General features: G+C 49.1%; 3 protein-coding genes across 5 annotated transcripts in view; all 3 read left to right on the plus strand.

Moving 5' to 3' along the window:
* The first annotated feature begins 11011 nt into the window (after nucleotides 1-11011).
* NPDC1 (neural proliferation, differentiation and control 1) lies at nucleotides 11012-105361 on the plus strand. 3 transcript variants are annotated; one of them, XM_072125470.1, is made up of 9 exons: nucleotides 11017-11205; nucleotides 51780-51914; nucleotides 85119-85205; nucleotides 86352-86486; nucleotides 87332-87398; nucleotides 87660-87744; nucleotides 88198-88277; nucleotides 88369-88468; nucleotides 103798-105361. In XM_072125470.1, exons 1-9 carry the CDS (start codon nucleotides 11118-11120, stop codon nucleotides 103873-103875), a joined length of 855 nt encoding a protein of 284 aa, XP_071981571.1. In that variant the 5' UTR covers nucleotides 11017-11117; the 3' UTR covers nucleotides 103876-105361. The 3 variants fall into 3 exon arrangements, with proteins under 3 accessions (XP_071981573.1, XP_071981571.1, XP_071981572.1); XM_072125472.1 differs by lacking the exon at nucleotides 51780-51914 and having other exon boundaries at nucleotides 11012-11205; XM_072125471.1 differs by lacking the exons at nucleotides 11017-11205; nucleotides 51780-51914 and adding an exon at nucleotides 58995-59177.
* A 12316-nt stretch (nucleotides 105362-117677) lies between these two features.
* On the plus strand, nucleotides 117678-121412 carry LOC140077166 (POU domain, class 5, transcription factor 1.2-like). Its single transcript, XM_072124111.1, has 5 exons — nucleotides 117678-119113; nucleotides 120108-120219; nucleotides 120305-120435; nucleotides 120600-120764; nucleotides 121088-121412. Exons 1-5 carry the CDS (start codon nucleotides 118433-118435, stop codon nucleotides 121343-121345), a joined length of 1347 nt encoding a protein of 448 aa, XP_071980212.1. The 5' UTR covers nucleotides 117678-118432; the 3' UTR covers nucleotides 121346-121412.
* A 12150-nt stretch (nucleotides 121413-133562) lies between these two features.
* LOC140076490 (POU domain, class 5, transcription factor 1.1-like) overlaps nucleotides 133563-136389 on the plus strand; it is an 8975-nt gene continuing 6148 nt past the window's right edge. Inside the window, 5 exon segments of the mRNA XM_072123017.1 lie at nucleotides 133563-134086; nucleotides 134089-134264; nucleotides 134946-135057; nucleotides 135162-135292; nucleotides 135750-135945. Coding sequence (XP_071979118.1) covers nucleotides 133678-134086; nucleotides 134089-134264; nucleotides 134946-135057; nucleotides 135162-135292; nucleotides 135750-135945 — 1024 coding nt within the window. The 5' untranslated portion in view covers nucleotides 133563-133677.

Here is a 136389-nt window from a genome sequence, read left to right on the forward strand (position 1 = left end):
TACACAGTAATTGGTCTTCATATAATCAGCACAATTATCCTGCCTATCTGCAGGGACAATCTGTGATCATCAGAAGCAAATGTCAGCAGAACTGTTTCTGCAGTGCAGCTTGTGTTCCCCACTGCAGGGATCTGAAGGTCTATAGGGGTAGGAGCTATTGCCTGGTATCATATAGAATACATTATATATTATGACCTCTTCAGCTGTCTCTAGTCATAGCTGGGTGATACTACAATGGCAGACATTATATGTCCCTGTTTTTCACAATCCTGAGTGTCTGATGAGCCAAGTTATGTACCAGCAAGGTTGCATTTTATACATTACAGGATTACTTGGCAGAGTTTCATTCTGGAAACTGGTAAAGCTGGAATGGTAATTCATTTAAAGAGAACCTGTCACCACGTGAACCCCTTAAAAACCATAAATAATACCTTGTCGGCAGATTGGAAGTCCTAAGGACATGTCTTTATAGGAGGTCAAAGTTGCACCATACCACCGAAAACAACTTTTATTTTTGACCAATATACAGTCAAGAAGGTGGGGTAGCTCTACCATGCAGTCAAGAAACCCCGCCTCCTTTCAGCCATTTCTACAGCCCACCCTACCCTCTTCCTTTCGTATGAACTGCCCACCCCACCTCCAGGGTCCGATGTCACTCTCCGGCTTGCAGGAATTCTTGTGCATGCGCAGTGTGCCTGGGATCTCGGCTCGGTCCTGCACATACCTGGCCGGATCACAGGCATTCTGCACATGCTCCATACAAGAGCAGCATTGGAGCGCCTATCAGCTGGCCGTGCTGCTGTTGAGCATGCGCAGATGACAGTAAGAACCATTGAAATTGGTAGGAAACCTACTATGAGTAATCTACTATCAGAAGTAGATGTGATGGTAGATGTGGCTGCCTCTGCCCTAATCTGTAATTTAATAATCCTGGAGTCTACTGTATATGCTCGGTTATAAGCTGAGGTACATATTTTTGCCACATAAGTATAAGCCTAGGGTGAGAAATGCCGCAACTACTCTTTAATAAAATGTCCAGTGGAAGCCTCCTCTAGTCAATAAAATGTCAAGCTCCCCTTTAAGGAAATGTCAAGCAGAGACCCCCTTTAAAAAAAAAGTGTCCAGCAGAGCCTCCCTTTAGAGAAATGTCCAGCAGTGCCCCCCACTTTAGAGAAATGCCCAGGAGTGCCCCCTTTTAGAGAAATGTCCAGCAGTGCCCCTGTTACAGAAATGTCCAGTACTTAGTACTCAGCTCGGCGCTCACCCCCCACATCCTCTTCTCCCTCGTCTTTTCCAATCAGCTCCAGCTTCCAAGCAGTTCGGGCAGAGGCAAGTCTATGCGTGCCTCTACCCGCAATGCTTGGAAGTTGAAGCTGAATGGAGAAGACAAGGCGGCGAAGAAGCAGACCCCGGGGGTGCGCCGGAGGTGAGTACTAAGTTGTTTTTTTTATATATCCAAGTATAAGCCGAGTAGGACTTGGCTTATACTCGAGTGTACATGGTATATTTATACATTTTAGTAATATGTAAATTAACAGTAGAGACTACAGGCTCGTGTACTAGCCTGACACTGGGAGCTAAGGCTACTAAAAGAAAACTCTCAAAAAGAAGAGAAAAAAAAAACAGATCAAAATAAAGATAAATGTCCCCCTATGTGTATCTAACATGTGTGCAGGAATCTTCTCAGGTGCTGCTTTCATACGTGCTAAGCCTAGCATCTTATATTTAATGCTGCCTGCTGAGCTGCTGTATCCAAGTCTATCATGTTTGCTGCTAGTAGCAGATGTGGTGTAGCTAAGCCTTAATGAGTGTCACAGAGAACCACGCAGCTCTACATGTGAGTGAGTTAACTTTTCAAGGACACATCTTTAAAAACCTGTCTGGGTCCCCAGGGATAATGAACAGATGGTGATGGTCACTATAGTTAGAAGTTGTCATGGACACCCAGAAGGTCTCCTAATACCCCCCCAGGACACCCCTAGAATTGTGTTGGAAGAGTAAAGGTCAGTTTCACTTTACATTTGGTTAAGATTTATTATTATAATAAACAATCTATTATCATGTATTATTATGTATTATTATATTGTGTATTACATGTATTGCATAATTATTGTGTATTTGCACAATAATAGCACAACAGAACAAAATAGAATGACTCTCCCCACTTACCACTATACATATACAGGCAGTCCCCGGGTTACGTACAAGATAGGGTCTGTAGGTTTGTTCTTAAGTTGAATTTTTATGTAAAAATTGTATATTTTATAATTGTAGCTCCAGACAATTTTTTTTTTTTGCCCAAGTGACAATTGGAGTTAAAATTTTTTTGATGTAATTGGACCAAGGATTATCAATAAAGCTTCATTACAGACACCTTACAGCTGATCATTACAGTCTGGGACTATAGTAACATCCAGAGAGGTCACCAGAGGTCACAGTGGGCAGAGGGGTCCGTCTGTAACTATGAGTCGTCTGTAAGTCGGGTGTCCTTAAGTAGGGGACCGCCTGTATATAGCATTTTAATTTAAAAAGATACTTTGGAAAAGCAGAATTTGGAAAAATCCTCTGCTTATATGTCTAAAGCTCCTGATAATTTATATTACAGATGACTTGGAAAACCACTGGTGAGCTACTCACCCTTCACTAGCTCCCGCTATGTGCCACCCCTGACACACGCAATTTGGAAAAGTGTTGTGGGAGATGTGGATGCAATGAAAATTCAAATCTGTGAATCAGGGTACGGTCACACTCTGCAATTGCGCAGCGTTAGCTGTGTGTTTTTAAGCGCGCCCATTCTAATCAGCGTTTCCATTGAAAAGCAAGCAATTGTTTACCGACAAAATGCGTTTTACAGCAATTGCATTTTGCCCAAGGCACGCCCTACCTCATTTTTTTATGACATATCCATATAAAGTTCTTTTTTCAGCTGTTGTGATGCATTAGAAAACGCATGCATTAACGCAAACAAAATGCAACGTCTAAACGGGTGCAGTCACGCGTCCTGCTAGTGCTGCGCAGTCACCAGGTTCCGTTGCCGATCATATGCGTTTCCATACGAACGCATAAGCGATTGGCATGCGCTAGTGCTGCTTTTGTAACAGCGTTCAATTTTTTAGATGCACTTTTCAAAGCTAAAAGCATTTAAACAATACAAGGCACCGGGGTCTGGTTACCGATTGCATGTGTTAGGGCGGAGTCCCCCCTCCCCCCGCAAGCTAGCTCTACGCTATGAACGTGGCACAGCGGGCACACGTTAGTGTGAATATAGCCTAAGGGTGGTGGCACACGTGGTGTTTTGACCTTTTTTTGGGTTGTTTTCAAGCAGTCCATTAAAAAACGCATGCGTTTTAAAAATGCATGTGTTTTTGAAAACGCATCCATTTTTTAAAAAAACTGCATCAGTTTTTTTCATTTTTGGCAGTTTCCCCCCAATTATGATAATTATGAAAACTGGGAAAAACAGTGATGCCACACATGGCGTTTCAAACCCATTTTTGATCGGTTTTTAAGCAGTCCATTAAAAAACGCATGCGTTTTTTGAAAACACATGCGTTTTTGACCATTTTTAATTAAGATAATTGGTAAAACCTGTCAAAAATGCATGCGTTTTTTAACGGACTGCTAACGGACCAAAACCGGGTTCAAAACGCTGTGTGGCATCACCCAAAAACTGGAAAAACGCATGCGTTTTTCAACTGACTGTGCCACCACCCTTAGGCCGGCGCCACACAGAGCGCTTTGTCTGCGCTTGCAAACGCAAACAAAGTCGCTCCCACCAGGGCGGGCCTCGACTCGATCGCATCGGCGTTTCTATGGAAACGCCTGCGATCGGGAAGGAGCCGCCGGTGTTTTGCGTTAATTTAACGCGAAACACCGGCGGCTCGTTCCCGATCGCAGGCGTTTTCATAGAAATGCCGATGCGATCGGGCCGAGGCCCGCCCCGGTGGGAGCGACTTTGTTTGCGTTTGCAAGCGCAGACAAAGCGCCCTGTGTGGCGCCGGCCTTAGAGTGATGCCGCACATGCCATTTTTGGTCCGTTTTTAAGCATGCGTTTTCAGTCTGTTTAACACCTTAAGGTTACATTCACACACATGTACGGGTGACGTATATACGGCCGACGTGTGTACGGCCGATATACGTCCCCATACACTTCTATGGGCTGACGGCATCGTACGGGAGCGGTACGGTGCAGCACACGTGCTATATTTTCCTGCATTACGGCGCCGTTGCCCATACTTTCCTATGGAGAGGGGCGGGGGTGAGCGGCGCTCACTTCCTCCTCCTCTCCCCGCGCTGCCGTGTGCCTGCCGTGCTACAGGTTTTATAATGTTTTCATACATTTAAAAAAATTAAAACCTTCTGTACAAAAAAAAAAATTCTTCATTTTGCCATGTTCTGACACTAATAACTTTTTCATACTTCAGTGCACAGAGCTGTGGGTGGTGTCATTTTTTGCGGCTTTTGAAGACGTTTTAATGCTATCATTTTGAGGACTGTACGGGCTTTTGATCACTTTTTATAGAATTTTTTATATTTTTCAAAATGTCAAAAAAGTGGCATTTTCGACTTTGGGCGCCAATTTCTATTACGGGGTTAAACGCCGGGAAAATTTGCTAATATATTTTGATAGATTGGACATTTTGGGACGCGATAATAACTAAAGTGTTTATGATTTTTACTGTTTATTTATATTTATATCAGTTCTAGGGAGAGGGGGGTGATTTAAACTTTTACTTTTTTTACTATTTTTTCATATTTTTTTTTTTAATTTTTAATTTTTTTTTACCATTATTTTAGATCCTCCAGGGTAATTTAACCCTGCAGGGTCTGATTGCTAATACTATATACTGCAATACTACTGTATTGCAGTATATGGCTATTTTACTATGATTTCTAATAGCCTGCCCTCTGCTGGCTATTAGAAATTATTACACATGGCAAGCCTACGAGTCTCAATGAGACTCTAGGCCAGTGGTGGCAAACCTATGGCACTAGTGTGGGCACCCGGGCCTTCACCCCAGCATGAAGTTCACTAGCCAGGACTCAAAGAATCTGCCTGCAGAACCTTCCTACAATGATAGATGAATTTGCCCTCCTGCTTTCAACTGTGTTGGTGTCCTTAGGAGGCTGAAGGATTGAAAGTTGGCACTTTGCAATAAATAAGTGGCTTTTAGTTGAAGTTTGGGCACTCCAGCTCTTAAAGGTTAGCCATCACTGCTCTAGGCTGTCGTAGCAACCGATCGCGGGCATTTAACGGTAAGTTAGCAGGTAACCAGCACCGACCGCGGCAGTAACAGGCGGGTGTTTTTATACAGCTATTACCCGCTGTGTATGGAGAAAGCTCAGCTCGTGAGCTCTCTCCATACACCCTCTGCCGCATGAGGACAATATAGTTTGTCCTCGGTCGGCAAGGTGTTAAAAGTGCAAACGTTTTAAAAATGCATTCGTTTTTGACCGCTTAACATGCAGTTGCGTTTGGTTGCTTACAACCAGTTTATCTATTAAATATAAGGAAAATATTTGGAAAAATGGACAAAAATGGTAAAAACTGATGCTTTTTCAAATGGACTTGCAACATCCCCCACTGGTGCCTAGCCTTTTCTTGGGGCCTGGAGGCAGCCGGGGCCCGGAATACCTGAGTGGCTGGCGGTTGCGGCCTAGGCACACTAATGTCGCGGTGCTTGGTATGGGGACCGGAGGGCTGTCCTACAGCCTGGCAGGTCTCCGGCAGGTGGTGTTGGCAAGAAATGATGAGGGAGAGGCTGTTATAGTAGTTCTCCCTGGGGCAACCCTTTGGGGTCTGGAGTATGAGTCCCTGTGTAGTGGATAGGATGTCTGTGATGGTGACAGCCGTAGTAGCAGGGATCAGACGGAGGCAGGCGTTGTCTAAAAGCAACTTACAGTTCTTTATTGGAACCAACAGGAACAGTGGATAACGTGTCCAACGAATATTAACAAAGGTAGGATGCTGGAAGTGCACTTGGAGAGGGAACCACAGGGATTGATCACCAGCCTGGATGCAGGGGCAGGCTGGGAGATAGCTGTGTCCTAGTAGGATGCTTCAGCTTTATCCTGGGTTACTTCAGATATCACCCTTGAAGGTAGGATGATACCCCTTTACTCTCACTAACTCCTGACTGACTCTACTGTCTGACTGGACTGGTCTGACTGACTGACCCTTGTCAGTCTTCTGATCCCTTCTGTTCGACTGCTCTCCCTAGACCAGTGATGGCGAACCTTTTGGAGACAGAGTGCCTAAGCTACAACCAAAATCTACTTGTAAGTCGCAAAGTGCCAACATGACAATTTAAGCAGTAACTTATTGATCCCTGCTGTACCACAGGTTTTGATCGTATTGGTGTCCTGAGTTCACCAATACAATAGAAAGATGGAGAAATTTGGATTGTATCTTCCCTCCAGGGTCCCCTGAAGAGGAAGAATAAGGGGACCCAGAGCAGGAGCTCCAATGACAATCCATCTCTATCCACCCCTTCCCGCTCCTCCTGTAGTCCTGGCAGCCAAGGATGTTGATTTAAAATAGCGCTGAGCATGGTGCATCCTGGGCTGTATTGGATCACAGGAGAAAGCCTTGAGTCCTAACTGGAAAACTCTGTGTTGGGGTGAAGGCCTGTGTGCCCACAGAAAGGGCTCTGAGTGCCACCTCTGGCACCCGTGCCATAGGTTCGCCACCACTGCCCTAGACTAACTGCCTAGAATGGACTCTAGAAATTTCCTGGCCAGGGGTTTTATTACTCCCACTGGTCAGGTGGTGGTTACTCCTCCAATGGCATCCCAGCTTGCAATACAACATTAGAACCGATGTGATTGGCTGATGGAAAGACATCACATTAAACAATTAACTCCTGCCTTACCAGGCAGGATCTACCGCTGCAGTGTTCCCCGTGTTGTGTAGTGACCTGCTGTGGGGTTGATCAGACTCCACACAGGTTGCAAGCTACATATTGGGACGTATTTGCAACAACCCCTCTGCCTTGCATCGGCAGGGGTGTTGCAGATTGAAAACGCATGCTTAAAAACTGACCAAAACATGTGGCATTTTGAACACGGTTTTGGCCCGTTTTTAAACAGTCCATCAAAAAAAATGTTTTTTTTTCAAAATACATCCGTTGTTATCATAGTAGTATCATAGTATATAAGGCTGGAAGGAGACGCAAGTCCATCAAGTCCAACCTTTAAGAATTAAATAAATGTTTTATCCCCATAACCCGTGATATTTTTTCTCTCCAGAAAGGTATCCAGGCCTCTCTTGAACATGTACATAGAGTCCACCATAACAACCTCCTGCGGCAGAGAGTTCCATAGTCTCACTGCTCGTACAGTAAAGAACCTTTGTCTATGGTGATGGTAAAATCGCCTCTCCTCTAGGCGCAGAGGATGCCCCCTTGTCCTGGTCACAGGCCTAGGTATAAAGAGATCTTTGGAGAGATCCTTGTACTGTCTGTTCAGGTATTTGTACATTGTAATGAGGTCTCCCCTCAGTCGTCTTTTTTCTAAACTGAATAATCCCAAATTTTGTAATCTGTCAGTGTATTCTAATCCCCCCATTCCCCTAATAATCCTGGTTGCTCTCCTCTGCACCCGTTCCAGCTCTACTATATCCTTTTTATACACTGGTGCCCAAAACTGTACACAATATTCCATGTGTAGTCTGACCAGGGATTTGTATAAGGGCAAAACTATGTCTTTATCATGAGAATCTATTCCTCTCTTGATACATCCCATTATTTTATTTGCTTTAGCAGCAGCCGCCTGGCTCTGGTCACTAAAATTAAGTTTACCATCCACCAATACCCCCAAGTCCTTTTCAGCTTCAGTTTTACCAAGTAATTGACCGTTTAGAACATAATTATACTTTATGCTTCCATGGCCCAAGTGCATAACTTTACATTTATCTACATTAAACCTCATCAACCATTTCTCTGCCCACACCTGAGGCTTCCACAAATCCCTCTGTAATGCTAAACATTGCAAATGCTAAGTATTTATTACTTTACACAGCTTAGTATCATCTGCAAATATTGAAACTTGACTGTGTAAACCCACTACAAGGTCATTAATAAAAATATTAAAAAGAAGTGGCCCCAATACTGACCCCTGTGGCACTCCACTGGTAACATCAACCCAATCTGAGAATGTGCCATTAATGACCACCCTCTGTTTTCTATCACTAAGCCAATTACTTACCCAAATACACAGATTTTCTCCTACTCCCAGCAGTCTCATTTTATATACCAACCTTTTATGTGGCACGGTGTCAAATGCCTTTGAAAAGTCCAAATATACAACATCTACAGCGTCCCCCAGATCCAGTCTTGAACTTACCTCCTCGTAGAAACCAATCAGATTAGTCTGACAGGACCGATCTCTCATAAACCCATGCTGACGCTGGGTTATAAGGTTGTGCACAGTGAGATACTCCAGGATAGCATCTCTAATAAACCCCTCAAATATTTTCCCCACCACAGCAGTTAGACTCACGGGTCTGTAGTTTCCAGGATCGCTATTTGATCCTTTTTTGTATATTGGTACCACATTTGCTATGCGCCAGTCCTGTGGAACATAACCAGTCCTCAGTGAATCTTCAAATATTAAAAATAACGGTTTGTCTATCACCGTACATAATTCATGCAGAACCCGGGGTGTATGCCATGTGGCCCCGGTGATTTATCTATCTTAGTGGTTGGGAGGCGGCGCCGTACCTCTTCCTGGGTTAAACTGTTGACATTATAAAAAGAATTAACATTATTCCTCATTGTGTCTTCCACCAGGGGATTTTCCTGGGTAAAGACAGTTGAGAAGGCGACATTCAGTAGATTGGCCCTTTCCTCATCTCCTTCCACCATGACCCCCATGTTATTTCTAAGGGGACCCACACTCTCTGTTTTTAGTTTCTTGTCATTTATATACTTGAAAAATAATTTGGGATTATTTTTGCTCTCCCTGGCAATATTTCTCTCAGTCTCTATTTTTGCAGCCTTTATCTGCTTTTTACAGGATTTATTTTTCTCTCTATAATCCTGTAATGCCTCATCGCTACCTTCACGTTTTAGCACCTTAAACGCTTTATCTTTCTCGCTTATTGCTTTCCTTACAAGACTAGTTAGCCACATAGGGTTTTTCTTGTTCCTTTTATGCTTTTTCCCATAAGGTATGTGTTTCTCACAGGACTTTTTCAGAATATATGAGAAAAAGTCCCATTTTTGGGGGGGGGGCTTTTGTCTTTGAGAACATTATCCCAGTCTATGCCTTTGTTGACAGGTTTGAATTAAGATAATTGGTCAAACCTGTCAAAAACAGATGCGTTTTTTGACGGACTGCTTAAAAACGAACCAAAAACGTGTTCACTTCACAACACGGGGAACACTGCAGCGGTAGATCCTGCCTGGTAAGGCAGGAGTTAATTGTTTAATGTGATGTCTTTCCATCAGCCATCACCCTAAGGGTTCATCCACACGGCCGTCTGGGGGGGGACATACATGCGGTATCCTTTCCCTAGTGTGCGGCCGTGCGCCGCTGTTTCCTATGGAGGGAGAAGGGGCCACCACCTCCTCCTCTCCAGGACACGGCGGTATGCCCACCCGGTGGGCATGCCGTGTGTGAAAGAACCCTAAGGGTGAAGACACACATGGCGTTTTTAGGCCGTTTTTAGTTAGTGCGTTTTCACATAGTTAAAAACGCATGCGTTTTTGACCAGTTTGAATTAAGATAATTGGTCAAACCTGTCAAAAACGCATGCGTTTTCAACGATGTGAAACTAAAAACGGCCCAAAAACGGCCTAAAAACGCCTTGTGTGTCTTCACCCTAAGGCTGGCGCCACACAGGGCGCTTTGTCTGCGCTTGCAAACGCAAACGCAGACAAAGTCACGCCCACCGGGGCGGGCCTCGGCCCGATCGCATCGGCGTTTCTATGGAAAAGCCTGCGATCGGGAACGAGCCGCCGGTGTTTCGCGTTAAATTAACGCAAAACACCGGCGGCTCGTTCCCGATCGCAGGCGTTTCCATAGAAACGCCGATGCGATCGAGCCGAGGCCCGCCCCGGTGGGCGCGTTTGCAAGCGCAGACAAAGCGCCCTGTGTGGCGCCGGCCTAAGGGTGATGGCACACATGTTGTCTTGGCTGCATTTGCAAACGCAGACCAAGCCGCGCCCACGGGGGCGGCACGTGGCCCGATCGCATCGGTGTTTCTATGGAAACGCCTACGATCGGGAATGAGCCGCCGGTGTTTTGCATTAAATTAACACAAATCACCGGCGGCTCGTTGCCGATCGCAGGCGTTTCCATAAAAACGCTGATGCGATCGGGCCGCGGCCCTGCCCCGGTGGGTGCGGCTTGGTCTGCGTTTGCAAAATGGCACGTGAGCCACCAACCTAAGGTTTCCATTTTGCTTCTGATGGGGAGGCAGGTTTTTTATGTCTAATTTTAGTCAATCCTTTTTTTTTTTTTTTTATTTGCGGATGTGAAGACCGGTCCATGTAAAGGCAGGACATTTATAGGAGAGTTTTAAAACGCAGCAGAAACACCTTGTGTGAACGCAGCCTGACACCACCTCATGTCCCGTATATTCATCGTACGCCATTTATCTTCTCCATAGAAGAGATTTTACCTCAGTATAAGACAATGGTAAATCCTCTGTAATAGTACAGGGACTGTGTCCAATCCCTAATGTGTTAAATGTTGGAGCTATCCCTCAAATCTCCTGACTAAATGTCACCCTTGCTACACTCTTTGCTGAAATTATTATTTTTTTTAATTTTTGACCAATTTTGACCTATTTTTTTTACGACTTTTTGGATCTTTTTATTACAATTTTTTGCCACTTCTTACCAGGGTCTGCTTCAAGACGACGCTATTGTCCTTACACCGCATATAGTAATGGCTGTGACTGCACAAACTCCTCATCCTCTATGTAATAATTTACCTCAGATTTCCCGGTAACGCGCTCCTGAGGTAAATGCGCGCCTCCGCGCCCCGGGCTGCCTGCCTGCGCATGCGCGGCCTCTCTCCTCCCGCCGTGTGTGCGCGCCCCCGCGTCTCCTGTCAGTGATCGCTCCGGGCCGGGGAACACGATGCAGCCGCTCCCCGGATCAGCCTGAGACATGGGGGGATCTAATGGATCGGGGGTCCCTCAGGGGGCCGCCGTGTGCTGCTGTCTGCTGCTCCTGGCCATGTGTACCGGGAGCCCAGGTAAGAGAAATGGGGCTGGGCTAGGGACAGGTGCAGGTGTCATGTGTGGGCAGGAGGGGGTTAATGGCTATATCTGTGGTAATGTGGATGTATACAATCTATATGTCCTATGTGTGTAATATACATGTAGTATAACCTGTGTATATGGGCTTGTAGTCATATGTGTCTATTGCTATGCTATATGTATATACGTGTATGATATGTGTGTGTGTGTATATATATATATATATAATGTGTGTGTATATGTAATATACTGTATGTATGTATTCCTGCTTGCACATCCGCCTCTCTCGGCTCCTGGCATCCCCCGGGCACCTCCTGACATATGTTATGACTGCCGCCCCGGTGTATACATAGCACATAGCCCCAGTATCGCGTCCTGAGTGCGTCTGCGTCCTCGCCATTCCCCGGATGATGTCATCAGGATAGTACGATATACATAGATAGCGATGGAGGATGATACCGTCTCTTATAACGTGATAAGCTCTCCATATACTGTGTCATTTCTATAGGGTTTTATTTGGGGTATGTAAAGAATGGCTACCCCCCACCGGATAGGAGCACATAGAATGATAGGGGTTGTGGTTGTCACGTTTTGGGGTCCTATTGAAGGGCGTCTGTAAATGATTCAATGATTCTCTGCAGATTTCCGTCTGCAGAGAAAATAATGGATTCCTATTGTTGGGGTGAGCTGTTTCCATCATGTAGAGAAACTACATCTCCCAGCATGATGGGCAGGCTGGTCAGGGCATACTGGGAGTTGTAGTTTCCTACTAGATGAAAGACTGCAGGTTACCATCTACAGAGCTGTATGCGGCATACTGGGAGTTGTAGTTCATCGTCAGCTGGAGATTAAAAAGTGGGATTCTACTTATTTTTCGTCAGTATAATAGCCATAAGCTGTCTGGCCTTGCTGGGAGTTGTGGTTCACCATCAGATGGAGATTAAAAAGTGAGTTTCTTCTTCTTTTCCCACTGGTAAAATATATATATGAGATATCAGGACTCGCTGGGAGTTGTAGTTCACCATCGGCTCAAAGCAAAGTAATGCATTTTATGCTGATATTATAGCTGCAGGTTGTCTGGGCTTGCTGGTAGTTGTAGTTCACCAACAGCTGGAGAATGACAGGTTGCACAGCAGCCACTGACTGTCTAGGCATGCTGGGAGTTGTAGTTTCCCAACAACAGCAGCCTATAGATTGCAAACTTCTGCATCACATGATTGTAAAATAGCTGCAAGCTATCAGGTCATGCTGGGAGTTGTAGTTTCCCATGTAGTTACACGCTAAATCCATAGGCGCTTTATACAGTTATTATAATTGGCTAAAAATGCCTTGAGAAGTCTCTTAGTTCTGCAATCCTGGAAAAGCTGGGTGACGAGCAATATGGCCACCAATGCTCTCCTTCTGAGGCTGTCACCCAGCTTTACCAGATTCTGCCTTGAGAAGTTTCTTAGTTATGCACTCCTAGAAAAGCTGGGTGACGAGCAATATGGCCACCAATGCTCTCCTTCTGAGGCTGTCACCCAGCTTTACCAGATTCTGCCTTGAGAAGTTTCTTAATTATACACTCCTGGAAAAGCTGGGTGACAAGCAATATGGCCACCAGTAGTCTCCTTCTGAGGTAGTCACCCAGCTTTACCAGATTCCTGAAAGGAAGAGCAACCCGCATAACCTATGATGTACAATTATTGTATCTGAATGAGTTGTGCGGGGTTAGGAAATTATAGCATCTTTCTTCCAAAAAAATTGCACCACGCCTTTCCACAGGTTGTCCATGGTATTGCATCTCACCTTTTATATTCTCTAGTGGAGCTGAGCTGCACTACCAGATGCAACCTATAGCCAGGTGAGGCGCTCTTTGTGGAAGGGAGCAGCAATATCTTTCTCTTCTGGATATTGTGTTTTCTTGCTTCACTTTTTGTTTTTTTGCAGAAGTCAATTCGATTGTTAGCAATTTTATTATCTCAATGGGAAAACCAGGGCTCAAAAAGTACAATTTCATGATTGTTTGTTTTCTTTGCATTGGCGCCAGGATGCAATCATTGTAGAGTGTACGCAATGGAGGACCCCTCTTTCATTCAGGGTAAGGGGGCTTCTGCTCTGAATGGAAGACTATACATTATATATGTATCAGACAGTAGCCCCCCACTCTGGTCACATGTCATTGGGCAGCGATTGGCTTGCCGCCATGTTTGTTGGGGGCGGCGGGGAGGCAGCACTTGGCTTAGAAGTGAACTTTTTCTTGGAGTGAGTCAGAAGGGAAGGCGCAGAACCTGTTCTCCGGTGTTATTGCACCCGCGTGGCTCGTCTGTTTATTTAGCTTGTGCAGATATGTTTCTCTGGGTTTCCCTTGTCCCCGGCTCATTTTCCACGTCAGGAAAGGTTTGTTTTTTCCTGCTGCCGCCCCCTATAGAGCCTGAGGCTTCCTTCTATTTACAGCGGAGACTTCTAAAAGAGAGCGTGCACTTTTTCGTTCTGTACTGTTTCTGTAATGCCACCCCTACACCCTTTAACCCAAGTTTTTCCCCATTGGGGCACTTACTCTGTATATTTAAAATCTAATACATTTCTAATCTTGCGTTGAAATGAATGGTTAGCTGCATGTATGGCTTAATGGAGGGGTTCCCCATGTTTTGCACACCCTAAATCTTGGAGCTTGAGTTGCTTGGCTGGAAATAAGGGGCCACAATGAGGTTTCCTTCACGCAGATTTAGAAAGTTTTGTCGGGGAAGTTGTAAATTGCAACCCATAGGGTGACCTGCTAATCTGTTGGTGCCTTGGTAGGTTGATCTTGTACGTAACCCAGGGACTGCCTGTATTATTTTGCATGCAGCGCCGCCCCGGATGATCCTATACCGGGTGCATATTACTATTAGGACGTCCTGTCCGCTTTCTGCGCCGTCCCATTATCGATGCATATATTTGACAGCTTGCCTCCCGCTGACGGCTTTTATGTTATGTTATCCTCTCACGGGCCGGGCTGGAGCTGAACCATTAGTCACAGGCCGTCAGGTTCGAGGGATTTTTCTTTTTCTACGGCTTTATAAATTGAGGCCGGATTCTCGCAGTCTCTATGTTCCTTCCTGTTGAACATGACTCCATTGTCTCAGCATAAATTGGCATTCTCCCTTGACATGATGTTATGAATGCTGGCAGCGCCCGTGTTATTGGAAGGACGATCCGGCTCACAGTTTCCAAGGAATCGACCTTAAAATCTTCCTGCAAGATAAACAGAAGTTAAGATAACAATTTCTGCTTCTATATAAGGGGTAATCTATATGGAAGCCTTTCCAAAACACTGTACTCTACTCCAACTATTGGGGTGCCAACTATTTTTCAATTTTTTTCGGCCTCTGTACCTAGTAATTCAGTGCTATCTCCTTACGAAGGTTGTTTACATTGTTCTGTTGCAAGTGAAATATAAAATTAAATAATTTTGTAATTGGTCTTGTTAACCTACCTATTGCCATTTAGTATATACAGTTTCCTCCATGCAGGTCTAAGTGTTTCCATGGTTACAGACTACAATCGAGCCTTGTGTAGTCTGGCCCAGCAGTCTTGACTATATTTACACGTGCAATGCAGTTGATCAATCATATTCCTTTTTTATGTATAGAACATGCTGTGCCTATTTATTCTATATAATTTAGTTATGTACAAGTGTAAACTTCCCATTGAATATCCATAGCACAGCATGTGACTGCAGAATCGGACTACACCACCTGTATGGGCTGTAATCATGAATACACATCGCTCTACATGTAAACTGTATACATTGAAGGGAATCTACCTTCAAATACAAGCATGATAAACCCAGGGACACTGACTCATAGATCCAGGACTGTGACTGTAGTAATGTTCTTATATTTAATATCCATTCTAAAATCAATGTATAATTACAGGCGGTTCCCTACTTAAGGACACCGGACTTGCAGACAACCCATAGTTACAGACAGACCCCTCTGACCTCTGGTGACCTCTCTGGATGTTACTATACTCCCAGACTGCACTGATCAGCTGTAAGGTGTCTGTAATGAAGCTTTATTGATAATCCTTGGTCCCATTACAGTAAAAAATGTTTAAACTCCAATTGTCACTGGGGCCAAAATTTGTCTGGGTCTATAATTATAAAATATACAGTTTCGACTTGCATACAAATTCAACTTAAGAACAAATCTCCGGACCCTATCTTGTACGTAACCCAGGGACTTCCTGTATGTGATATGCTAAATAACCAGATTTGCTATGGGGGACTTTACGAGAGACCCGCTGTGCTGTAGCTTCATAGGCTGTTACACAGTCCCACCTTCCCCCTCTGCTTGCTTAGCACCCCCCCCCCCCCTCCCCACTGTGTGAAATTAAGGCAGAGGGAGGGGGTGATGCACCTGTACAGTGTTACAGCCTGTGAAGTTGCAGCACTAAGGGGCTCTGGGAACACCGCCGTAGCACTTCTGACTCATCAGCACAGTAATAAAAGTCGAATTTTATTATTTTATTGTTGCTTTTTTCTCTCTTATTTTAGTCTCAATGCAGCAATAATTGAACTGCTGGTAAAGGTGTGTAGTATTATACAGGCAGGTGTGACCGCCCTAGTGAAAGCTATAATAGCAGCCATGGTGATTCCTCACCCTGCTTTCCCAGAAACCTGAAGAGCCTGCTACAGTTTAACTGAAGAGGATGTTGCCCATGACATATTTCCCCCTCACAGAGCTGGTCACATTGGCATCATAGTGTATAAAGGTAGCCCTGGCACGTGCTGTGTATATCCCAGGGGAGGTATTGGACACCAGTGTGAACAGAGCCTGATTACTGGCAGTGCTCAGTTATGTGTTGTCCGTGCAGGCCGGATCCAACACTAGGATATTATTCTTTGCTTTATGATAACGGGTCCTTACAATCACAGAAGGGTATCCTAGTGCCGGATCTGACCAAAATCCCGTCATGCCCATTTCTCTGCATTAGATTTGTAATATCCCATCTACTTGCCTCATATTTCTACTGCAGATCTTGCAAGAAAAACAACTGCAGCAAGTCCACCATGTCTGTATCTACAGGTAGATGAGCGGCTGTAGACAATTACTGTATATATATATATATATATATATATATATATATATATATGTATATATATTATGACTGCCCAATAATTGCATTGATGGCGTTTCACTATATGTTATGATGCCCATTGTTCTGATGCTGGACTGGAAGCCTCTGTGATAATTGTCATCTGGTACATGGGTTTATGTATGTGACGATACCTTCAGCCTTTGGGTCCATGGTAGAGATGAGATTCTGGCCTCTCGCAGCCGGGGTTCCTTCTCGTCACAACTCCCAACCAGTCCAACCTGTTGATCCCCTTGTGTCACTTTTATGATCTCTGCGCTGTTTATGGAGTTTACTCAGAATCTCCAAGGACACTGTTCTTTTATACAAAAGGGTTTTGACAGGTGACATTGCTGGGATTCCTGCGGAGTCGCTGTCCGTAAAATAAAAATCTTACGTATCGCTGTGCGTCTGGGCAACCGCCGGACTCCGCTGTACCACAGTTGTATGTATAATCTGTTGTTCTCTGTTATCAGCTGTTTCTTACTGGGGAAAGGCTAGTGACTGAGTGCAGAAAGGTCCCCATCCTAATACCCACAACTTGTCCCATATCTGGGGGGCTCCGAACCTTTAGAGACCTTTGCACAAGTCACATTGGTCCTATAAAAGCAAGGAAAATGTATAAGGGTTGCAGGACTATATGACCCATCCATTCCCAAAAACACAAGGCAATCGCAGATGTGCCCCCAGCGATGATAAAGTGATGTCACCGCTTTACAGTGTGGATCCTTCTATTGGTCTCATAATTCATTTTTGTGCCCATCATATTGTTATCTGGCTATTATCTGAATTATGGACTATTACCGGAGTCTGTCGCTTGTCAGCTTTAGATTTTATGCTTATCTATTGTTAGTTTATTGCTTGGATAGATTTTGTATCATGGCCTGTGGAGCGTTAGATCAGTTCTGTTACACTGTAACGAATTCTGCACCTCTGTGGACAGAACATGTTCCCCAGCACTGTCTTCTACATAGTGAATGGAACAGAAGAACAGGGAATGAGACCACCACAATTGCTAATTTATCTTCTGTGGGGAGGGGATCACATGAAATCTTGTGACAACCCCTTTAAGTGCTTACTGCAGGATGTTCCTTGCTTCATATTATCGAGGTATAAGACATCTCCCAGTGGATTATTCCTCATGCAGTGACTATGAGATCGGAGCCATTATGTCAGGAGCTTTGTGGGGGTCACGTTACACGAGGCCATTAATGTGTATTAGCCTCCTGCTGAATTGGACCCCTGGCAACACGCTTTACCATGGTAGCAGGCATGTGGAGCCTAATAGCGGAAGCGCTGGCTGTATTCCTGTATCGGAGGCGGGAGGACTATGGGAAGGCTGTAATATATAATGTGTATTGTTACAGAGCATTAGGCAGAATCACTAGACCGCTCATAGATCAGCCTTCCTGGAAATCTACACATTGCTAACCACATACTAGGTGTGTAGATTGCAAGCTCTTTTGTTATTGGTAAAGGGGCACTTTAGCCTTGAAATACATTATATTTTGGAGAGTCAGTAAAGAATCCTCCTTCTTGGACTATCGTCAGATTTAAAGGAAATGAACCACTTTCAGTTTCAAACCAAATATACATTTAGACTGGCGTGGGTATGCTGAGAAAAGACCTTATCTTCTTTAGTCTTGGAAATGTGCCAGGTTGACACAAAACCAGTTAAAACATTATGCTAATGAAACATTGGCGCTCCTGTGTCCCTTATTATCCTAATTATGCATGCACGCCTTTATCGTGCATAAACTAACCCGTTCAGCCCTCCCGTTGTCCTTCCCGACAGTCGGTGACATCCTCGTGCTCTCAGATACTGTAGCTCATAGTTATTCGCCGTGGGGAGCGCGCAGCTGTTTGCTTTGGAGTGCTGCTGCACGAAAAATCCAGCCGCGTCAGCACGATAGAGGCGTGCATAATTAAGATAATAAGGGAGCGCAAAGCGCCCAACATAAGAGAGACGGGAGCACTGTTTTGTGGCAATTGGGCACATTTCCAAGAATAAAGAAGAGAAGTTCCTTTGGCAGCACACCTACGGCAGTCTAATGCTATGTTTGGTTTAAAATTATGTCTACCAAGTGGTAAATTTCCTTGAGGGTCCATTCACATGGAGCATAAACGCATCACAACAGCTAATAAGAGGTGGTTTACCTGATTACATGGCTGTTAACATTGCATTTACAAAGGGTCACAGCGCCCATGCTGACCCCTGACCACTGCTGGCTATGATAGAAAGCTGTCAGGACACACAGGACATGGCAGCTTGCTGTATATGGGGGGTGTAGTCACAGAGGGGTCAGAGCGCCCATGCTGACCCCTGACCACTGCTGGCTATGATAGAAAGGTGTCAGGACACACAGGACATGGCAGCTCGCTGTGTATGGGGCGTGTAGTCACAGAGGGGTCAGAGCACCCATGCTGACCCCTGACCACTGCTGGCTATGATAGAAAGGTGTCAGGACACACAGGACATGGCAGCTCGCTGTGTATGGGGGATGTAGTCACAGAGGGGTCAGAGCACCCATGCTGACCCCTGACCACTGTTGGCTATGATAGAAAGGTGTCAGGACACACAGGACATGGCAGCTCCCTGTGTATGGGGGATGTAGTCACAGAGGGGTCAGAGTGCCCATGCTGACCCCCGACCACTGCTGGCTATGATAGAAAGGTGTCAGGACACACAGGACATGGCAGCTCACTGTGTATGGGGGTGTAGTCACAGAGGGGTCAGAGCACCCATGCTGACCCCTGACCACTGCTGGCTATGATAGAAAGGTGTCAGGACACACAGGACATGGCAGCTCGCTGTGTATGGGGGATGTAGTCACAGAGGGGTCAGAGCACCCATGCTGACCCCTGACCACTGTTGGCTATGATAGAAAGGTGTCAGGACACACAGGACATGGCAGCTCCCTGTGTATGGGGGATGTAGTCACAGAGGGGTCAGAGTGCCCATGCTGACCCCCGACCACTGCTGGCTATGATAGAAAGGTGTCAGGACACAGGACATGGCAGCTCGCTGTGTATGGGGGGTGCAATCACAGAGGGGTCAGAGCCCCCATGCTGACCCCTGACCACTGCTGGCTATGATAGAAAGGTGTCAGGACACACAGGACATGGCAGCTCGCTGTGTATGGGGGGTACAGTCACAGAGAGGTCAAAGCGCCCATGCTGACCCCTGACCACTGCTGGCTATGATAGAAAGGTGTCAGCACACACAGGACATGGCAGATCGCTGTGTATGGGGGGTGTAGTCACAGAGAGGTCAGAGCGCCCATGCTGACCCCTGACCACTGCTGGCTATGATAGAAAGGTGTCAGGACACAGGACATGGCAGCTCGCTGTGTATGGGGGGTGTAGTCACAGAGAGGTCAGAGCACCCATGCTGACCCATGACCACTGCTGGCTATGATAGAAAGGTGTTAGGACACACAGGACATGGCAGCTCACTGTGTATGGGGGGTGTAGTCACAGAGGGGTCAGAGCACCCATGCTGACCCCTGACCACTGCTGGCTATGATAGAAAGGTGTCAGGACACACAGGACATGGCAGCTCCCTGTGTATGGGGGGTGTAGTCACAGAGAGGTCAGAGCACCCATGCTGACCCCTGACCACTGCTGGCTATGATAGAAAGGTGTCAGGACAAAGGACATGGCAGCTCACTGTGTATGGGGGGTGCAGTCACAGAGGGGTCAGAGCGCCCATGCTGACCCCTGACCACTGCTGGCTATGATAGAAAGGTGTCAGGACACACAGGACATGGCAGCTCGCTGTGTATGGGGGGTGTAGTCACAGAGGGGTCAGAGCCCCCATGCTGACCCCTGACCTCTGCTGGCTATGATAGAAAGGTGTCAGGACACACAGGACATGGCAGCTCGCTGTGTATGGGGTGTAGTCACAGAGGGGTCAGAGCGCCCATGCTGACCCCTGACCACTGCTGGCTATGATAGAAAGGTGTCAGGACACACGGGACATGGCAGCTCGCTGTGTGTGGGGGGTGTAGTCACAGAGGGGTCAGAGCGCCCATGCTGACCCCATGACCACTGTTGGCTATGATAGAAAGGTGTCAGGACACACAGGACATGGCAGCTCGCTGTGTATGGGGGGTGTAATCACAGAGGGGTCAGAGCACCCATGCTGACCCCTGACCACTGCTGGCTATGATAGAAAGGTGTCAGGACACACAGGACATGGCAGCTCGCTGTGTATGGGGGGTGTAGTCACAGAGAGGTCAGAGCCCCCATGCTGACCCCTGACCTCTGCTGGCTATGATAGAAAGGTGTCAGGACACACAGGACATGGCAGCTCGCTGTGTATGGGGGGTGTAGTCACAGAGGGGTCAGAGCGCCCATGCTGACCCCTGACCACTGCTGGCTATGATAGAAAGGTGTCAGGACACAGGACATAGCAGCTCGCTGTGTATGGGGGGTGTAGTCACAGAGAGGTCAGAGCGCCCACGCTGACCACTGCTGGCTATGATAGAAAGGTGTCAGGACACACAGGACATGGCAGCTCGCTGTGTACGGGGGGTGTAGTCACAGAGGGGTCAGAGCGCCCATGCTGACCCCTGACCACTGCTGGCTATGATAGAAAGGTGTCAGGACACAGGACATAGCAGCTCGCTGTGTATGGGGGGTGTAGTCACAGAGAGGTCAGAGCGCCCATGCTGGCCCCTGACCACTGCTGGCTATGATAGAAAGGTGTCAGGACAAAGGACATGGCAGCTCACTGTGTATGGGGGGTGCAGTCACAGAGGGGTCAGAGCGCCCATGCTGACCCCTGACCACTGCTGGCTATGATAGAAAGGTGTCAGGACACACAGGACATGGCAGCTCGCTGTGTATGGGGGGTGTAGTCACAGAGGGGTCAGAGCCCCCATGCTGACCCCTGACCTCTGCTGGCTATGATAGAAAGGTGTCAGGACACACAGGACATGGCAGCTCGCTGTGTATGGGGTGTAGTCACAGAGGGGTCAGAGCGCCCATGCTGACCCCTGACCACTGCTGGCTATGATAGAAAGGTGTCAGGACACACGGGACATGGCAGCTCGCTGTGTGTGGGGGGTGTAGTCACAGAGGGGTCAGAGCGCCCATGCTGACCCCATGACCACTGTTGGCTATGATAGAAAGGTGTCAGGACACACAGGACATGGCAGCTCGCTGTGTATGGGGGGTGTAATCACAGAGGGGTCAGAGCACCCATGCTGACCCCTGACCACTGCTGGCTATGATAGAAAGGTGTCAGGACACACAGGACATGGCAGCTCGCTGTGTATGGGGGGTGTAGTCACAGAGAGGTCAGAGCCCCCATGCTGACCCCTGACCTCTGCTGGCTATGATAGAAAGGTGTCAGGACACACAGGACATGGCAGCTCGCTGTGTATGGGGGGTGTAGTCACAGAGGGGTCAGAGCGCCCACGCTGACCACTGCTGGCTATGATAGAAAGGTGTCAGGACACACAGGACATGGCAGCTCGCTGTGTACGGGGGGTGTAGTCACAGAGGGGTCAGAGCGCCCATGCTGACCCCTGACCACTGCTGGCTATGATAGAAAGGTGTCAGGACACAGGACATAGCAGCTCGCTGTGTATGGGGGGTGTAGTCACAGAGAGGTCAGAGCGCCCATGCTGGCCCCTGACCACTGCTGGCTATGATAGAAAGGTGTCAGGACACACAGGACATGGCAGCTCGCTGTGTATGGGGAGGTGTAGTCACAGAGGGGTCAGAGCACCCATGCTGACCCCTGACCACTGCTGGCTATGATAGAAAGGTGTCAGGACACAGGACATGGCAGCTCGCTGTGTATGGGGGGTGTAGTCACAGAGGGGTCAGAGCGCCCATGCTGACCCCTGACCACTGCTGGCTATGATAGAAAGGTGTCAGAACACACAGGACATTGCAGCTCCCTGTGTATGGGGGGTGTAGTCACAGAGAGGTCAGAGCACCCATGCTGACCCCTGACCACTGCTGGCTATGATAGAAAGGTGTCAGAACACACAGGACATGGCAGCTCCCTGTGTATGGGGGGTGTAGTCACAGAGAGGTCAGAGCACCCATGCTGACCCCTGACCCCTGCTGGCTATGATAGAAAGGTGTCAGGACACACAGGACATAGCAGCTCTCTGTGTATGGGAGGTGTAGTCACAGAGGGGTCAGAGCGCCCATGCTTACCCCTGACCACTGCTGGCTATGATAGAAAGGTGTCAGGACACACAGGACATGGCAGCTCGCTGTGTATGGGGGGTGTAATCACAGAGGGGTCAGAGCACCCATGCTGACCCCTGACCACTGCTGGCTATGATAGAAAGGTGTCAGGACACACAGGACATGGCAGCTCGCTGTGTATGGGGGGTGTAGTCACAGAGAGGTCAGAGCCCCCATGCTGACCCCTGACCTCTGCTGGCTATGATAGAAAGGTGTCAGGACACACAGGACATGGCAGCTCGCTGTGTATGGGGGGTGTAGTCACAGAGGGGTCAGAGCGCCCATGCTGACCCCTGACCACTGCTGGCTATGATAGAAAGGTGTCAGGACACACAGGACATGGCAGCTCGCTGTGTACGGGGGGTGTAGTCACAGAGGGGTCAGAGCGCCCATGCTGAACCCTGACCACTGCTGGCTATGATAGAAAGGTGTCAGGACACAGGACATGGCAGCTCCCTGTGTATGGGGGGTGTAGTCACAGAGAGGTCAGAGCCCCCATGCTGACCCCTGACCTCTGCTGGCTATGATAGAAAGGTGTCAGGACACACAGGACATGGCAGCTCGCTGTGTATGGGGGTGTAGTCACAGAGGGGTCAGAGCGCCCATGCTGACCCCTGACCACTGCTGGCTATGATAGAAAGGTGTCAGGACACACAGGACATGGCAACTCCCTGCGTATGGGGGGTGTAGTCACAGAGAGGTCAGAGCACCCATGCTGACCCCTGACCACTGCTGGCTATGATAGAAAGGTGTCAGGACACAGGACATGGCAGCTCACTGTGTATGGGGGGTGCAGTCACAGAGAGGTCTGAGCGCCCATGCTGACCCCTGACCACTGCTGGCTATGATAGAAAGGTGTCAGGACACAGGACATGACAGCTCGCTGTGTATGGGGGGTGTAGTCACAGAGGGGTCAGAGCACCCATGCTGACCCCTGACCACTGCTGGCTATGATAGAAAGGTGTCAGGACACAGGACATGACAGCTCGCTGTGTATGGGGGGTGTAGTCACAGAGAGGTCAGAGCACCCATGCTGACCCCTGACCACTGCTGGCTATGATAGAAAGGTGTCAGGACACAGGACATGACAGCTCGCTGTGTATGGGGGGTGTAGTCACAGAGGGGTCAGAGCACCCATGCTGACCCCTGACCACTGCTGGCTATGATAGAAAGGTGTCAGGACACAGGACATGACAGCTCGCTGTGTATGGGGGGTGTAGTCACAGAGAGGTCAGAGCACCCATGCTGACCCCTGACCACTGCTGGCTATGATAGAAAGGTGTCAGGACACACAGGACATAGCAGCTCACTGTGTATGGGGGTGTAGTCACAGAGGGGTCAGAGCACCCAATGCTGACCCCTGACCACTGCTGGCTATGATAGAAAGGTGTCAGGACACACAGGACATGGCAGCTCGCTGTGTACGGGGGGTGTAGTCACAGAGGGGTCAGAGCGCCCATGCTGACCCCTGACCACTGCTGGCTATGATAGAAAGGTGTCAGGACACAGGACATGGCAGCTCGCTGTGTATGGGGGGTGTAGTCACAGAGAGGTCAGAGTGCCCATGCTGACCCCTGACCACTGCTGGCTATGATAGAAAGGTGTCAGGACACACAGGACATGGCAGCTCGCTGTGTATGGGGGGTGTAGTCACAGAGAGGTCAGAGCACCCATGCTGACCCCTGACCACTGCTGGCTATGATAGAAAGGTGTCAGGACACACAGGACATGGCAGCTCGCTGTGTATGGGGGGTGTAGTAACAGAGAGGTCTGAGCGCCCATGCTGACCCCTGACCACTGCTGGCTATGATAGAAAGGTGTCAGGACACACAGGACATGGCAGCTCGCTGTGTATGGGGGGTGTAGTCACAGAGGGGTCAGAGCACCCATGCTGACCCCTGACCACTGCTGGCTATGATAGAAAGGTGTCAGGACACACAGGACATGGCAGCTCGCTGTGTATGGGGGGGTGTAGTCACAGAGGGGTCAGAGCACCCATGCTGACCCCTGACCACTGCTGGCTATGATAGAAAGGTGTCAGGACACAGGACATGGCAGCTCGCTGTGTATGGGGGGTGTAGTCACAGAGAGGTCAGAGCACCCATGCTGACCCCTGACCACTGCTGGCTATGATAGAAAGGTGTCAGGACACACAGGACATAGCAGCTCACTGTGTATGGGGGGTGTAGTCACAGAGGGGTCAGAGCACCCATGCTGACCCCTGACCACTGCTGGCTATGATAGAAAGGTGTCAGGACACACAGGACATGGCAGCTCGCTGTGTATGGGGGGTGTAATCACAGAGGGGTCAGAGCACCCATGCTGACCCCTGACCACTGCTGGCTATGATAGAAAGGTGTCAGGACACACAGGACATGGCAGCTCGCTGTGTATGGGGGGTGTAGTCACAGAGAGGTCAGAGCCCCCATGCTGACCCCTGACCTCTGCTGGCTATGATAGAAAGGTGTCAGGACACACAGGACATGGCAGCTCGCTGTGTGTGGGGGGTGTAGTCACAGAGGGGTCAGAGCGCCCATGCTTACCCCATGACCACTGTTGGCTATGATAGAAAGGTGTCAGGACACACAGGACATGGCAGCTCGCTGTGTATGGGGGGTGTAATCACAGAGGGGTCAGAGCACCCATGCTGACCCCTGACCACTGCTGGCTATGATAGAAAGGTGTCAGGACACACAGGACATGGCAGCTCGCTGTGTATGGGGGGTGTAGTCACAGAGAGGTCAGAGCCCCCATGCTGACCCCTGACCTCTGCTGGCTATGATAGAAAGGTGTCAGGACACACAGGACATGGCAGCTCGCTGTGTATGGGGGGTGTAGTCACAGAGGGGTCAGAGCGCCCATGCTGACCCCTGACCACTGCTGGCTATGATAGAAAGGTGTCAGGACACACAGGACATGGCAGCTCGCTGTGTACGGGGGGTGTAGTCACAGAGGGGTCAGAGCGCCCATGCTGACCCCTGACCACTGCTGGCTATGATAGAAAGGTGTCAGGACACAGGACATGGCAGCTCGCTGTGTATGGGGGGTGTAGTCACAGAGAGGTCAGAGTGCCCATGCTGACCCCTGACCACTGCTGGCTATGATAGAAAGGTGTCAGGACACACAGGACATGGCAGCTCGCTGTGTATGGGGGGTGTAGTCACAGAGAGGTCAGAGCACCCATGCTGACCCCTGACCACTGCTGGCTATGATAGAAAGGTGTCAGGACACACAGGACATGACAGCTCACTGTGTATGGGGGGTGTAGTCACAGAGGGGTCAGAGCGCCCATGCTGACCCCTGTCCACTGCTGGCTATGATAGAAAGGTGTCAGGTTACACAGGACATGGCAGCTCGCTGTGTATGGGGAGGTGTAGTCACAGAGGGGTCAGAGCACCCATGCTGACCCCTGACCACTGCTGGCTATGATAGAAAGGTGTCAGGACACACAGGACATGGCAGCTCGCTGTGTATGGGGGGTGTAGTAACAGAGAGGTCTGAGCGCCCATGCTGACCCCTGACCACTGCTGGCTATGATAGAAAGGTGTCAGGACACACAGGACATGGCAGCTCGCTGTGTATGGGGGGTGTAGTCACAGAGGGGTCAGAGCACCCATGCTGACCCCTGACCACTGCTGGCTATGATAGAAAGGTGTCAGGACACAGGACATGGCAGCTCGCTGTGTATGGGGGGTGTAGTCACAGAGAGGTCAGAGCACCCATGCTGACCCCTGACCACTGCTGGCTATGATAGAAAGGTGTCAGGACACACAGGACATGGCAGCTCACTGTGTATGGGGGGTGTAGTCACAGAGGGGTCAGAGCGCCCATGCTGACCCCTGACCACTGCTGGCTATGATAGAAAGGTGTCAGGACACACAGGACATAGCAGCTCGCTGTGTATGGGGGTGTAGTCACAGAGGGGTCAGAGCGCCCATGCTGACCCCTGACCACTGCTGGCTATGATAGAAAGGTGTCAGGACACACAGGACATGGCAGCTCGCTGTGTATGGGGGGTGTAATCACAGAGGGGTCAGAGCACCCATGCTGACCCCTGACCACTGCTGGCTATGATAGAAAGGTGTCAGGACACACAGGACATAGCAGCTCGCTGTGTATGGGGGGTGTAATCACAGAGGGGTCAGAGCACCCATGCTGACCCCTGACCACTGCTGGCTATGATAGAAAGGTGTCAGGACACACAGGACATGGCAGCTCGCTGTGTATGGGGGTGTAGTCACAGAGGGGTCAGAGCGCCCATGCTGACCCCTGACCACTGCTGGCTATGATAGAAAGGTGTCAGGACACACAGGACATGGCAGCTCCCTGTGTATGGGGGGTGTAGTCACAGAGGGGTCAGAGCACCCATGCTGACCCCTGACCACTGCTGGCTATGATAGAAAGGTGTCAGGACACAGGACATGGCAGCTCACTGTGTATGGGGGGTGCAGTCACAGAGGGGTCAGAGCCCCCATGCTGACCCCTGACCTCTGCTGGCTATGATAGAAAGATGTCAGGACACACAGGACATGGAAGCTCGCTGTGTATGGGGAGTGTAGTCACAGAGGGGTCAGAGCGCCCATGCTGACCCCTGACCCCTGCTGGCTATGATAGAAAGGTGTCAGGACACACAGGACATGGCAGCTCGCTGTGTATGGGGGGTGTAGTCACAGAGGGGTCAGAGCGCCCATGCTGACCCCATGACCACTGTTGGCTATGATAGAAAAGTGTCAGGACACACAGGACATGGCAGCTCGCTGTGTATGGGGGGTGCAGTCACAAAGGGGTCAGAGCGCCCATGCTGACCCCTGACCACTGCTGGCTATGATAGAAAGGTGTCAGGACACACGGGACATGGCAGCTCGCTGTGTGTGGGGGGTGTAGTCACAGAGGGGTCAGAGCGCCCATGCTTACCCCATGACCACTGTTGGCTATGATAGAAAGGTGTCAGGACACACAGGACATGGCAGCTCGCTGTGTATGGGGGGTGTAATCACAGAGGGGTCAGAGCACCCATGCTGACCCCTGACCACTGCTGGCTATGATAGAAAGGTGTCAGGACACACAGGACATGGCAGCTCGCTGTGTATGGGGGGTGTAGTCACAGAGAGGTCAGAGCCCCAATGCTGACCCCTGACCTCTGCTGGCTATGATAGAAAGGTGTCAGGACACACAGGACATGGCAGCTCGCTGTGTATGGGGGGTGTAGTCACAGAGGGATCAGAGCGCCCATGCTGACCCCTGACCACTGCTGGCTATGATAGAAAGGTGTCAGGACACACAGGACATGGCAGCTCGCTGTGTATGGGGGGTGTAGTCACAGAGGGGTCAGAGCGCCCATGCTGACCCCTGACCACTGCTGGCTATGATAGAAAGGTGTCAGGACACAGGACATGGCAGCTCGCTGTGTATGGGGGGTGTAGTCACAGAGAGGTCAGAGTGCCCATGCTGACCCCTGACCACTGCTGGCTATGATAGAAAGGTGTCAGGACACACAGGACATGGCAGCTCGCTGTGTATGGGGGGTGTAGTCACAGAGAGGTCAGAGCACCCATGCTGACCCCTGACCACTGCTGGCTATGATAGAAAGGTGTCAGGACACACAGGACATGGCAGCTCCCTGTGTATGGGGGGTGTAGTCACAGAGGGGTCAGAGCACCCATGCTGACCCCTGGCCACTGCTGGCTATGATAGAAAGGTGTCAGGACACACAGGACATGGCAGCTCGCTGTGTATGGGGGGTGTAGTCACAGAGGGATCAGAGCGCCCATGCTGACCCCTGACCACTGCTGGCTATGATAGAAAGGTGTCAGGACACACAGGACATGGCAGCTCGCTGTGTATGGGGGGTGTAGTCACAGAGGGGTCAGAGCGCCCATGCTGACCCCTGACCACTGCTGGCTATGATAGAAAGGTGTCAGGACACAGGACATGGCAGCTCGCTGTGTATGGGGGGTGTAGTCACAGAGAGGTCAGAGTGCCCATGCTGACCCCTGACCACTGCTGGCTATGATAGAAAGGTGTCAGGACACACAGGACATGGCAGCTCGCTGTGTATGGGGGGTGTAGTCACAGAGAGGTCAGAGCACCCATGCTGACCCCTGACCACTGCTGGCTATGATAGAAAGGTGTCAGGACACACAGGACATGGCAGTTCACTGTGTATGGGGGGTGTAGTCACAGAGGGGTCAGAGCGCTCATGCTGACCCCTGTCCACTGCTGGCTATGATAGAAAGGTGTCAGAACACACAGGACATGGCAGCTCCCTGTGTATGGGGGGTGTAGTCACAGAGGGGTCAGAGCACCCATGCTGACCCCTGGCCACTGCTGGCTATGATAGAAAGGTGTCAGGTTACACAGGACATGGCAGCTCGCTGTGTATGGGGAGGTGTAGTCACAGAGGGGTCAGAGCACCCATGCTGACCCCTGACCACTGCTGGCTATGATAGAAAGGTGTCAGGACACAGGACATGGCAGCTCGCTGTGTATGGGGGGTGTTAGGGATTTTTATGCAGGGCCCCAACAGCCCTCTTGACTTTTGTAAGGTGAGTCCTAATTAACCCTTTCATGATTGAACATAAAGACTAAGCCACACACGTCGAAGTCTTAGTCAGGATCTTCTCTCTTTTAATAATCAAAATGCATAATATATAACAGAAGAATCATCAAAGGGGTGTGAATAGTACACTGCAAAGCTATTGGACATCAGTATATTCTGGGAAAAAAAAGTGAATTAATTGTGCTCAGTTCTCAGAGACCTTGTACACAGATATTGTTTATACTAATGCTGTGAAGGAGATGATAAGTGGCTCCAGAATCATATTATTATGCAGCTTCGAGGACAGACTGGCTTCTCATTACATGTCAAAGGGTATTAGCTGACAGGCCAGCAAACAGGTTACATAAAATGAAGTTTGAATCATGACATTAACTTGACAATGGTCAGGGAACATGGCCGCTGTATCTAAGATGGCGGACAGTAGTCAAGATGGCGTCCGAAACCAGTGCGACCTCCTTAACAGGGGTGTAGTCACAGAGAGGTCAGAGCACCCATGCTGACCCCTGACCACTGCTGGCTATGATAGAAAGGTGTCAGGACACACAGGACATGGCAGCTCGCTGTGTATGGGGGGTGTAATCACAGAGGGGTCAGAGCACCCATGCTGACCCCTGACGACTGCTGGCTATGATAGAAAGGTGTCAGGACACACAGGACATGGCAGCTCGCTGTGTATGGGGGGGTGTAATCACAGAGGGGTCAGAGCACCCATGCTGACCCCTGACCACTGTTGGCTATGATAGAAAGGTGTCAGGACACACAGGACATTGCAGCTCGCTGTGTATGGGGGGTGTAGTCACAGAGAGGTCAGAGCCCCCATGCTGACCCCTGACCTCTGCTGGCTATGATAGAAAGGTGTCAGGACACACAGGACATGGCAGCTCGCTGTGTGTGGGGGGTGCAGTCACAGAGGGGTCAGAGCGCCCATGCTTACCCCATGACCACTGTTGGCTATGATAGAAAGGTGTCAGGACACACAGGACATGGCAGCTTGCTGTGTATGGGGGGTGTAATCACAGAGGGGTCAGAGCACCCATGCTGACCCCTGACCACTGCTGGCTATGATAGAAAGGTGTCAGGACACACAGGACATGGCAGCTCGCTGTGTATGGGGGGTGTAGTCACAGAGAGGTCAGAGCCCGCATGCTGACCCCTGACCTCTGCTGGCTATGATAGAAAGATGTCAGGACACAGGGCATGGCAGCTCGCTGTGTATGGGGGGTGGAGTCACAGAGGGGTCAGAGCGCCCATGCTGACCCCTGACCACTGCTGGCTATGATAGAAAGGTGTCAGGACACACGGGACATGGCAGCTCGCTGTGTGTGGGGGGTGTAGTCACAGAGGGGTCAGAGCGCCCATGCTTACCCCATGACCACTGTTGGCTATGATAGAAAGGTGTCAGGACACACAGGACATGGCAGCTCGCTGTGTATGGGGGGTGTAATCACAGAGGGGTCAGAGCAACCATGCTGACCCCTGACCACTGCTGGCTATGATAGAAAGGTGTCAGGACACACAGGACATGGCAGCTCGCTGTGTATGGGGGGTGTAGTCACAGAGAGGTCAGAGCGCCCATGCTGACCCCTGACCACTGCTGGCTATGATAGAAAGGTGTCAGGACACACAGGACATGGCAGCTCGCTGTGTATGGGGGGTGTAATCACAGAGGGGTCAGAGCACCCATGCTGACCCCTGACCACTGATGGCTATGATAGAAAGGTGTCAGGACACACAGGACATGGCAGCTCGCTGTGTATGGGGGGTGTAGTCACAGAGAGGTCAGAGCGCTCATGCTGACCCCTGACCACTGCTGGCTATGATAGAAAGGTGTCAGGACACACAGGACATGGCAGCTCACTGTGTATGGGGGGTGTAGTCACAGAGGGGTCAGAGCACCCATGCTGACCCCTGACCACTGCTGGCTATGATAGAAAGGTGTCAGGACACACAGGACATGGCAGCTCGCTGTGTATGGGGGGTGTAGTCACAGAGGGGTCAGAGCGCCCATGCTGACCCCTGACCACTGCTGGCTATGATAGAAAGGTGTCAGGACACACAGGACATGGCAGCTCCCTGTGTATGGGGGGTGTAGTCACAGAGAGGTCAGAGCACCCATGCTGACCCCTGACCACTGCTGGCTATGATAGAAAGGTGTCAGGACACACAGGACATGGCAGCTCGCTGTGTAAGGGGTGTAGTCACAGAGGGGTCAGAGCTCCCATGCTGACCCCTGACCACTGCTGGCTATGATAGAAATGTGTCAGGACACACAGGACATGGCAGCTCCCTGTGTATGGGGGGTGGAGTCACAGAGGGGTCAGAGCTCCCATGCTGACCCCTTACCACTGCTGGCTATGATAGAAAGGTGTCAGGACACACAGGACATGGCAGCTCACTGTGTATGGGGGGTGTAGTCACAGAGAGGTCAGAGCGCCCATGCTGACCCTGACCACTGCTGGCTATGATAGAAAGGTGTCAGGACACAGGACATGGCAGCTTGCTGTGTATGGGGGGTGTAGTCACAGAGGGGTCAGAGCGCCCATGCTGACCCCTGACCACTGCTGGCTATGATAGAAAGGTGTCAGGACACACAGGACATGGCAGCTCGCTGTGTATGGGGGGTGTAGTCACAGAGGTCAGAGCACCCATGCTGACCCCTGACCACTGCTGGCTTTGATAGAAAGGTGTCAGGACACACAGGACATGGCAGCTCGCTGTGTATGGGGGTGTAGTCACAGAGGGGTCAGAGCGCCCATGCTGACCCCTGACCACTGCTGGCTATGATAGAAAGGTGTCAGGACACACAGGACATGGCAGCTCGCTGTGTATGGGGGTGTAGTCGCAGAGGGGTCAGAGCGCCCATGCTGACCCTTGACCACTGCTGGCTATGATAGAAAGGTGTCAGGACACACAGGACATGGCAGCTCCCAGTGTATGGGGGGTGTAGTCACAGAGGGGTCAGAGCACCCATGCTGACCCCTGACCACTGCTGGCTATGATAGAAAGGTGTCAGGACACACAGGACATGGCAGCTCGCTGTGTATGGGGGGTGTAGTCACAGAGGGGTTAGAGCGCCCATGCTGACCCCTGACCACTGCTGGCTATGATAGAAAGGTGTCAGGACACACAGGACATGGCAGCTCCCTGTGTATGGGGGGTGGAGTCACAGAGGGGTCAGAGCTCCCATGCTGACCCCTGACCACTGCTGGCTATGATAGAAAGGTGTCAGGACACACAGGACATGGCAGCTTGCTGTGTATGGGGGGTGTAGTCACAGAGGGGTCAGAGCGCCCATGCTGACCCCTGACCACTGCTGGCTATGATAGAAAGGTGTCAGGACACACAGGACATGGTAGCTCGCTGTGTATGGGGGGTGTAGTCACAGAGAGGTCAGAGCACCCATGCTGACCCCTGACCACTGCTGGCTATGATAGAAAGGTGTCAGGACACACAGGACATGGCAGCTCGCTGTGTATGGGGGTGTAGTCACAGAGGGGTCAGAGCGCCCATGCTGACCCCTGACCACTGCTGGCTATGATAGAAAGGTGTCAGGACACACAGGACATGGCAGCTCGCTGTGTATGGGGGTGTAGTCACTGAGGGGTCAGAGCGCCCATGCTGACCCCTGTCCACTGCTGGCTATGATAGAAAGGTGTCAGGACACAGGACATGGCAGCTCGCTGTGTATGGGGGTGTAGTCGCAGAGGGGTCAGAGCGCCCATGCTGACCCTTGACCACTGCTGGCTATGATAGAAAGGTGTCAGGACACACAGGACATGGCAGCTCCCAGTGTATGGGGGGTGTAGTCACAGAGGGGTCAGAGCTCCCATGCTGACCCCTGACCACTGCTGGCTATGATAGAAAGGTGTCAGGACACACAGGACATGGCAGCTCGCTGTGTATGGGGGGTGTAGTCACAGAGGGGTCAGAGCGCCCATGCTGACCCCTGACCACTGCTGGCTATGATAGAAAGGTGTCAGGACACACAGGACATGGCAGCTCGCTGTGTATGGGGGTGTAGTCACAGAGGGGTCAGAGCGCCCATGCTGACCCCTGACCACTGCTGGCTATGATAGAAAGGTGTCAGGACACAGGACATGGCAGCTCGCTGTATATGGGGGTGTAGTCGCAGAGGGGTCAGAGCGCCCATGCTGACCCTTGACCACTGCTGGCTATGATAGAAAGGTGTCAGGACACACAGGACATGGCAGCTCCCAGTGTATGGGGGGTGTAGTCACAGAGGGGTCAGAGCTCCCATGCTGACCCCTGACCACTGCTGGCTATGATAGAAAGGTGTCAGGACACACAGGACATGGCAGCTTGCTGTGTATGGGGGGTGTAGTCACAGAGGGGTCAGAGCGCCCATGCTGACCCCTGACCACTGCTGGCTATGATAGAAAGGTGTCAGGACACACAGGACATGGCAGCTCGCTGTGTATGGGGGGTGTAGTCACAGAGAGGTCAGAGCACCCATGCTGACCCCTGACCACTGCTGGCTATGATAGAAAGGTGTCAGGACACACAGGACATGGCAGCTCGCTGTGTATGGGGGTGTAGTCACAGAGGGGTCAGAGCGCCCATGCTGACCCCTGACCACTGCTGGCTATGATAGAAAGGTGTCAGGACACACAGGACATGGCAGCTCGCTGTGTATGGGGGTGTAGTCACAGAGGGGTCAGAGCGCCCATGCTGACCCCTGTCCACTGCTGGCTATGATAGAAAGGTGTCAGGACACAGGACATGGCAGCTCGCTGTGTATGGGGGTGTAGTCGCAGAGGGGTCAGAGCGCCCATGCTGACCCTTGACCACTGCTGGCTATGATAGAAAGGTGTCAGGACACACAGGACATGGCAGCTCGCTGTGTATGGGGGTGTAGTCACAGAGGGGTCAGAGCCCCCATGCTGACCCCTGACCACTGCTGGCTATGATAGAAAGGTGTCAGGACACACAGGACATGGCAGCTCCCAGTGTATGGGGGGTGTAGTCACAGAGGGGTCAGAGCTCCCATGCTGACCCCTGACCACTGCTGGCTATGATAGAAAGGTGTCAGGACACACAGGACATGGCAGCTTGCTGTGTATGGGGGGTGTAGTCACAGAGGGGTCAGAGCGCCCATGCTGACCCCTGACCACTGCTGGCTATGATAGAAAGGTGTCAGGACACACAGGACATGGCAGCTCGCTGTGTATGGGGGGTGTAGTCACAGAGAGGTCAGAGCACCCATGCTGACCCCTGACCACTGCTGGCTATGATAGAAAGGTGTCAGGACACACAGGACATGGCAGCTCGCTGTGTATGGGGGTGTAGTCACAGAGGGGTCAGAGCGCCCATGCTGACCCCTGACCACTGCTGGCTATGATAGAAAGGTGTCAGGACACACAGGACATGGCAGCTCGCTGTGTATGGGGGTGTAGTCACAGAGGGGTCAGAGCGCCCATGCTGACCCCTGTCCACTGCTGGCTATGATAGAAAGGTGTCAGGACACAGGACATGGCAGCTCGCTGTGTATGGGGGGTGTAGTCGCAGAGGGGTCAGAGCGCCCATGCTGACCCTTGACCACTGCTGGCTATGATAGAAAGGTGTCAGGACACACAGGACATGGCAGCTCGCTGTGTATGGGGGTGTAGTCACAGAGGGGTCAGAGCCCCCATGCTGACCCCTGACCACTGCTGGCTATGATAGAAAGGTGTCAGGACACACAGGACATGGCAGCTCCCAGTGTATGGGGGGTGTAGTCACAGAGGGGTCAGAGCTCCTATGCTGACCCCTGACCACTGCTGGCTATGATAGAAAGGTGTCAGGACACACAGGACATGGCAGCTCGCTGTGTATGGGGGGTGTAGTCACAGAGGGGTCAGAGCGCCCATGCTGACCCCTGACCACTGCTGGCTATGATAGAAAGGTGTCAGGACACACAGGACATGGCAGCTCGCTGTGTATGGGGGTGTAGTCACAGAGGGGTCAGAGCGCCCATGCTGACCCCTGACCACTGCTGGCTATGATAGAAAGGTGTCAGGACACAGGACATGGCAGCTCGCTGTGTATGGGGGTGTAGTCGCAGAGGGGTCAGAGCGCCCATGCTGACCCTTGACCACTGCTGGCTATGATAGAAAGGTGTCAGGACACACAGGACATGGCAGCTCCCAGTGTATGGGGGGTGTAGTCACAGAGGGGTCAGAGCTCCCATGCTGACCCCTGAACACTGCTGGCTATGATAGAAAGGTGTCAGGACACACAGGACATGGCAGCTCGCTGTGTATGGGGGGTGTAGTCACAGAGGGGTCGGAGCACCCATGCTGACCCCTGAACACTGCTGGCTATGATAGAAAGGTGTCAGGACACACAGGACATGGCAGCTCGCTGTGTATGGGGGATGTAGTCACAGAGAGGTCAGAGCGCCCATGCTGACCCCTGACCACTGCTGGCTATGATAGAAAGGTGTCAGGACACACAGGACATGGCAGCTCGCTGTGTATGGGGGGTGTAGTCACAGAGGGGTCAGAGCGCCCATGCAGACCCCTGACCACTGCTGGCTATGATAGAAAGGTGTCAGGACACACAGGACATGGCAGCTCCCTGTGTATGGGGGGTGTAGTCACAGAGGGGTCAGAGCGTCCATGCTGACCCCTGACCACTGCTGGCTATGATAGAAAGGTGTCAGGACACACAGGACATGGCAGCTCGCTGTGTATGGGGGGTGTAGTCACAGAGAGGTCAGAGCACCCATGCTGACCCCTGACCACTGCTGGCTATGATAGAAAGGTGTCAGGACACACAGGACATGGCAGCTCGCTGTGTATGGGGGTGTAGTCACAGAGGGGTCAGAGCGCCCATGCTGACCCCTGACCACTGCTGGCTATGATAGAAAGGTGTCAGGACACACAGGACATGGCAGCTCGCTGTGTATGGGGGTGTAGTCACAGAGGGGTCAGAGCGCCCATGCTGACCCCTGTCCACTGCTGGCTATGATAGAAAGGTGTCAGGACACAGGACATGGCAGCTCGCTGTGTATGGGGGTGTAGTCGCAGAGGGGTCAGAGCGCCCATGCTGACCCTTGACCACTGCTGGCTATGATAGAAAGGTGTCAGGACACACAGGACATGGCAGCTCGCTGTGTATGGGGGTGTAGTCACAGAGGGGTCAGAGCCCCCATGCTGACCCCTGACCACTGCTGGCTATGATAGAAAGGTGTCAGGACACACAGGACATGGCAGCTCCCAGTGTATGGGGGGTGTAGTCACAGAGGGGTCAGAGCTCCTATGCTGACCCCTGACCACTGCTGGCTATGATAGAAAGGTGTCAGGACACACAGGACATGGCAGCTCGCTGTGTATGGGGGGTGTAGTCACAGAGGGGTCAGAGCGCCCATGCTGACCCCTGACCACTGCTGGCTATGATAGAAAGGTGTCAGGACACACAGGACATGGCAGCTCGCTGTGTATGGGGGTGTAGTCACAGAGGGGTCAGAGCGCCCATGCTGACCCCTGACCACTGCTGGCTATGATAGAAAGGTGTCAGGACACAGGACATGGCAGCTCGCTGTGTATGGGGGTGTAGTCGCAGAGGGGTCAGAGCGCCCATGCTGACCCTTGACCACTGCTGGCTATGATAGAAAGGTGTCAGGACACACAGGACATGGCAGCTCCCAGTGTATGGGGGGTGTAGTCACAGAGGGGTCAGAGCTCCCATGCTGACCCCTGAACACTGCTGGCTATGATAGAAAGGTGTCAGGACACACAGGACATGGCAGCTCGCTGTGTATGGGGGGTGTAGTCACAGAGGGGTCGGAGCACCCATGCTGACCCCTGAACACTGCTGGCTATGATAGAAAGGTGTCAGGACACACAGGACATGGCAGCTCGCTGTGTATGGGGGATGTAGTCACAGAGAGGTCAGAGCGCCCATGCTGACCCCTGACCACTGCTGGCTATGATAGAAAGGTGTCAGGACACACAGGACATGGCAGCTCGCTGTGTATGGGGGGTGTAGTCACAGAGGGGTCAGAGCGCCCATGCTGACCCCTGACCACTGCTGGCTATGATAGAAAGGTGTCAGGACACACAGGACATGGCAGCTCGCTGTGTATGGGGGTGTAGTCACAGAGGGGTCAGAGCACACTACTGCTGAAAGTGCCTAACCATAAAGTAATGGCAGGCGTCTGGTCTTATGAATCCTATTTGTACATGGCTCGGTGCGCATGTGTTGCTTACCTAAGGAAGAGATGTAATGGGGATGTATTATGGTGATGCCCGGGCAATGTTCTGCTGAGAACATAGACCTGGTGTCATGTGAATGTTACTGTGACTTTTACTGCCTACCTACGAATCACACAGGCCAGGTACCTTCCTCCACACTGCAGACAATAGGGTAGATATATCAAAAGTGTCCAAAGGTAAGAGCGTACAGAGTGAGAGCAGACAGTCTTATCCTGCACCAAATTTATGTGTATGACGCGGGTCAATTAATAGCACTGTCTACTTGTACTTTGCATTTCCTATTAGTTTGCTTACTTTACACTAGAAAGCTGCGCCAAAATTATTGTGCATTACCAAAATTTTTGCCGCCTTGCTAAGCCACCTCTCTGTCTTACTAGTCATAAAATACTGTCCTGCTAAATGTGGTATGGAAAGTTTTATATTTTGTGCTTATTATAATGGAAGTCTATTGTAAACAGACAGAGTCTCCCCCCATTGTTAAAGAATTGGGTCAGGAACATTTGTATCCAAGACTTTGTATGTGATGGAGCATCTGTAGGATCTTCCGGAGTATTCCTTTCTATCTGATGCATGAGCTGTGTACACTACATATTCATTGTTACCTATAAGGGTAAGTGCTCCTTTTCTATAGAGCGGCCATTATACCGTCAGACGCGGGATAGATTCAGTGCGCCGGAGGCCGCTCTTCACCTGCGCGCCCCTTTGTCTGGGTATAATCCCAGGAAGACATACAATCATATGATATGTACCGTCCCGCTGCCTATTCTCCTAGAACAATGTCTGCTGCGGCGCGATGCGCTAATAACAGAGCGCGGACAATAAACTTCCCACTAATTGTAGGGTTCGGCTCGCTGGGTTTATTATCTGATTAAGAGCTGATCTTCCAAAGTAAACGGGGGATCAGGAGGATCCTGGTTGGATGGAAGCCGATGCTAAATAGGGAGATTATTCAATCATTACTATAATGCTGCCATTGCAAACAGTGGGGCTCTGTGCAGGAACATGCAGTCCCCTAGAAACTCACGGGTTTGGGACTGACCAGATATACAGGGGGTCTAGTCCTTACTCCCTGTATCTAATGTAGCGGTGGGTAGCATGGCAGGGAGCTGAAACCCGTACCACGCACATAACCTGCAATGATTGGCGCTTATTTTCTATACTGTATATAGCAGTGATGGCGAACCTTTAAGAGGCCGAGTGCCCAAACTGCAAACCAAAGGCGACGTTTCTAGTGCAAGGTGCCAACACAGCAATTTAGCCCAATAGCGCCACAATACCACTATACAAGAGACAAATAACACTTTGACATCATGAGGCCACCATTACAACCACATAAATAGCAGAATTCTGGTTATAAAGGCCAACATTACCAATAATAACACTATACTAGAAGCTAATGTAGTGATGAATACTGTATTACTGCCATCACTGTCGGACTGGTGTACCTTGGGCCCACCAGAGAAAAATTTTGGGGGGCTCCTGTAGCTCCATGTATAGCTGTGTACTGCGGCTGTAGCTCCATGTATGGCTGTGTACTGTGCTGTAGCTCCATGTATAGCTGTGTACTGCGGCTGTAGCTCCATGTATGGCTGTGTACTGCGGCTGTAGCTCCATGTATGGCTGTGTACTGTGGCTGTAGCTCCATGTATGGCTGTGTACTGCGGCTGTAGCCCCATGTATGGCTGTGTACTGCGGCTGTAGCTCCATGTATGGCTGTGTACTGCGGCTGTAGCTCCATGTATGGCTGTGTACTGCGGCTGTAGCCCCATGTATGGCTGTGTACTGCGGCTGTAGCTCCATGTATGGCTGTGTACTGCGGCTGTAGCTCCGTGTATGGCTGTGTACTGCGGCTGTAGCTCCGTGTATGGCTGTGTACTGCGGCTGTAGCTCCGTGTATGGCTGTGTACTGCGGCTGTCGCTCCGTGTATGGCTGTGTACTGTGGCTGTAGCTCTTTAAGTAAAAGTTTTATTTTCTCCGAAAATAACATACACAACACTGGAGAAATGCTGCAGCATTGTGAGTTTAGGGGTAATACCCAGTCCCTCCAGTAGCCAGTATATAGACAGGGCCTCACCCCCACCTCAGTATAGAAATAGTCCCTCACCCCCCACCCCACCCCAGGATAGAAATAGGGCCTCACCCTTCACCCCAATATAGACAGACAAACACAGAGGGCCTTACCAAGTGCCGCCGAGGATGCGGTGACATCACCGCCACAGCACAGGAGCAGGCATCGGGCTAAGTAGATGTCGGCGCGCTGGGCCCCGCAACTCCGCATGCAGTGGGACGGGGCTGTGCACACATCAGCGCACTGGGACCCCGCGACTCCACAGGCAGCGGTCCGGGGCTGCGCAGACATCAGCGCGCTGGGCCCCCGCGACTCCGCATGCAGTGGGACGGGGCTGTGCACACATCAGCGCACTGGGACCCCGCGACTCCACAGGCAGCGGTCCGGGGCTGCGCAGACATCGGCGCGCTGCGACCACGGGACTCCACAGGCAGCGCGCCGTGAACGAGCAGGCAGCGGGACGCTGGGGCCGCGCAGGCAGTAGAGCGCTGTGACCCGGCAGGCATCGGAGTGCAACGGGGCCGGGCAGGTATCGGAGCGCAGGTGTCGGTGCCCACTTTGATGGGATTGGGGAGATGGTACGCGTGCCAGCAGAGAGGGCTCTGCGTGCCCTCTCTGGCACGCGTGCCATAGGTTCGCCACCACTGGTATATAGGCTTAAATGACTGGTTGTGTACATGTTGTCTAAGCTTTTCAATTAAAAATCCCAAATATTTAATAGTTAAGGGTTGCAGAAAGTATGCAGATGCTAAAAATAAGGAGTGCACCAAAAATGTGCACCTCGGAGGCTCAGCATAGCATGTGTATAGTGTGTAGTGTGTGTATAGCATGCAGTGTGTGTATAGCATTCAGTGTGTGTATAGCATGTGTAGCGTATGTCTAACATGTGTAGTGTGTGTATAGCATGCAGTGTGTGTATAGCATTCAGTGTGTGTATAGCATGTGTAGCGTATGTCTAACATGTGTAGTGTGTGTATAGCATGTGTATAGCGTGTAGTGTGTGTATAGCGTATAGTGTGTGTATAGCGTGCAGCGTGTGTAGTGTGTGTATAGCGTGTGTTGCTCCTGACCTTGCTGTGCCTCGATGTGTGTAAAGCCAGTGACTGAGGCACAGCAAGGTCATGCTGCAGAGCGCGCTGCACGGGTAATGTGTGCCGCCTGTACCCGGGCATTAGACTCCTAATCCTCTTATAGATCTGTGCTGACCATGAGCTGCAGCAGCTGGAACTTTCCGCTCTGTATGATGTGTGACGTGATGATGGGGATTGTAGTACTGTGTGTATCACACATTTACAGGGCTACATTTATCAGCCGCGCGGCTCATAGGTGTATCACATGTGTAGGATAAATCGCCTCCTCTGAGTTGCTGCTTCTTATCCTTTCTTGTGTGATGCTGTCTGTTAATCTAAAATGTACAAGAGGATTGGATACATCTGCTCAACAAACAGGATAAGAAACAGCCGTCCAGAAGATGGAATCACTCATGATATCAGCACAATGGACATGAAATACTGGAGGTTAGGGGAAGATTTCCCCACAGAAGACTGTCCTAAATCATGTTTCTCTGTTACACAGCTCAGCAGTCAGTATCACACATGATGGGATTAGATACACAGCTCAGCGGGCAGTATCACACATGATGGGATTAGATACACAGCTCAGCAGACAGTATCACACAGGATAGGATTAGATACACAGCTCAGCAGGCAGTATCACACAGGATAGGATTAGATACACAGCTCAGCAGAAAGTATCATACAGGATAGGATTAGATACACAGCTCAGCAGAGAGTATCACACAGGATAGGATTAGATACACAGCTCAGCAGTCAGTATCACACAGGATAGGATTAGATACACAGCTCAGCAGAAAGTATCACACAGGATAGGATTAGATACACAGCTCAGCAGAGAGTATCACACAGGATAGGATTAGATACACAGCTCAGCAGAAAGTATCACACAGGATAGGATTAGATACACAGCTCAGCAGAGAGTATCACACAGGATAGGATTATATACACAGCTCAGCAGTCAGTATCACACAGGATAGGATTAGATACACAGCGCAGCAGACAGTATCACACAGGATGGGATTAGATACACAGCGGAGCAAGCAGTAACACATCGGATAGGATTAGATACATAGCTCAGCAGACAGTATCACACATGATAGGATTAGATACACAGCTCAGCAGTCAGTATCACATCGGATAGGATTAGATACACAGCTCAGCAGTCAGTATCACATCGGATAGGATTAGATACACAGCTCAACGGTCAGTATCACATCGGATAGGATTAGATACACAGCTCAGCAGTCAGTATCACACAGGATAGAATTAGATACACAGCTCAGCAGGCAGTATCACACAGGATAGGATTAGATACACAGCTCAGCAGTCAGTATCACACAGGAGAGGATTAGATACACAGCTCAGCAGTCAGTATCACATCGGATATGATTAGATACACAGCTCAGCAGTCAGTATCGCATTGGATAGGATTAGATACACAGCAGTATCACACAGGATAGGATTAGATACACAGCTCAGCAGGCAGTATCACACAGGATGGGATTAGATACACAGCTCAGCAGTCAGTATCACATCGGATAGGATTAGATACACAGCTCAGCAGTCAGTATCGCATTGGATAGGATTAGATACACAGCTCAGCAGTCAGTATCACACAGGATAGGATTAGATACACAGCTCAGCAGTCGGTATCACATCGGATAGGATTAGATACACAGCTCAGCGGTCAGTATCACATCAGATAGGATTAGATACACAGCTCAGCAGACAGTATCACACAGGATAGGATTAGATACACAGCTCAGCAGTCAGTATCACATCGGATAGGATTAGATACACAGCTCAGCAGACAGTATCACACAGGATAGGATTAGATACACAGCTCAGCAGACAGTATCACACAGGATAGGATTAGATACACAGCTCAGCAGACAGTATCACACAGGATAGGATTAGATACACAGCTCAGCAGTCAGTATCGCATTGGATAGGATTAGATACACAGCAGTATCACACAGGATGGGATTAGATACACTCAGTTGTTGGGGTCTTGTCGCTGTACAGGTCTCACAAGCTGCAGGGATTTTCCGTGTAATAAAAGGCTTCCATTATATTTCTAACAATATTTCTTGCCTAAAGAGTAAGATACATTTCTATAAGATATATGTAACCACCAGACGTAACGTTCTTCTTTGTTTTACATAGGTAGCGTGTCATACCTGAAACCACAGGTCCTTTCTAGCGCCTGTGCACATAGGGTTAATAAAACTTTTTTTTTTCTTGTTGGGGGGGGATTCATGAACTTGGGGCCTTGGTGATTTGAAGGTGTTTGGTCTGAACAATTTTAATTCTCAGCAAGATCCCCCCTTTTTAATAGGAATCCCTTTTACTTTGGACTTCCCCCTGTAAGGACTGTCAGGAGGTGTCCCGGCCTATGTTTTGGAGTGTAATTTGCAGGGGCTGCCGTCCTTTCTGCTGCTGTTGTATTATTATCTTCTCCAGTGTGACTAAAGACATTTAAGACGTGACTGTCCTCCCTTCATCATCCCCCTGTCACCTCCTCGTGCCCCGGGGGTTCAGGTGTTTGTTTAGTCCAGATATTTTACATTTTTGTTAGAATTTTTGCTTCCTTGTTCTGCCTGGAACGGGGGACCGTTGTATGAGTGAAGTTGGAGAACTGTTCCCTCTCGGACACGTCACACAGGTGCAGTTTTTGGAAGTTGTCTGGAGTGTAACCGGCGTCATTGTAATTCCTGGGCCGAGCACTGCGGGGACAGGGACTATATAGAGTACCTGCCGCTCATACAGGATAATCGGCTCTCACATTCATGGACCGACATACGGTCCATATTACACAAGTGGGATGTGTGTAAGGGTGAAGACACACATGGCGTTTTTGGGCCGTTTTTACTAAGTGCGTTTTCAGATCGTTAAAAACGCATGCGTTTTTGTCCGTTTTTCCGAAATTGCGCAATGGAAAACTGACAAAAACGCATGCGTTTTTTTACGATCTGAAAACGCACTTAGTAAAAACGGCCCAAAAACGCCATGTGTGTCTTCACCCTAAGCACCCACCGAGCAGGTATAAGCCACATTGGGAAAAATATTCATTTTGACCGCACCAAATGCTGCGCCACGTGATTGTACCCTTAGGGTAGGGGCACACAGGCAGCTTTACTGTTACAGATTTTAATAACCAAAACTAAGTGTAAAACAACCTGAGTGTCCCAGAGCCCTGCAGGGACCCCCGGGCATATCCTACTGTCACAGACAATAAAGGCCCATCCCGCAGCTCATTCCCTCGTTACCGGCATCCATTAATGAACCTGCACCAGTAAGGCATTAGGTGGTGCGGTTGTGGTGCCAGTCTGTCCCGGGGGGGTTGGTGTTTGTTGTTGATGTGGTGCTTGGTGCCAGCCTGGATCCGGCACTAGGTGTATGTGAGTGGATAGAGGTCTCGCTCTGTAATTATCTCTCCACATTTGCTAATTGCTCGGTGTGGGTTTTGCAGTCCCAGGATCTGCTCCGTTTCTCCGGCTGGAGGGGAGTATTCCCTGGATATTGCAGTCCATGGCTTGGGTCCAGGCCTCAGTTTATCGGAGCCTAATTGTCCCCAGAGGGTGACAGAGGATCTGCACTCCGTCATCACTGTCACTGATAAGACAATCCGGGCGCCTGCGGGGGTTTAGGATGAATCCTGCCGTCCTCTGCAGACATCACCTCCACCTGACATGTAACATTGGCCCGTTCTTCATTACTTCATCCTCAGCACCAGGATTGGATCCTATCCTATTGGGGCCCAGCATTTTACTGGTGCTGCTTAGTGAATGGGAATTGAGCACATAAAAGCATTGCCCAAAAATCAGCAGTACAAAGGGGCTCGTGCTGCAGACTTTTAACCCTTTGCAATGTAAACTTTGAGAGGAACTGCAGAAAAATCATCATCTGCTGTCTCCTGGTGTTTTCTCTGTGTGTGGCCCTGTCCTTGGGGCTTATTCACATGGCACCATGAAAGCACTGATGGCAGGGGTGCTGCCCCCCCTCTGCCATGTGATCTATCAGCGGCTGGCCACTTACCTCCTCAAGTGCTGTTTTCTGTCTCGGCAATGTTTAACAATTTATTGAAGTGGATCCTGAGTTTCTGAACAGCGCTTATTCTGGTAAACACCGGGGACAAGCGGAGCGCTCTGCCCGAGGGAATGGTCCGTGTTATGGCAGCTCCATAGACTAAGCACTGCATTCACATCATGTGTACTCCAAACATTTAGGCCGGCGACACACGTGGCGTTTTTTTCATTGCGTGTCTGGATCCTTGAAAACGCATCATATTTGCATATTCGTTTTTTCAATGGGTTTTAGTTTAAAGTGTCTTAAATTGGCAGGTTTTTCTTTTTTGTCTGCTTTTTTTGAGATGCATTTTCATTTAATTTTTCAAAGCGTTTTCTGAAAAGGCTTTACATGCTCGAACAGCAGGTAGAAGACGACTGCGTTTTTACTCATTCCCAGAGGCGCAGCCGCCTGCAATTACCGCACATTGTTAGGTTATTCCCTTCCCCTGGACCGCGTCGCTTTGCTCACCTCGCCCTCTATCCGGATCAGGACTACACCCTGTATTTCACAGGCTCACACCCAGGTATAATGAAAGGCACCAATGTCATACGTGTAGTCTATATGTGACCAGCACTCTCCAGTCCACACTGATGGATGGGTTTCCATGGGGGTCTGGTACCGATGCGGCCACCACTGTAACAGATGGGAATTCATTGCAGTAGGTGGCACATACATTATGTGGTCCAGAATGACCCAGTCCTGATGATGGTGGATTATTCATGCTGTTCCGAGTCCATTTCCATTTGGTGTAATGTAATACTTACAATCCTGCTCTCCCGCTGCCTTGGCTTCCCATCATGTGTCTGGGACCCTCTGTACCCACCTGTAGCTTTGCCACCCGTTCTCCTGGCACCAGCGCCCACAGCTTTGGATCACCGGTATGAAACCTTGTTAATTCCCCAATGTAACAAGAATATCCACAACTGATGGGATACAGGGGGCTATATATCATTTATCTATTACTGAGGTCTAGTCCATGGTGCCCACCGCCATCATGATGCTGAGCAGGGGGTGGGCTACCCTATTTAGTCACCATTTTATGCTTGTATTGTCTGTTTGCCAGAAGTATATCGCTTGTATTAGGGGAGTTGTTTTCCATGTGGGTAAAGTCTGTACCATGCCGATGGGATTTCTAGGATGTCATGGAATAACCTGATTCTGTATGACATATTGGCGTAGGTTCGCAGACATTCATGAGTCTCTGGGTACATGGCACTTCCGGTATTAAAATGGAGTAATAAAGATGCAAGTCAGATCTAATACATATATTATGGAGCTGGTATCCATGCAATTTCCTTGTTTTCACTTAATCCGGATATTCCTGTGCAGACTCCTATTGATGGAAGGTAGTAAATGCAGCAGGTTAAGCTCTTCCTTAATGTTGCACGCCCAAACCCAGGTCCTGCGGCCACGTCAGCTAAGCAAAGACTCGACTCCTGGACCTCCCTGCGCAAACACTGCACAACACCTGTACGGCCGCCCTGATACCGCAGCCCTCGCTCCAGATACTGTGCACCCTGCCAGGGCTGCAGATAGCTGGGCAGTGGGGCTTTCACCTGCAGGGCACTGCGAGTAATTGTTATTAGATGTTTCTAACTTGTAGAAGGCCAGAATCTTATACAGGCCGTCTCTGGGTTACATACAAGATTCTGTAGGTTTGTTCTTAAGTTGAATTTGTATGTTAGTCGGAACTGTATATTTTATAATTGTATAATTGTAACCTCAGCCAAATGTTTTTTGGTCTCTGTGACTATTGGATTTTAAAAATATTGGGTTGTCATCAGAACTAGGATTAACAATAAAGCTTCATTGCAGACACCATTAATAACTGCTGTAGCTGTGTATTGTAGCCTAGGGCTAAAGAACAGTACATTACCAACATCCAGAGATCCGTTTGTAACTAGGGGTCATCTGTAAGTCGGGTGTTCTTAAGTAGGGGACCGCCTGAATACCTTAAATCTGTATATTACAGTAAGAGTTTTCCCATCCTGTAGAGTTAGATCCCCTTACTCCTCTATAGAACAAGGACCCACAATGCTGGGGTAGCCCCTCGTCCTCTGCAGAGGAGCTGCAGTGCAATGATCCCCTGATAATGGTACCAAAGTTAAGACCCCACAATCATAACAATATATCATATGGAAGCTAAAGGGTTATTTCAATTTTTCTGTTCTAGCTGGTAAGCGTTAACTTTAGAACAGAGATGATAATCCTCACCCAGCTTTCCCTATACTGAAGCCATCTTGTAGGACCCTATTATCTGTGTCATGTCATACAATGCGTAGCAGCTGCCCCCAGGATCTTCAGCCCTCGCTGCATCCTGAGTTACAATGTGCTGTATCAGTATGATTCATGTCATCATTATGTCTGCTTCATTTTGGAGAAGCCAAGGACCTCTGATTCATGCCGGTCTGATTCATGCCGGTCTGATGTCTTGTTGTGACGCCATTCGCTCAAATGCAGAAGGACAAATCTGAGGATTTACATGCTGGGAGTTGTGGTGCAAACACAAATAGGGGCCCATGACTGTAGGCAGGAGCCTAGAACGAAAGCGTAATGCTAACTGTAAGGTTATGCTGGACCTTGTAGTTGCTATTGGCACTAGACCGTGATGCTTATCATGTTATGCTGAGACTTGTGGTCCTACAGCTACTATCCTGATAAAACATTCTTCTACCTGTCATGTCTCTTCATGTGTGTCCTTATACCTTGCTATCTATTCTGACCTGGCTGTGCTTTCCTTGGTCCACCTGCTGCTATGGATGACATAGGGTTAACCCAGCATGAACACCAGGATAATGCAGTGCCACATTTATGGATAGCAACCAACATATCCGTCACGCGTTCCCATGGTTTCATTGATCCTTGCTGTTATTGAGGGGTAAAGTCAGGTATATTGTGTACCGTTACTCGGTAGCGCCCCCTCTCTGCATTCATGTGTCTTACAAACCTCTCCATATCGTATATGCTTCTGGATACCTTGTAGTTTCTCCCCTTGCTGAAATGGCTGATAATAGAGAACAATAGATTGCATCTACCCATCCTGCTAATGGGGAGGGTAAGGGTTAGTGCTGCTTTCAGAGAATCACTGCCTTTATGTACTGACTGTAGTGTAAGTTGTGGTTTTATGACCCTTTATATACACATTTATAGGGAAGGGATGAGACAGAATGGGCAGGGAGATCCTGGCATGTGATAAGACCTTATACCTGATGTGGTTTATATGGTCCTTGTACTGTCACTTGTGTGTGTTACCTATTGATGTATTCAGTGATGGATGTTTAGCAGCTCTAGTACACAGGTACAGGTCAGTGATGGATGTTTAGCAGCTCTAGTACACAGGTACAGGTCAGTGATGGATGTTTAGCAGCTCTAGTACACAGGTACAGGTCAGTGATGGATGTTTAGCAGCTCTAGTACACAGGTACAGGTCAGTGATGGATGTTTAGCTGCTATAGTACACAGGTACAGGTCAGTGATGGATGTTTAGCAGCTCTAGTACACAGGTACAGGTCAGTGATGGATGTTTAGCAGCTCTAGTACACAGGTACAGGTCAGTGATGGATGTTTAGCAGCTCTAGTACACAGGTACAGGTCAGTGATGGATGTTTAGCAGCTCTAGTACACAGGTACAGGTCAGTGATGGATGTTTAGCAGCTCTAGTACACAGGTACAGGTCAGTGATGGATGTTTAGCAGCTCTAGTACACAGGTACAGGTCAGTGATGGATGTTTAGCAGCTCTAGTACACAGGTACAGGTCAGTGATGGATGTTTAGCAGCTCTAGTACACAGGTACAGGTCAGTGATGGATGTTTAGCAGCTCTAGTACACAGGTACAGGTCAGTGATGGATGTTTAGCAGCTCTAGGACACAGGTACAGGTCAGTGATGGATGTTTAGCAGCTCTAGTACACAGGTACAGGTCAGTGATGGATGTTTAGCAGCTCTAGTACACAGGTACAGGTCAGTGATGGATGTTTAGCAGCTCTAGTACACAGGTACAGGTCAGTGATGGATGTTTAGCAGCTCTAGTACACAGGTACAGGTCAGTGATGGATGTTTAGCAGCTCTAGTACACAGGTACAGGTCAGTGATGGATGTTTAGCAGCTCTAGTACACAGGTACAGGTCAGTGATGGATGTTTAGCAGCTCTAGTACACAGGTACAGGTCAGTGATGGATGTTTAGCAGCTCTAGTACACAGGTACAGGTCAGTGATGGATGTTTAGCAGCTCTAGTACACAGGTACAGGTCAGTGATGGATGTTTAGCAGCTCTAGTACACAGGTACAGGTCAGTGATGGATGTTTAGCAGCTCTAGTACACAGGTACAGGTCAGTGATGGATGTTTAGCAGCTCTAGTACACAGGTACAGGTCAGTGATGGATGTTTAGCAGCTCTAGTACACAGGTACAGGTCAGTGATGGATGTTTAGCAGCTCTAGTACACAGGTACAGGTCAGTGATGGATGTTTAGCAGCTCTAGTACACAGGTACAGGTCAGTGATGGATGTTTAGCAGCTCTAGTACACAGGTACAGGTCAGTGATGGATGTTTAGCAGCTCTAGTACACAGGTACAGGTCAGTGATGGATGTTTAGCAGCTCTAGTACACAGGTACAGGTCAGTGATGGATAGCTGCGCCATGTCATCCAGCAGAGATCAGTGTGACGTCCGCCCCTGTCCTATAATCTATTCATCACTGGTGTCTTCACCCTGCTCCCCACATCTCCAATAATCCCCTAATATTCTCTCTTTCCTCCTCTAACAGCCATATTTCACTCTTCCACCCTTTCCCTCATTATTTCCTTCCATTTCTCCCCTTCTTCCCTTTCCAACTCCATCCATTGTTCCATTCCCCCTTATAATCGGCCCTTTCCCCACTTGTATATGTTCTGGGTTTTCCTTTGTCTTTGCCTGTCTCTGTTCCTGTCTCTTCCCAGTTTTTCTCCATCATTATTCTCATATTTGCTGTCTCTGTTCTTTCCTTCCTTCTCTTGTCACGGTCTGTTTCTCTCTCGGCGTTGTCTTTTTGTCCCTTACCCCCATTACCTGTAGATGTCTTACCCCTGTGCAGTTTCTTTTTCCTTCCTTTCTTTACTTTAACTATTTTGCTGTGTCTATTTCCCCCTCTTCCTTCTTGTGGATTTCACCATCATCTCTTCCCTTCTTTCTATTTTCCTCTTTCCCCTCTCAGTACTCTGCTATCTTTCTCTTTTGCTCTGACTTTCACTTCTCTTTTCCTTACCTTAGTCTCCCTCCATTTTTCTCCATCCTTCACCTGTCTCTGCTCTTTCCTCCTCTCCCCTTGATATTCCTTCCTGTATTTTCTCTTCCTCTTTCTCTCTCTTTGTACATCCGTCTCTTCTCAGCCCTTTCTTCCTCTCCCCTTGGTCAGTCTTGTTTTTGTACATCCTTCTCTTCCTCCTGTCTTGTTCCCTTGTTTTTCTCTGTACTTCTCTCTTTCCGGTTGTCAATCCCACTGTTTCTCCCTGGGCCCCCTGTTAGTCTTTCTGCCCCCCCCCCCCCATATTTTCTTCCTATCCCTCTAGTTCCCTCTATGTCTCTCTCCCCATTAGGATATATGAATAGAAGCTCTCAAGACCACCAACCATCAAGACTCCCCCGTCTCTTGTCAGTCTGTGGTGATGAGGATTGAATCCAGTATCACATAACCTTCCTTCATGATCCCTTCCAGCTTGTGTGGCCGTGCTGCGGACCCCTAGCGGGGGCTCTTTGTATAGGCTTATGGTGGGCACGTGTCCCTGCACTGTGCGGCGTGCTCTCATGTCACGTGTCCTTGTGAACATGACAAGAATACAGATGACACGGTGATAAATGCAGCATACGGGCAGTTCAGGACCTGGACAGCTCTGCTAATGTATTAATCATAGTCTGGGGAGGCTTCTAGTCCCTGCAGCGGGCAGCGCCAGCACCCAATGGTTAATGGTCTCCATGAGAGACGTGTGCACCAATACAACCCGGTAATCCCGTTATTATGTCACGTGTCGTTTCCTACCTGCGATATCTCCTCATTGTGACCCCAGTCCCCACATTGTACCTGGACTTACTGAAATCAGGAAGAGTTCAGCAAGTTCCTAACAGGCCTTGTGTTTCAATCTCCGCTTCCCATCAGTGAATAGAAATCAGTGGTTTACATCCAGAGGCTAAAAGCTTGTACAGACCTATTGCTTGTCACAGATACAAATGTATCTATTCCTGTGAACTGAATGGCAGATGGATACATTGCAGCAAATGTATAGAACACATCCCAGGTTTGGTGTACATTGCTGCCGCCCCTGTAGGTGATGTGATGATGTGTAGGTTAGTAAGTAAGTGGGTTATTTTTGGATCCCCGCCCTGTGCTAACTCTCCATTTCAGTGGATTTGCATGGAAGGGATGTTTTTTCCATTTTGTTTTGTATTTTCTCTCCTTTTGCATCTTATTTACTGCCATAACAATCTACCATTACATAAACAAGAGGTTTCTCAACAATCTTATTGATTCTTAGAAGCTAAGACCCCTCTAGTGGTCACAATGTGTCATTACAGGAAGAAAAAGACTGCATTAGCGGATGTTTATACTGCGAGAGATTCATTGATTTTTATCCTGCCATAAATATTTGGCCAAAGGGTCAGCGTGCCGCTGCCAGCCCCCCACCCAAGTGTCGACATGCCGCTGGGGCCTCGCCCTAAGTGTCTTAGTACACCCCCCCCCCTCCCCCCGGAAAAAAAAGGGTTGGTGTGCTGGTGCACCCCAATCGCCCTGTCCCTCAAGTGTCAGCGTGCTTCCCCCCCCCCCCCCCCCAACAGTCTGTGTGATGCTGTCCTAACCCCCAGTGGATTTCCAGTAAAGAGTTAATACGCTGCTGCACTGCCCACAGTACTGGTGCTGTTAATAACTTGCTCATGGCAGCAGCGGAGCTGATAGGAAGCCATCACCCAGACACTAGACAGATGTTTGCCATGGATCAGGAGCTAATTTTATTGAGCCATTCTTTCTGCATAGAGCAAAGTATTGCCGCAGGCGTGGGTAGAAAAATGGCGCCAGGGACTGATGTGAGCTTTATTGCCCTAAACAACACAGAATCCAGAGACCTGGTTTATAGGACTCAATTAACTCATGACGTTTTAATAAGATGTGCGGATCTGCATTTAAAGGGAAAGTGCCCTGTGTATGATTGTCATTACCATATCCTTGAGACCTGCACAATTGGTTTGCTATTCATATTGTGTCCCCTTTCATCTCACTGTGTCTTCCTCTTGTGTTTTTCAGCATCTCTGTGCCACAACAGTCTAAACTGTCCTTTACATAAGAGAGAGGTTTGTCCTCCAGGGTCTACAAAGTGCGGCCCCTGCATTCACGGATACAAAGAAAACAGCGAAGGACAATGCGAGGAAGGAAAGAAAGGTGAATGATACGGATGATGAGGGTTGTCTTGTCATAATTGCAGTCAGCTGTATGGTCGCACCTGATCCACCACTCCCGGAGGTGTGAACTGACCCTGAGACTCTGTAGTCCTGTCTTTCTTCTAGGCAGGGTTAGTACATCTGTCCCTGTGTTCTCTTCTTGTCCCTATTCTTCCGATCCATGAATATGATAAACCCTCAGCACATGGCCCCTGGTTAATAGTCATAGTTATTGTGTTATTCTATACCTGTTGACCTAGAAAATTTGTTCTATGGCCTGTGCAGCACTGCATCATCCCAGCTCCTCATGAGTAACAAATGACTACTTTGTGACGGTCCACACTTTCTCATTCAAAGAGTTTTCTGTATTTTCATGATTATAAAAATTGTAGATTCACACTGAATCAAAACTATGAATTAACACATGTGGAATTATATACCGTATATACTCGTGTATAAGCCGAGTTTTTCAGCACAAAAAATGTGCTGAAAAACCTCCTCTCGGCTTATACACCAGTCAATTAAAAAAAAACCTTCCATACTCACCCTCCGGAGGCCCGATAGTCGGCGTGGCTCCCGATGTTCGGCAGCTCCTCTTCTGTCTTCCCCGCGGCTGGTGTTCGGTCTTCTCTCTTCTGTGTTGTATCAGCCGGCAGATACGCGTCCACGTGATCTGCCGGCTGGCGCCCAATATGACGCGCGCCATCAGCGGCGACACAGACACGTCATATCGTGCGGCAGCCGGCAGATCGCGTATACTTAAGGGGGCTGGCAGGCTGTATACTTAAGGGGGCTGGCAGGCTGTATACTACAGGGGGGCTGGCAGGCTGTATAACTACAGGGGGGCTGGCAGGCTGTATAACTACAGGGGGGGCTGGCAGGCTGTATAACTACAGGGGGGGCTGGCAGGCTGTATAACTACAGGTGGGCTGGCAGGCTGTATACTTAAGGGGGCTGGCAGGCTGTATAACTACAGGGGGGCTGGCAGGCTGTATAACTACAGGGGGGCTGGCAGGCTGTATAACTACAGGGGGGGCTGGCAGGCTGTATAACTACAGGGGGGGCTGGCAGGCTGTATAACTACAGGTGGGCTGGCAGGCTGTATACTTAAGGGGGCTGGCAGGCTGTATACTATTGGGGCTGGATGGCTAAATACTGGGAGGCTGAGACCAATGCATTTTCCACCCTCAGCTTATACTCGAATCAATAGGTTTTCCCAGTTTTTGGTGGTAAAATTAGGGGCCTCGGCTTATACTCGGGTCGGCTTATACTCGAGTATATACCGTACTTTCTTATATTCTAGGTCCTTCTGCTGTGATTACTGCTTTGCACACTCTTGGCTTCTCTTGATGAGCGTCAAGAGGTAGTTACCTGAAATGGTCTTCCAACAGTCATGAAAGACTTGTTGGCCCTCTGCGGTCCAGCTCACCCCAAACCATTTAGATTGTGTTCAGGTCTGGTAACTGTGCAGGCCAGGTCCTCTGGCATAGCCCCCAATCACTCTCCTCCTTGGTCAAATAGCCCTTGCATAGCCTGGAGGTGTTTGGGGTCATTGTCCTGTTGAAAAATAAATGATGGTCAAATTGTAGAGATGTGTCTGATACCTGCGATTTCTGAGGCTCTCTCCAGGGACAGTACATAACACTGGATGCAGAGTGCACAGAGCACAGCAGTGTGAGGTCTGATTACACATCTCTCCAGGGACAATACATAACACTGGCTGCAGAGAGCACAGAGCACAGCAGTGTGAGGTCTGATTACACATCTCTCCAGGGACAATACATAACACTGGCTGCAGAGAGCACAGAGCACAGCAGTGTGAGGTCTGATTACACATCTCTCCAGGGACAATACATAACACTGGCTGCAGAGAGCACAGAGCACAGCAGTGTGAGGTATGATTACACATCTCTCCAGGGACAATACATAACACTGGCTGCAGAGAGCACAGAGCACAGCAGTGTGAGGTATGATTACACATCTCTCCAGGGACAGTACATAACACTGGCTGCAGAGAGCACAGCAGTGTGAGGTCTGATTACACATCTCTCCAGGGACAATACATAAGACTGGCTGCAGAGAGCACAGAGCACAGCAGTGTGAGGTATGATTACACATCTCTCCAGGGACAGTACATAACACTGGCTGCAGAGAGCACAGAGCACAGCAGTGTGAGGTCTGATTACACATCTCTCCAGGGACAGTACATAACACTGGCTGCAGAGAGCACAGAGCACAGCAGTGTGAGGTCTGATTACACATCTCTCCAGGGACAACACTGGCTGCAGCTTTCTAGTGGATGATCTGTGATGTTTTTGATTTGTTGGTTCAGGGACAATACAGACATGAGGGCAGATCTTGTCCTTTTCTCTCCCTGTGTGTTTGGATCACGTGTCTCCTTCTGGCAGATTATGAATCACTGGTCGTGGGTGGCCGTCCAGACGAACGCTCACAGCCCCCTGCAGCCTCGGTGTGCAGGGGAGATTATATAATCCTACATGTCATTCTCATCACTGCTGACATGGCGTTCACCTGGAAACATTGGAAAATGTGAATATGACTGGTAGTGCCATGCTGCCCCCGATGGGTGATGGTCTGTGGGGGTCCCTGATAAGCTGCACTGTCTTTTTAGCTGTATATAGAAGCCTCTGCAGCCCATACCCTTGAGCACAGGCTCTTACCGTCCTTGGATAACGCAGATATTAAGGGGACTCCCTGATACAAGGCCAGACGACTGATCTCCCATGTAACCCAAAGCCACAAGGACCTTTCTGGAGACACACAGGCACTAAAATAGACGCAGGCGGATTATGTTTGCCCTGAATCCTAGCTCTTAGTACCTGCAGCCCTTTCTGTATAGATGATGTAAGCTATTGATCCCTGTTATCAGCTTATTTTGGCTGGGTTTCCCCTTTGGGTCCAGTTACATTGCAGTTTCTGCTCCTCTGACCCTGCAGTACCATCCTATGGCATATTCTGCGCCCTGCTGGTGCCAGCGTGGAGAGTATTCAGAATTTTCCAAATTGTATTAATTATTCATTCCTCTAATCACACGGCAGGTGTGCTCACAGCGAGTGGAAACTGGATGATCACATCACACGGAGAACTAGAAATCCCAGCATGCCCAGTGCGTGCTCCACAACATATGGCTCCTCCAACAGATGGCACCACAATGGCGTGCGCTGCCCCCTGGCTGTAATTTCCCTGATGTGGAAGATTCTGGGCCATAGATTACGGATAATGTGATTGTAGCCGCATTAAAGATTCATAGAAAGCTTGGTTATTGTGCGCAACGTCTCTCCGGTGCCCGGGGGGTACGTGCCAGCTAGAATTGCTTCCATCCAGTAGTACAGAGAGATCTCAGGAATGTGATGTGTTCATAGAATTATCCTTCATCACACCATGGAATAAGTGGCATTGGCTCCTTAATGGATCTATGTACAGGCAGACCCCGACCTAGTGACGGACCTCCGTGCCCTCTGTCACCCCTGGTGAGGCTCTCTGGGTGCTGGAAATGTACCTCAGTCCAAGGCTGCAACTATACGGTGTCTGCAATGAAGCATTATAGGCCATTGTCCCCTTGTCAACCCCCAAATTTTTAGAAAGTTATTGTCACAGGGACCAATAAATAATTTTTATGGAGTTTAAACTTTAAATGTACCTGTTCCGACTTGGATACAAATTCAACTTAAGAACAAACCTGTATGTAACCTGGGGACTTGACTGTATCATCATTGTGATTTATAGCAGCGTTTACTCTCTAGTCACTGCTAAAGCTGCATTTAAAATTCTCCGTGCAGCTTCCTAGACCTCAGGTTAGATATTGCATTATGCTGTGTATTAGTATTAGGGATGGAGGTAGCCGAGCACTGTTCTTGGCCTCTGTTTATACAAGGAGTAGTATTTAGGGGGGTCCCAGCAGTCAGATCCTTCAGATTGGTGTAAACCGTGGTGCAACATCTTATAAGGGGATCTATCAATCGCTTTGACCTTGCAGACTCCAAATAAATTTAGGTATCCGTCTGTCCTCACCCTGCTGTGCGCTTTCCTCCCTGAATTGAACTGTTCCACGGTGAAAACTAGTTGCTCTAAGTGCTAAAGGATTCGCCTAGAATTTGTACAGGGAAGGGGCTGTGAAGCAGCTCATGTCAGAGGATTAAGAGCCCAGCAGTGTGAGGACACGTCCTGGTGCACTTGGAGAAGCTACAATCATGGAATATAAATCCATTATGTCACAGTCCTGCTGCTACTAACAACATACACAAAGGTCTGATTACACATCTCTCCAGGAATAGTACCTAACACTGGCTGTAGAGAGCACAGAGCACAGCAGTGTGAGCTTATGCCTTCTGTGCATTTGGAGTAGCTGCAATATAAATCCATATTTCACAGAAGTTTTGTGTAAAAGATGCCAATGTCAGCAGCTTTTAGACTTGTTGGTATGACGTGTAGGTGCTTATACGTCCCTGGGGCTTCCTTATTGCTGTAATAAGGCTATGAGTGAAATAGTCTGCAGCTCTCCCAGTGGCCTCTCTCCTCTGCCTCCTATGTCCAGGCTCTGGCAGTATCCATCATTCCCCAGTGCCTTGTTGTTGGCCCATCACGTGCCTGTTGTGCCATACTGATCACATATGTGCGGAGGAGCATCTACTATGGAGGCAGATTTCTGCTCCGCTCCTTCCCTCTTAGGTCTTACTTTAGATGTGGATTCCCCTACTGCCGGGTGACGCGTCTGTGAGTCTGACACGAGTCTGTGCTGATGGAGAGAAGCCACTTATCAGGAGCTGTGCCCAGATCCATCCGTGGTGTATCACGGCTCTCCCCACAGTATATGCAGTGACTAATCCTCAGAGCCTACACTCTACGTATTCACCACCAAGACGATGAGTCAATTCCAGGAACGTGATGACTATACATTGCTTTATTGGGGTGCTCTGGGGTACGATGGACCCGCTGCTTATGCTCTGGAGGATCTGACTGAGGTGCTGATTCACCACGCACTTGTATGTCAGACGTGTGCAGTTATTTCTCCACTTTCTATTCTCTTTTATACTTTCTGGTAGTGTCCTCTGTGCAGATGATGGGATAGTTGCACTCTGTAGGGGCAGCTTGATATGTGTGAGCTGGTGGCTTCTGTTTCATCCACCAAATGGTCTCCCAGTGTGCATAGAAGTGGCTTACAATTGGCCGCCCCCATGGTCCATCATCAGGGCCAAAGGTTTATTGAAAACTGGCTCCTGGTCTTCATGAATCTGGCCATCTGCTCCCCTCCCTAGTAATGTGCCCTCTGCTCCCCACCCCCCTAGTAATGTGCCCTCTGCTCCCCACCCCCCTAGTAATGTGCCCTCTGCTCCCCACCCCCCTAGTAATGTGCCCTCTGCTCCCCACCCCCCTAGTAATGTGCCCTCTGCTCCCCACCCCCCTAGTAATGTGCCCTCTGCTCCCCACCCCCCTAGTAATGTGCCCTCTGCTCCCCACCCCCCTAGTAATGTGCCCTCTGCTCCCCACCCCCATAGTAATGTGCCCTCTGCTCCCCACCCCCATAGTAATGTGCCCTCTGCTCCCCACCCCCATAGTAATGTGCCCTCTGCTCCCCACCCCTAGTAATGTGCCCTCTGCTCCCCACCCCCCTAGTAATGTGCCCTCTGCTCCCCACCCCCCTAGTAATGTGCCCTCTGCTCCCCACCCCCCTAGTAATGTGCCCTCTGCTCCCCACCCCCCTAGTAATGTGCCCTCTGCTCCCCACCCCCCTAGTAATGTGCCCTCTGCTCCCCACCCCCATAGTAATGTGCCCTCTGCTCCCGACCCCTAGTAATGTGCCCTCTGCTCCCCACCCCTAGTAATGTGCCCTCTGCTCCCCCCCTAGTAATGTGCCCTCTGCTCCCCACCCCCCTAGTAATGTGCCCTCTGCTCCCCACCCCCCTAGTAATGTGACTTCTGCTTCCCCCCCCCAGTAATGTGCCCTCTGCTCCCCTCCCCGCTGTAATGTGCCCTCTGCCCCCCCCCCCCAGTAATGTGCCCTCTGCTCCCCACCCCCCTAGTAATGTGACTTCTGCTTCCCCCCCCCCCCCCCCAGTAATGTGCCCTCTGCTCCCCTCCCCGCTGTAATGTGCCCTCTGCTCCCCCCCCCAGTAATGTGCCCTCTGCTCCCCTCCCCATGAAGCAGAGGGCACATTACTGGGGGGGGGAAGCAGAGGGCACATTACTGGGGGGGGGGAAGCAGAGGGCACATTACTGGGGAGGGGAAGCAGAGGGCACATTACTGGGGAGGGGAAGCAGAGGGCACATTACTGGGGAGGGGAAGCAGAGGGCACATTACTGGGGGGGGAGCAGAGGGCACATTACTGGGGGGGGAGCAGAGGGCACATTACTGGGGGGGGAGCAGAGGGCACATTACTGGGGGGGGGAGCAGAGGGCACATTACTGGGGGGGGGAGCAGAGGGCACATTACTGGGGGGGGGGAGCAGAGGGCACATTACTGGGGGGGGGGAGCAGAGGGCACATTACTGGGGGGGGGAGCAGAGGGCACATTACTGGGGGGGGGGAGCAGAGGGCACATTACTGGGGGGGGGGAGCAGAGGGCACATTACTGGGGGGGGGGCAGAGGGCACATTACTGGGGGGGAGCAGAGGGCACATCAATGAGGAAATAGAAGAAAATTTTTGATTTCAGTAGTTGGCTGTAAACGAACAAATAGTGAAAAATTGAAAGGGGGCTGAATACTTTCCATAGCTACTGTAAATGCCATTACAAGTAGAGGAGACCTGCGGGCTGTGGGATTTTGTCTTTCTTGCTTGTGGGGTCGCTCTGCTCCCTCTGTGCCATAGCCTGATTGTCGCCCGTTTTTTCTGTATTGCTCCTCTATATAGACAGATCTGTTGCTGGATGATGGAATTGCTATTCATGCAGTTTCCCGGTGTGTGATCAGTTATAAGCAGACGCAATGATGTATTGATATATATTAATGGTTGCCGGCGGAGATGCTGCCCTGGCTGCGCTGTGATTGGCTGGCACCCAGTAGCAGTGTGCGTGGGATGAGAGGAGGGTTCCCTGCTTCTCCCACACAGTCTGAGCTCACATTGAGCGCGCACTGAGCTCTGCTGCATCGCTGCTTGTGCCTTATCCCCGGACACATCTCTGCCTTCTGTCACCTCAGCTGCACTTACCTGCACTATGAAAGCCACTTACCTAGTCTTCACCCTGTGGTCAGTGGGCAGCGCCTACCACCTTCACCATAGAGAGCGGTGGCATGGACACCATGGACGTGAGTGCCAGCCTGTGTAACGTCACCATACAGCGGGCACTAAATGCTGATGATGTGGTTTATCTTCTTCTTTCTTTCTTGTTTTATCCTCTGCTTTTGTCATTTGTTTGATTTCTCTATTTTTATAGCTTTCATTTTGCTTGTATTCTCTGTGATGTGTCTACTATAGAACCGATTCTATCTAATTAATGTTCTATTATAGCTATTTGATGCATTAGAATTATTAATCATTGTAACAACAATATTTGATACATCATTTCTTTTTCTGGTCATGTGACATATGGCAACTATTTGCCTTGTAAATAGTTTTTGCCCAGTAAGTGACTGGTTATGTATAATGTCTGTATAATTTGTGGGGTTCCTGGAACTGCTACCCCACAATTGGTTAATGGGGCAGTTATTGTAATGCACCGCGGCTTCATTGCTGTTTCTCTATCCCGTACACTTTGCGTTCACATGCACTGCCATGTGAGGTGGTTGTTTACATCCCTAGTGCTCTTCTTATGTACCTGTACACAGTATACGGACTCCCCACCTCCCGCTGCAGCCTCTATACCACAAGCCCCTTCATTATATGCATCATCTGCTGCTTTATGAATGCAGAAGCGATGCTGCTGATCCCATAGCCAGCTGCAGTACCACTCTCCGCCACATGGGGAGCAACAGCTTTCATCATGGTCAATTTGTTTCTAGCCCAAAAGTGCCCCTTGTTTTCCTTTCTATTATTGAATGCAATTTCCCTTTTCACCAGTAGGTTGTGCTGTGGCGCTGTTGTGTGGATCTGCGTGCACTTTACATAGAGGGGATACAGCAGCATTATATATATCGCCCTCCAGCCCTGGTTCCCATCTACATGTATAATGAGCTGCTATGTCACTTTCTAATAGGCTTTAGTTCCCATTTGCAAGATCTGTTAAACTGTCACACTGTAACAAAACCTTAGCTGTGACAAGTATTGGTTAAGAAGTAATCAGGCAACTTTTTGACTGCAAGCAGAGATCTTGGAGATAGTGAAGAATGGAGACACACAGTCTATTAGAGGGGAAGATTAGATAACACTGCGAAATCCCTTAACCTGTTAATCGCCATATAAACATTGGACAATTCCCTTTGATGGTCTAATTGATTTAAACCTTAAAGTGAAATTTCTGTCTCCTACATATATCAGACCCCTGCCACCCTGAGAAGAGGGGGCTGTACTGCCTTTCATTTACAATAATGGGGTCTGGCTGAATGGGTCTATAATGAGAGATAATGGGGCCCCAGGGTCCAGACCCCATGAAGTATAAAGCATTGACTCTTTAGTAGGTTGGAATAAAAGACTCCCAGCTGCAATAAGGAGGATGTATCTTTTTTTACTCCTCCCTTTTTGATAATTTTATTATCTGTATTGTGCTATTATAATATAAAACATTATAAAATATAACCTAAATGTCACAGGAGGGAACCAGACGGGAGGAGATGAGGGGGCATGAGTGTGAGGACTCTGCATGGCACCCCATATATATATATATTACTGCATTTGTATATGAGGTGGGCTAAAGAGTGGCCTCATTTATTAATGTGTTTGCTCCAGTTTTCTGTCTGATTTTGCACTAGAATGAACATTGAAACTGCTTGTACATGTAAATATTAAGCGTCTGCGCCAGTTTTGTGTCGCGGCTGCTCTGTGTCCGACAAAACAGCACAATGTGCATCTAAAGGGGCTGTTACTGCTTAGTCCGACCGTGCGCCACATTTATTACTGACAGTTCTGTAGAATGAGCAAAGTGCACCAAAAATATAATGGTGCCCACTTCCTGAGCAGCGCAGGGGGCGACAGATTCCTGAAGACCCGGCCCTAGTAGTGATGGATCTGCCGCCCCCTGCACACAGTACAGACTCTACGAGTTCTGATAAATGTGGCCCATTGTGGGACAGGATGGTTTGGGGTCCATACAGATGAGGACACATGTGGTTGTATATAAGCTGTGCTGGATATTGTGTCCTCCCTGGGGCAGGATGGTTTGGGGTCCATATAGATGAGGGGACACATGTGATTGTATATAAGGTGTGCTGGATATTGTGTCCTCCCTGGGGCAGGATGGTTTGGGGTCCATATAGATGAGGGGACACATGTGATTGTATATAAGGTGTGCTGGATATTGTGTCCTCCCTGGGACAGGATGGTTTGGGGTCCATACAGATGAGAGGACACATGTGGTTGTATATAAGGTGTGCTGGATATTGTGTCCTCCCTGGGACAGGATGGTTTGGGGTCCATACAGATGAGGACACATGTGGTTGTATATAAGGTGTGCTGGATATTGTGTCCTCCCTGGGACAGGATGGTTTGGGGTCCATATAGATGAGGGGACACATGTGGTTGTATATAAGCTGTGCTGGATATTGTGTCCTCCCTGGGACAGGATGGTTTGGGGTCCATATAGATGAGGGGACACATGTGGTTGTATATAAGCTGTGCTGGATATTGTGTCCTCCCTGGGGCAGGATGGTTTGGGGTCCATACAGATGAGGACACATGTGATTGTATATAAGGTGTGCTAGATATTGTGTCCTCCCTGGGGCAGGATGGTTTGGGGTCCATACAGATGAGGACACATGTGATTGTATATAAGGTGTGCTGGATATTGTGTCCTCCCTGGGGCAGGATGGTTTGGGGTCCATACAGATGAGGACACATGTGGTTGTATATAAGGTGTGCTGGATATTGTGTCCTCCCTGGGACAGGATGGTTTGGGGTCCATATAGATGAGGGGACACATGTGGTTGTATATAAGCTGTGCTGGATATTGTGTCCTCCCTGGGGCAGGATGGTTTGGGGTCCATACAGATGAGGACACATGTGGTTGTATATAAGGTGTGCTGGATATTGTGTCCTCCCTGGGACAGGATGGTTTGGGGTCCATATAGATGAGGGGACACATGTGGTTGTATATAAGCTGTGCTGGATATTGTGTCCTCCCTGGGGCAGGATGGTTTGGGGTCCATACAGATGAGAGGACACATGTGATTGTATTTAAGGTGTGCTAGATATTGTGTCCTCCCTGGGGCAGGATGGTTTGGGGTCCATACAGATGAGAGGACACATGTGATTGTATATAAGGTGTGCTGGATATTGTGTCCTCCCTGGGACAGGATGGTTTGGGGTCCAAACAGATGAGGACACATGTGATTGTATATAAGGTGTGCTGGATATTGTGTCCTCCCTGGGGCAGGATGGTTTGGGGTCCATATAGATGAGGGGACACATGTGATTGTATATAAGGTGTGCTGGATATTGTGTCCTCCCTGGGACAGGATGGTTTGGGGTCCAAACAGATGAGAGGACACATGTGATTGTATATAAGCTGTGCTGGATATTGTGTCCTCCATGGGACAGGATGGTTTGGGGTCCATACAGATGAGGACACATGTGATTGTATATAAGGTGTGCTGGATATTGTGTCCTCCCTGGGGCAGGATGGTCTGGGGTCCATACAGATGAGGACACATGTGATTGTATATAAGGTGTGCTAGATATTGTGTCCTCCCTGGGACAGGATGGTTTGGGGTCCATACAGATGAGGGGACACATGTGATTGTATATAAGGTGTGCTGGATATTGTGTCCTCCCTGGGACAGGATGGTTTGGGGTCCATACAGATGAGGACACATGTGATTGTATATAAGGTGTACTAGATATTGTGTCCTCCCTGGGGCAGGATGGTCTGGGGTCCATACAGATGAGGACACATGTGATTGTATATAAGGTGTGCTAGATATTGTGTCCTCCCTGGGGCAGGATGGTTTGGGGTCCATACAGATGAGGACACATGTGGTTGTATATAAGGTGTGCTGGATATTGTGTCCTCCCTGGGGCAGGATGGTTTGGGGTCCATACAGATGAGAGGACACGTGATTGTATATAAGGTGTGCTAGATATTGTGTCCTCCCTGGGGCAGGATGGTCTGGGGTCCATACAGATGAGGACACATGTGATTGTATATAAGGTGTGCTAGATATTGTGTCCTCCCTGGGGCAGGATGGTTTGGGGTCCATACAGATGAGGACACATGTGATTGTATATAAGGTGTGCTGGATATTGTGTCCTCCCTGGGGCAGGATGGTTTGGGGTCCATACAGATGAGGACACATGTGATTGTATATAAGGTGTGCTAGATATTGTGTCCTCCCTGGGGCAGGATGGTTTGGGGTCCATACAGATGAGGGGACACATGTGGTTGTATATAAGCTGTGCTGGATATTGGGTCCTCCCTGGGGCAGGATGGTTTGGGGTCCATACAGATGAGGACACATGTGGTTGTATATAAGGTGTGCTGGATATTGTGTCCTCCCTGGGGCAGGATGGTTTGGGGTCCATACAGATGAGAGGACACGTGATTGTATATAAGGTGTGCTAGATATTGTGTCCTCCCTGGGGCAGGATGGTCTGGGGTCCATACAGATGAGGACACATGTGATTGTATATAAGGTGTGCTAGATATTGTGTCCTCCCTGGGGCAGGATGGTTTGGGGTCCATACAGATGAGGACACATGTGATTGTATATAAGGTGTGCTGGATATTGTGTCCTCCCTGGGGCAGGATGGTTTGGGGTCCATACAGATGAGGACACATGTGATTGTATATAAGGTGTGCTAGATATTGTGTCCTCCCTGGGGCAGGATGGTTTGGGGTCCATACAGATGAGGGGACACATGTGGTTGTATATAAGCTGTGCTGGATATTGGGTCCTCCCTGGGGCAGGATGGTTTGGGGTCCATACAGATGAGGACACATGTGATTGTATATAAGCTGTGCTAGATATTGTGTCCTCCCTGGGGCAGGATGGTCTGGGGTCCATACAGATGAGGACACATGTGATTGTATATAAGCTGTGCTAGATATTGTGTCCTCCCTGGGGCAGGATGGTTTGGGGTCCATACAGATGAGAGGACACATGTGATTGTATATAAGCTGTGCTAGATATTGTGTCCTCCCTGGGACAGGATGGTTTGGGGTCCATACAGATGAGGACACATGTGATTGTATATAAGGTGTGCTGGATATTGTGTCCTCCCTGGGGCAGGATGGTTTGGGGTCCATACAGATGAGGACACATGTGATTGTATATAAGGTGTGCTAGATATTGTGTCCTCCCTGGGGCAGGATGGTTTGGGGTCCATACAGATGAGGGGACACATGTGGTTGTATATAAGCTGTGCTGGATATTGGGTCCTCCCTGGGGCAGGATGGTTTGGGGTCCATACAGATGAGGACACATGTGATTGTATATAAGCTGTGCTAGATATTGTGTCCTCCCTGGGGCAGGATGGTCTGGGGTCCATACAGATGAGGACACATGTGATTGTATATAAGCTGTGCTAGATATTGTGTCCTCCCTGGGGCAGGATGGTTTGGGGTCCATACAGATGAGGGGACACATGTGGTTGTATATAAGCTGTGCTGGATATTGTGTCCTCCCTGGGGCAGGATGGTTTGGGGTCCATACAGATGAGAGGACACGTGATTGTATATAAGGTGTGCTGGATATTGTGTCCTCCCTGGGGCAGGATGGTTTGGGGTCCATACAGATGAGAGGACACGTGATTGTATATAAGCTGTGCTAGATATTGTGTCCTCCCTGGGACAGGATGGTTTGGGGTCCATACAGATGAGGACACATGTGATTGTATATAAGGTGTGCTGGATATTGTGTCCTCCCTGGGGCAGGATGGTTTGGGGTCCATACAGATGAGGGGACACATGTGATTGTATATAAGCTGTGCTAGATATTGTGTCCTCCCTGGGACAGGATGGTTTGGGGTCCATACAGATGAGAGGACACGTGATTGTATATAAGGTGTGCTGGATATTGTGTCCTCCCTGGGGCAGGATGGTTTGGGGTCCATACAGATGAGAGGACACGTGATTGTATATAAGGTGTGCTAGATATTGTGTCCTCCCTGGGACAGGATGGTTTGGGGTCCATACAGATGAGAGGACACATGTGGTTGTATATAAGGTGTGCTGGATATTGTGTCCTCCCTGGGGCAGGATGGTCTGGGGTCCATACAGAGGAGGGGACACATGTGGTTGTATATAAGGTGTGCTGGATTTTGTGTCCTCCCTGGGGCAGGATGGTTTGGGGTCCATACAGATGAGAGGACACGTGATTGTATATAAGGTGTGCTGGATATTGTGTCCTCCTGGGGCAGGATGGTTTGGGGTTCATACAGATGAGAGGACACATGTGATTGTATATAAGGTGTGCTAGATATTGTGTCCTCCCTGGGGCAGGATGGTTTGGGGTCCATACAGATGAGAGGACACACGTGATTGTATATAAGGTGTGCTAGATATTGTGTCCTCCCTGGGGCAGGATGGTCTGGGGTCCATACAGATGAGAGGACACATGTGATTGTATATAAGGTGTGCTAGATATTGTGTCCTCCCTGGGGCAGGATGGTTTGGGGTCCATACAGATGAGAGGACACATGTGATTGTATATAAGGTGTGCTGGATATTGTGTCCTCCCTGGGACAGGATGGTTTGGGGTCCAAACAGATGAGGACACATGTGATTGTATATAAGGTGTGCTGGATATTGTGTCCTCCCTGGGGCAGGATGGTTTGGGGTCCATATAGATGAGGGGACACATGTGATTGTATATAAGCTGTGCTGGATATTGTGTCCTCCATGGGACAGGATGGTTTGGGGTCCATACAGATGAGAGGACACATGTGATTGTATATAAGGTGTGCTGGATATTGTGTCCTCCCTGGGGCAGGATGGTTTGGGGTCCATACAGATGAGAGGACACATGTGATTGTATATAAGGTGTGCTAGATATTGTGTCCTCCCTGGGGCAGGATGGTTTGGGGTCCATACAGATGAGAGGACACATGTGATTGTATATAAGGTGTGCTAGATATTGTGTCCTCCCTGGGGCAGGATGGTTTGGGGTCCATACAGATGAGAGGACACATGTGATTGTATATAAGGTGTGCTGGATATTGTGTCCTCCCTGGGACAGGATGGTTTGGGGTCCATACAGATGAGGACACATGTGGTTGTATATAAGGTGTGCTGGATATTGTGTCCTCCCTGGGGCAGGATGGTCTGGGGTCCATACAGATGAGGACACATGTGATTGTATATAAGGTGTGCTAGATATTGTGTCCTCCCTGGGACAGGATGGTTTGGGGTCCATACAGATGAGGACACATGTGATTGTATATAAGGTGTGCTGGATATTGTGTCCTCCCTGGGGCAGGATGGTCTGGGGTCCATACAGATGAGGACACATGTGATTGTATATAAGGTGTGCTAGATATTGTGTCCTCCCTGGGACAGGATGGTTTGGGGTCCATACAGATGAGGGGACACATGTGATTGTATATAAGGTGTGCTGGATATTGTGTCCTCCCTGGGGCAGGATGGTCTGGGGTCCATACAGATGAGGACACATGTGGTTGTATATAAGCTGTGCTGGATATTGTGTCCTCCCTGGGACAGGATGGTTTGGGGTCCATACAGATGAGGACACATGTGATTGTATATAAGGTGTACTAGATATTGTGTCCTCCCTGGGGCAGGATGGTCTGGGGTCCATACAGATGAGAGGACACATGTGGTTGTATATAAGGTGTGCTGGATATTGTGTCCTCCCTGGGACAGGATGGTTTGGGGTCCATACAGATGAAGGGACACATGTGATTGTATATAAGGTGTGCTGGATATTGTGTCCTCCCTGGGGCAGGATGGTTTGGGGTCCATACAGATGAGAGGACACATGTGGTTGTATATAAGCTGTGCTAGATATTGTGTCCTCCCTGGGGCAGGATGGTTTGGGGTCCATACAGATGAGGACACATGTGGTTGTATATAAGGTGTGCTGGATATTGTGTCCTCCCTGGGGCAGGATGGTTTGGGGTCCATACAGATGAGAGGACACGTGATTGTATATAAGGTGTGCTAGATATTGTGTCCTCCCTGGGGCAGGATGGTCTGGGGTCCATACAGATGAGGGGACACATGTGATTGTATATAAGGTGTGCTGGATATTGTGTCCTCCCTGGGGCAGGATGGTTTGGGGTCCATACAGATGAGGACACATGTGATTGTATATAAGGTGTGCTGGATATTGTGTCCTCCCTGGGGCAGGATGGTTTGGGGTCCATACAGATGAGGGGACACATGTGGTTGTATATAAGCTGTGCTGGATATTGGGTCCTCCCTGGGGCAGGATGGTTTGGGGTCCATACAGATGAGGACACATGTGATTGTATATAAGGTGTGCTGGATATTGTGTCCTCCCTGGGGCAGGATGGTTTGGGGTCCATACAGATGAGGACACATGTGATTGTATATAAGCTGTGCTAGATATTGTGTCCTCCCTGGGGCAGGATGGTTTGGGGTCCATACAGATGAGAGGACACATGTGATTGTATATAAGCTGTGCTAGATATTGTGTCCTCCCTGGGACAGGATGGTTTGGGGTCCATACAGATGAGGACACATGTGATTGTATATAAGGTGTGCTGGATATTGTGTCCTCCCTGGGGCAGGATGGTTTGGGGTCCATACAGATGAGGGGACACATGTGATTGTATATAAGGTGTGCTAGATATTGTGTCCTCCCTGGGGCAGGATGGTTTGGGGTCCATACAGATGAGAGGACACGTGATTGTATATAAGGTGTGCTGGATATTGTGTCCTCCCTGGGGCAGGATGGTTTGGGGTCCATACAGATGAGAGGACACGTGATTGTATATAAGGTGTGCTAGATATTGTGTCCTCCCTGGGACAGGATGGTTTGGGGTCCATACAGATGAGAGGACACATGTGGTTGTATATAAGGTGTGCTGGATATTGTGTCCTCCCTGGGACAGGATGGTTTGGGGTCCATACAGATGAAGGGACACATGTGATTGTATATAAGGTGTGCTGGATATTGTGTCCTCCCTGGGGCAGGATGGTTTGGGGTCCATACAGATGAGAGGACACATGTGGTTGTATATAAGCTGTGCTAGATATTGTGTCCTCCCTGGGGCAGGATGGTTTGGGGTCCATACAGATGAGAGGACACATGTGATTGTATATAAGGTGTGCTAGATATTGTGTCCTCCCTGGGGCAGGATGGTCTGGGGTCCATACAGAGGAGGGGACACGTGATTGTATATAAGGTGTGCTGGATATTGTGTCCTCCCTGGGGCAGGATGGTTTGGGGTCCATACAGATGAGGGGACACATGTGATTGTATATAAGGTGTGCTAGATATTGTGTCCTCCCTGGGGCAGGATGGTTTGGGGTCCATACAGATGAGAGGACACGTGATTGTATATAAGGTGTGCTGGATATTGTGTCCTCCCTGGGACAGGATGGTTTGGGGTCCATACAGATGAGGACACATGTAATTGTATATAAGGTGTGCTGGATATTGTGTCCTCCCTGGGGCAGGATGGTTTGGGGTCCATATAGATGAGAGGACACATGTGGTTGTATATAAGGTGTGCTGGATATTGTGTCCTCCCTGGGACAGGATGGTTTGGGGTCCATACAGATGAAGGGACACATGTGATTGTATATAAGGTGTGCTGGATATTGTGTCCTCCCTGGGGCAGGATGGTTTGGGGTCCATACAGATGAGAGGACACATGTGGTTGTATATAAGCTGTGCTAGATATTGTGTCCTCCCTGGGGCAGGATGGTCTGGGGTCCATACAGATGAGAGGACACATGTGGTTGTATATAAGCTGTGCTGGATATTGTGTCCTCCCTGGGGCAGGATGGTCTGGGGTCCATACAGAGGAGGGGACACATGTGGTTGTATATAAGGTGTGCTGGATTTTGTGTCCTCCCTGGGGCAGGATGGTTTGGGGTCCATACAGATGAGAGGACACGTGATTGTATATAAGGCGTGCTGGATATTGTGTCCTCCTGGGGCAGGATGGTTTGGGGTTCATACAGATGAGAGGACACATGTGATTGTATATAAGGTGTGCTAGATATTGTGTCCTCCCTGGGGCAGGATGGTTTGGGGTCCATACAGATGAGAGGACACGTGATTGTATATAAGGTGTGCTAGATATTGTGTCCTCCCTGGGGCAGGATGGTCTGGGGTCCATACAGATGAGAGGACACGTGATTGTATATAAGGTGTGCTGGATATTGTGTCCTCCCTGGGACAGGATGGTCTGGGGTCCATACAGATGAGGGGACACATGTGGTTGTATATAAGGTGTGCTGGATATTGTGTCCTCCCTGGGGCAGGGTGGTTTGGGGTCCATACAGATGAGGGGACACATGTGGTTGTATATAAGGTGTGCTGGATATTGTGTCCTCCCTGGGGCAGGATGGTTTGGGGTCCATACAGATGAGGGGACACATGTGATTGTATATAAGGTGTGCTGGATATTGTGTCCTCCCTGGGGCAGGATGGTCTGGGGTCCATACAGATGAGGGGACACATGTGATTGTATATAAGCTGTGCTGGATATTGTGTCCTCCCTGGGGCAGGATGGTCTGGGGTCCATACAGATGAGAGGACACATGTGGTTGTATATAAGCTGTGCTGGATATTGTGTCCTCCCTGGGGCAGGATGGTTTGGGGTCCATACAGATGAGGACACATGTGATTGTATATAAGGTGTGCTGGATATTGTCTCCTCCCTGGGGCAGGATGGTTTGGGGTCCATACAGATGAGGACACATGTGATTGTATATAAGGTGTGCTGGATATTGTGTCCTCCCTGGGGCAGGATGTTTTGGGGTCCATACAGATGAGAGGACACATGTGGTTGTATATAAGGTCTGCTAGATATTGTGTCCTCCCTGGGACAGGATGGTTTGGGGTCCATACAGATGAGGACACATGTGATTGTATATAAGGTGTGCTGGATATTGTGTCCTCCCTGGGGCAGGATGGTTTGGGGTCCATATAGATGAGAGGACACATGTGATTGTATATAAGGTGTGCTGGATATTGTGTCCTCCCTGGGACAGGATGGTTTGGGGTCCATACAGATGAAGGGACACATGTGGTTGTATATAAGCTGTGCTAGATATTGGGTCCTCCCTGGGGCAGGATGGTTTGGGGTCCATACAGATGAGGGGACACATGTGGTTGTATATAAGGTGTGCTAGATATTGTGTCCTCCCTGGGACAGGATGGTCTGGGGTCCATACAGATTAGAGGACACATGTGATTGTATATAAGGTGTGCTGGATATTGTGTCCTCCCTGGGGCAGGATGGTCTGGGGTCCATACAGATGAGAGGACACATGTGGTTGTATATAAGCTGTGCTGGATATTGTGTCCTCCCTGGGGCAGGATGGTTTGGGGTCCATACAGATGAGAGGACACATGTGATTGTATATAAGGTGTGCTGGATATTGTGTCCTCCCTGGGGCAGGATGTTTTGGGGTCCATACAGATGAGAGGACACATGTGGTTGTATATAAGGTCTGCTGGATATTTTGTCCTCCCTGGGGCAGGATGGTTTGGGGTCCATATAGATGAGAGGACACATGTGATTGTATATAAGGTGTGCTGGATATTGTGTCCTCCCTGGGACAGGATGGTTTGGGGTCCATACAGATGAAGGGACACATGTGGTTGTATATAAGCTGTGCTAGATATTGTGTCCTCCCTGGGGCAGGATGGTTTGGGGTCCATACAGATGAGAGGACACATGTGGTTGTATATAAGGTGTGCTAGATATTGTGTCCTCCCTGGGACAGGATGGTTTGGGGTCCATACAGATGAAGGGACACATGTGGTTGTATATAAGCTGTGCTAGATATTGTGTCCTCCCTGGGGCAGGATGGTTTGGGGTCCATACAGAGGAGGGGACACATGTGGTTGTATATAAGGTGTGCTAGATATTGTGTCCTCCCTGGGACAGGATGGTCTGGGGTCCATACAGATGAGAGGACACATGTGATTGTATATAAGGTGTGCTGGATATTGGGTCCTCCCTGGGGCAGGATGGTTTGGGGTCCATACAGATGAGGGGACACATGTGATTGTATATAAGGTGTGCTGGATATTGTGTCCTCCCTGGGACAGGATGGTTTGGGGTCCATACAGATGAGGGGACACATGTGGTTGTATATAAGCTGTGCTGGATATTGGGTCCTCCCTGGGGCAGGATGGTTTGGGGTCCATACAGATGAGGGGACACATGTGGTTGTATATAAGGTGTGCTAGATATTGTGTCCTCCCTGGGACAGGATGGTTTGGGGTCCATACAGATGAGAGGACACGTGATTGTATATAAGGTGTGCTGGATATTGTGTCCTCCCTGGGGCAGGATGGTCTGGGGTCCATACAGATGAGAGGACACATGTGGTTGTATATAAGGTCTGCTAGATATTGTGTCCTCCCTGGGACAGGATGGTTTGGGGTCCATACAGATGAGGACACATGTAATTGTATATAAGGTGTGCTGGATATTGTGTCCTCCCTGGGGCAGGATGGTTTGGGGTCCATATAGATGAGAGGACACATGTGATTGTATATAAGGTGTGCTGGATATTGTGTCCTCCCTGGGACAGGATGGTTTGGGGTCCATACAGATGAGGGGACACATGTGATTGTATATAAGGTGTGCTGGATATTGTGTCCTCCCTGGGGCAGGATGGTTTGGGGTCCATACAGATGAAGGGACACATGTGGTTGTATATAAGGTGTGCTAGATATTGTGTCCTCCCTGGGGCAGGATGGTCTGGGGTCCATACAGATGAGAGGACACATGTGGTTGTATATAAGCTGTGCTGGATATTGTGTCCTCCTGGGGCAGGATGGTTTGGGGTCCATACAGATGAGGGGACACATGTGATTGTATATAAGGTGTGCTGGATATTGTGTCCTCCCTGGGGCAGGATGGTCTGGGGTCCATACAGATGAGAGGACACATGTGGTTGTATATAAGCTGTGCTGGATATTGTGTCCTCCTGGGGCAGGATGGTCTGGGGTCCATACAGATGAAGGGACACATGTGGTTGTATATAAGCTGTGCTAGATATTGTGTCCTCCCTGGGACAGGATGGTTTGGGGTCCATACAGATGAAGGGACACATGTGGTTGTATATAAGGTGTGCTAGATATTGTGTCCTCCCTGGGGCAGGATGGTCTGGGGTCCATACAGATGAGAGGACACGTGTGATTGTATATAAGGTGTGCTGGATATTGTGTCCTCCCTGGGACAGGATGGTTTGGGGTCCATACAGATGAGAGGACACATGTGATTGTATATAAGGTGTGCTGGATATTGTGTCCTCCCTGGGACAGGATGGTTTGGGGTCCATACAGATGAGGACACATGTGGTTGTATATAAGGTGTGCTGGATATTGTGTCCTCCCTGGGACAGGATGGTTTGGGGTCCATACAGATGAGGACACATGTAATTGTATATAAGGTGTGCTGGATATTGTGTCCTCCCTGGGACAGGATGGTTTGGGGTCCATACAGATGAGGACACATGTGATTGTATATAAGGTGTGCTGGATATTGTGTCCTCCCTGGGGCAGGATGGTTTGGGGTCCATACAGATGAGGGGACACATGTGATTGTATATAAGTTGTGCTGGATATTGGGTCCTCCCTGGGGCAGGATGGTCTGGGGTCCATACAGATGAGGGGACACATGTGGTTGTATATAAGCTGTGCTAGATATTGTGTCCTCCCTGGGGCAGGATGGTTTGGGGTCCATACAGATGAGGGGACACATGTGGTTGTATATAAGGTGTGCTAGATATTGTGTCCTCCCTGGGACAGGATGGTTTGGGGTCCATACAGATGAGGACACATGTGATTGTATATAAGGTGTGCTGGATATTGTGTCCTCCCTGGGGCAGGATGGTTTGGGGTCCATACAGATGAGGGGACACATGTGATTGTATATAAGGTGTGCTGGATATTGGGTCCTCCCTGGGGCAGGATGGTCTGGGGTCCATACAGATGAGGACACATGTGATTGTATATAAGGTGTGCTAGATATTGTGTCCTCCCTGGGGCAGGATGGTTTGGGGTCCATACAGATGAGGGGACACATGTGGTTGTATATAAGCTGTGCTAGATATTGTGTCCTCCCTGGGACAGGATGGTTTGGGGTCCATACAGATGAGGGGACACATGTGGTTGTATATAAGCTGTGCTAGATATTGTGTCCTCCCTGGGGCAGGATGGTCTGGGGTCCATACAGATGAGGACACATGTGGTTGTATATAAGGTGTACTAGATATTGTGTCCTCCCTGGGACAGGATGGTTTGGGGTCCATACAGATGAGGACACATGTGATTGTATATAAGGTGTGCTGGATATTGTGTCCTCCCTGGGACAGGATGGTTTGGGGTCCATACAGATGAGGACACATGTGATTGTATATAAGGTGTGCTGGATATTGTGTCCTCCCTGGGGCAGGATGGTTTGGGGTCCATACAGATGAGAGGACACATGTGGTTGTATATAAGCTGTGCTAGATATTGTGTCCTCCCTGGGGCAGGATGGTTTGGGGTCCATACAGATGAGGGGACACATGTGATTGTATATAAGGGGTGCTGGATATTGTGTCCTCCCTGGGACAGGATGGTTTGGGGTCCATACAGATGAGGGGACACATGTGATTGTATATAAGGTGTGCTGGATATTGTGTCCTCCCTGGGGCAGGATGGTTTGGGGTCCATACAGATGAGGGGACACATGTGATTGTATATAAGGTGTGCTAGATATTGTGTCCTCCCTGGGGCAGGATGGTTTGGGGTCCATACAGATGAGGGGACACATGTGATTGTATATAAGGTGTGCTGGATATTGTGTCCTCCCTGGGACAGGATGGTTTGGGGTCCATACAGATGAGGGGACACATGTGATTGTATATAAGGTGTGCTAGATATTGTGTCCTCCCTGGGGCAGGATGGTTTGGGGTCCATACAGATGAGGGGGACACATGTGATTGTATATAAGGTGTGCTGGATATTGTGTCCTCCCTGGGACAGGATGGTTTGGGGTCCATACAGATGAGGACACATGTGATTGTATATAAGGTGTGCTGGATATTGTGTCCTCCCTGGGACAGGATGGTTTGGGGTCCATACAGATGAGGACACATGTGATTGTATATAAGGTGTGCTAGATATTGTGTCCTCCCTGGGACAGGATGGTTTGGGGTCCATACAGAGGAGGGGACACATGTGATTGTATATAAGGTGTGCTGGATATTGTGTCCTCCCTGGGACAGGATGGTTTGGGGTCCATACAGATGAGGGGACACATGTGATTGTATATAAGGTGTGCTAGATATTGTGTCCTCCCTGGGACAGGATGGTTTGGGGTCCATACAGATGAGGACACATGTGGTTGTATATAAGGTGTGCTAGATATTGTGTCCTCCCTGGGGCAGGATGGTCTGGGGTCCATACAGATGAGGACACATGTGGTTGTATATAAGGTGTGCTAGATATTGTGTCCTCCCTGGGGCAGGATGGTTTGGGGTCCATACAGATGAGAGGACACATGTGATTGTATATAAGGTGTGCTGGATATTGTGTCCTCCCTGGGGCAGGATGGTCTGGGGTCCATACAGATGAGGACACATGTGATTGTATATAAGGTGTGCTAGATATTGTGTCCTCCCTGGGGCAGGATGGTTTGGGGTCCATACAGATGAGGACACATGTGGTTGTATATAAGGTGTGCTGGATATTGTGTCCTGTGGGACAGGATGGTTTGGGGTCCATACAGATGAGAGGACACATGTGGTTGTATATAAGGTGTGCTAGATATTGTGTCCTCCCTGGGGCAGGATGGTTTGGGGTCCATACAGATGAGGGGACACATGTGGTTGTATATAAGGTGTGCTGGATATTGGGTCCTCCCTGGGGCAGGATGGTTTGGGGTCCATACAGATGCGGACACATGTGATTGTATATAAGCTGTGCTGGATATTATGTCCTCCCTGGGACAGGATGGTTTGGGGTCCATACAGATGAGAGGACACATGTGATTGTATATAAGGTGTGCTAGATATTGTGTCCTCCCTGGGACAGGATGGTTTGGGGTCCATACAGAGGAGGGGACACATGTGATTGTATATAAGGTGTGCTGGATATTGTGTCCTCCCTGGGGCAGGATGGTTTGGGGTCCATACAGATGAGAGGACACATGTGATTGTATATAAGGTGTGCTGGATATTGGGTCCTCCCTGGGGCAGGATGGTTTGGGGTCCATACAGATGAGGACACATGTGATTGTATATAAGGTGTGCTGGATATTGTGTCCTCCCTGGGGCAGGATGGTTTGGGGTCCATACAGATGAGAGGACACATGTGATTGTATATAAGGTGTGCTGGATATTGTGTCCTCCCTGGGACAGGATGGTTTGGGGTCCATACAGATGAGGACACATGTGATTGTATATAAGGTGTGCTGGATATTGTATCCTCCCTGGGACAGGATGGTCTGGGGTCCATACAGATGAGGGGACACATGTGATTGTATATAAGGTGTGCTGGATATTGTGTCCTCCCTGGGGCAGGATGGTTTGGGGTCCATACAGATGAGAGGACACATGTGGTTGTATATAAGGTGTGCTAGATATTGTGTCCTCCCTGGGGCAGGATGGTTTGGGGTCCATACAGATGAGGACACATGTGATTGTATATAAGGTGTGCTAGATATTGTGTCCTCCCTGGGACAGGATGGTTTGGGGTCCATACAGATGAGGGGACACATGTGGTTGTATATAAGCTGTGCTGGATATTGTGTCCTCCCTGGGGCAGGATGGTTTGGGGTCCATACAGATGAGGACACATGTGATTGTATATAAGGTGTGCTGGATATTGTGTCCTCCCTGGGGCAGGATGGTTTGGGGTCCATACAGATGAGAGGACACATGTGGTTGTATATAAGGTGTGCTAGATATTGTGTCCTCCCTGGGACAGGATGGTTTGGGGTCCATACAGATGAGGACACATGTGATTGTATATAAGGTGTGCTGGATATTGTGTCCTCCCTGGGGCAGGATGGTTTGGGGTCCATACAGATGAGGGGCACATGTGGTTGTATATAAGGTGTGCTAGATATTGTGTCCTCCCTGGGGCAGGATGGTTTGGGGTCCATACAGATGAGGACACATGTGATTGTATATAAGGTGTGCTGGATATTGTGTCCTCCCTGGGGCAGGATGGTTTGGGGTCCATACAGATGAGAGGACACATGTGGTTGTATATAAGGTGTGCTGGATATTGTGTCCTCCCTGGGGCAGGATGGTCTGGGGTCCATACAGATGAGAGGACACATGTGATTGTATATAAGCTGTGCTGGATATTGTGTCCTCCCTGGGGCAGGATGGTTTGGGGTCCATACAGATGAGGACACATGTGATTGTATATAAGGTGTGCTAGATATTGTGTCCTCCCTGGGACAGGATGGTTTGGGGTCCATACAGATGAGAGGACACATGTGATTGTATATAAGGTGTGCTAGATATTGTGTCCTCCCTGGGACAGGATGGTTTGGGGTCCATACAGATGAGAGGACACATGTGATTGTATATAAGGTGTGCTGGATATTGTGTCCTCCCTGGGGCAGGATGGTTTGGGGTCCATACAGATGAGAGGACACATGTGGTTGTATATAAGCTGTGCTGGATATTGTGTCCTCCCTGGGGCAGGATGGTTTGGGGTCCATACAGATGAGGGGACACATGTGGTTGTATATAAGGTGTGCTAGATATTGTGTCCTCCCTGGGACAGGATGGTTTGGGGTCCATACAGATGAGGACACATGTGGTTGTATATAAGGTGTGCTGGATATTGTGTCCTCCCTGGGACAGGATGGTTTGGGGTCCATACAGATGAGGACACATGTGATTGTATATAAGGTGTGCTGGATATTGTGTCCTCCCTGGGGCAGGATGGTTTGGGGTCCATACAGATGAGGGGACACATGTGATTGTATATAAGTTGTGCTGGATATTGGGTCCTCCCTGGGGCAGGATGGTTTGGGGTCCATACAGATGAGAGGACACATGTGGTTGTATATAAGCTGTGCTGGATATTGTGTCCTCCCTGGGGCAGGGTGGTTTGGGGTCCATACAGATGAGGGGACACATGTGGTTGTATATAAGGTGTGCTAGATATTGTGTCCTCCCTGGGGCAGGATGGTTTGGGGTCCATACAGATGAGAGGACACATGTGATTGTATATAAGGTGTGCTGGATATTGTGTCCTCCCTGGGGCAGGATGGTCTGGGGTCCATACAGATGAGGACACATGTGATTGTATATAAGGTGTGCTAGATATTGTGTCCTCCCTGGGGCAGGATGGTTTGGGGTCCATACAGATGAGGACACATGTGGTTGTATATAAGGTGTGCTGGATATTGTGTCCTGTGGGACAGGATGGTTTGGGGTCCATACAGATGAGAGGACACATGTGGTTGTATATAAGGTGTGCTAGATATTGTGTCCTCCCTGGGGCAGGATGGTTTGGGGTCCATACAGATGAGGGGACACATGTGGTTGTATATAAGGTGTGCTGGATATTGGGTCCTCCCTGGGGCAGGATGGTTTGGGGTCCATACAGATGCGGACACATGTGATTGTATATAAGCTGTGCTGGATATTATGTCCTCCCTGGGACAGGATGGTTTGGGGTCCATACAGATGAGAGGACACATGTGATTGTATATAAGGTGTGCTAGATATTGTGTCCTCCCTGGGACAGGATGGTTTGGGGTCCATACAGATGAGAGGACACATGTGATTGTATATAAGGTGTGCTGGATATTGGGTCCTCCCTGGGGCAGGATGGTTTGGGGTCCATACAGAGGAGGGGACACATGTGATTGTATATAAGGTGTGCTGGATATTGTGTCCTCCCTGGGGCAGGATGGTTTGGGGTCCATACAGATGAGAGGACACATGTGATTGTATATAAGGTGTGCTGGATATTGGGTCCTCCCTGGGGCAGGATGGTTTGGGGTCCATACAGATGAGGACACATGTGATTGTATATAAGGTGTGCTGGATATTGTGTCCTCCCTGGGGCAGGATGGTTTGGGGTCCATACAGATGAGAGGACACATGTGATTGTATATAAGGTGTGCTGGATATTGTGTCCTCCCTGGGACAGGATGGTTTGGGGTCCATACAGATGAGGACACATGTGATTGTATATAAGGTGTGCTGGATATTGTATCCTCCCTGGGACAGGATGGTCTGGGGTCCATACAGATGAGGGGACACATGTGATTGTATATAAGGTGTGCTGGATATTGTGTCCTCCCTGGGGCAGGATGGTTTGGGGTCCATACAGATGAGAGGACACATGTGGTTGTATATAAGGTGTGCTAGATATTGTGTCCTCCCTGGGGCAGGATGGTTTGGGGTCCATACAGATGAGAGGACACATGTGATTGTATATAAGGTGTGCTGGATATTGGGTCCTCCCTGGGGCAGGATGGTTTGGGGTCCATACAGATGAGGACACATGTGATTGTATATAAGGTGTGCTGGATATTGTGTCCTCCCTGGGGCAGGATGGTTTGGGGTCCATACAGATGAGAGGACACATGTGATTGTATATAAGGTGTGCTGGATATTGTGTCCTCCCTGGGACAGGATGGTTTGGGGTCCATACAGATGAGGACACATGTGATTGTATATAAGGTGTGCTGGATATTGTATCCTCCCTGGGACAGGATGGTCTGGGGTCCATACAGATGAGGGGACACATGTGATTGTATATAAGGTGTGCTGGATATTGTGTCCTCCCTGGGGCAGGATGGTTTGGGGTCCATACAGATGAGAGGACACATGTGGTTGTATATAAGGTGTGCTAGATATTGTGTCCTCCCTGGGGCAGGATGGTTTGGGGTCCATACAGATGAGGACACATGTGATTGTATATAAGGTGTGCTAGATATTGTGTCCTCCCTGGGACAGGATGGTTTGGGGTCCATACAGATGAGGGGACACATGTGGTTGTATATAAGCTGTGCTGGATATTGTGTCCTCCCTGGGGCAGGATGGTTTGGGGTCCATACAGATGAGGACACATGTGATTGTATATAAGGTGTGCTGGATATTGTGTCCTCCCTGGGGCAGGATGGTTTGGGGTCCATACAGATGAGAGGACACATGTGGTTGTATATAAGGTGTGCTAGATATTGTGTCCTCCCTGGGACAGGATGGTTTGGGGTCCATACAGATGAGAGGACACATGTGGTTGTATATAAGCTGTGCTGGATATTGTGTCCTCCCTGGGGCAGGATGGTTTGGGGTCCATACAGATGAGGGGACACATGTGGTTGTATATAAGGTGTGCTAGATATTGTGTCCTCCCTGGGACAGGATGGTTTGGGGTCCATACAGATGAGGACACATGTGGTTGTATATAAGGTGTGCTGGATATTGTGTCCTCCCTGGGGCAGGATGGTTTGGGGTCCATACAGATGAGGGGACACATGTGGTTGTATATAAGGTGTGCTAGATATTGTGTCCTCCCTGGGGCAGGATGGTCTGGGGTCCATACAGATGAGAGGACACATGTGATTGTATATAAGCTGTGCTGGATATTGTGTCCTCCCTGGGGCAGGATGGTTTGGGGTCCATACAGATGAGGACACATGTGATTGTATATAAGGTGTGCTAGATATTGTGTCCTCCCTGGGACAGGATGGTTTGGGGTCCATACAGATGAGAGGACACATGTGATTGTATATAAGGTGTGCTAGATATTGTGTCCTCCCTGGGACAGGATGGTTTGGGGTCCATACAGATGAGAGGACACATGTGATTGTATATAAGGTGTGCTGGATATTGTGTCCTCCCTGGGGCAGGATGGTTTGGGGTCCATACAGATGAGAGGACACATGTGGTTGTATATAAGCTGTGCTGGATATTGTGTCCTCCCTGGGGCAGGATGGTTTGGGGTCCATACAGATGAGGGGACACATGTGGTTGTATATAAGGTGTGCTAGATATTGTGTCCTCCCTGGGACAGGATGGTTTGGGGTCCATACAGATGAGGACACATGTGGTTGTATATAAGGTGTGCTGGATATTGTGTCCTCCCTGGGACAGGATGGTTTGGGGTCCATACAGATGAGGACACATGTGATTGTATATAAGGTGTGCTGGATATTGTGTCCTCCCTGGGGCAGGATGGTTTGGGGTCCATACAGATGAGGGGACACATGTGATTGTATATAAGGTGTGCTAGATATTGTGTCCTCCCTGGGGCAGGATGGTTTGGGGTCCATACAGATGAGAGGACACATGTGATTGTATATAAGGTGTGCTAGATATTGTGTCCTCCCTGGGACAGGATGATTTGGGGTCCATACAGATGAGGACACATGTGATTGTATATAAGGTGTGCTGGATATTGTGTCCTCCCTGGGACAGGATGGTTTGGGGTCCATACAGATGAGGACACATGTGGTTGTATATAAGCTGTGCTGGATATTGTGTCCTCCCTGGGACAGGATGGTTTGGGGTCCATACAGATGAGGACACATGTGGTTGTATATAAGGTGTGCTGGATATTGTGTCCTCCCTGGGGCAGGATGGTTTGGGGTCCATACAGATGAGGACACATGTGATTGTATATAAGGTGTGCTGGATATTGTGTCCTCCCTGGGACAGGATGGTTTGGGGTCCATACAGATGAGAGGACACATGTGGTTCTATATAAGGTGTGCTGGATATTGTGTCCTCCCTGGGGCAGGATGGTTTGGGGTCCATACAGATGAGAGGACACATGTGGTTGTATATAAGCTGTGCTGGATATTGTGTCCTCCCTGGGGCAGGGTGGTTTGGGGTCCATACAGATGAGGGGACACATGTGGTTGTATATAAGGTGTGCTGGATATTGTGTCCTCCCTGGGACAGGATGGTTTGGGGTCCATACAGATGAGGGGACACATGTGATTGTATATAAGGTGTGCTAGATATTGTGTCCTCCCTGGGGCAGGATGGTTTGGGGTCCATACAGATGAGGGGACACATGTGATTGTATATAAGGTGTGCTAGATATTGTGTCCTCCCTGGGACAGGATGGTTTGGGGTCCATACAGATGAGGGGACACATGTGATTGTATATAAGGTGTACTAGATATTGTGTCCTCCCTGGGGCAGGATGATTTGGGGTCCATACAGAGCAGTGATTGTATACACAATGTGCTATATATGATATCCTGCGTGGGTCCGGCCGTCTGCATTTGGTCAGTAAATACGGATTGTGTATTGGGCGTCTGCAGTGAGGTGACAACTTGTTATCCTTTGATCAGATGTAGAGGTGAAGACAAACATCTCACCTGGGGCCACAGCCATTGTGTCCTCCTATATACACCTTATCTGAACCAAACCTCCATATATGGAATTATCCCCCTGGAAAAGGGCTCAAGCCATCACACAACTTTGCTTGTATCCATTCATGGGAAAGCTGGGTATAAGATTGTAATGGTAATAACAGAGAGGTGGCCACTCTCCAATACTCCCTGGACCACAAATGTACAAGATCTATTCCTGTTTACCCCAGAACTGACACTCAGGATCTTAGGAAAGTTGGATAGCCATGTTGGCTCTCTGTTCCCTAGAGCCACTTTTTACCAGGATGCTTGGTATGTGGTCTTTCTGGTTTGGGATAATCTTGTAACTTGGGCTCTTGGTCACTAGAGGCAGCATTCCCCGCCTGATTATTAGGGCTCCCCTGCCTCCGGGGCACCTCTGCCATTGTGTTATAATGAATAGAGATCTGACATCCAGCACCGCTGCTCTGGACTCTATTGGTTTACCATGTTTACAAAACAGAGGTATGATTGAAACAAGTGACGCCCCCATCCCTGGCCCTGTGGGGGGCACGGGCGTCCTGTTTCTCCAGCCATCTGCCTTGTTACAAGGCGGCCTCTCCAAGGACTCATTAACATCTGTACAGGTCCTCCTATTGAGCAGAAGGAAAGAGGCTTGTTTGCTCAGTTTTGGGGATGGAGGTGTGATGTGGTAATGAAGGCCGGACCCCCTGCAGGCTCTTCAGCCAGATATAGCTATTTTATCAAATATACAAAACTAATTGGCTCCTGGCTCCAATATTGTGTTCCTGTGTCTTCAGCAAGTGCATTACCATCTCAGTTCAATCAAATGTAGGAGGCAGCCATACCGGGGATGGGGCCGAGCAGTGTGATACTGCGGAGGATGGGGCGATACTTGTACAGCAATACTTGGTGGGGGGAAAAAGTTTAGTTTTTTTTTTTTTTAATTCGGGCAGCTTTGTGATACCTGTTAGAGGCAGAACTATGCTTGCGGAAGCAACACCTGGAGTACTGGAGGAGTGGGGGTGTGCTTTGGAAGTCTGAGCAGATCTAAACTTAAAGGGAATCTCCCATCCTGATAAACCAGGGACATTAGTCACAGATCCAGGCATCGGGACTGTGGTATCTTCTTATATTTCTTATCCATGTCTTTCTACCGTCTAATATCAACTTTCAAAATGATGTTAATGAGACTGGGGCGTTACCAGAACTCCTCCGTGATGTAGCTCCACTTGCTGTTACACTGTACAGGAGCACCCCCCACCCGTCTGTGTCAGATAACATCAGGCAGAGGGAGCGGGGGAAGTGCAGAGGGAGCGGGGGGGGGGGGGGAGTGCAGAGGGAGCGGGGGGGGGAGTGCAGAGGGAGCGGGGGGGGAGTGCAGAGGGAGCGGGGGGGGAGTGCAGAGGGAGGGGGGGGAGTGCAGAGGGAGGGGGGGGAGTGCAGAGGGAGCGGGGGAAGTGCAGAGGGAGCGGGGGAAGTGCAGAGGGAGCGGGGGAAGTGCAGAGGGAGCGGGGGGGGGGAGTGCAGAGGGAGCGGGGGGGGGGAGTGCAGAGGGAGCGGGGGGGGAGTGCAGAGGGAGCGGGGGGGGAGTGCAGAGGGAGGGGGGGGAGTGCAGAGGGAGCGGGGGAAGTGCAGAGGGAGCGGGGGAAGTGCAGAGGGAGCGGGGGAAGTGCAGAGGGAGCGGGGGGGGGGAGTGCAGAGGGAGCGGGGGGGGGAGTGCAGAGGGAGCGGGGGGGGGAGTGCAGAGGGAGCGGGGGGGGGAGTGCAGAGGGAGCGGGGGGGGAGTGCAGAGGGAGGGGGGGGGTGCAGAGGGAGGGGGGGGAGTGCAGAGGGAGCGGGGGGAGTGCAGAGGGAGCGGGGGGAGTGCAGAGGGAGCGGGGGAAGTGCAGAGGGAGCGGGGGAAGTGCAGAGGGAGGGGGGGGAAGTGCAGAGGGAGCAGGGGAGGGATGTAACAGCATGTGAACCATCGGCTTGGAGGGGTTTTGTTAATGCCCCCAGAACCTTTTTGGCTTACTAGAACAATTTTAAAAGTTGATTTTAGAAGGAAGGAGGCCATGGATAGGAAATATAAGAAGGTACCACAGTCCCGTTGCCTGGATCTATGAGTGATGTATGATTGGATTATCATGGTGGATTGTGATGCAGCCCTTCTTCCCTGTGAGGTCGCCATAGCTGCTGCCCCAGTGATGTCAGCTATTTGCCAGCATGTTGGCGGGGTGGGCAGAACATGCTGTATAATGTTTTATGGCCTTCCTCCTCACAGATGCTTTACTGCCTGTGAGCTCCATTCACTGCTCCTCTCAGATTTATTACCTTCTACTTCCTCTGCCCCGGTGATAACTGGGGACCACTCTGGGCCCAGATTGTTCTCAACACCTGCTCCGACCCATTCAGCACCCTGAAAGTGACCGGGCAGGTACTGCTTGCCCATAAAGTAGAGGTAATCTAACCTCCCCTTCTACAGTCACTTAAAGGGGAACTCCACTGCTTATGGACTGGTGGAAGATATCTACGATAGGAGTCAGGACATCTACAGTAGAGGGCAAGTTTTCTGCCGCTTCCCATTTTTGCAGCTGTCGGGGTCTGATGGGAGTTGTAGTTTGGCAGCATTTGGAGTCACCCCCCTTCCCCCATCTCCTTTATTCCCCAGGGTATATAGGGTTCAGACCCTCCTCCTCCACATGCCTTATGTGATGTGGATGAGTACATCCTGACGAGCAGGTAGCCCCTCTTACCACCCTGCTGAGGCTTTTGATGAGTAATGGCAGGTTTGTGGTGGTCTCTGCTGGAGGTGGTCCCTTCGTTTACAACTTCAATCAGACCATTCTCCTTTTAACAGAGACTAGCGGGGACTTTTAACCCTTTCCAGTGTCTCTTGATGCTGCCGGACACCTAATCCATAATAATTGCCTCTAGAGAGGAGGCAGCGCCCCCGCAGGTCAAGTGTGCGCCTAACGATGCATGACGGACATTATACGCTATTCATGGGCTTCACTACTGCCCAAGACTCCTCTACCCTGACAAATCCCAGGTCATTACCACTAATTATACCTCGCGCCTCAGTGATGTCACTAGTGGATTGCAACACTGAATACAAAAGTGTCATCTGCGTGTCCCACGCCTCAATGAATTCTAAATGCATTATTCCAATTGCCTTTTTTTTCCATTTTTGCTTAAATTTTTGGGAAAGTTTTTATTCTGTTCACTATGGAGACATGAGGTCTTCTACCATAGACAGGGGCGTAACTAGGAGAGACAAGGCCCCATAGCAGAATTCTGACTGGGGCCCCCATTCCCACTTCAAAATATGAATATTACATATTACATTAATTGCACTTATACATATGCACATCACATATACACACACACATACAGTTCCATGGATACTCACACATATACAGCATGTATACATTACATATGTTATATACATATATCATGATGTACAATGTGTAGCATAATATGTCAGGTTGAATGACGGGGCCCCCTGACATTGTGGTTTCTACCACTGTAGTTACGCCCATGACCATAGACATGTCGGTGACCCTGGTACCATGACCTCTAACCCCTTCATATATCGATGTATGTTAGGTTACATATTTACATTTAGATTTTTTTTTTCTCTTTTTGTCTTTCAGTGAAGGAGAGCAGCCCAGATGCCGTCATCGACTTCCTAGCGTCCATGCTGGACAAGCAGAACCTGCCTCATGCAGAATTTGCACAAGGTTAGAAACAAAGGAAAAATGTGACGGCACCACAGAAAGTTTATATTATATGGGCATTAACTATCTTCTATCCCCACCGTTTGCATTTGCTGGCAGCACATTGCTCTGTTTACATGGAGTGCTGTGCAGCTGGTAACCAAACAATACTGGGAGCAGCTTACGGATATAGATGCACATTTGCCACTTGCAATCTATATTTGCCACAGTGCATTTTTGGTGCACTTTTAAATGCATTGCAAAACGCACGCTATCAAAACATATGCATTCATGCACATTACCCTGCTTTTAGCTGGTTTGAATGATTTCTGTATGTGTAAGCAGCTTTGTAAACATTTTCTCAGCTGCTTACACTTCCAGAAATGAAGAAAAACTGATTCGGACCAGCCAAACACATGGTAACCTGCACAAATGCGTACATTTTAAAATGCATGTGTTTTGCAATGCGTTTAAAAAACGTACAGTGTGATGGCACCCTCATTGTTATCCCCTATCCACAGGGATGGAGTAGTTTGAGCACATTATTGATTACGCCAATGATTGCGACCATTCCCTGAGTGAAGTAGCAGTGTGCATGTGTCATCAGCGGATTCACTTATTTAATGAGCCCCACTAATCAGCATATTCACTGCTTAGCCCCTTTAATAGAAGACACTGGGCCCACACAGCAGGTACCACATCATGTGTGCCAAGTGTGTCCTCATCCATCGGGAATTGGCAGTTCCTAGTAATGACTGTTTCCAATAATTAGCCTGATAATCGGCCCGTGTAGAATGGTCTTTAGGAGACTCCCTTCTTAGGTTAGTGACTTGGGGCAGTGCTGTAAATCTAATATGCAGATTACTCCTTATTATTGCGCCTTTAATTATCGGCTGTGTCCAGCTACTCTGGTTTAATGGAGCATGAAGGGAAGGCTCTGCGGGGGCAGAGAGAAGGGGGCGGTAATCCCCTATAGCCGGTGTCCCAATCACCTATATAGAGAGATGGCGCAGGCGATAGATGAAGTTGCATCATATATATGATTTGCTGAGAACTCATGCGCCCAGTGTGGACAGAGCAGCTTCCTAATGACATACTTAGGGCCTCTACCATCATCTGACAACATAGAATGTGAACAGATCCTAATCAATTCTTTTTCCCTTCCTTCAGTAAACTCCACACCTTCCCAATCACCTCCTCCTCCTCCAGCCACCAATCCACCCGCAGGAGAAGGACCCTCAGGGCGAGGCGATCTACCGGGTGCTCCAAGATCACCAAGACGACCCAATGATGCTGTGCTCCTAGGTACGATATATGAGGATGCTGAATTTCCAGGAAAGCTGTTCGGCATTCAAAATGGCTGATATTACCGTTGTCACCCAGCTTTCCCCAACTCCTGAGTGGCCTCTATGCCCTTCTATGCCCCATACCTTGATATATCACTGCATAACTAGGTTGCGAACCCTGCTTTCCCAGAATCTTGAATGGCAAAATAATTTATAATTATTATAAATAAATTATAATTTATTAATTTTCTAGATTCTGATAGACCTAAAAAAAACAAGGTAGATATTTCATATATAAATAGTTATCTCCACTCGGTGACTCTGGGTGTATTTTCCGAGTGCCCCCCTCCTTGCTCCCAACACGTGTTGAACTTGTTGGATGAAGGACCCGGGAAGTGTTTAGTGTAAAGTGATCTTTCCACCGCTATTCATGGGTCATTATAAAGGACTTGTTAATCCATCTTCAAACAGCCATTGTGCCCCCTCCGCATAACCTTGCCTGTTTTGTTCAAGTTTCCAGTCAAAGGCACAGACCCCCAGGAAAGGATGAGAGGGTGCTGAGCGACACAATAGAGCAATTAAGTCTGGGAAGAGTCAGGATGGCCGCCGTAGCCCTATACAATAGCCCCAGCGGAGAGCCCATTGCCTGGTCACTGCAGGGCCTCACCGCCTCTCCCCTTGTCTTCACCTTTAACGTTACAATGGAAGACTCTCAAAATGTCATCTACTAATGGGAGAAAACTAATGAACATTTCAGTATCTAATATGGCTGCTGCTATATCCAGGTCACGGAGTGTGCGCAGGTTATTACACATAAGATAAAATGGGCTTTCCATTAACCCAATCCTCTCTGTGTCCCCGCAGGTGTGGTGGTGGCCTGTGCAGTCGCCGGTCTCCTGGCTTTGATTGTCGCTGGCGCTTGCTGGTGCAGGTAAAAATATATCTATATACAGATCTACTGCAATAAGTATAAGCCAATCCTTCCAGACTATGCAATTGTATATTCAGCACTTCTCCAGTGTATCTCCTGCTGCAAGATCCCGATCTTACTACTAATTCACTTACATTAGGGAATCGCTATCTTTGCATTTCCCTGATAAGCTCCAATCTGATCTACGCTGTGTAATCCCTGCCTATGACTAATGGACATCCCCAGTTTTGATTAAAATGTATTGGTCTTCTTCCTTCATAGGATGCGAAAGGAGATGAAAAAGGCAGAACGGACGGATTACGCAGCATACAAGCAGTCTCCGCCACCGCCATATGAGAAGACCTCGGTATGTTGTCCCTTATAAGACTGGAAGGATCAGATCTGCCATGCAGATGATGCTATGATGCTGTGACATTTACATATAAGGGCTTCTTACTTAGGCTCCTGGCATATGCATAGGGGCCCGTTCATACAGCGCAGCCCCCTCTGTATACTTTTTTCAGCATGGGGGGGGCGGTCTACAAGAAACATATCCCTTGCCTATAAAGTGGGATATATTGCAGCCTTCCATCATAGGTGTACTTAAAAATGTTTCTAGCTGCCAGACATTGCAGCTTCCATGTGGGTTGTCGCTTAGACTCCTGTATGGTTCTTCTGTCCGCTTACTCCGTGATACATTGATTATGTCACCATTTACTTAGACAGATGTGCCATTCAGAGAACTAGATACAGGACTATTATGTGACCGAAGAGAATGACCTGTTTTATTTCCCTAATTCTTTACCGTTTCTGCTTTCAGCCCGGTGATAAGAAATTGGCCCAAAATGCCCAAATGTATCACTACCAGCACCAGAAGCAGCAGATGATCTCCATGGAGAAGTGAGTGCTCCTGTAATAGTGTGAACACCGCGGGCCCGGCCTGTGCTCAGTGATACTTAGATTTGTGTTTCTTTTTTTTTTTTCTAATAAGAAATAAAGATGAGCTGAAACACCCGGATTCTGCCGTCACGTCAGACGAGGAGAACGAAGATGGAGACTTCACTGTATACGAGTGTCCGGGTTTAGCCCCAGTACGTATGATTGATGACCCGTTATAGGGACACATGTAAAACTTGTAATGTGCATCCACTGAACATGTCAATCAGCTGAACAGAACCAATAATATTGATTATCGGGTAATAATCCAGGCTCTGAAAAAGTAATGCAACCCCTTAAAGCATCCAGTGAGATGCCGGCTATGTCTAGGATTCTTGTGTGCCGGACAAGGATCCCAGCAGGGGAGGTTTTTTATAAGTGTTTGTAATCCTATTTGGCAGGACGTTCTGGCACTGGTGTCAGATCAGTCTTCGATGTTGTAGGGGAAACATCTTACTTCACATATGGGGTCATCCTCTGCCGGGATATAGGTAATCTCTTCTCCAGGGTATCAGGGGGTATCCCTGGTTTTCATTCTATAGTGTATTTTATTAATGGGGGACAAAGTAAATATATAAAAAGTGCAGGGTCCGTCATATATATTCATTATACAGAAAAACCTGTCCCGTTACACCAGTGCAGTGAACGGATGGCCCTGCATTATTCTGCTCCCACCCGCCAACAGATTGTATGGTATTGGCAGTACAGTCACAATATAATTATACGATTTGCACTATTAGCCGACCTTCATCACACAACATTATCCTCTGTCCCCGCTGCTTGTTTGCAAGCCGCCACAGTATGATAGAAGCATTCAGAGAACAATGCTGCCATTGATTAGCCTTGTTACAATATAAAGTGTTAGAGACACAAAGACTCCATGGGGGGCTGCCAGGGAAAGCTTTCACTCTGCTCCACCATGGCCACAGCTCAGATCAAGCCTGTCTAAGGGCTCTCTGCTGTTCTATCAAGGGGATTAGCTGCCAGTTCCTGTTCTTACTCTCCTGCTTAACATATACTTGCAGAATCAAGCTGTTAGTGTTTTCAGTTCAGGGGATATAGAGGTTGCAAAAGGGACATGGACCCCCTACCCATACGTCACGAGGGATTGAGTTCTTTGCCAAATTTTCACATGAACTACCTATAGACTTACTACTGCATTACCCAATGTAGATACAACATGGGGCTTGACGGCAGAGACATATTAATGGTAACTATAGGTAGTGGAAATACTCCAGTAGGATCCAGGCCATAAGCAAACAATGAAGCTGGCGGTAGGTGTGCAGAAGCTCAGTACATCATGGCTATGCTGGGGCTTGGTGCAGAGGCTGTAGTAGAGTACATGCTGGGTCAATACCATAGTGGTAGGTGTACAGAAGCTCAGTACATCAGGGCTATGCTGGGGGCTTGGTGCAGAGGCTGTAGTAGAGTACATGCAGAGTCAATACCATAGTGGTAGGTGTACAGAAGCTCAGTACATCAGGGCTATGCTGGGGCTTGGTGCAGAGGCTGCAGTGCAGTACATGCAGGGTCAGTACCATAGTTGTAGGTGTACAGAAGCTCAGTACATCAGGGCTATGCTGGGGCTTGGTGCAGAGGCTGTAGTAGAGTACATGCAGGACCAGTACCATAGTAGTAGGTGTACAGAAGCTCAGTGCATCAGGGCTATGCTGGGGGCTTGGTGCAGAGGCTGCAGTAGAGTACATGCAGGGCCAGTACCATAGTAGTAGGTGTACAGAAGCTCAGTACGTCAGGGCTATGCTGGAGGCTTGGTGCAGAGGCTGTAGTGCAGTACATGCAGGGCCAGTACCATAGTAGTAGGTGTACAGAAGCTCAGTACATCAGGGCTATGCTGGGGGCTTGGTGCAGAGGCTGCAGTAGAGTACATGCAGAGTCAGTACCATAGTAGTAGGTGTACAGAAGCTCAGTACATCAGGGCTATGCTGGGGCTTGGTGCAGAGGCTGTAGTGCAGTACATGCAGGGCCAGTACCATAGTAGTAGGTGTACAGAAGCTCAGTACATCAGGGCTATGCTGGGGGCTTGGTGCAGAGGCTGCAGTAGAGTACATGCAGGGTCAGTACCATAGTAGTAGGTGTACAGAAGCTCAGTGCATCAGGGCTATGCTGGAGTCTTGGTGCAGAGGCTGCAGTAGAGTACATGCAGGGTCAGTACCATAGTAGTAGGTGTACAGAAGCTCAGTACATCAGGGCTATGATGGGGGCTTGGTGCAGAGGCTGCAGTAGAGTACATGCAGGGCCAGTACCATAGTAGTAGGTGTACAGAAGCTCAGTACATCAGGGCTATGCTGGAGGCTTGGTGCAGAGGCTGCAGTAGAGTACATGCAGGGTCAGTACCATAGTAGTAGGTGTACAGAAGCTCAGTACATCAGGGCTATGCTGGGGCTTGGTGCAGAGGCTGCAGTAGAGTACATGCTGGGTCAGTACCATAGTAGTAGGTGTACAGAAGCTCAGTACATCAGGGCTATGCTGGGGGCTTGGTGCAGAGGCTGTAGTAGAGTACATGCAGAGTCAATACCGTAGTGGTAGGTGTACAGAAGCTCAGTACATCAGGGCTATGCTGGGGCTTGGTGCAGAGGCTGCAGTGCAGTACATGCAGGGTCAGTACCATAGTAGTAGGTGTACAGAAGCTCAGTACATCAGGGCTATGCTGGGGCTTGGTGCAGAGGCTGTAGTAGAGTACATGCAGGACCAGTACCATAGTAGTAGGTGTACAGAAGCTCAGTACATCAGGGCTATGCTGGAGGCTTGGTGCAGATGCTGCAGTAGAGTACATGCAGGGCCAGTACCATAGTAGTAGGTGTACAGAAGCTCAGTACATCAGGGCTATGCTGGGGGCTTGGTGCAGAGGCTGTAGTAGAGTACATGCAGGACCAGTACCATAGTAGTAGGTGTACAGAAGCTCAGTACATCAGGGCTATGCTGGGGCTTGGTGCAGAGGCTGCAGTAGAGTACATGCAGGGTCACTACCATAGTAGTAGGTGTACAGAAGCTCAGTACATCAGGGCTATGCTGGGGCTTGGTGCAGAGGCTGCAGTAGAGTACATGCAGGGTCAGTACCATAGTAGTAGGTGTACAGAAGCTCAGTGCATCAGGGCTATGCTGGGGGCTTGGTGCAGAGGCTGCAGTAGAGTACATGCAGGGCCAGTACCATAGTAGTAGGTGTACAGAAGCTCAGTACATCAGGGCTATGCTGGGGGCTTGGTGCAGAGGCTGCAGTAGAGTACATGCAGGGTCAGTACCATAGTAGTAGGTGTGCAGAAGCTCAGTACATCAGGGCTATGCTGGGGCTTGGTGCAGAGGCTGCAGTAGAGTACATGCAGGGTCAGTACCATAGTAGTAGGTGTACATAAGCTCAGTACATCAGGGCTATGCTGGGGGCTTGGTGCAGAGGCTGCAGTAGAGTACATGCTGGGTCAGTACCATAGTAGTAGGTGTACAGAAGCTCAGTACGTCAGGGCTATGCTGGAGGCTTGGTGCAGAGGCTGTAGTGCAGTACATGCAGGGCCAGTACCATAGTAGTAGGTGTACAGAAGCTCAGTACATCAGGGCTATGCTGGGGGCTTGGTGCAGAGGCTGCAGTAGAGTACATGCAGGGTCAGTACCATAGTAGTAGGTGTACAGAAGCTCAGTGCATCAGGGCTATGCTGGAGTCTTGGTGCAGAGGCTGCAGTAGAGTACTTGCAGGGTCAGTACCATAGTAGTAGGTGTACAGAAGCTCAGTACGTCAGGGCTATGCTGGAGGCTTGGTGCAGAGGCTGTAGTGCAGTACATGCAGGGTCAGTACCATAGTAGTAGGTGTACAGAAGCTCAGTACATCATTGCTATGCTGGGGCTTGGTGCAGAGGCTGCAGTAGAGTACATGCTGGGTCAGTACCATAGTAGTAGGTGTACAGAAGCTCAGTGCATCAGGGCTATGCTGGGGGCTTGGTGCAGAGGCTGCAGTATAGTACATGCAGGGCCAGTACCATAGTAGTAGGTGTACAGAAGCTCAGTACGTCAGGGCTATGCTGGAGGCTTGGTGCAGAGGCTGTAGTGCAGTACATGCAGGGTCAGTACCATAGTAGTAGGTGTACAGAAGCTCAGTACATCAGGGCTATGCTGGAGGCTTGGTGCAGAGGCTGCAGTAGAGTACATGCAGAGTCAGTACCATAGTAGTAGGTGTACAGAAGCTCAGTACATCAAGGCTATGCTGGGGCTTGGTGCAGAGGCTGCAATAGAGTACATGCAGGACCAGTACCATAGTAGTAGGTGTACAGAAGCTCAGTACATCATGGCTATGCTGGTGCTTGGTGCAGAGGCTGCAGTAGAGTACATGCAGGGCCAGTACCATAGTGGTAGGTGTACAGAAGCTCAGTACATCAGGGCTATGCTGGAGGCTGCAGTACAGTACATGCAGGGTCAGTACCATAGTAGTAGGTGTACAGAAGCTCAGTACATCAGGGCTATGCTGGGGGCTTGGTGCAGAGGCTGCAGTAGAGTACATGCAGGGTCAGTACCATAGTAGTAGGTGTACAGAAGCTCAGTACATCAGGGCTATGCTGGGGCTTGGTGCAGAGGCTGCAGTGCAGTACATGCAGGGTCAGTACCATAGTAGTAGGTGTACAGAAGCTCAGTACATCAGGGCTATGCTGGTGCTTGGTGCAGAGGCTGTAGTGCAGTACATGCAGGGTCAGTACCATAGTAGTAGGTGTACAGAAGCTCAGTACATCAGGGCTATGCTGGGGCTTGGTGCAGAGGCTGCAGTGCAGTACATGCAGAGTCAATACCATAGTGGTAGGTGTACAGAAGCTCAGTACATCAGGGCTATGCTGGAGGCTTGGTGCAGAGGCTGCAGTAGAGTACATGCTGGGTCAGTACCATAGTAGTAGGTGTACAGAAGCTCAGTACATCATGGCTATGCTGGAGGCTTGGTGCAGAGACTGCAGTGCAGTACATGCAGGGTCAGTACCATAGTAGTAGGTGTACAGAAGCTCAGTACATCAGGGCTATGCTGGAGGCTTGGTGCAGAGGCTGCAGTAGAGTACATGCAGGGCCAGTACCATAGTAGTAAGTGTACAGAAGCTCAGTACATCAGGGCTATGCTGGAGGCTTGGTGCAGAGGCTGCAGTGCAGTACATGCAGGGCCAGTACCATAGTAGTAGGTGTACAGAAGCTCAGTACATCAGGGCTATGCTGGGGGCTTGGTGCAGAGGCTGCAGTAGAGTACATGCTGAGTCAGTACCATAGTAGTAGGTGTACAGAAGCTCAGTACATCAGGGCTATGCTTGGGCTTGGTGCAGAGGCTGCAGTAGAGTACATGCAGAGTCAGTACCATAGTAGTAGGTGTACAGAAGCTCAGTACATCAGGGCTATGCTGGGGCTTGGTGCAGAGGCTGCAATAGAGTACATGCAGGACCAGTACCATAGTAGTAGGTGTGCAGAAGCTCAGTACATCAGGGCTATGCTAGGGCTTGGTGCAGAGGCTGCAGTAGAGTACATGCAGGGCCAGTACCATAGTGGTAGGTGTACAGAAGCTCAGTACATCAGGGCTATGCTGGGGCTTGGTGCAGAGGCTGCAGTAGAGTACATGCAGGGTCAGTACCATAGTAGTAGGTGTACATAAGCTCAGTACATCAGGGCTATGCTGGAGGCTTGGTGCAGAGGCTGCAGTAGAGTACATGCTGGGTCAGTACCATAGTAGTAGGTGTACAGAAGCTCAGTACATCAGGGCTATGCTGGAGGCTTGGTGCAGAGACTGCAGTGCAGTACATGCAGGGTCACTACCATAGTAGTAGGTGTACAGAAGCTCAGTACATCAGGGCTATGCTGGGGGCTTGGTGCAGAGGCTGCAGTAGAGTACATGCAGGGCCAGTACCATAGTAGTAGGTGTACAGAAGCTCAGTACATCAGGGCTATGCTGGAGGCTTGGTGCAGAGGCTGCAGTAGAGTACATGCAGGGTCAGTACCATAGTAGTAGGTGTACAGAAGCTCAGTACATTAGGGCTATGCTGGGGGCTTGGTGCAGAGGCTATAGTAGTGTACATGCAGGACCAGTACCCTAGTAGTAGGTGTCCAGAAGCTCAGTACATCATGGCTATGCTGGGGCTTGGTGCAGAGGCTGCAGTAGAGTACATGCAGGGTCAGTACCATAGTAGTAGGTGTACAGAAGCTCAGTGCATCAGGGCTATGCTGGGGGCTTGGTGCAGAGGCTGCAGTAGAGTACATGCAGGGCCAGTACCATAGTAGTAGGTGTACAGAAGCTCAGTACGTCAGGGCTATGCTGGAGGCTTGGTGCAGAGGCTGTAGTGCAGTACATGCAGGGCCAGTACCATAGTAGTAGGTGTACAGAAGCTCAGTACATCAGGGCTATGCTGGGGGCTTGGTGCAGAGGCTGCAGTAGAGTACATGCAGAGTCAGTACCATAGTAGTAGGTGTACAGAAGCTCAGTACATCAGGGCTATGCTGGGGCTTGGTGCAGAGGCTGTAGTGCAGTACATGCAGGGCCAGTACCATAGTAGTAGGTGTACAGAAGCTCAGTACATCAGGGCTATGCTGGGGGCTTGGTGCAGAGGCTGCAGTAGAGTACATGCAGGGTCAGTACCATAGTAGTAGGTGTACAGAAGCTCAGTGCATCAGGGCTATGCTGGAGTCTTGGTGCAGAGGCTGCAGTAGAGTACATGCAGGGTCAGTACCATAGTAGTAGGTGTACAGAAGCTCAGTACGTCAGGGCTATGCTGGAGGCTTGGTGCAGAGGCTGTAGTGCAGTACATGCAGGGTCAGTACCATAGTAGTAGGTGTACAAAAGCTCAGTACATCATTGCTATGCTGGGGCTTGGTGCAGAGGCTGCAGTAGAGTACATGCAGGGTCAGTACCATAGTAGTAGGTGTACAGAAGCTCAGTGCATCAGGGCTATGCTGGAGTCTTGGTGCAGAGGCTGCAGTAGAGTACATGCAGGGTCAGTACCATAGTAGTAGGTGTACATAAGCTCAGTACATCAGGGCTATGCTGGAGGCTTGGTGCAGAGGCTGCAGTAGAGTACATGCTGGGTCAGTACCATAGTAGTAGGTGTACAGAAGCTCAGTACATCAGGGCTATGCTGGGGGCTTGGTGCAGAGACTGCAGTGCAGTACATGCAGGGTCACTACCATAGTAGTAGGTGTACAGAAGCTCAGTACATCAGGGCTATGCTGGGGGCTTGGTGCAGAGGCTGCAGTAGAGTACATGCAGGGCCAGTACCATAGTAGTAGGTGTACAGAAGCTCAGTACATCAGGGCTATGCTGGAGGCTTGGTGCAGAGGCTGCAGTAGAGTACATGCAGGGTCAGTACCATAGTAGTAGGTGTACAGAAGCTCAGTACATTAGGGCTATGCTGGGGGCTTGGTGCAGAGGCTATAGTAGTGTACATGCAGGACCAGTACCCTAGTAGTAGGTGTCCAGAAGCTCAGTACATCATGGCTATGCTGGGGCTTGGTGCAGAGGCTGCAGTAGAGTACATGCAGGGTCAGTACCATAGTAGTAGGTGTACAGAAGCTCAGTACGTCAGGGCTATGCTGGAGGCTTGGTGCAGAGGCTGTAGTGCAGTACATGCAGGGCCAGTACCATAGTAGTAGGTGTACAGAAGCTCAGTACATCAGGGCTATGCTGGGGGCTTGGTGCAGAGGCTGCAGTAGAGTACATGCAGAGTCAGTACCATAGTAGTAGGTGTACAGAAGCTCAGTACATCAGGGCTATGCTGGGGCTTGGTGCAGAGGCTGTAGTGCAGTACATGCAGGGCCAGTACCATAGTAGTAGGTGTACAGAAGCTCAGTACATCAGGGCTATGCTGGGGGCTTGGTGCAGAGGCTGCAGTAGAGTACATGCAGGGTCAGTACCATAGTAGTAGGTGTACAGAAGCTCAGTGCATCAGGGCTATGCTGGAGTCTTGGTGCAGAGGCTGCAGTAGAGTACATGCAGGGTCAGTACCATAGTAGTAGGTGTACAGAAGCTCAGTACGTCAGGGCTATGCTGGAGGCTTGGTGCAGAGGCTGTAGTGCAGTACATGCAGGGTCAGTACCATAGTAGTAGGTGTACAGAAGCTCAGTACATCATTGCTATGCTGGGGCTTGGTGCAGAGGCTGCAGTAGAGTACATGCTGGGTCAGTACCATAGTAGTAGGTGTACAGAAGCTCAGTGCATCAGGGCTATGCTGGGGGCTTGGTGCAGAGGCTGCAGTAGAGTACATGCAGGGCCAGTACCATAGTAGTAGGTGTACAGAAGCTCAGTACGTCAGGGCTATGCTGGAGGCTTGGTGCAGAGGCTGTAGTGCAGTACATGCAGGGTCAGTACCATAGTAGTAGGTGTACAGAAGCTCAGTACATCAGGGCTATGCTGGAGGCTTGGTGCAGAGGCTGCAGTAGAGTACATGCAGAGTCAGTACCATAGTAGTAGGTGTACAGAAGCTCAGTACATCAAGGCTATGCTGGGGCTTGGTGCAGAGGCTGCAATAGAGTACATGCAGGACCAGTACCATAGTAGTAGGTGTACAGAAGCTCATTACATCATGGCTATGCTGGTGCTTGGTGCAGAGGCTGCAGTAGAGTACATGCAGGACCAGTACCATAGTAGTAGGTGTACAGAAGCTCATTACATCAAGGCTATGCTGGGGCTTGGTGCAGAGGCTGCAATAGAGTACATGCAGGACCAGTACCCTAGTAGTAGGTGTACAGAAGCTCAGTACATCAGGGCTATGCTGGGGCTTGGTGCAGAGGCTGCAGTGCAGTACATGCAGAGTCAATACCATAGTGGTAGGTGTACAGAAGCTCAGTACATCAGGGCTATGCTGGGGCTTGGTGCAGAGGCTGCAGTAGAGTACATGCAGGGTCAGTACCATAGTGGTAGGTGTACAGAAGCTCAGTAAATCAGGGCTATGCTGGAGTCTTGGCGCAGAGGCTGCAGTACAGTACATGCAGGGTCACTACCATAGTAGTAGGTGTACAGAAGCTCAGTACATCAGGGCTATGCTGGGGCTTGGTGCAGAGGCTGCAGTAGAGTACATGCAGGGCCAGTACCATAGTGGTAGGTGTACAGAAGCTCAGTACATCAGGGCTATGCTGGGGGCTTGGTGCAGAGGCTGCAGTAGAGTACATGCTGGGTCAGTACCATAGTGGTAGGTGTACATAAGCTCAGTACATCAGGGCTATGCTGGAGGCTTGGTGCAGAGGCTGCAGTAGAGTACATGCTGGGTCAGTACCATAGTAGTAGGTGTACAGAAGCTCAGTACATCATGGCTATGCTGGAGGCTTGGTGCAGAGACTGCAGTGCATTACATGCGGGGTCAGTACCATAGTAGTAGGTGTACAGAAGCTCAGTACATCAGGGCTATGCTGGAGGCTTGGTGCAGAGGCTGCAGTAGAGTACATGCAGGGCCAGTACCATAGTAGTAAGTGTACAGAAGCTCAGTACATCAGGGCTATGCTGGGGGCTTGGTGCAGAGGCTGTAGTGCAGTACATGCAGGGCCAGTACCATAGTAGTAGGTGTACAGAAGCTCAGTACATCAGGGCTATGCTGGGGGCTTGGTGCAGAGGCTGCAGTAGAGTACATGCTGGGTCAGTACCATAGTAGTAGGTGTACAGAAGCTCAGTACATCAGGGCTATGCTGGAGGCTTGGTGCAGAGGCTGCAGTGCAGTACATGCTGGGTCAGTACCATAGTAGTAGGTGTACAGAAGCTCAGTACATCAGGGCTATGCTGGGGGCTTGGTGCAGAGGCTGCAGTAGAGTACATGCTGAGTCAGTACCATAGTAGTAGGTGTACAGAAGCTCAGTACATCAGGGCTATGCTTGGGCTTGGTGCAGAGGCTGCAGTAGAGTACATGCAGAGTCAGTACCATAGTAGTAGGTGTACAGAAGCTCAGTACATCAGGGCTATGCTGGGGCTTGGTGCAGAGGCTGCAATAGAGTACATGCAGGACCAGTACCATAGTAGTAGGTGTGCAGAAGCTCAGTACATCAGGGCTATGCTAGGGCTTGGTGCAGAGGCTGCAGTAGAGTACATGCAGGGCCAGTACCATAGTGGTAGGTGTACAGAAGCTCAGTACATCAGGGCTATGCTGGGGCTTGGTGCAGAGGCTGCAGTAGAGTACATGCAGGGTCAGTACCATAGTAGTAGGTGTACATAAGCTCAGTACATCAGGGCTATGCTGGAGGCTTGGTGCAGAGGCTGCAGTAGAGTACATGCTGGGTCAGTACCATAGTAGTAGGTGTACAGAAGCTCAGTACATCAGGGCTATGCTGGGGGCTTGGTGCAGAGGCTGCAGTAGAGTACATGCTGAGTCAGTACCATAGTAGTAGGTGTACAGAAGCTCAGTACATCAGGGCTATGCTTGGGCTTGGTGCAGAGGCTGCAGTAGAGTACATGCAGAGTCAGTACCATAGTAGTAGGTGTACAGAAGCTCAGTACATCAGGGCTATGCTGGGGCTTGGTGCAGAGGCTGCAATAGAGTACATGCAGGACCAGTACCATAGTAGTAGGTGTGCAGAAGCTCAGTACATCAGGGCTATGCTAGGGCTTGGTGCAGAGGCTGCAGTAGAGTACATGCAGGGCCAGTACCATAGTGGTAGGTGTACAGAAGCTCAGTACATCAGGGCTATGCTGGGGCTTGGTGCAGAGGCTGCAGTAGAGTACATGCAGGGCCAGTACCATAGTAGTAGGTGTACAGAAGCTCAGTACATCAGGGCTATGCTGGAGGCTTGGTGCAGAGGCTGCAGTAGAGTACATGCAGGGCCAGTACCATAGTAGTAGGTGTACAGAAGCTCAGTACATCAGGGCTATGCTGGGGCTTGGTGCAGAGGCTGCAGTGCAGTACATGCAGGGCCAGTACCATAGTAGTAGGTGTACAGAAGCTCAGTACATCAGGGCTATGCTGGAGGCTTGGTGCAGAGGCTGCAGTAGAGTACATGCAGGGTCAGTACCATAGTAGTAGGTGTACAGAAGCTCAGTACATCAGGGCTATGCTGGGGCTTGGTGCAGAGGCTGCAATAGAGTACATGCAGGACCAGTACCATAGTAGTAGGTGTGCAGAAGCTCAGTACATCAGGGCTATGCTAGGGCTTGGTGCAGAGGCTGCAGTAGAGTACATGCAGGGCCAGTACCATAGTGGTAGGTGTACAGAAGCTCAGTACATCAGGGCTATGCTGGGGCTTGGTGCAGAGGCTGCAGTAGAGTACATGCAGGGTCAGTACCATAGTAGTAGGTGTACATAAGCTCAGTACATCAGGGCTATGCTGGAGGCTTGGTGCAGAGGCTGCAGTAGAGTACATGCTGGGTCAGTACCATAGTAGTAGGTGTACAGAAGCTCAGTACATCAGGGCTATGCTGGGGGCTTGGTGCAGAGGCTGCAGTAGAGTACATGCTGAGTCAGTACCATAGTAGTAGGTGTGCAGAAGCTCAGTACATCAGGGCTATGCTGGAGGCTTGGTGCAGAGGCTGCAGTAGAGTACATGCTGGGTCAGTACCATAGTAGTAGGTGTACAGAAGCTCAGTACATCAGGGCTATGCTGGGGCTTGGTGCAGAGGCTGCAGTAGAGTACATGCTGGGTCAGTACCATAGTAGTAGGTGTACAGAAGCTCAGTACATCAGGGCTATGCTGGGGCTTGGTGCAGAGGCTGCAGTAGAGTACATGCAGGACCAGTACCATAGTAGTAGGTGTACAGAAGCTCAGTACATCAGGGCTATGCTTGGGCTTGGTGCAGAGGCTGCAGTAGAGTACATGCAGAGTCAGTACCATAGTAGTAGGTGTACAGAAGCTCAGTACATCAGGGCTATGCTGGGGCTTGGTGCAGAGGCTGCAATAGAGTACATGCAGGACCAGTACCATAGTAGTAGGTGTGCAGAAGCTCAGTACATCAGGGCTATGCTAGGGCTTGGTGCAGAGGCTGCAGTAGAGTACATGCAGGGCCAGTACCATAGTGGTAGGTGTACAGAAGCTCAGTACATCAGGGCTATGCTGGGGCTTGGTGCAGAGGCTGCAGTAGAGTACATGCAGGGCCAGTACCATAGTAGTAGGTGTACAGAAGCTCAGTACATCAGGGCTATGCTGGAGGCTTGGTGCAGAGGCTGCAGTAGAGTACATGCAGGGTCAGTACCATAGTAGTAGGTGTACAGAAGCTCAGTACATCAGGGCTATGCTGGGGGATTGGTGCAGAGGCTGCAGTAGAGTACATGCAGGGTCAGTACCATAGTAGTAAGTGTACAGAAGCTCAGTACATCAGGGCTATGCTGGAGGCTTGGTGCAGAGGCTGCAGTAGAGTACATGCAGGGTCAGTACCATAGTAGTAGGTGTACAGAAGCTCAGTACATCAGGGCTATGCTGGGGCTTGGTGCAGAGGCTGCAATAGAGTACATGCAGGACCAGTACCATAGTAGTAGGTGTGCAGAAGCTCAGTACATCAGGGCTATGCTAGGGCTTGGTGCAGAGGCTGCAGTAGAGTACATGCAGGGCCAGTACCATAGTGGTAGGTGTACAGAAGCTCAGTACATCAGGGCTATGCTGGGGCTTGGTGCAGAGGCTGCAGTAGAGTACATGCAGGGTCAGTACCATAGTAGTAGGTGTACATAAGCTCAGTACATCAGGGCTATGCTGGAGGCTTGGTGCAGAGGCTGCAGTAGAGTACATGCTGGGTCAGTACCATAGTAGTAGGTGTACAGAAGCTCAGTACATCAGGGCTATGCTGGGGGCTTGGTGCAGAGGCTGCAGTAGAGTACATGCTGAGTCAGTACCATAGTAGTAGGTGTGCAGAAGCTCAGTACATCAGGGCTATGCTGGAGGCTTGGTGCAGAGGCTGCAGTACAGTACATGCTGGGTCAGTACCATAGTAGTAGGTGTACAGAAGCTCAGTACATCAGGGCTATGCTGGGGCTTGGTGCAGAGGCTGCAGTAGAGTACATGCTGGGTCAGTACCATAGTAGTAGGTGTACAGAAGCTCAGTACATCAGGGCTATGCTGGGGCTTGGTGCAGAGGCTGCAGTAGAGTACATGCAGGACCAGTACCATAGTAGTAGGTGTACAGAAGCTCAGTACATCAGGGCTATGCTTGGGCTTGGTGCAGAGGCTGCAGTAGAGTACATGCAGAGTCAGTACCATAGTAGTAGGTGTACAGAAGCTCAGTACATCAGGGCTATGCTGGGGCTTGGTGCAGAGGCTGCAATAGAGTACATGCAGGACCAGTACCATAGTAGTAGGTGTGCAGAAGCTCAGTACATCAGGGCTATGCTAGGGCTTGGTGCAGAGGCTGCAGTAGAGTACATGCAGGGCCAGTACCATAGTGGTAGGTGTACAGAAGCTCAGTACATCAGGGCTATGCTGGGGCTTGGTGCAGAGGCTGCAGTAGAGTACATGCAGGGCCAGTACCATAGTAGTAGGTGTACAGAAGCTCAGTACATCAGGGCTATGCTGGAGGCTTGGTGCAGAGGCTGCAGTAGAGTACATGCAGGGTCAGTACCATAGTAGTAGGTGTACAGAAGCTCAGTACATCAGGGCTATGCTGGGGGATTGGTGCAGAGGCTGCAGTAGAGTACATGCAGGGTCAGTACCATAGTAGTAAGTGTACAGAAGCTCAGTACATCAGGGCTATGCTGGAGGCTTGGTGCAGAGGCTGCAGTAGAGTACATGCAGGGTCAGTACCATAGTAGTAGGTGTACAGAAGCTCAGTACATCAGGGCTATGCTGGGGCTTGGTGCAGAGGCTGCAATAGAGTACATGCAGGACCAGTACCATAGTAGTAGGTGTGCAGAAGCTCAGTACATCAGGGCTATGCTAGGGCTTGGTGCAGAGGCTGCAGTAGAGTACATGCAGGGCCAGTACCATAGTGGTAGGTGTACAGAAGCTCAGTACATCAGGGCTATGCTGGGGCTTGGTGCAGAGGCTGCAGTAGAGTACATGCAGGGCCAGTACCATAGTAGTAGGTGTACAGAAGCTCAGTACATCAGGGCTATGCTGGAGGCTTGGTGCAGAGGCTGCAGTAGAGTACATGCAGGGTCAGTACCATAGTAGTAGGTGTACAGAAGCTCAGTACATCAGGGCTATGCTGGGGGATTGGTGCAGAGGCTGCAGTAGAGTACATGCAGGGTCAGTACCATAGTAGTAAGTGTACAGAAGCTCAGTACATCAGGGCTATGCTGGAGGCTTGGTGCAGAGGCTGCAGTAGAGTACATGCAGGGTCAGTACCATAGTAGTAGGTGTACAGAAGCTCAGTACATCAGGGCTATGCTGGGGCTTGGTGCAGAGGCTGCAATAGAGTACATGCAGGACCAGTACCATAGTAGTAGGTGTGCAGAAGCTCAGTACATCAGGGCTATGCTAGGGCTTGGTGCAGAGGCTGCAGTAGAGTACATGCAGGGCCAGTACCATAGTGGTAGGTGTACAGAAGCTCAGTACATCAGGGCTATGCTGGAGGCTTGGTGCAGAGGCTGCAGTAGAGTACATGCAGGGTCAGTACCATAGTAGTAGGTGTACATAAGCTCAGTACATCAGGGCTATGCTGGAGGCTTGGTGCAGAGGCTGCAGTAGAGTACATGCTGGGTCAGTACCATAGTAGTAGGTGTACAGAAGCTCAGTACATCAGGGCTATGCTGGGGGCTTGGTGCAGAGGCTGCAGTAGAGTACATGCTGAGTCAGTACCATAGTAGTAGGTGTGCAGAAGCTCAGTACATCAGGGCTATGCTGGAGGCTTGGTGCAGAGGCTGCAGTAGAGTACATGCTGGGTCAGTACCATAGTAGTAGGTGTACAGAAGCTCAGTACATCAGGGCTATGCTGGGGCTTGGTGCAGAGGCTGCAGTAGAGTACATGCTGGGTCAGTACCATAGTAGTAGGTGTACAGAAGCTCAGTACATCAGGGCTATGCTGGGGCTTGGTGCAGAGGCTGCAGTAGAGTACATGCAGGACCAGTACCATAGTAGTAGGTGTACAGAAGCTCAGTACATCAGGGCTATGCTGGAGGCTTGGTGCAGAGGCTGCAGTAGAGTACATGCAGGGCCAGTACCATAGTGGTAGGTGTACAGAAGCTCAGTACATCAGGGCTATGCTGGGGCTTGGTGCAGAGGCTGCAGTAGAGTACATGCAGGACCAGTACCATAGTAGTAGGTGTACAGAAGCTCAGTACATCAGGGCTATGCTTGGGCTTGGTGCAGAGGCTGCAGTAGAGTACATGCAGAGTCAGTACCATAGTAGTAGGTGTACAGAAGCTCAGTACATCAGGGCTATGCTGGGGGATTGGTGCAGAGGCTGCAATAGAGTACATGCAGGGCCAGTACCATAGTAGTAAGTGTACAGAAGCTCAGTACATCAGGGCTATGCTGGAGGCTTGGTGCAGAGGCTGCAGTAGAGTACATGATAATGTACATAAGCCAAAACAGCAGGACAAAAATGTTTCTGGTTGGAGCCTTTAACTATAATGTCCATATTTTGTATGACTCCCTCTCACTTACACGTTACTCTCATTTTCAGACTGGAGAAATGGAGGTGAAGAATCCACTCTTTGATGACTCGTCCCTCCACCACCCGACCCACGGCCCGCATCAGTAACCTCCCCCCGCAGACTTGTATCCAAACCAAAATCCACTACTGAAAACATATAAAAAAAATAATAAACCGCTCAAGATCGGAATAAAACCGGAAAAAGTATGATCAATTTTTTTTTTGTTTTAATTTTGCAAAAAAGACTGTATGCAGCCATCCTGCTCCGCTCACGGTGACGATAGCAAGACTGTTAATTATGCGAGATGATGGCACGGAGGATGCTACGACCTCTGCTTTATTCACTTCATTTCAGTCTTCTATGAGGAGAGAATATCACGTCAGACAAATCTGGATTCCAGCAAGTGCACAGAGCCAGTCTGGAGCGTGACAGCTTCTCCTTCATATCGGGACTCCTCTATGAGTGCACAGAGCCAGTCTGGAGCGTGACAGCTTCTCCTTCATATCGGGTCTCCTCTATGAGTGCACAGAGCCAGTCTGGAGCGTGACAGCTTCTCCTTCATATCGGGACTCCTCTATGAGTGCACAGAGCCAGTCTGGAGCGTGACAGCTTCTCCTTCATATCGGGTCTCCTCTATGAGTGCACAGAGCCAGTCTGGAGCGTGACAGCTTCTCCTTCATATCGGGACTCCTCTATGAGTGCACAGAGCCAGTCTGGAGCGTGACAGCTTCTCCTTCATATCGGGTCTCCTCTATGAGTGCACAGAGCCAGTCTGGAGCGTGACAGCTTCTCCTTCATATCGGGTCTCCTCTATGAGTGCACAGAGCCAGTCTGGAGCGTGACAGCTTCTCCTTCATATCGGGACTCCTCTATGAGTGCACAGAGCCAGTCTGGAGCGTGACAGCTTCTCCTTCATACCGGGTCTCCTCTATGAGTGCACAGAGCCAGTCTGGAGCGTGACAGCTTCTCCTTCATATCGGGACTCCTCTATGAGTGCACAGAGCCAGTCTGGAGCGTGACAGCTTCTCCTTCATATCGGGTCTCCTCTATGAGTGCACAGAGCCAGTCTGGAGCGTGACAGCTTCTCCTTCATATCGGGTCTCCTCTATGAGTGCACAGAGCCAGTCTGGAGCGTGACAGCTTCTCCTTCATATCGGGACTCCTCTATGAGTGCACAGAGCCAGTCTGGAGCGTGACAGCTTCTCCTTCATATCGGGTCTCCTCTATGAGTGCACAGAGCCAGTCTGGAGTGTGACAGCTTCTCCTTCATATCGGGTCTCCTCTATGAGTGCACAGAGCCAGTCTGGAGCGTGACAGCTTCTCCTTCATATCGGGTCTCCTCTATGAGTGCACAGAGCCCCGTCTTTCACATTGGCTCATGTCTCCGGAGCTAAAGAAGATGATTGTTACTTCCTGAATTAGATTTGCACTTTTATATACATACTATTGTTATGTAACCCTATAGAGATATATATATATATACTGTGTCCGTTACTCACCTGGCAGTGAAAGCCATACTCCTCCCTCCATGGTAATGTCCCTGACTGTATAACCGGATAAATCACAGAACGGCCATAAAAATGTTATACTTTATTTGGTTGCAGGGAGATAAGATTATTTATTGCTACTCCTTAAGGAGGTTTTCCTATGTTAGATATTTGCACCTCCTGGTCACAGGGGTCCCACGTGACGTGGCTGCTCTGAATGAAGGGGTGGACTCGTATGTAATCATTGAGGGGTTCCATAAACATTGCGTCAGAGGTGGGGCCCCCATCTTGCATAGCTCCTGTAGAGACTCCCCTAATGGTAATTGTCTGCTCTCCCCCAGGTCCATCCAGTGCAGTTATGTCAGAACATGTCAGTGCTCTGACCTGACTGTATGATATGTAGATGTGTATACAGGACGTGGACCAGGAGGAGGCGGAGCTAGCGTATAGGGTGCAGGCATGTGAAGGTGCACGACCTCTTTCTAAGATATAAACATGAATGTTATGTTGGACATCAGACTACAGAGGATCTGGATATGGATCACACAATCCGTCATCTTGTGACCTCACAATGGGCAGACATAAGAGCCCTAATAGTGTGTGTCACTACGGGGCATGTACAATACATAAAACCATAATGCACCCCCTATAGAGAGACATTAAAGGGGCTTTATCCCCCACACACAGGATCGGAGAGAGAGGTCTAACATCCCGGTGCCCCGGTACAAACTGGGACACACAGGATCGGAGAGAGAGGTCTAACATCCCGGTGCCCCGGTACAAACTGGGACACACAGGATCGGAGAGAGAGGTCTAACATCCCGGTGCCCCGGTACAAACTGGGACACACAGGATCGGAGAGAGAGGTCTAACATCCCGGTGCCCCGGTACAAACTGGGACACACAGGATCGGAGAGAGAGGTCTAACATCCCGGTGCCCCGGTACAAACTGGGACACACAGGATCGGAGAGAGAGGTCTAACATCCCGGTGCCCCGGTACAAACTGGGACACACAGGATCGGAGAGAGAGGTCTAACATCCCGGTGCCCCGGTACAAACTGGGACACACAGGATCGGAGAGAGAGGTCTAACATCCCGGTGCCCCGGTACAAACTGGGACACACAGGATCGGAGAGAGAGGTCTAACATCCCGGTGCCCCGGTACAAACTGGGACACACAGGATCGGAGAGAGAGGTCTAACATCCCGGTGCCCCGGTACAAACTGGGACACACAGGATCGGAGAGAGAGGTCTAACATCCCGGTGCCCCGGTACAAACTGGGACACACAGGATCGGAGAGAGAGGTCTAACATCCCGGTGCCCCGGTACAAACTGGGACACACAGGATCGGAGAGAGAGGTCTAACATCCCGGTGCCCCGGTACAAACTGGGACACACAGGATCGGAGAGAGAGGTCTAACATCCCGGTGCCCCGGTACAAACTGGGACACACAGGATCGGAGAGAGAGGTGTAACATCCCGGTGCCCCGGTACAAACTGGGACACACAGGATCGGAGAGAGAGGTCTAACATCCCGGTGCCCCGGTACAAACTGGGACACACAGGATCGGAGAGAGAGGTCTAACATCCCGGTGCCCCGGTACAAACTGGGACACACAGGATCGGAGAGAGAGGTCTAACATCCCGGTGCCCCGGTACAAACTGGGACACACAGGATCGGAGAGAGAGGTCTAACATCCCGGTGCCCCGGTACAAACTGGGACACACAGGATCGGAGAGAGAGGTCTAACATCCAGGTGCCCCGGTACAAACTGGGACACACAGGATCGGAGAGAGAGGTCTAACATCCCGGTGCCCCGGTACAAACTGGGACACACAGGATCGGAGAGAGAGGTCTAACATCCCGGTGCCCCGGTACAAACTGGGACACACAGGATCGGAGAGAGAGGTCTAACATCCCGGTGCCCCGGTACAAACTGGGACACACAGGATCGGAGAGAGAGGTCTAACATCCCGGTGCCCCGGTACAAACTGGGACACACAGGATCGGAGAGAGAGGTCTAACATCCCGGTGCCCCGGTACAAACTGGGACACACAGGATCGGAGAGAGAGGTCTAACATCCCGGTGCCCCGGTACAAACTGGGACACACAGGATCGGAGAGAGAGGTCTAACATCCCGGTGCCCCGGTACAAACTGGGACACACAGGATCGGAGAGAGAGGTCTAACATCCCGGTGCCCCGGTACAAACTGGGACACACAGGATCGGAGAGAGAGGTCTAACATCCCGGTGCCCCGGTACAAACTGGGACACACAGGATCGGAGAGAGAGGTCTAACATCCCGGTGCCCCGGTACAAACTGGGACACACAGGATCGGCTGTCTATGAAGTCACATAGGAGACAGAACAGGGAGTTCCATCAGAAATGTATCTCCATAATCACAGGGGTTTGTCACCAAACTGAATATATAGTCACCCCCTGGTACTGTTACTTCTACACCATAAACTCGATACTGCCACTGGTTAAGATTCAAGGTATTAGCTCCCGGAGCACTGCCGATGGGACCCCCTGGACAGTCCATCTAAGATGTTGCATGTTTAAGTTCCCTTTAAGACCATAGACCTCTGTAGTCTGTCACCCAGATCATGCACCAATGCCGCGCGCCCACTATATGACCAAATCTAGCGCTGGGGGCGGAGGTTTCCTGTGTGTCAGCAGGGGGCGCTGTTTGTAATCTGTATGTATTGCACTACTTGTTGATTCCACCAATCACAGCGGAGGTGACTCTATTATTCCTATTTCTTTGCACAGATTTTCCTTGTAGATATGAGCCGTCCCCTGTGTCTGTCCGTGTCTCTTCTCTCGACGCTCTTTTTTTCCTTACAATATAATTAGACATTTTATTTATCTCAGTCATTTGTTTTCCTTTCTTTCATGTGAACTGGGGCAAAGCGTCTGGGGGGATGTGATGGTTCATGCTCAGATCTACAGCATCATTACTGGGGTACTCGATAACGTCCCGTCCGCGGGTGGCACGGCCTCTGGCGTCCCGTCCGCGGGTGGCACGGCCTCTGGCGTCCCGTCCGCGGGTGGCACGGCCTCTGGCGTCCCGTCCGCGGGTGGCACGGCCTCTGGCGTCCCGTCCGCGGGTGGCACGGCCTCTGGCGTCCCGTCCGCGGGTGGCACGGCCTCTGGCGTCCCGTCCGCGGGTGGCACGGCCTCTGGCGTCCCGTCCGCGGGTGGCACGGCCTCTGGCGTCCCGTCCGCGGGTGGCACGGCCTCTGGCGTCCCGTCCGCGGGTGGCACGGCCTCTGGCGTCCCGTCCGCGGGTGGCACGGCCTCTGGCGTCCCGTCCGCGGGTGGCACGGCCTCTGGCGTCCCGTCCGCGGGTGGCACGGCCTCTGGCGTCCCGTCCGCGGGTGGCACGGCCTCTGGCGTCCCGTCCGCGGGTGGCACGGCCTCTGGCGTCCCGTCCGCGGGTGGCACGGCCTCTGGCGTCCCGTCCGCGGGTGGCACGGCCTCTGGCGTCCACTGACCGGGTTGCAATTCTTGCCCATTCAAATGAATAGGACCGATCTGCAATACCAAGCAAAACCACTATAAAATAAATGGCGCTGTGCTTGATAATAAGTAAAGAGACGGGAACACTGGTCAGTGCTGGTGTCTGATCTTTAAAACCTATTGATGGGTCACAAATATATAAGGGTCTCATGGTCCTTGTTACCAGAATGGGCATCTACACTTAGAGGGGTTTTTCGGTGTATTGATCTTGACCTCTCTATTGGATAGGTCCTCAATATAAATCAGAGGGGATCGCAGACCCTGGAGACCCCGTGTGTGGCTGCCACCGACCCTGGAATCCAACAACAGAGTTGAAACTAATACAGCTCCATTATCTGTGCGGTGGATGAGCTGCAGTTCCCAGGGCTGGCCACTACATAGAGAATGGAGCTCCTCTTCTGGTCCTGTTCTGTGCTGATACTGGGTGCTGAAGCAGCCAATCAATGGGTGTCCAGGGCTGTATTATACCTTATATTGATGACTGATCATATAGACAGGTGATTGGTATCATATGATGGACACTCCCTTTAAGGCCTATATTGAATGTGTATTGGGGCTCCCTCTGCTGCTACACATGCATGCCTGGCCTGCTGAGCATGCATGTGTATGAGGCGGTGCTGTGCCAGTCCTCACTGCCATTCTGAAATTCGATGGGGTCTCGCTGATGGAGAAGGGGGTACATGTGGAATGTTGCGCCCCCTGTCTATGGATATGGCACTACAACCCTCACCATCATTCACTCTCAGGGCAAATTCTGCTCCAGTTAGTTTCTTTTATTCTGAAACTTGGTTCCCTCCCTTGTGAAGAGGAAACTCATGGCCGTGATTCTCACCTGGACCCTCCCCTCCCCCGCTCCTTCCCCCAGGGGCTTTTTACCCTTCAGTCCCGCAGAGGCTTTATTCACATGCTGAAAGCTCCTACCCCCTCCCCAAGGGCAAAGCTCAGCACTGCTCCCACCTTGATCTTCTGCCCCAGCCCCCGATCTGTTTGATGAGACCTTTAAAGGAATTCCTGAGAAATCTACCCGACTACAGACACCGAGATCAGATAACCCCCCCACCGGCCCCACACACAAACCTACAGGACCTGACAGGGGTCCTCTGCTTTATAAGTTTAGTAAAGGACCTGGATCTGCTCAGATTCCTAAAAGGAACGCTCCAGGCAAAACTTATACAGTGCTAAACCTGAGAGGCAAGTGGTAGGTATCTAAGCAGCACCCCCTGATCTCTCAGGTCATACACCGGGTACAGCTCCAGTATTCTCTCTTAAAGGGACCTGTCAGCAGGTGTGACCCTACAGACTGCAGCCAGTGTTATCAGACCTCACACTGCTGTGCTCTGTGCTCTCCGCAGCCAGTGTTATGTATTGTCCCTGGAGAGATGTGTAATCAGACCTCACACTGCTGTGCTCTGTGCTCTCTGCAGCCAGTGTTATGTATTGTCCCTGGAGAGATGTGTAATCACACCTCACACTGCTGTGCTCTGTGCTCCCTGCAGCCAGTGTCATGTATTATCCCTGGAGAGATGTGTAATCAGACCTCACACTGCTGTGCTCTGTGCTCTCTGCAGCCAGTGTTATGTACTGTCCCTGGAGAGATGTGTAATCATTCCTCACACTGCTGTGCTCTGTGCTCCCTGCAGCCAGTGTTATGTACCGTCCCTGGAGAGATGTGTAATCAGACCTCACACTGCTGTGCTCTGTGCTCTCTGACTGAGTGTTATGTATCGTCCCTGGAGAGATGTGTAATCATACCTCACACTGCTGTGCTCTGTGCTCTCTGCAGCCAGTGTTATGTATTGTCCCTGGAGAGATGTGTAATCAGACCTCACACTGCTGTGCTCTGTGCTCTCTGCAGCCAGTGTTATGTACTGTCCCTGGAGAGATGTGCAATCAGACCTCACACTGCTGTGCTCTGTGCTCCCTGCAGCCAGTGTTATGTACTGTCCCTGGAGAGATGTGTAATCAGACCTCACACTGCTGTGCTCTGTGCTCTCTGCAGCCAGTGTTATGTATTGTCCCTGGAGAGATGTGTAATCAGACCTCACACTGCTGTGCTCTGTGCTCTCTGCAGCCAGTGTTATGTATTGTCCCTGCAGAGATGTGTAATCAGACTTATGTGTATGATGTTAGTAGCAGCAGGACTGTGAAATGTGGATTTATATTCCAGAATTGTAGCATCTCCATGCGCACTGGAAGCTTGTCCTCACACAGCTGCGCTGTTATCTCTGGATTCCTGAGCTGCACTTGTCGCATTCATATTCTCTTGGCAGTTAATTCTACAGCAGTGACCCAGAGATCAGGACGAGGACATTATAGAGCACAAAACACAGCAGTGTGAGGAGTCTCTATCCCCCAGTGCACTGAGAGAAGATAAAATCATGGAATTTGAATTCATATTTCACAGACCTGCAGCTACTAACAACATATACAAAAGTCTGATTACACATCTCAGCAGGGGCAATACTTGACAGTGTATGCAGAGAGCACAGCAGTGTGAGGACACAACCCGGAGCTAAAATCCTGGAATAAAAATCCATATTTTACAGTTTGGTGGCTACCAACAACATACACAGAGCTACAGTACAGCTCCACAGCAAATTCCAACTCAGAGCAGATCAAAGAGCACAGCAGTGTGAGGTCTTATTACACATCTCTCCAGGTACAATACATAACACTGGCTGCAGAGAGCACTTAGCACAGCAGTGTGAGGTCTTATGTACTGTCCCTGGAGAGATGTGTAATAACACTGGCTGCAGAGAGCACAGAGCACAGCAGTGTGAGGTCTGATTACACATCTCTCCAGGGACAATACATAACACTGGCTGCAGAGAGCACAGAGCACAACAGTGTGAGGTATAATACACATCTCTCCAGGGACAGTACATAACACTGGCTGCAGAGAGCCCAGAGCACAGCAGTGTGAGGTCTAATTACACATCTCTCCAGGTACAATACATAACACTGGCTGCAGAGAGCACAGAGCACGGCAGTGTGAGGTCTGATTACACATCTCTCCAGGTACAATACATAACACTGGCTGCAGAGAGCACAGAGCACAGCAGTGTGAGGTCTGATTACACATCTCTCCAGGGACAATACATAACACTGGCTGCACAGAGCACAGCAGTGTGAGGTCTGATTATACATCTCTCCACGGACAATACATAACACTGGCTGCAGAGAGCACAGCAGTGTGAGGTCTGATTGCACATCTCTCAGGGACAGTACATAACACTGGCTGCAGAGAGCACAGAGCACAGCAGTGTGAGGTCTGATTACACATCTCTCCATGGACAATACATAACACTGGCTGCAGAGAGCACAGAGCACAGCAGTGTGAGGTATGATTACACATCTCTCCAGGGACACTACATAACACTGGCTGCAGAGAGCACAGAGCACAGCAGTGTGAGGTCTGATTACACATCTCTCCAGGGACAATACATAACAATGGGTGCAGAGAGCACAGAGCACAGCTGTGTGAGGTCTGATTACACATCTCTCCAGGGACAATACATAACACTGGCTGCAGAGAGCACAGAGCACAGCAGTGTGAGGTCTGATTATACATCTCTCCAGGGATAATACATAACACTGGCTGCAGAGAGCACAGAGCACAGCAGTTTGAGGTCTGATTATACATCTCTCCAGGGATAATACATAACACTGGCTGCAGAGAGCACAGAGCACAGCAGTGTGAGGTCTTATTACACATCTCTCCAGGGATAATACATAACACTGGCTGCAGAGAGCACAGAGCACAACAGTGTGAGGTATGATTACACATCTCTCCAGGGACAATACATAACACTGGCTGCAGAGAGCACAGAGCACAACAGTGTGAGGTCTGATTACACATCTCTCCAGGGACAGTACATAACACTGGCTGCACAGAGCACAGCAGTGTGAGGTATGATAACACATATCTCCAGGGACAATACATAACACTGGCTGCAGAGAGCACAGCAGTGTGAGGTATGATAACACATCTCTCCCGGGACAATACATAACACTGGCTGCAGAGAGCACAGAGCACAGCAGTGTGAGGTCTGATTACACATCTCTCCAGAGACGATACATAACACTGGCTGCAGAGAGCACAGAGCACAGCAGTGTGATGTCTGATTACACATCTCTCCAGGGATAATACATAACACTGGCTGCAGAGAGCACAGAGCACAGCAGTGTGAGGTGTGATTACACATCTCTCCAGGGACAATACATACTGCAGAGAGCACAGATCACAGCAGTGTGAGGTATGATTACACATCTCTCCAGGGACAATACATAACACTGGCTGCAGAGAGCACAGAGCACAGCAGTGTGAGGTCTGATTACACATCTCTCCAGGGACAGTACATAACACTGGCTGTAGTCTGTACAATCACGCCTGCTGACAGGTTCTCCATAAGAAGTGTTCTCCACCCTGAGGTCCTGTTACTCTTGTTGTACTCGGAGGTCATTGCCCTATAATTGCCTGTGTCTGGGAAAGCTGGATGACAACCTATAAGCTGCTTCTCCCATATTACTGCATGATTGGACCCTTTCTTAGAGGTGGCAGTTGATCATGTGACCTCGCACCCATCTTTCCCAGACGCTGATACTTGTAGATGGCGCCTCCTTTCACTGTTATTGTTGGTCCATCCTGTGGCACCTGCTCATGAGACCCACAGGGGTCCGGGAGAGGGGGTGACTGCTATGAAGGGTGGGGTGCAAAAACACTGAACCCAAAACACTGGAGACCTGTGTGACTATAGAGAGCACTGTTTACATTACCACCCAGTCCATTGTGCACTTTCCATTGTGTTATGGGTGGGACAGAAGAGGCCGAAAAAAAATGGAGACAAAAGCCCAAACCTCCGACCTACAATACACAAAATCCTCCCAATGGAAACCTCCAGCGAGTATCTGCAAGAAAACTTCAGTGTGGAACTTTTTTAAACTGTAGTAACTTTTTATTTCCCAAACTTTTTTTTTATTTTCAAGGCATTTTTTTTTTGTTTAAAGTTACATGGAAATTTCTTTTGATAAATTGTATCTAAAATTGACCAAGAATTTCCTGCAACTTTTTTTTTTTTTAAGAATTTTGGTTATTTTTCATTAGAATTTTGAAAAAGTGATACAATTATTAAAACTGATTTTGAAACTTTGTAAAAATGTTGGGGGGGGGGGGATCAATGGAATTCATGGACTATATACAACTACCCCCATTCTCCATTTAAGTGGACAACTTAAAGTGCATTTCCTCTGCTTTATATAATACTGGGGTCTTCCTGCTAATCTCTGAAACCCTGAAAACCAGTGACTAGGGAGAGCCCCTAGGGACATAACCCCCATTATGTTAGCGTACAACATGATATATTGTTACATGTATAGGGCTACACCTTATACACTGGGTCCTTAGGCCAAAAATTCAATTGGAAAGTGCAACACCCAGACCAAAATTGCCTAAAAATGGAAAATCATTTTTTCAGATGAGTCTAGAACGAAACACCGTTAGGAAATTCCCCCCTCACTCAGCATCTTCTCAGTGCCCCAACAGGTTCAAAGTCAGAGTATTTGGAGCTTGAACTGGGGACTGAATGGACGCAGCTCCTGGAATGTGGAGAAACCAGTTTCAAGCAGTTTTTGGTCTTGTTTTGGGTAGTTCAGTGTCCTGTGGTCACCAGGGCGGGGGTAAGACCCAGCACTGCTAACAATGAATCAAAGTCCTTGGGCCATTGTGCCCTTACAGGCTCCTCTACCCTGCGGCCCCCCTGTGGTGCACAGAGCAGGGTCGCATCCTGCACCAGACAATTATCTCCTGCAGTGACCAGTCCCTGAGATGGACCCACACATGATCAAGAGATCCTTATAAAGTTACACCACAGACAAACACTATGGTCCAAATATATACACCCCCCCACTCCTTGGCCGCTCCTGTGTACCCTCCAACATGACAACCGTCACATAAAAATCTTTGGATGTGGCTGATGGGAAACGACTAGTGAAACTAAATCTGGGTTTGAATATTGTGGGCAAACATCGCCACGGCCTATGTTATCATCGGGACTGGCGGATGTTCCGGCGCCACCGATGAAGTTTGATATGGAGCTGACCAAAAACTTCCAACACAGAAGATCCACCCCGAAAAGATTCTACAAGATCGTTCCAAAAATATCAGACATTGAGGATTATTCTTACAAAAGTCAACACACTTCAAAAATATGAACATCCAAAGTAGAGAAACTTTCCGAAAACATTAGCGGAGAAAATGTGTGGTGTTTCCTGGAAGGGTCCACTATGGTTTGGGAAGCAGTTGGGGGGCGCATCCAAACACACACAACATGGGGGATCCTTCCAAAATCATCCAACACATGGGATGCTCTAAAATATCCCTACTAAAATATACATATATATATGTATCTACAACTGAAGATCCATCCAAAATCATCCAACACATGGGATGCTCTAAAATATCCCTACCATCCATATAAAGGATCTGTCCAAAATACAAACATGAACACTGATACAATATATCGGTCACCAGATCAAACAGATTGTTCCCCAAAAAAATCAAATAACACCACAAAGAAGAGGAAACAAAAAACTAAAGCATAAAATAACACTTTATTATTAATAAAACAATTAAAACAAATCCATTTAAAATAAATAACATACACAGAAAAACTCCCCCAATGGTCAAAATAACTAAATATACATGATGAATAAATCACAGTGACCTGTATAGAGAGATGGAAGGTCCAGTCCTCACAACCAGGCAAGGGATTTGCTTACAAACAAGCATATATAAAGATTATTATTATTATTACACATTACCCAGAGGAATAACAGAGGACAAGGGACACATACACAGCTATATACACACATATACCCCTCCATGAAGCAAGGCTGAACACTAGTCTGGTGGGGTCCACCCTTGGTCTGTATGTACCTGTGTACTGTATGTGTCTATTGTCCTCTGTTATTCCTCTGGGTAATGTGCAATACTTGTTTGTATGCAAATACCTTCACTATGGGGGTCGTTTTTCTTATTTCCCCCCTTCTATGAGCTTTTTGCACCTAATTTGTCTTTGGCAAATAAAGTGTTTTTTCTCCATGTTAACATTTTTAAAAAGGCGCATTTTTTGGTGCACACTATTGCCTTTCCTAAGCATGGACGGGACTTTGGTGTTATAGTGCACTTATTTGCACCCCCATATAGGCGCAAATCAATGTCAAATAGGGCGCAAACATCTGCAAGCAGGAGAAATACAATGACAAATAAGGTGCAAACTCCGGTGAACTTCTGGCAAAAAGACCCCAAAAATTGTGCAAAATCAGACTAAGATATATGACCCTCTGTGCCTTCCATACCTCTATACAGGTCACTGTGATCTATGTATTATGTATATTTAGTTCTTGTGACCATCGGTGGACTTTTTCTGTGAATGTTGTCTTTTTAATTCTTTGTCTTTAATTGTTCTAATAATAATAATAATAATAAAGTGTTGTTTTATACTTTTTTTACATTTTGGTTTTTGCTCCCTCCTTTTTTGTGGTGTTACAAAATACAAACATCCAACATAGAGACATTGGATGTTGTTAGGGAATCTAAAGGATCCAACATGGTGACTCCTTCTTAATAATCTAAAGGGGAAGCTTCAAAAACTTCAAACAGGATTCCTTCCAAAAAGACTCCAAACAGAGGATCCTTCAAAAAAGTGAAAAATGTAACACAGGATGTCCTTCCAAAAACATTTAGGTAGAAAATTGATCTTTTTTTTTTTAAGGATTTTTTTATGATGGAAGTTTTTGAAGACTTTCGTGTAAGATGTATCCAAAACTATTCAACAAGGGGAATTCCGTCCAAAATAAAATCAACGTGGAGGATCATTCCAAAAAGAGCAAACATCAATCCTAGAGATATTAATGTTGAAAACACTGGATGTTTTTGAAACATCTAACATTTGGGGGGTCCTGCTGAAAAAATAAATAAATAAAACGGATACTTCAAGAACTTCCAACATGGAAGAGGCTTCCACAAAGTAGTATGAAGTTTTTGGAAGGGTCCTCCATGTTGGAAGTTCTTTAGCCTCCTGTGATTGTTGTTCTTGTGCACATTGTGGATTCTTCCAAAAAAAACATAGAGGACCTTTTCAAAAAACATCTATAGATCCTGCAATGGATATTTTGGGCATGTGTGACCCAGGGAGATCCATGTGCACTTCTCTATAAGTTTATGACATGTATTATACAGTTGTCTCCTGTAGATGGGATTAGACATGACATGGGCCGGGGGCAGGGGGTCTGACCCGGGTAATGTGATTAGGAGGCTTCACAAGTTCTAATAAGTTTAGTGGATCACAATTAACAAAGAAAACTTTTAACTGATCAAGTTAACTCCCTCACGGCTGTCCAAGCAGAAAGACATCATTACAACAAGTTCACCAAACTTTATTAAGCCAATTACCTCTCTTATCTGAGCCCAGAGGAGAACAAACACTGGGCCTCTGCTCTTATCAGCCCATAACAAGATTGTCCAGGTCTGGGGACCAGGGAGCAGGGGGTCTCCTATAGCCCTTCTGGTGCAACTTTTTGAAGCCCATATCAGGAGAAGGTTGTAGGGTGGAGGACAATATGTTATGGGGGATGGGGGTCAGACACACAATCTGTCTATCATATATCTTTCAATAATCTGTCTCATATCTATCTATAACATATCTATCTATCTATCTATCTATCTATCTCATATCTATCATCTACCTATATCTTATCTATCTATCTATCTATATCTTATCTATCTATCTCCTATCTATCTATCTATCTATCTATCTATCTATCCACACATCTACTATCTATCTCCTATCTATCTATCTATCTATCTATCTATCTATCCATCTCCTTCCTTGCCCTGTCCTGACCCTAGCACATAGCTGTGACCCTCCCCTGGGCACAGGTCTCACCCCCTGTGTGATGGGTTTATTACATCTAATGTTTAGGAAATGTCTCTGATGGGTGAATTGTCAGGGAAATTTTAAGTCTGTAAAATCCTGATCTGCTGAATATTCATGTTCCTCCATGTGAGGACCCACATGGACCAGCCTGGCTGTTACAGTAGATGTAACCAGTCCTCCTTACTTGAGGTTTGTTGGGTCTAAGAAAAAAATGGGGAGTGGGCTGTACCCCAACAATACCTCCCAACCCCAGAATCTCATGTCATCAGACCACCCCCACAGTTCTTACCTCTCCTATCCCCCTATTGATGGTCTTTGGAAGGGGAGTCATTTGTTTGTTAGAGGACCAATCACCTAGCAGGTTAATTACCATAACAAAGGGGGAGGGTCTCTGGCCAAGACTAAGTAGCCCCCTATCTTATATACTAGACACCTTTCCACCACAGAGGTCTTATCCTTCCATACAGTCTAGGTGCACTGGAATTGTTGACTGGGTGTCAAGAATCTTTATGGAACTTTTCCTGATTTGGAGGTAAACATCTCTTCCAGCTTGTCCTCACCAGAGACCAGGCTGATCTTACTGCATGGGGCGACCTGTTTATTTCAACTCAAAGGATTTGAAGAAGATGCTCTGAGGTTCTCCAAGGCCAAGCCAACATCTCAACCAACTCCTTAGACCTGAGCACAGCGTTGGACATTGAGGTTCTTATCACCATGTATAATCAACAGGCCTTCCAAGCTTTCAGCCACAGCCCGGGGCTGATGCAAGATCCTAATTGCCAGTACAACATGAGCGGGTACCCTGGGGTCAGCCACCCCCAGGCATTTTTCCCGTTCTCCACCATGAATGGAGACATCCAAGCTGTTGCCGATTGCTCAGCTCAGGTCATGGCCTGGAACCACCTGCAACACCTGGACCCGGTCAACCAGAACATGGGCATCCATCCTGTGGACCAGCAACAAGGTCCTAGACAACAGATGCCCAACCAGAGGAACCAAAAGAGAAGCAGGGAAGAAGATCTGGAAATAAAGGAGCATTCTCCCATAGCCAGGTTGAGCCCCGAGGCTCCCAGTCCCCATCCTGCGTCCTACTACGCCCAGGCATGGACAGCTTCTGCTACCTACTGGTTACCCGAACATAACAATGGCAATGCCTTAGCTCCAGACAAACCTGGAGAGAACAGCCGGATCCAAGCCACCGAACCTCTCCAACAGTACCCGGCTAACCAAAGCCCGATTAACCCAAGTCCAACGGGAGTCCTAGAGAATGGTCAGTCCAGCATGGAGAACAGCAGATGTAGCAGTGCCAACAGCACCGTGACCAACAACAACGTGGTCACCCCCAGGAGCATCACCCCTGAGGTCAGTGATGGCATCTGCAGCGAACCCGAGGAGGTAAGTCCAACGTGTGCCCTGTACATAGCCTTCTACAGAAGCCTCCGAGATGCCTACTACACCAACTGCGAGGACCTTATGTCCGTTTTGCACTTAAATATAACTTCCTGAAACATGTTTCTACACAACCTCAGACTATATGGAGATTTTTAGCATTTTAGAAGCTTATAATGAATGACAATGTGTAGTTTGGGAGTCTTTGTCTTGTAATATTCGGGAAACCCGTCTTGGATCGACCCGATGTGGTTTGAGTCTCTCCTGGTGTAGGGAGGAGACCATGTCTGGTACTGAGCTCATGTTCTTATATTATCGAGGCGACCCCTGGATTTTATTGTGTAGAGTATAGGTAATGCATAGAACGTCCTGTTATTGTATAAATTGTTATAAATCCTTTATAAGGATTTTTTGGTAAAGTGCATATAGTGCTCAGTTTTATGCGTTTTCACTTTGAGGTGACCTTATACAGTGCTGAACCATTGCTAACCAACCATTGATCATGAGAAGAAACGTTCTTGAGATTACATCTTGTGTAGAGCAGACACCATCTTGATCTATGTTCTTTTATGGTCCTATTACAGTAACTCCACCTTCCACTTAGCCCTTGGTCTATCTTGACTGAGCTCCTGAACTTGTTGTCTTGCGCTGTCTCCACCTTCTACTGATAAAGATATGCTGATGAGTTGACTCCTTGGTTGTTCTCCAGAACTTGATTTTCCCGACTTGTGGTCTCCACCTGTCTCTGTCTCCCATCAAGCCTTGGCTGTGGGGATATGTTAGAAGTTTGTAAAAGTTGAAGAGCCTCAGGCTGAAGACCATTGGTCTAGGCAGTTTCTTATCATGGAGGACACCAGATGCTAGATACTACTATTACTACATAGATGCTTCAGCATTTGAAACATTGTATTTTCATCTCCTTATCTCCATTTTGATCATTGCGCAAAAGATGTCAGTGCTAATAAGGTTTTCCTAATATGACTTTTCTTTCTGCTTGCAGGAAGTTCCTACTTCGGAGGAAATGGAACAATTTGCCAAGGATCTTAAGCACAAGAGGATCACCCTGGGCTACACACAAGCAGATGTTGGGCATGCCTTAGGAATCCTCTTTGGTAAGGATCCATGTAGAGCTATGTCTTGGGAGACCTGGTTGGAAATCATTGTTGGAGATATCTAATGTCTTTCCTTGTCCACCAGGCAAAACCTTCAGTCAGACGACCATCTGCCGCTTTGAGTCCCTACAGTTGAGCTTCAAAAACATGTGCAAGCTGAAGCCATTACTGAAGAAGTGGCTGCACGAGGTGGAGAATAATGACAACCTGCAGGAGGTGAGCAGAAGGCATAAAAGTAGGGTCACCATGAGGAACCTCTGGTGTCTAGGACCTTCTTCTGTTAGGAGTTTTTTGGAGCTGCTATGAGGCACATGGTCTCCAGCTTAGTTTGAAGGTTAGAGAAGGCAGAGGTACTGATCCATTTATTATCTATATTTTAGATCATCAGTCGTGGTCAGGCTGTGCCTCAAACCCAGAAGAGAAAACATCGAACCAGCATTGAAAACAATGTCAAGAGAAGTCTGGAGAATTATTTTATGCATTGCTCAAAGCCTGGAGCCCAGGAAATTTCCCAGATTGCTAGAGACCTGAGCATGGACAAAGACGTAAGTGGACCACTGGAAGGATAGATGGATAGTAGATGTGTGGATGGATAGATGATATATATGAGATAGTTATTAAACAGATTTATAGTAGATATGTAATAGATAGATAGATAGATAGTAGATATGTAATAGATGATAGATCGATAGATATGAGATGATAGACAGATAGACAGATAGATAAGAGATAGATAGATATGAGATGATAGATAGATAGATAGATAGATAGACAGATAGTAGATACGAGATAGATAGTAGATGTGTGGCTAGATAGATCATATATATAAAATAGATTTTTCTCACTGTTTTCCTCTATTTCCCTACAGGTTGTCCGTGTTTGGTTCTGCAATCGCCGTCAGAAAGGAAAAAGGCAGGTGCATCCCTACCTTAGGGAAAATGGTGGAGAAGCCTACGAGATGGCCCCATCCCACCCACCGCCTAACGGGGGTCCCTTCGCCCTGCCACAAGTGGTGAACCCACAAGGCTTCAATCCTGGCCCCCTAGGGCCTAACCCTGCACTTTATGTGCCTGCCTTCCCCCAGGGCGTGCCTCATGGGATGCCCATGCCCAACCACTCTGTCTGATCGCCCTCTATGGCTTATCCATGGAAAACCTCTATAGATCCAGAAAATAATAAAGGGTGATGCCACACGTGGCGTTTTTGGTTGTTTTTTTAGCATGCCTTGTCTGTCTGTTTAAAAATGCTTGCGTTTTTAAACGGACTGCAAACACATGCTTTAAAAAAACGGACTGAAAACGCCACCGGTGGCATCACCCTTGTAGCCTTGAGGATGTGTCCACACGTTTAGTTTTTCAGATGCAGTTTTTGGAGCCAAAAGCAGGTGTGGGTGACAATGGGATGAGACTTGTAAGGAGCTTCTCCTATTTTTACTCTATTCCTGGTTTGGACATCAGAACCTGCATCTGAAAATCTGAATGTGTGGTCGCAGCCTCAGGGTGGTGGCACATGTGGCATTTTGAACACGTTTTTGGGCAGTTTTTAAGCAGGCTGTCAAAAAACGCATCCGTTTTCGACAAGTTTTGACCAATTATGCGTGCGCATGCGTTTTTGACGGACTGCTTAAAAAAAAACGCGTTCAAAGCACCACGTGTGCCATCACCCTTAGGGTGGTGGCACACGTGGGATTTTGTAACCAACTTTTAACTCGTTTTTAGTCCTTTTTACTCATGTGTTTTCAGTCCATTAAAAAATGCATCCGTTTTTGTCCGTTTTTCCCAATGATCTTAATTAAAAACAGATGCATTTTCAAATATGTATGTGGTTTGTAATGGACTGAAAACACATGACTAAAAACGGGTTCAAATCGCCACATGTGCCACCACCCTTAGGCTTATTCACATGATTGATGGGCATTGATGGGGACGTATAATTGGCCGACGTATATATAGTGTATACACGTCCCCCTATACATGGCAATGGGCGCATAAATGACTATGGAGAGGGGCGGGGACCTCTCAGCGGGTAGTCATTAATGTGAATGTAGCCTTAGGGTGATGCCACGCGTTGCGTTTTGGGACCGTTTTAAAGCATGGGTTTTCTTTTTTTTTTAAACTCCAATTTTATCATTACATTTGTACACCCATCCATATTGTGACATATAAGAGATTACATCAATTCGGAATTCCATATGATAGGTATATTTCAATATTGTTCTATATAACTATATAATACAGTTGTTTATCAGACATAAATATGTATAAGCATAACAATAATAGATACATAACCACACACACACAAAAAAGAGTTAAAAGAGAAAAAAAAATAAAAAAAAAGTAGAAAGAAAAAAAAACAAACAAAAAAAAAAACATACATTTTCAGTCCGTTTAAAATCTCATGCTTTAAAATGGTTTAAAAATGCAACGTGGGGCATCACCTTTATGTTCGTATTTGTCTGTGGTGGAGCGAGGGCACAGAGAGTTCATAGTTTTGTTTCTCCATTCGGTCTTGTAACATCTAGATAAATTCTCATGATCTCTCAGCAGAGAATTTACTCATTTGTGCTCATTATTACAGCCTTTACCTGCTGCTGCCTGGCATTAAATGTTGTGATCTCTCCACTATATTCTTCTAGGCTTGGCTTTACTTCCACCTGCCAGGCATTGGTAATTTCTCCACTATACCCTACTAGGCTTGGCTTTACCTCCACCTGCCAGGCATTGGTAATCTGTCCACTATATTCTTCTAGGCTTGGCTTTACCTCCACCTGCCAGGCATTGGTAATCTCTCCACTATATTCTTCTAGGCTTGGCTTTACCTCCAGCTGTCTGGCATTGGTAATCTCTCCACTATATTCTTCTAGGCTTGGCTTTACCTCCACCTGCCAGGCATTGGTAATCTCTCCACTATATTCTTCTAGGCTTGGCTTTACCTCCACCTGCCAGGCATTGGTAATCTCTCCACTATACCCTTCTAGGCTTGGCTTTACCTCCAGCTGTCTGGCATTGGTAATCTCTCCACTATACCCTACTAGGCTTGGCTTTACCTCCACCTGCCAGGCATTGGTAATTTCTCCACTATATTCTTCTAGGCTTGGCTTTACCTCCAGCTGCCAGGCATTGGTAGTCTCTCCACTATACCCTTCTAGGCTTGGCTTTACCTCCAGCTGCCAGGCATTGGTAATTTCTCCACTATACCCTTCTAGGCTTGGCTTTACCTCCAGCTGTCTGGCATTGGTAATCTCTCCACTATATTCTTCTAGGCTTGGCTTTACCTCCACCTGCCAGGCATTGGTAATCTCTCCACTATATTCTTCTAGGCTTGGCTTTACCTCCAGCTGTCTGGCATTGGTAATCTCTCCACTATACCCTACTAGGCTTGGCTTTACCTCCACCTGCCAGGCATTGGTAATTTCTCCACTATATTCTTCTAGGCTTGGCTTTACCTCCAGCTGCCAGGCATTGGTAGTCTCTCCACTATACCCTTCTAGGCTTGGCTTTACCTCCAGCTGCCAGGCATTGGTAATTTCTCCACTATACCCTTCTAGGCTTGGCTTTACCTCCAGCTGCCAGGCATTGGTAATCTCTCCACTATACCCTACTAGGCTTGGCTTTACCTCCACCTGCCAGGCATTGGTAATCTGTCCACTATATTCTTCTAGGCTTGGCTTTACCTCCACCTGCCAGGCATTGGTAATCTCTCCACTATATTCTTCTAGGCTTGGCTTTACCTCCAGCTGTCTGGCATTGGTAATCTCTCCACTATATTCTTCTAGGCTTGGCTTTACCTCCAGCTGCCAGGCATTGGTAATCTGTCCACTATATTCTTCTAGGCTTGGCTTTACCTCCACCTGCCAGGCATTGGTAATCTATCCACTTTACCCTACTAGGCTTGGCTTTACCTCCACCTGCCAGGCATTGGTAATCTCTCCACTTTACCCTACTAGGCTTGGTTTAGCCATACAATATCCCACTTTGCCCTCAGCTGTCTGGCATTGGTAATCTCTCCATTATACCCCTGTAGGCTTGGCTTTACCTCCAGCTGTTTGGCATTGGTAATCTCTCTAATATACCCCTCTAGGCTTGGTTTAACCATACAATATCCCACTTTACCTCCAGCTTCCTGGCATTGGTAATCTGTCCACTATACCCCTCTAGGATTAGTTTAGCCCTACAATACCCAGCTTAACCTTCTGCAGCCTGGCATTGATAATATCCCCACTTAACCACTTAGGTCTTGTCCAGAATTAGTTTAGTTTTTCACTTATATGTAAAATGTTCTTCTGTTGTCTCCAAGAGATGATAATTTATATCCTTGAGTCACTTTATTGCTATTTGCACTAAAATCTTCCAATCAGTACCCAAAAGATGCCGCCATGACATCACTCACATAGTCACCTGCAATAGAAGGGGCGCGAGCTATTGGACCCGGGGGGGGGGTCTAGCGCTGGTTGTTGACACTTTTATTTATTATTCAGTGTTGGATTTATTAGGGACATTCATGAAATTTGGTGCACAGGTAATTTACAGGGATAGACGGCGGCCAATCAGAACCACCATAATACCGGACCCCAACCTGTAGATGTGCACCGCGTTTTATGGGTGTCCCTCATACCTCCCAGCACCCCAAAAAAATGTGATGAAATTTGATAAAAATCCTAAATTCTGCCTTTTTTTCTCCTGCGCTGGGACACTGAAACGCACTCTCAGCTGTGCACAGTTTGCTCCCAGTTAGTATTACAGTCTGTGATTTTCTCGGTTCGGATGTGATCCATGTTCCAATTCCTCACTTTTTCTTCTCTCTCTATTTTGTGCCATTAACTGAACCCGAAAAAAAAAATCTATATGTTGAATTTTGTGTGTATTGGGGCGGGACGGGAGGGAGCAACGGGAGGGATGGGAAAGAGGGAGGGGGGGATTTGGGGGAGGGAGGGGCAGGGGGGCGGGACGGGGTACCTGGGGAAACTTTAAGTAGAAAGCATGATTTTGTAAACTTTCACACCCCCTTCCCTCATTATGAATTTGCCGGTGTTTTTTACTTATAAATGATGCTAAAGTTTTTTTGTACTAAACACTGTTTTATAATCTGAAATAAAATGTAAAAAAAATTGCAAATCCTTGGACTTGTCTTTCATTTTTTTTGGGGGGGGGTCACATCTTGTGTTTTAGAAAACGTGGGCTTTCAATTTGTATCTACATTCAATTAAATGCAGATTCCATTTAGGCCACTAGGTGTCAGCACAGCAGATGTGACCTGATGATAACCAGTCTTGCTTTCCAGCCTGCTGCAAAGTGTTGGGGAAAAACTAAAAAATATAATGAAATCTCTTTCAGCAGGGAGCTAAACATTGCAAAGAATAATGGTCTTTTAAAGGGTTCATCTGCTCACAGAATCTATCAATTTTTTTTTTTTTTAGGGAGGGCGGTCTTCTCAAAGGGGTGGTCCTCTAGAGAGGTTTCACTGTATAACACATGAATGGGTCTGTCACAGGAATATTAAAGTCATAGGTCACCCACCTACCAGTGATACATGGATATTGTCATCCCTGTGCCCATAGTAGAGCTCATCTCTTTCCCAGCTCCGAGGCATTTGGACAGAGATAGGGGCACATATGCACAGGCCCTAAACATTAGGTCCCCAGCCTCTTACCTAATGCAATTGACCTAAAAATTAATGTTCTATAGGAATGGCCAACACTTTCCAGACCAGTACAGTAATGGGGTCTATCACTACCCCACCAAACAGTTCTTACTGATTTACATAGTAAGCAGGAACCAAAAACACAAAAACGCACACCCTGCTGGGAAATATAGGCACACATGGGCTCTCAGAAAAGAATTTACTTATTTGTGTTCAGAATTACAGTCACCAAGATAGATGCCTTTACCTGCTGCTGCCTGACATTAGATATTGTGATGTCTCTTGGCTTTACCTCCAGCTGCCTGGCATTGGTAATGTCTCTACTATACCCCCCTAGCTTTGGCTTTATCTCCATCTGCCTGGCATTGGTTATCTCTCCACCATACCCCTGTAGGCTTGGCTTTACCTCCTGCTGCCTGCCATTGGTAATATATATACTAGACCCCCCTAAGGCTTGGTTTTACCTCCATCTTCCTGGCAATGGTAATGTCTCTACTATACCCCTGTAGGCTTGAATTAACCTCCAACTGCGTGGCATTGGTAATGGCCCCACTATACTCTCCTAGTTTTGGCTTTACCTCCTGCTGCCTGGCATTGGTAATGTCTCTACTATACCCTTCTAGGCTTGGCTTTATCTCCATCTACCTGGCATTGGTAATCTCTCCACCATACCCCTGTAGGCTTGGCTTTACCTCCTGCTGCCTGGCATTGGCAATATCTTAACTATACCCCATGTAGGCTTGGCTTTACCTCCATCTACCTGGCATTGGTTATCTCTACACCATACCCCTCTAGGCTTGGCTTTACCTCCTGCTGCCTGGCATTGGTAATGGCCCTACTATACTCTCCTAGTTTTGGCTTTACTTCCATCTATCTGGCATTGGTAATCTCTCCACCATACCCCTGTAGGCTTGGCTTTACCTCCTGCTGCCTGGCATTGGCAATATCTTAACTATACCCCATGTAGGCTTGGCTTTACCTCCATCTACCTGGCATTGGTTATCTCTACACCATACCCATCTAGGCTTGGCTTTACCTCCTGCTGCCTGGCATTGGTAATGGCCCTACTATACCCTCCTAGTTTTGGCTTTACCTCCATCTACCTGGCATTGGTTATCTCTCCACCATACCCCTGTAGGCTTGGCTTTTCCCTCCATCTGCCTAGCTTTGGTAATGTCTCCACTACACCCTTCTAGGCTGGTAATCTCTCCACTATACCCCTCAAGGCTTGGTTTATCCATGCAATATCCTACTTTACCTCCAGCTTCCTGGCATTGGTAATCTGTCCACTATACCCCTGTAGGATCAGATTAGCCCTTCAATACCCATCTTAACCCTCTGCAGCCCGGCATTGATAATCTCCCCACTTCACCACTTTAGTCTTGTCCAGAACAGGACTTTGGGGAGGGCAGCACGATTTTGTAAACCCGCACACATTCCCTTCTTTATAAAATGTCTGTGTTTTTTTGAGATAAAGATGTAAATGGTTTTAATGAATGATTTATCCTCTGAAATATAATTGCATTACGTCTGATTTATAATCTGGGCCTAATGTTTTCTAATGTTTTTAATTTTTTTGTGATGGTTGGAAACTTGTGTTTTCAATTTGGTTCAGGATTTACAAATCAATTGAAATTTTTGGCCAATAGATGTCAGCGCAACCTATAAAAGCTGATAATGACTGATCTCGCTTTCCAGCCTGCTGCAATGTTATTAGTAATGCGGAAAAATGAGATATTAAAAACAGGGGGTCAGTCTATAATAATATTTAACAGAAAAGAACTGATAATGGCGCCCCTGTGCTCATAGTGGGGCACATCTCTTTCACTGGACAGATAGAGCCTCACACATCATTAGTCCCTATACATTTAGTCCCCGGCTACCTTGCCTGGTGCAATGAGAGTCAGTGTGTACCCCAGTAATCCAAAAAATGTGCTTTCATATGCATGGCCCCACCTTACAGACCAGGACAGTAATGGGGTCTAACTCTACCCCAACTAGGCTTTCACCACTTTACATACTTATAATATATCAACAGCAACAAAAATTACTAAAACGGACACACCCGGCCTCTAATAAAGGAGAACACTGGGAAATATAGGCCCCATTGTTCCTCCTAGGACCCACCCGGCCTCTCCGCAGGTGCAATACACATACAGGGAATGTTTATGGGGGGTTGTGGGAGAGCGGAGGTGTGAGCTCAGACACCACCGTGTGTCTTATCCTGTGAGACAGGTGACATTTTTGCAATAAAAAGACAAAAAAATTACCTTTTGTAACCAGAAATGTGCTCCATGTTCAAGATTACAAGTATCATAGAAATTATAGTCCAGGTGTAACCTGGATCTGCGGAGCCCCTGTGCAAAATCTGCACCCAGCCCCCAACTATAAGGGTCTCTTCAAAGACTTCTAGGCTCAGCTGCAAATGTGCCCCCTACATCTCTCAGGTTACCCCCTACTCCCCCTAAGGTTACTACCTACACCCCCTCACGTTACCCCCTACACCCCCTCAGGTTACCCCGTACTCCTTCCCCCCAGTTTACACCCTACTCCCTCTAAGGTTACCCCCTACACCCCCTAAGGTTACCCCCTACTCCCCCTAAGGTTACCCCTACGCCCCCTCAGGTTACTCCCTACACCCCCTCAGGTTACCCCCTACACCCCCTAAGGTTACCCCGTACTCCCCCCCAGGTTACCCCCTACACCCCCTAAGGTTACCCCGTACTCCCCCCAGGTTACCCCGTACTCCCCCCCAGGTTACCCCGTACTCCCCCCCCCCAGGTTACCCCCTACACCCCCTAAGGTTACCCCGTACTCCCCCCCCAGGTTACCCCCTACACCCCCTAAGGTTACCCCATACTCCCCCCCCCCAGGTTACCCTGTACCCCCCCCCCAGGTTACCCCCTACACCCCCTAAGGTTACCCCGTACTCCCCCCCAAGTTACCCCCTACACCCCCTAAGGTTACCTCATACTCCCCCCCCCAGGTTACCCCGTACTCCCCCCCCAGGTTACCCCTACACCCCCTAAGGTTACCCCGTACTCCCCCCCAGATTACCCCCTACACCCCCTAAGGTTACCCCATACTCCCCCCCCCCAGGTTACCCCGTACTCCCCCCCCAGGTTACCCCCTACACCCCTAAGGTTACCCTGTACTCCCCCCCAGGTTACCCCCTACACCCCCTAAGGTTACCCCGTACTCCCCCCCAGGTTACCCCGTACTCCCCCCCCAGGTTACCCCGTACCCCCCCCAAGGTTACCCCCTACACCCCCTAAGGTTACCCCGTACTCCCCCCCCAGGTTACCCCCTACACCCCCTAAGGTTACCCCATACTCCCCCCCCAGGTTTCCCCGTACTCCCCCCCCAGGTTACCCCGTACTCCCCCCCCCCCCCCAGTTTACACCCTACTCCCTCTAAGGTTACCCCCTACACCCCCTAAGGTTACCCCCTACTCCCCCTAAGGTTACCCCCTACACCCCCTCAGGTTACCCCCTACACCCCCTCAGGTTACCCCCTACACCCCCTAAGGTTACCCCGTACTCCCCCCCAGGTTACCCCCTACACCCCCTAAGGTTACCCCGTACTCCCCCCAGGTTACCCCGTACTCCCCCCCCCCCAGGTTACCCCGTACTCCCCCCCCCAGGTTACCCCCTACACCCCCTAAGGTTACCCCGTACTCCCCCCCCCCCAGGTTACCCCCTACACCCCCTAAGGTTACCCCATACTCCCCCCCCAGGTTACCCCCTACACCCCCTAAGGTTACCCCATACCCCCCCCCCCAGGTTACCCCGTACTCCCCCCCAGGTTACCCACTCCACCCACTCAGGTTACCCCGTACTCCCCCCCCCCCCAGTTTACACCCTACTCCCCCTAAGGTTACCCCCTACGCCCCCTCAGGTTACCCCTACACCCCCTCAGGTTACCCCCTACACCCCCTAAGGTTACCCCGTACTCCCCCCAGGTTACCCCCTACACCCCCTAAGGTTACCCGTACTCCCCCCCAGGTTACCCCGTACTCCCCCCCAGGTTACCCCGTACTCCCCCCCCCAGGTCACCCCCTACACCCCCTAAGGTTACCCCGTACTCCCCCCCCCCAGGTTACCCCCTACACCCCCTAAGGTTACCCCGTACTCCCCCCCCAGGTTACCCCCTACACCCCCTAAGGTTACCCCATACTCCCCCCCCCAGGTTGCCCCGTACTCCCCCCCAGGTTACCCCCTACACCCCTAAGGTTACCCCGTACTCCCCCCAGGTTACCCCCTACACCCCCTAAGGTTACCCTGTACTCCCCCCCAGGTTACTCCGTACTCCCTCCCCAGGTTACCCCGTACTCCCCCCCCCCCCCAGGTTACCCCCTACACCCCCTAAGGTTACCCCGTACTCCTCCCCCAGGTTACCCCGTACACCCCCTAAGGTTACCCCATACTCCCCCCCCCAGGTTACCCCCGTACTCCCCCCCCAGGTTACCCCCTCCACCCACTCAGGTTACCCCGTACTCCCCCCCCCCCCAGTTTACACCCTACTCCCTCTAAGGTTACCCCCTACACCCCCTAAGGTTACCCCCTACTCCCCCTAAGGTTACTCCCTACGCCCCCTCAGGTTACCCCCTACACCCCCCCAGGTTACCCCCTACGGTTACCCCGTACTCCCCCCAGGTTACCCCGTACTCCCCCCCAGGTTACCCCGTACTTCCCCCCCAGGTTACCCCGTACTCCCCCCCCCCCCAGGTTACCCCCTACACCCCCTAAGGTTACCCCGTACTCCCCCCCCCCCCAGGTTACCCCGTACTCCCCCCCCAGGTTACCCCCTACACCCCCTAAGGTTACCCCGTACTCCCCCCCAAGTTACCCCCTACACCCTACTAATAATATACCGGGGGAGTAAAAAGTCCCTCAACACCCTTTGGATCAGAAGTCAAAGGTAAATATCAGACCTATCTGCTATCCCAGCAGGTAATGGGGGAGGGGGGCCTATATTTGGAAGAACATGGCCGCCATCTTGAAAGCCGCCATATTGGATCAAGGACAGGTTTATTCCAACTGGAAGTTAAGTACAGACCAGATTTGTTTCAGAAATCAATATTGCAATGAATTTTGTGGGTCTAAACTTATCAAAGTTGTAACAACCACCAGGGAAGTTCCCTGTGATGCACAGCTACGTGCCGTGTCCTAATATCTATCGAGCTTCCATAGTTATCAGCACAGAGATTCTCCATAGATTCACGGAGGGATTCAGAACTATTGGATCCAGTGCTCTGTGTTCAGCACCATGGACAGCAGGTCACAGAGATGGAAATCACACGAAACTATTTTGGTTGCTGTTACGATCTAATTGATACATTGGACAATTCTGGTCTCCTCTGATCTGCTCCAGAACCTCCTTCCCATTGGAAAACTTGGTGCCTTACAAGATGGCGGTCTTATTCCTTACGTAATTCTGGCTCCTCCCACATTTCTTGGGGGATTATGAGATATAAAATATTCTCTATTGTTTCTGGAAAAAGGGGGGTCCTGAGACTTCTGGCTCCCCCAGTCCCTGGATCCTGGCTCTTTCTAGCCTGAGGGCGCGTTCACAGTTGCGTTTCGGCCCGCGCTTTCATTGCTTTTGAAACGCATTACAACAGCTGAGGAGAGGTGATTTGCCTAATTACATTACTGTTAACATTTCCAATTACAAAACTCACCGTAAACGCGATATTAACGCATGCGTTAACATTGCGTTAACAAGCGTAAACGGTAAAGTAATTAGGCAAATCACCTCTCCTCAGCTGTTGTAATGCGTTTCAAACACAATGAAACCGCGACCAAAACGCAACGTGTGAACGCGCCCTCAGATTTTGATGCTTAAGCAGATGCTGCCTGGCATTGAGAGCTTAGGCTTAGTTTTTTTAGATAGTTTTCATTTTAAGGTGTGACAAGGTGAAGGATGGGTCTTAGGGGGTTCAATATTCTGTAGTGACCCCTTTACTTTAGTGGGGTATCCTAGAAGAAGAACCCCATATATCAGATACTGTATAGACACACATCTGCATATACACTTCCTCCATCCTCCCTTCCTCCTTCCTAGCAGAGCTGAGCTTCTGGCACAGTGTCCAGGTGAATGCCCTTTGTTATGGTAATGAGTAACTTCTGCCACTTACAAGAAGTATCACTAGTGCAGCATCTGTGTCTCATATGGTAATGGGGCCAGGAGGGGTCCATTATTAACTAAGTATCACAGGGCAGAGACCACAGCACACCCCAAACAACATCTGCAGCGCCCCCTGTGGGGCTTTGTGTGAAACTACACACCCACAACACTGAGCTACCTGTATGAAGGAGGGGTAGTAGTGCAGAGATGCCTCCTGTGTATACATTATATTATCTATATCAGTAGTTGATTAATTTAATTCTACACTATTACATAAAAAAATGTATAGTTTGAATGTTATCCTTTTTCTCATAATGTCCTCCTCTAGGTGGCGCTGTGGTCAGTGCTGTCATCCCCACTATATAGTACTATAACATACAAAAATCTGTCTTATTCTTGGAAATAGCTGCATGAGATACAGTATCTACTTCTATGGGGCTTAGATACATTAACAGATACAACCACATATTATATATTAAGATGGTAAATGGTTGTGGTGTGTTATGGACCCAATATTAAGATAGCAGGGGGGGGGGGGGGTGCAATTACAAAAGCCTCATCTCATAATGTAATTTCAGACTGGAGTCCTGGCCATGAGGCAGCGCTCTCCTCAGGGCACGTTCACACGTTGCGTTTTGACCTGCGTTTTCATTGCGTTTGAAACGCATATACAATAGCTGAGGAGAGGTGATTTGCCTAATCACATCACTGTTAACATTTCCATTTACAAAACGCATAGTAAACGCGATGTTAACGCATGCGTTAACAACGCGTTAACGCATGCGTTAACATTGCGTTTACAAACGTAAATGGTAATGTAATTAGGCAAATCACCTCTCATCAGCTGTTGCATATGCGTTTCAAATGCAATGAAAACGCCACCAAAACGCAACGTGTGAACGCGCCCTCACAGAGATCAATGAATTAAAAATGTATCAGAATAATAATAATAAACACAAATGTATCAGAATAATAATAATAAACACAAATGTATCAGAATGATAATAATAAGTAACACAAATGTATCAGAATGAATAAACACAAATGTATCAGAATAATAATAATAAACACAAATGTATCAGAATAATAATAATAAGTAACACAAATGTATCAGTATGAAGTCTGTAGTTTTGCCACCAATTTTGCAAAAAACGCGCCATAAACGCAACATGTGAACACCCCCCAGCCATTCAGTCATATTGTAGCCTGGAGCTGGTGGTTTAATTGCATGTAAAAGTCGGGAAATCGGTTGCACTGATGTTAGGGGTTAATGATAGAATAGGTTCCGATCAGTGTCCAGAGGGGGGTATGGAGATTGTGTCTGCACATGGGGCCCATTAGCTGCAATCAGACCTCCCACTAAAGGGTTAAATGGCCTGTAATTCCACCTTATTCCATCTTATTATCTGCAGCAACTGAATTTTATTTAGTATTAAAAAAAACCTTAAAGAGTTAAATCAAAGTGAAAAGGAGCCCCTATAGCTTCACAGGTGGGGGGGGGGAGAGGAGCCAATGGCTGGTGGGGGCAATTACCATGATCACATTGGGGAGGGGCACAGGGGTGTAAATAGCCCCTGCAGGCACAGCACTTGGAGTTGGTATTTGGACCTGTGGAGCCGAACATTGGACCTTCGGGATCTTCTCATCACCAGTTTCTGTAGCTGCTTCCATTCTTCATCTTTGGGGATCATGTATAGCCAGCAGGGGTACCCCGCTTTTGCCCTGAACCCCAGCCTGATGCAGGACACTTTTGGGGGCTACCATCACCCCTCTCAGCCCTTCTTCTTCTCCGCGGTGAAGCCGGACAATGGGGAGCACGGGGGGCAGCCTCTAGGGGAGCCCTCACCCCAAGTCATGGCCTGGAGCAGCCACCCTGGCATGGAGCCCCCCGGCCCCCTGAATGTGCACCAGGTGAGGGAGGAGACCCCCGGAGCTGGAGACAAGGTGAAGGTGAAGGAGGAGCGGCAGGAGGACGACAAGACGGAGGAGAAATGTCTCCAGTACTATCCCAATTTCTGGGGTCATTCCTTCTGGCCGGGACCCCACACCAACATCCCCCAGAAGAACCACAACCTCCCCGGGCCCAGTAACTACCCCACCACCAGCCGGAGCCTAACACTCCGGGGGAACCAGCGACCTCCAACATGGAGAGCAGCCGGTGCAGCAGCGCCCCCGCCCAGGAGGCGGCCAAGGATGGAGGTGCAGCCGTGAACCTGACCGTGTCCAGCCCCAGGCCCCGGGAGGAGGCCCAGTCCAGTGATGGCGAGGAGGTGGTGGTAAGTGGCCAATACCCTGTATCAACACCACATGGCCCAGCAAGGCTAATGCAGCATAGATGATGGGGGTGGTAGTTGTAATATTGATAATGATGGTAAATTTAATCTTGAGATCAGAAATTATCTTTTAAAGGGATAGTCGAGGCTATAAAGCTGCCGGTCAGTCCTGTATGTTGGGGGTTATCATCCAGCTCTGTTGAAATCACTCTACCCATAGGGTTAATCTTGTTAGAGACTAGGTGGATTATGAGGGGTTAAGGTTCCCTGATCACTACAGTATCTGAGTCATTGTAACACTTGTCGCTTCAGATCCTTGGATTTACTTTGTTTTCCGCTCACTTGAGCCATTATACAGATCTGATTGCTGCCAGTGAATGGACATTGGTTATGATTCAATGTATCAGTTCAGGTGTTGAGGATTTTTTAGACTTAATTGAATTGGTCAGGAGGGAGATCTGTACCTCCTGGTGATCAATACAATTGATCTACACTGAACACCATTGTAGCAAAAACTCAGCTGTGAGTAGGATTAAGACTTGAGCCTATGAATGTGGTTGTTTGCTCCCAGCAAGCAGCTTTTTTACAAGTGTAGTAGGAAAGTCTGCATGTTCTCTGGGAAGCTTTGTACTGGGCTCTGCTGCGCTGACACACTGTAACAGATGCGCTGCTTCTCTTCTGCAGGAACTGCCCAGCGAGTCGGAGATGGAGCAGTTTGCCCGAGAAATGAAGCACAAGCGGGTGTCCATGGGCTTCACACAAGCGGACGTGGGCTATGCCCTGGGGGTCCTGTATGGTAAGTTTTGTGGGAGCTACAACCCCTGTCCTGCTAGTAGTTAGTACATGCTGGGAGTTGTAGTCCCTTATTTTAATACTGCTTTTTTTTCTTTTGCCTTGCAGGGAAGATGTTCAGTCAGACAACAATCTGTAGGTTTGAGTCTCTGCAGCTGAGCTTCAAGAACATGTGTCAGCTGAAGCCCCTGCTGCAACGGTGGCTGCAGGAGGCGGAGCACAACGACAACCTGCAGGAGGTAAGAAGTCGGAGGGAAGGGGATCTTATTTTTTATGTTCTCCCTACATAATATAAATCTGTAGCCCTTTCTCTAGTGCTCACTGTCCATATTTAACAAATATAGAATGTTTACCTGCACTAATACATTGTAACAAACTAATGAGCGATTAGGGACTCCCCTTAGTGGTGAAAGTCGGTACTGCAGGCAAGATATCAACCTTATGTCCTTGTAAACAGCTGACTCTGTGGCAATGCATTTAAAGAGTATATACCAAGATCTGCTTCAGATAATTTAAGCCACAAACTGCACTAGCACCCAGGGGTGCGCCTCGGCTTCTGCTCATGGGTTTTCATTTAAATGAACTTGTAAATGCAGAACTAGCGCCATAAGGGATTATCCAAGATGGAGGAAGGGGAGGCTCATGCAGAGGTAAAGACTAACAATATGCTAACATGATCTAACTTTGATATTCCAGATGATTAATAGAGAGCAGGCCCTGGCTCAGTCCAGAAAGAGGAAGCGCAGAACCAACATCGAGAACATTGTGAAGGACAGTCTGGAGACTTACTACATGAAGAACCAGAAGCCCGGTGCCCCAGACATGGCACAGATCGCCCGGGAGCTACAAATGGACAAAGATGTAAGGAAACGGGTGGTAATATTCACTTATAGTGAGTGCAGCTCTGGGGTATAATACAGGATGTAACTCAGGATCAGTACAGGATAAGTAATGTCATGTATGTACACAGTGACTGCACCAGCAGCAGAATAGTGAGTGCAGCTCTGGAGTATAATACAGGATGTAACTCAGGATCAGTACAGGATAAGTAATGTCATGTATGTACACAGTGACTGCACCAGCAGCAGAATAGTGAGTGCAGCTCTGGGTATAATACAGGATGTAACTCAGGATCAGTACAGGATAAGTAATGTCATGTATGTATACAGTGACTGCACCAGCAGCAGAATAGTGAGTGCAGCTCTGGAGCATAATACAGGATGTAACTCAGGATCAGTACAGGATAAGTAATGTCATGTATGTACATAGTGAGTGTAGCTTTAGGGTATAATTCAGGATGTAACTCAGGATCAGTACAGGATAAGTAATGTCATGT

The sequence above is a fragment of the Engystomops pustulosus genome, chromosome 9 (assembly GCF_040894005.1).
Source record: "Engystomops pustulosus chromosome 9, aEngPut4.maternal, whole genome shotgun sequence".
Classification (NCBI taxonomy): domain Eukaryota; kingdom Metazoa; phylum Chordata; class Amphibia; order Anura; family Leptodactylidae; genus Engystomops; species Engystomops pustulosus.

Excerpts from the sequence above, each read along its gene's own strand:
- NPDC1 (XM_072125470.1), top strand. The coding sequence starts at position 11,118 with ATGGGGGGATCTAATGGATCGGGGGTCCCTCAGGGGGCCGCCGTGTGC. Across the intron at positions 87,399-87,659 it reads GCTGGCGCTTGCTGGTGCAG|GATGCGAAAGGAGATGAAAA; the intron begins GTAAAAATATAT and ends CTTCCTTCATAG. Across the intron at positions 88,278-88,368 it reads CAGATGATCTCCATGGAGAA|AAATAAAGATGAGCTGAAAC; the intron begins GTGAGTGCTCCT and ends TTTTCTAATAAG.
- LOC140077166 (XM_072124111.1), top strand. The coding sequence starts at position 118,433 with ATGTATAATCAACAGGCCTTCCAAGCTTTCAGCCACAGCCCGGGGCTG. Across the intron at positions 120,220-120,304 it reads TGCCTTAGGAATCCTCTTTG|GCAAAACCTTCAGTCAGACG; the intron begins GTAAGGATCCAT and ends CTTGTCCACCAG. Across the intron at positions 120,765-121,087 it reads ACCTGAGCATGGACAAAGAC|GTTGTCCGTGTTTGGTTCTG; the intron begins GTAAGTGGACCA and ends ATTTCCCTACAG.